General features: G+C 32.7%; 11 protein-coding genes and 1 long non-coding RNA gene across 24 annotated transcripts; 5 read left to right on the top strand and 7 right to left on the bottom strand.

Moving 5' to 3' along the window:
- Positions 1–24,265: 24,265 nt before the first annotated feature.
- LOC123693407 lies at positions 24,266–25,416 on the bottom strand. The gene is made up of 2 exons (XR_006751682.1): positions 24,982–25,416; positions 24,266–24,397 (listed from the first exon to the last, which is right to left on the bottom strand). It is a non-coding gene; the product is annotated as an uncharacterized LOC123693407 (long non-coding RNA).
- Positions 25,417–30,195: 4,779 nt separating this feature from the next.
- Positions 30,196–36,392, bottom strand: LOC123693255. The gene is made up of 5 exons (XM_045638260.1): positions 35,605–36,392; positions 35,433–35,532; positions 31,766–31,870; positions 30,671–30,826; positions 30,196–30,304 (listed from the first exon to the last, which is right to left on the bottom strand). The coding sequence occupies exons 1-5, from the start codon at positions 36,390–36,392 to the stop codon at positions 30,251–30,253; spliced, it is 1,203 nt and encodes a 400-aa protein (XP_045494216.1). The 3' UTR covers positions 30,196–30,250.
- A 4,619-nt stretch (positions 36,393–41,011) lies between these two features.
- Positions 41,012–47,971, bottom strand: LOC123693361 (arylsulfatase I-like). 2 transcript variants are annotated; one of them, XM_045638422.1, is made up of 7 exons: positions 47,650–47,971; positions 45,730–45,889; positions 44,372–44,598; positions 43,944–44,049; positions 43,410–43,562; positions 41,667–42,335; positions 41,012–41,467 (listed from the first exon to the last, which is right to left on the bottom strand). In XM_045638422.1, the coding sequence occupies exons 1-7, from the start codon at positions 47,746–47,748 to the stop codon at positions 41,253–41,255; spliced, it is 1,629 nt and encodes a 542-aa protein (XP_045494378.1). In that variant the 5' UTR covers positions 47,749–47,971; the 3' UTR covers positions 41,012–41,252. The 2 variants fall into 2 exon arrangements, with proteins under 2 accessions (XP_045494378.1, XP_045494379.1); XM_045638423.1 differs by lacking the exon at positions 45,730–45,889 and having other exon boundaries at positions 47,650–47,745.
- A 3,663-nt stretch (positions 47,972–51,634) lies between these two features.
- Positions 51,635–65,651, bottom strand: LOC123693373 (arylsulfatase B-like). Of its 2 annotated transcripts, XM_045638442.1 has the most exons (8): positions 65,475–65,651; positions 62,229–62,331; positions 54,940–55,099; positions 54,145–54,371; positions 53,943–54,051; positions 53,562–53,714; positions 52,758–53,423; positions 51,635–52,168 (listed from the first exon to the last, which is right to left on the bottom strand). In XM_045638442.1, the coding sequence occupies exons 1-8, from the start codon at positions 65,495–65,497 to the stop codon at positions 51,798–51,800; spliced, it is 1,812 nt and encodes a 603-aa protein (XP_045494398.1). In that variant the 5' UTR covers positions 65,498–65,651; the 3' UTR covers positions 51,635–51,797. The 2 variants fall into 2 exon arrangements, with proteins under 2 accessions (XP_045494398.1, XP_045494399.1); XM_045638443.1 differs by lacking the exon at positions 65,475–65,651 and having other exon boundaries at positions 62,219–62,296.
- A 5,662-nt stretch (positions 65,652–71,313) lies between these two features.
- On the bottom strand, positions 71,314–74,192 carry LOC123693372 (inositol polyphosphate 1-phosphatase). Its single transcript, XM_045638441.1, has 4 exons — positions 73,679–74,192; positions 73,449–73,593; positions 72,868–73,064; positions 71,314–71,984 (listed from the first exon to the last, which is right to left on the bottom strand). Exons 1-4 carry the CDS (start codon positions 74,118–74,120, stop codon positions 71,743–71,745), a joined length of 1,026 nt encoding a protein of 341 aa, XP_045494397.1. The 5' UTR covers positions 74,121–74,192; the 3' UTR covers positions 71,314–71,742.
- Positions 74,193–75,744: 1,552 nt separating this feature from the next.
- On the bottom strand, positions 75,745–78,533 carry LOC123693371 (RNA-binding motif protein, X-linked 2). Its single transcript, XM_045638440.1, has 5 exons — positions 78,404–78,533; positions 78,167–78,319; positions 77,946–78,075; positions 76,171–76,320; positions 75,745–75,880 (listed from the first exon to the last, which is right to left on the bottom strand). The coding sequence occupies exons 1-5, from the start codon at positions 78,415–78,417 to the stop codon at positions 75,776–75,778; spliced, it is 552 nt and encodes a 183-aa protein (XP_045494396.1). The 5' UTR covers positions 78,418–78,533; the 3' UTR covers positions 75,745–75,775.
- A 352-nt stretch (positions 78,534–78,885) lies between these two features.
- Positions 78,886–82,030, top strand: LOC123693369 (THAP domain-containing protein 1-like). 2 transcript variants are annotated; one of them, XR_006751678.1, is made up of 6 exons: positions 78,886–79,141; positions 80,007–80,202; positions 80,410–80,475; positions 80,593–80,757; positions 80,838–81,504; positions 81,601–82,030. XR_006751678.1 is itself a non-coding variant. In XM_045638439.1 (5 exons), the coding sequence occupies exons 1-4, from the start codon at positions 79,062–79,064 to the stop codon at positions 81,096–81,098; spliced, it is 702 nt and encodes a 233-aa protein (XP_045494395.1). In that variant the 5' UTR covers positions 78,886–79,061; the 3' UTR covers positions 81,099–81,504; positions 81,601–82,030. The 2 variants fall into 2 exon arrangements, 1 of the variants encoding a protein (XP_045494395.1); XM_045638439.1 differs by lacking the exon at positions 80,410–80,475.
- A 1,294-nt stretch (positions 82,031–83,324) lies between these two features.
- LOC123693368 (transcription initiation factor TFIID subunit 13) lies at positions 83,325–85,543 on the top strand. 3 transcript variants are annotated; one of them, XR_006751677.1, is made up of 6 exons: positions 83,325–83,464; positions 83,541–83,719; positions 83,798–83,955; positions 84,152–84,205; positions 85,145–85,177; positions 85,439–85,543. XR_006751677.1 is itself a non-coding variant. In XM_045638438.1 (5 exons), the coding sequence occupies exons 1-4, from the start codon at positions 83,423–83,425 to the stop codon at positions 85,147–85,149; spliced, it is 384 nt and encodes a 127-aa protein (XP_045494394.1). In that variant the 5' UTR covers positions 83,325–83,422; the 3' UTR covers positions 85,150–85,177; positions 85,439–85,543. The 3 variants fall into 3 exon arrangements, 1 of the variants encoding a protein (XP_045494394.1); XR_006751676.1 differs by having other exon boundaries at positions 84,152–84,209; XM_045638438.1 differs by lacking the exon at positions 84,152–84,205.
- A 2,822-nt stretch (positions 85,544–88,365) lies between these two features.
- On the bottom strand, positions 88,366–114,466 carry LOC123693364. 2 transcript variants are annotated; one of them, XM_045638426.1, is made up of 14 exons: positions 114,314–114,466; positions 113,851–114,049; positions 112,744–112,938; positions 112,401–112,511; positions 111,482–111,535; positions 110,791–110,899; positions 110,590–110,707; positions 109,995–110,130; positions 97,599–97,738; positions 95,718–95,836; positions 92,247–92,401; positions 91,623–91,752; positions 90,273–90,448; positions 88,366–89,527 (listed from the first exon to the last, which is right to left on the bottom strand). In XM_045638426.1, the coding sequence occupies exons 2-14, from the start codon at positions 114,014–114,016 to the stop codon at positions 89,412–89,414; spliced, it is 1,725 nt and encodes a 574-aa protein (XP_045494382.1). In that variant the 5' UTR covers positions 114,017–114,049; positions 114,314–114,466; the 3' UTR covers positions 88,366–89,411. The 2 variants fall into 2 exon arrangements, with proteins under 2 accessions (XP_045494382.1, XP_045494384.1); XM_045638428.1 differs by lacking the exon at positions 111,482–111,535.
- LOC123693367 lies at positions 98,064–100,085 on the top strand. The gene is made up of 3 exons (XM_045638437.1): positions 98,064–98,367; positions 99,318–99,457; positions 99,770–100,085. Exons 1-3 carry the CDS (start codon positions 98,174–98,176, stop codon positions 99,979–99,981), a joined length of 546 nt encoding a protein of 181 aa, XP_045494393.1. The 5' UTR covers positions 98,064–98,173; the 3' UTR covers positions 99,982–100,085.
- LOC123693366 lies at positions 101,167–104,592 on the top strand. 7 transcript variants are annotated; one of them, XM_045638433.1, is made up of 4 exons: positions 101,167–101,304; positions 103,506–103,670; positions 103,778–103,962; positions 104,154–104,592. In XM_045638433.1, exons 1-4 carry the CDS (start codon positions 101,276–101,278, stop codon positions 104,348–104,350), a joined length of 576 nt encoding a protein of 191 aa, XP_045494389.1. In that variant the 5' UTR covers positions 101,167–101,275; the 3' UTR covers positions 104,351–104,592. The 7 variants fall into 7 exon arrangements, with proteins under 7 accessions (XP_045494389.1, XP_045494385.1, XP_045494386.1 ...); XM_045638429.1 differs by lacking the exon at positions 101,167–101,304 and adding an exon at positions 102,099–102,504; XM_045638430.1 differs by lacking the exon at positions 101,167–101,304 and adding an exon at positions 102,222–102,504 and having other exon boundaries at positions 103,778–103,947; positions 104,154–104,591.
- Positions 114,467–115,254: 788 nt separating the features above from the next.
- On the top strand, positions 115,255–116,448 carry LOC123693148. Its single transcript, XM_045638116.1, has one exon. It carries the CDS (start codon positions 115,561–115,563, stop codon positions 116,404–116,406), a length of 846 nt encoding a protein of 281 aa, XP_045494072.1. The 5' UTR covers positions 115,255–115,560; the 3' UTR covers positions 116,407–116,448.
- Positions 116,449–119,324: the final 2,876 nt, after the last annotated feature.

The following is a 119,324-nucleotide window of genomic DNA, read 5'->3' as shown; positions in this document are numbered from 1 at the left end:
AAGTCAAAACTGTACATTGAATATTTTTTTAAAAGAATACTTGGGCCGTGATCTATAATCGATATAGAAGCCAAAAACATAGTTTTTAGAATTTTTGTCTGTTTGTCTGTTTGTCTGTTTGTCTGTTTGTCTGTATGGTTGTCTGGGCTAATCTTGAAAAGTACTGCATAGATTGACTTCAAATTTTGCATGAATATTACTAACAGGTCGGGTGAGGCTATAGGCTACATATTATCAAGCTATCATCTACGGGGGAGGAGCTGTGAACCTTTATTTTTCTTACGTATTCCGTGTATTACGACAGCGTACAATCTAAAGACTCATGTTTAAATGTTGTTTTTGAGTAAGCCATGCTATTATCTACCTTTACACTATAAACACTACGTCATTTATGTAATTTTGGCAGAGAAACAGTTAAATGAATCTTAGCAGTATAAAGACAAATTTGAAACAGCGCCATCTATGAAGTGTTATAAAAATCAATTATTGAAACTATTGGAAATTAATAATTAAATGACGCATATATAAATGTTGTTTGACAATATCTAGATTGAAACTATAAAAATTATGCCATTTAAGTAACTTGGGAAGAGAAACATGGTTTAAAGAATGTAAGTTGTATAATGTTAATTTTGTAACAGCGCCATCTATGAGATTTCGTAAAAATCAAATCAATTTACATGTTAACACTACTGAATACACTGTTGAAAATTAATAATTTAAATATAATCATGTTATTTATTTAACTCTTTAACCCATATCTTCCCTTCCCTATAAGGTATATTTCGTGTAAATAATAAATATACCACATTTTTTTAAAGTGAGGGTAGATGTTTATTATTTTAAGTAAAACTAAACACCATTATCTACAGTAATTAATCTAATATTGATTGTGTTCATTAGTTACAATTTTAAAAATCTTCGTGTTTTATAAATTTACCGCCCGCGGCTTCGCCCGCTTTGTCTAAAACCTAATAAATTATATACTAAAACCTTGCTCTTGAATTAGTCTATCTATTTAAAAAACCGCATCAAAATCCGTTGCGTAGTTTTAAAGATTTAAGCATACAAAGGGACATAGGGACAGAGAAATCGACTTTTGACTATTGAATGCCATAAAACCAAAAATATCAAATGCAATCTTCGTGTTTTGTGAATTTTCACCATCATGCGTTCCCACTAAAGGTAAGTTGTTACATACAGGTATTTATTTTTTTATAATGATAGCAATTCATATTTTTTGTTGGTATTATATTACAATTTTAGAATGAAATAATAAAATGATGAATTGATGAATTCTTTTATATATGACTTTTACACGATTTTGAGGTGCATTGGGAACAGTAGTTTTTGATAAAATTTTATTTTTAAGTAGCTTTTTTTATAGATTTCCATTTATTTTTGATTTTTTTATTTACAGATTCAATGCTCATAAAATTATATCGCCTTTGGAAGACAATTTCTGCTGACAATTTTACAACACCACTTGAAAATTGATGATTTGGTGATAAAGATAGTGGCAGCGAGGATTAAGTGGAAATAGTAGTAATCATCCGCTTCGTTAATTTTTGACTGAAGTTAATGTCCAACGTCCAATGGTTCAATCATTGATCAATATCAATAATAGTGTTAATCATAATGGTTCAATCATTGGAAGTATCTCGGGAAATTTTGGAGGATATTTTTCAGGAAGGAGAGGAGGGGCAACCAGCCACATATCAAACTACTACGTTTTAGTACCGAAAAAATGTTATTGCCAAATGAAACGTAAATTTTGCACTCACAACTGTACAAGTAATGTTTTTATTTTGACTTTGCGGTTATCTGATTATAATATTTATCGTTATGGCTATCGAGGTACCGACCGTACTGGGATCAGAGTACATGATATACAGTTCATCATCCAGGATTGCTAAGAGCATTTTCACACTGAAAAAGATGTTTTCTTTGAATCGTAGTTGCTTCATTTATTTATTTTTAATCATTTTACATAACTAATATGTTTTATATTGTATAAATATATCATTTTCATTATTTATAAATAAAATGGATCCAACATAACTTTGTTGTGTATCATTTCTCTATTAATAACCCATAGGCATATTTTCCGAGCGCCCCATTTAAGTTGCGGTCCTGAAATTATAAAAAATTTATGTATACTTTTGCCAAATATGTATAAGCTCATTGCTCAAGCTCATTTTTACATAAAAATAACAAAAACTAAACTACTAAATAAAATAAATTATGTAACGATTTTATAAGAAAACACAGTATATTTATTAGGAGACGGTGATCTCTTCCAGGCAAAAGATATTCATCAGCACAATAAAATTGAAAAGTATGTTGTTAGTTATTCTTTAGATTCACAATTGTAATGAGCATTTCCGCATGCAAGTTATTTCAAGTAGTATCGTAGTTTAGATATATCATAGTTTTGACACATTAAAGTTCCAAGAAAACCCTCAAATGTTTGAGCAGAGTTGAGCAAGATAATTTGAAAAATGTGCCGCGTTAAGTATTATAGAAAAGGTTAGTTCGTTGGTAATTATTATTTCTTCTTCATTTACATGTTGTTAGTAAAAATAAACTTTGACTAACAGTCAAAGTATAATTTATACTACTTAATACTAACTGTTATACTTATGTTCAGTATTTATCTGTATTATTATTGCTTGGTAATTAATATATTTTCATGTCGTATACCTAATTATAAACATAAGTTTGATGTGTTATTAGCTGGATTTATTGAAGTGAAAACTTCTTTAGCGGCGTTGGGTATAAAATCTAAAACTCGCGTCAGGAGTTCAGGACACGTGACCATCGAAAAAGCGTAAGACCGATGTTTTTTTTAGCCCTTATATTCCATGCGTAAGACAGATACCATTCCAAAATATCAAACATGCTGAACGTTAATAATCAAGTTTTCACTTCTGCCGGCACTCCCGGAGTGCAACCCGTCTTTTTTTTTACACACTCACAGACATAATATTTTATGTTACAATCATATTAATATTTTTTCACAATTAAAAATATTTCCTTTTTTCTGATGGTGTTCGCATTGAATTAAAGGGCGCTGTCGTTCACAAAAAGTGATGTTATGAGGACCATATTCGGTCCTCATATCATCAAAAATCTGTGCGAAAACAATAAACACTTGTGAGGACCTCACGGCAGTCACGGATGAATTCTACACATACCCGTGGCCCTGTCGTTGATGCGGCTCGACGGAACACAGTGGGGTTTTGGTCGGTAGGAATCCGACATAACCCACGGCCTCTTCCCCGGAGGCCGTGGGTATCTATGCAAGATTTCCCCACTAAAAAAAAAGGCCCTCACGGCAGATCGGGGCGGTCTGACGCGAAGTGGGGACAGCGTTGTCACTGTATCGCTTTTGCCACGCTGCGCTGTTCAACAGACTTATTCGATAGTTCAGTTTTGTGTTAAGACCGCTGTGACAACCAACCCGTGAGACAAACAAACCCGGTTTCCCCTATTATCCCGTTAGACCGAAACCCTCACTGAGAGGGAATTACGTCTCACTACTGATCACTACAGTCATATTTTATCTCGAGAATCTGAAACTTTACTCAATATGAAGACCGTTTGACAAATGATAGGGTGCATCATAATATTATTCGATCTCTTGAAGATGAACATGAGCATAAGCAATGACTAGAGTAGGGACGCGAATATTACAATTATTTGAGACAAGAACGATTAATATTTGTTTAATGAAAGATTAAGAATTGAAATTATTCGGTCTCTGAAAACGGATGAATTGCGAGAGGCCCGTCTTACTGCAGACGATTTCGTCATAGTTTTGATGACTTAGAGGTAAACAATCTACGAATTCGGTGGTGTGGTCCGACAAATATAAAAGTGGGTTTGCTTATAACCTCACAATTTATTACAGATCATCTTCTGTATAGGCGATATTAACGTAGTATGTTCTTTGCATGCTTTACATGCTTTAAAGTGGAGTAAGGAGACGGCTTTCGTTTGAAGATACACCGGAACCTTTGAAATCACTACTTTTAGAGGAACATACTGTGCAATCTAAACTGTTATTAGACAATATTCGCTCTTATAGTAGTGCGTTTCAAATGATCCTTTGGTGCTCAATAATTATCAGAAGGTCCTTTCATGCTTACTTTTAAGATACAAGGTCAAGTTTACCATTTGATAGGATCCCTTTTGCCTGAAGGCCAACCTAAGTTTGTTTAAATATATTTTGTATGCGACTACAACGAATAGTGGAATACAAGAAATCAATATTTCTCAAATTTAAAACTGAACTCATTTCACAATTTTAGAACAGGTTAATTCGTATGTATGCAGTTTTAAATCGACATTAGAAGCTTTTCCTCAAGATGGTGATATCGGCACTCAGGAACTCCCTGGACGTGTTATAACGCCCAGGCCACAGTATTACAATTTTTCCTACCGTAGAGCAACGAATGTATTTTCGCATAGCAACGGAGGGGAACTCGGACGCGGGCCACGTACCACAAACATACTTAGTTTGTGGTACCGAGCGCGAAAGAAAGTCATCGTGTTTTTAGTAAAGTTCCTATGTATACTGACGTAATTTAATACTTAGGTACATATTCTATAATGGTGCGCTCAAACTGATCTACATTTAATTTAGATTATTATTTGAAATACTAAGTACTGTAGAATTTAAATCACATTCATTCATGTTGTCTTTAGATTTTAAGATTTTTTTATCAGTGTTCAATTTTAATGTAGTTAAATTTTATAAGAGACAATAATTAAGAACATTCAAAAATAAAGTGTCACGTATTTTTTTTAAACGACGAATGACGAAAAACGACGTAATCGCGGACGAAGTCGCGGGCAACAGCTAGTCAAGAATATAAAGTGACTAAGTTAGGTATTTAAAAAGAAGGAATAATTCAAACATTAACAAACATTAAAACATGTAATTTAAAACATTACTTCCTTTTTTTATTTATTAAGGCTAATGTGCAATGATGCGAAAAATGTCATTGATTTTCTGAAATTTTACAATGTGAACATCCCCTTAAATCGCGAAGCTACAATTTTCGATTTAGCTTATCCAATAGTTTATATAAAAGAAAACTTGTAAAAATTGATGTTGCGAATATCACAAGTCGATAAACATTTTTCAACGCGCTAAGTTGGAGAGTTGCGAGATGCGCTTTTATTTTGTTCGAGAGAAGTTTATCGCTAAACTGTTATCTTGGATGTACGCATTTTGGAGTGGAGCCAGGAACATCGGCTACTCCTCACTAACAATTTTATTATGCATTACCGGGCGTCGTGTTAACCTAAATAAGCAACAGTTCACTTGCCAAGTTTCGGCTTTACATTTTCATTAGATGATGGCTCCGTCGTCACGCGCAGCCAATTAACAGCTCCTACAAGTTTTAACTGTGTTCGAGACTTAAATATTAAAATGCGTAATTTTACGCGTGTTCAGAATTTATGATTGGCGGAGACCACGTTTAAAGAATTCAGGGACAGCTGTTCGTGGAAACTGAGGACCTTCGTATACCCAAATGAAAATTTTTGTACCTTAGTTATTTCCTATTTTAATTATAGTTTTTAATTGCAAGTTAAATCAAATGCTCTTTTCCATCCATCCTTATCCATCTTCAGATAAAAAAAATATAAAAAGGTAACAAATTCTTTGAAAAATAATAATACATTTTCATGCTAAAGATGTAAGAATCGCTGGAAAATAAAATCATACAATAAATTTAAAAATACAAAATTTTAGATTCGGCGAAGCAAATATACTAATTTTAAAGAAAGTTTGCATAATTTTATAAGAATTCGGTCTTCACTACAATACAATATTACCTTCAGATACGAGGTTTGTTGTTTGAAACAAGAACAAAAACACATTACATAATATCGTACGCTATCTAGCCAGTATCTTGTATCTTATGAGCAAGCCTTTCTCCTTGTAAGTAAAATTACATATATTATGCTTTTATTGCAGACCTAACAAAATTATAGCACAAGTTAAGTAAATTATTTTTTATATTTGAAGATGTTAAAGAAATAAAAATCACTCTTTCTTTATCTGCACAAATATTATTAAGAGGAAAACTTTGTTTGTTTGTTTGATTGTATTGAATAGGCTCATAAACTACTGTACCGATTTTAAAAATTCTTTAACTATTCGAAATCTACATTATCAACGAGTAATATAGGCTATATATTATCACGCTAAGACCAACAGGAGCGGAGCCACGCGGGTGAAACCGCGCGGCACAGCTAGTTTGAAAAAATATAAGAATAATTGAGAATGAAGTTACTAATTAAGAATTTTCCTCCTTGCAGGGGAAGTCAGCAAAATTTCACCTTTCTTATCAATTATATCTGACTTTTAACTTAATTTTCCTTCATCTAATCAATTCTGGTTCCTTAACAATTTCATTCTATTATAAATATTTCTATAACTTTTTTTATTCTAATATAAATTACCTGTTATTTTATTGGAATACATACTCTTTTTAAAGTAAATAGGGCGTTAAATGACTGATACGAATTTGTAATAAATAAATGAACGTGTCATCGTTTCTGCCAAGCTGCATTATCACATAAACATTTTAGTTACTAATGTCAAATCCCCAAATCTGGATTCATAAGAATGCACGACAAGTCTCCTAAAGGCTCGTATATATTGTGTTCAGCTCAAGCGTTAGATTAGACGGCTCTATGGCTCAAAAGATTTATGAAGGCAATACTAACTCCATACGGAATAAGTGGGCGCACCGATAGAATACCATTACGTATTGTTTACAAGAATTTATTTGAGTACATACAAGTTATATGGCGAAAATGTTCCAGATTTAACTGTGGGAAACAAAATTTAAGCTTTGGTTCAGTTTTGTCAAATAAAAATTATTAACAATGATTCGCTTTACTATGCCCTATGCCCTGTCACTTTCCCTATAAATTATTTGATGTAATAAATGGCAAACACAACTTTAAACATTTATTTAAAAAGGGTGTAATAAACGCGAAATGATAGATATCATACTGTGTTTTATAAATTGCGCTATTTGGCGATATCTATCAATTATTATCAATACCCAATTAATATTATTATGGTAGCATAATAATTATGTAATTATCAAGTTTTGACAGGAATTATATGAATATTCAACGAATTCCAAATTATAACAATGCAGCTTGAATGCAGCTGATTATGTATAATCTGATTCAACTTAATAACATAATTTAATGAAATCACAATTATTTGTGTAGGTAACTAATATATTGTTATAAACAAAATTATTTTTTTACAATGTATATATTTACTTAACTTATAGATTTATGAAGCCCCTTACAAGAAGTAATTGAAACATTTCTCTAAATCTGAGGTATTTTGGAAATATTTTATGATTTTCTGTAAAAATATTGAATACCTATTAAAATTATTTATTTAATCAGTAAACTGTAGATATTTCTTACACCTGACCTCATAATCGGGATTTACTTTGAGAATATTGATCAAAATTTTACTACAACAAATGGAATTGAATTCTGCGGCATACTAATTGTTATGTGGTTTTACGATTACGGTATGAAAATTGGGGATTTCTGGTTTATGTTGAATGGAGCTACATAACTTTATTTCAAAGGAAACAGAATAATAAGGTTTATTAAAAGGGCATTCTTCGTAAGAATCAGATTGGAAATCGGAGTCCCGTTTCATCGAAAAAGTCGACAATGTTGTAGCAGCTCTACCTCTGCCAAAGCCCAAACCTCTACAAATGTTCATGGGCGGTGGCGATCGCTTGCCATTAGGCCACTATCACATCGATTTCCCGCTCTAACATTAAAAATTATTGTTATTTAACTTATATTTCTTATCTTTTTAAGATGTGTGTATTTGTTATTTTATTAGAACTTTTTTAGTCTAGATCGAGGAAAAATACGAAAAAAATATATTAAAGCACTATTACAAATTTGCTCAAATTTATTTTCTAATACCTTCAAATAGTATGTTATAAAAATTAATCAATTACTTAAGCAATAGTTAACACTTCAAATTATGGTTACATTTTATTATAAGCGAAACGTAAGTACATACTACATAAGTATATAAAAGGAAACACAATCACTACCTAATTATATTATAAGCAATGCGTATCTGTATGAACTACAAACTTCTGATATTTTAAATTGTATTGTAGGTCACAAAACAAAGTTAAGTATAGTTCACGTTCACACCCTTCCTCATGATGACACACTGTTTTTGCAAAGGCTTCGGATACGTTCTTTGAAGTTTGGCCTAATTTGTTCATGCTTGCTTTGCCTTTTTACAGCAATATGATATTTGTTATATTTTCTATATTATTTTAAATAAAAAACTTTTCAAATTACAACAATGAAAGTGGCAACAACTATAGGTAAACATGAAAATTCATCCATCCTCTTTTTAGTTAAAAATAGTGAAGCCTGACTATGTTTCATACGCTAAATATTATACAGGTACTATATCATATTTTATGTAGTGTTAACCCCGAAATTCTAACAAATTTTCCTTTTAACGCACACTAGGATCAAAGGCAGGCTGTTGAGGCGAAAAATTCATAGCTGGTTCATAAGCTTCAATCTTCATTGTGCTAAATTTTCCTTAACTTTCATACAATGACATGAATCTTTAAAAATGGTATCATATTTAATTTCCAAATAAAAATAACGATTCTATTTAAGATCGATTTTAAAGAAACCATGTTGAAACTCCATTTAGTATAAATACTCTAAACGTATAAGTATAACATTTTAAAGATAGTTACGTTAGTCATAACAAAAATTAACGTAAGCGTTGTAAGATATAAAAATTAATTTGTCCTTACCTATAATTGGTGGATACATCCTTAACATTTATATATTTCTAGATTTAAGCTCGCAAGATTTGTATGTATTTACTGTTGATTTGGCTTGATAAATAAATAAATAAACATTTTACTTTGTTTAAAGAAACCTTTTTAAATGTTTTTCTACTTATATTCTACCTTCAGAATTATTTGACCTAAGTAATTTACTTTTCACAATTTCACAACAAGCGTTTAAATGAAGAAAGAAGTTTATCGCCCATTTGCGTGTCAAATATATCTAATACTTTTAAGCTATTTCACAGCAACAAAAATTTAATCAAATAAATAAATATAATTATATAAGATAGAACTCCCCATAACATTTGCCTTGACAGATTCTATACAACAATAACAAAAACAACAATGCCTTTTACCTGAAACAAATGTAATAAATATAAAAATACGACGTATTAAGCGACTGTTCTATTTTTCACGCAAGGAAAATATTATAATTATCTGATACTTGAGCAAATACAACTTGTATTCATACGAAACACGAGTCGAATATTTAAATTATAATAACGCTTATTATCTCGACCCGTCGAATTTAGGTTAATTAAATCTTATCCCGGGATAATTAAGGTTTATTGTTAAATCATCTGATGTAGGTATATCTTTGTAGTTTGTACAACGTAATATGTTTCAGAACAGAATATTATATTTATTTCTATACATTTGATTTAAAACGTGTATTATTTGCTAACGAGGTTCAGATATGCTGAAATTTAATAGGTCTGTAATTTGTTGAATATGATAAGAAAATCCTAAGAGAAAATCGTGTAAAATAAATTTATTATAAGAGTAAAAGGAGCGTAATTTTTATAACTAGCATGATAAAAATTACATACATATTTCACTTTATAGTAAGCCTTAATCTGATATTTAGTCAGGACTCACACATATTAATTTGTAACGTTGCCTTAATAGTACCAACCTCACAGCTTGACTAAGCAATATTTGTGAACATGCATATTGCTAGATAATTGCGACAGGCGCTCGGGATTCTAGAGTCAATAGACTTACAGAGTTGCTTATGGGGTAATTCACTTAGAATAAACACATATATTGCGTAAATAAAATAGCTTTAGCACATGTAAGCAATATAGGAGTAACTTTCCACATTAGTACATACTATCTAGTTTTATACAACTATTTAAGTGAAAGGAGCAGGAGAAATATTCCATCGTAACCCAATAACGTCTGGACTACAAGCTGTCTACCAAATTACAAAAAGATTGTAATGTCCGTCTTGTCGGAGAGAAGTGAAATTTAGATGAACGGCCGCGGCGTTAGGAACTTCTAACTTAATATAATGGAGTGCCTGAAAATCTGCATAAATTGAACGTTTAAGCGCATCACACACGGTGAAGATAATGTAAAATATAAATTATCTTAGAGCATATTTCCGATTATCGCTCGCCATACAAATCCTATGAGCATGACGACGTATACACATGACGAAGATAATATATATTTTACCTTCAATATCTTAAGATACCAAGCGATAAGCCATTTATAGGCCGGGAGAATGGAGATACTGACACAAAATTTCGGGTCATTTGTAACAGGATGGCGCGGGCCGGGCGGTTCTACAGGGGTCAGGAGTACGCTTTAAAATAGTTTTTGTTTGTCATTTTTTGAGCAACCCAATTTTATTTCGTACCTACTTATAGCCATATGCAAAAAATATGTATTGTTTACAGTAATTACGTCCTTTTAAATGGGATAATGCAAATCTCGACCAATATAATACAATAGCAAGATATATTTTTATAGTTTTAATATCCACCATTAATACCTCCAAAAAGCTAACTAAACATAAATTTTAATTAAATTAAATTTTTCCTAAACGTTAATGTTAAAGTAAATTTATTTATTATCTGTGTTATTCTAAATTGCGTGCCTTCCTTGATTTACTGTGTATAATCTATGGTCTCTCTCTGCTCTGTGACATTATAGCGACTGCATGTGTTCCCGGTATTTTTACTTAGAAATAAAGTTAATTTTGAAGTAATCAGTGTTTGTAACTCATTAATCCCATCAGGTTATGGGCCCAGATAGCTCAGAAACAAGGAAAGTGCGAAATCTCGTTGTAAAATCAGTGATCAAAACATTATATGTGAACTTAACCTCAAACCGGCAACGTGACTTTTGCTAATACAAACTTTTGTGTTGAAAGTGAATAAATTCAAACAAAATGGCAACAAACAACCAATTGGCATTAATTGAAAAGCTATCCGGTCGGGAAAACTATGCAACTTGGCGGTTTGCAATGCAAACATATCTACAACATGAGGAGTTGTGGGACTGCATAGAATCTAACATGGAATCAGATCCAAAACGAGATACTAAGGCGAGAACAAAGATAATCCTCTCAGTTGATCCCACGAACTATGTGCATATCCAAGAGGCTCGCACCGCCAAAGAAGTTTGGGATAAATTGTCCTCAACATTTGATGACTCTGGGCTGACACGCAGAGTTGGGCTACTGCGTGACTTATGTAATACGTCACTAACTGAATGTCAAAATGTAGAAGAGTACGTAAGCAGAATAATGAACACGGCTCATAAACTCAGAAACATTGGTTTCAAAGTGGACGACGAGTGGCTAGGTACTATGTTGCTCTCAGGTCTGCCCGAAAGCTACAAACCAATGATAATGGCCATTGAAAGCTCAGGCATAACTATTACTTCAGATTCTGTAAAGGCAAAATTATTACAGGATGTCAGACCATATGAAAATGAGTCAAATGCATTCGCAGTTAACAAAAAATTTCAGAAAAATTTCAAGAGGCATTCTAAAGGACCTAGGTGCTACACCTGTAATAAATATGGACACAAAAGCCCAGAATGCAAATTGAAAAATAAAGAAGTATCACAAAATTCCAGTAGTTCATCATATGCTGCTGTATTTACTGCGACAACTGCACAGAATGATGCCTGGTATGTTGACTCGGGAGCCTCCATGCACATGACTAAGAACGCTGACTTTTTGTCACATCAACAAGACCCATTAATAAAAACAATCAAAGTTGCTAATGATAAATCCTTGTCTGTGAAATGTTCGGGGGAATTAAATCTAGATGTTTGTGATGAAACCGGTCAGTGCAGAAAAGTATTGCTTCAGAATGTTCTTTATGTGCCAGAGCTGTCTACAAATTTATTATCTGTGAGCCAAATAATTAAAAATGGTGGTCAAGTCAAATTTAATAACAAGGGATGTGTTATTCTGAATAAATATAAAACTATAGTGGCAACAGCAACAGCTGTGAACAATATGTATCGACTAAATATGTATAATGGGCATGCCTACATATCTGATGTTGAAGAAAATGATGCATATTTGTGGCATCAACGTATGGGTCACCTGAATTTCAGTGACTTAGATAAATTATTGGAAAATACTGAAGGTATGAAAGTACTAAAGAAAAGTGTTAACAATTTAACATGCATAACATGCATAGAAGGAAAACAAGCGAGGTTGCCTTTCAAAAATAAAGGAACAAGAGCAACAAAACTCCTTGAACTTGTGCATTCCGATGTATGTGGGCCCATGGAGACAGAATCTCTCGGTGGAGCTAAGTACTTTCTCACTTTTATCGATGATTTTTCAAAAAATGTATTTGTTTATTTCTTAAAGCACAAATCAGAGGTGCTTGATAAATTTAAAGAATTTAAACAACATGTAGAGAAACAATTAGAATGTAAAATCAAATGTCTCCGCACTGATAATGGCCTTGAATATATTAATAAGAATATTTCTGATCTTTTAAAAAGTAATGGAATCATACATCAAACTACTGTGCCCTATACACCACAGCAAAATGGTGTCGCTGAAAGACTTAATAGAACATTAGTGGAAAAAGCAAAGTGTATGTTACTTAATGCAAAATTATCTAAAAGATACTGGGCGGAAGCTATCCATACGGCTGCTTATCTACTAAATAGAATACCAACTAAGTCATTAGATTATAAAACTCCTCAAGAAATATGGACGGGAAATAAACCAAGTGTTAGTCACCTACGTGTATTTGGATGTGAAGCGATGGTACACCTACCAAAAGAGAAAAGAAAGAAATGGGATCCAAAAGCACAGAAAGCAATATTTACTGGTTATTGTACTAATACCAAGGGTTACAGGTTTGTCATTCCTACATCTGGACTGGTTGTGAAGAGCAGAGATGCAGTCTTCCTAGAATCAACTGTAACAAGAAACTATGTTCCGGTGGACTTAACTGAAGCAAAGGACGAGTCTCTAGATGAAGAGCTTCCTTCAGACAGCACAAAGTCAAGTTCCACAAACACAGTGAGTAATTATGATGAATATGATTCTTATGACTCATCGTCAAACAGTATTTATGTACCAGATACAAATATTAATAACCTGCCCGTTCCAAACATAACATTAAGACCAAGAAATAAACAGTTGCACTCTAAATTAAAAGATTTTGGAACATATTTATGCTATAATGAAGGAATTTTAGATGTACCTTTAACCTACAATGATGCAATTACATCAGCTGATTCTGAGAAGTGGAAAATGTCAATAAGTGAGGAATTACAATCTCATAGTGAAAACCAGACATGGACATTGGTTGAGAAACCTGAAAATGCCAAAGTGATTGGATGCAAATGGGTATTCAGAATAAAGGATGAGCCAACAGGTCCACGGTACAAGTCTCGTCTGTGTGCAAAAGGCTATGCACAAACGAAGGGGATCGACTATGATGAAACCTTCTCACCTACTGTCAGGTATGACTCTATCCGTTCACTTTTATCAATAGCTGCTGAACAAAATTTAGAAATAATGCAATTTGATATAAAAACAGCATTTCTTTATGGAGAGTTAAAAGAACAAATATTCATGGTTCCACCTGAGGGCTTAGAATGTTTGCCTAATACTGTATGTAAACTTAATAAATCACTTTATGGCCTCAAACAAGCTCCTAGGTGCTGGAACACTAAATTTAATATAGTTTTACAAAAATTTGGTTTTGTCAAAAGCTTAGCTGATCAGTGTGTCTATATTGGTCAAGTTAATGAAATTAAATGTTATTTATGCCTTTATGTGGATGATGGTCTTTTAATGTCAAAGGATAAGATGATTTTGAAAGAAGTAATTGATGAATTGAAAACAAGCTTTAACATAAAGACTTGTACACCTTCTAACTTTGTTGGTATGCAAATAGAAAGAAATAAAAGACATATTTTTATTCATCAAAGTAAATATATTGAAAAACTGTTGGAAAAGTTCAACATGAGCAGTGCTAACCCTAACTCTGATTTAGGAGAATACAAACAAAGTTCTGTGTATTTAAATATTGACAATCAAAGTGCTATAAATGTAATTAAAAATAGTGAATTTCATAAACGCTGTAAACATATTGATATTAAGTATAATTTTGTGAAAGAAAAATATAATGAAAAGATTATTTCTTTAAAGTATGTTAGTACAGATCATCAATTTGCTGATATTTTTACTAAAGCGTTACCTCGATATAGATTTAAGTTGAATAAATGTAATATTGGTATGTTAAATTTGAAAACTTAAAATGATTGTATAGCAAGATAGACTTATGTTGATTAAAAGTAAATTTGGTATGTTAAATAAAAGGTGAATATTAAGTTCTGTTATAATAAGAAGTAAATTGTTTTGTTAAACTTATGTTTAAGTGAAGTTGAAACTTTTTGTTCATATTTTCTTTGTGGAAGGCTCTTATTTGAAGGGAGTGTTAAAGTAAATTTATTTATTATCTGTGTTATTCTAAATTGCGTGCCTTCCTTGATTTACTGTGTATAATCTATGGTCTCTCTCTGCTCTGTGACATTATAGCGACTGCATGTGTTCCCGGTATTTTTACTTAGAAATAAAGTTAATTTTGAAGTAATCAGTGTTTGTAACTCATTAATCCCATCAGTTAAGTTACATTAAACTGTTTCAAGTTAATACGTTTTTTAAAATAACAAGTTTAATTATGAAAAGCAGCTTTAAAAAGTACAACAATGTGTTTAAAATTATATCCAAAGTTTACATTATCTTCATGTTACTTTTAATAAAAGTTGCAGTAAAAAGCGTGCGCTTGAAGAAGTAGAAAATTGAAAACAAAAAGTATAATTGTACAGAGGTTTTGCTATAAAATAACAATTTGCATAAAGTATGAAGAACATCTGGTTTCATTCCCCGGCCTGAGAAAGTTGGACCACACAATTAATCAGACATTGCTTATCGTTACAGAATAAATTTAATAAACTGAGTATTTGTAGAGTGAATTACGTTTTTATTTATCTAGAGGAAATTTTATTTTTTATGAAGAATAGTAATGAAAAAATACTTTAGCATCGAATTATTTCTTTGAAAATTAAAAGAACGGATAGGTATTTGTATGGATATTGACATACATCGTTTTCGGTTGTTATAATGTTAAGTTGTTATAATGAATCCTGAGCATTATTTAGGTAATGATTAAAAACTAATTTTATATGTAATCCAATTGGATGGATAACCCTTTGCCTTATTATCATATGTTAATAGTTAATGAAGTTTCAATTTAATATGTACATAGTACATTTTGATTCACATATGTTATTGCGTTTAATATTACATTGGAGCGGGATGAACGCCTAATCATTTGTTATTCAACGGTGGTTAGCACTCAATTTGCATTTGACATACCTTTTGCAAACGCAAATTAAACCACAAACATTGTATGTATGCCTTTCATCAAAAACGATGTGAGTTGCAGTATGTTGGTAGTATGTTTCTCACTAAATGTCATTGTATTTTATATTATATACGTTAGCTTCAGTTAGCTTATACTAGGTACTTATATTACGAATATATCAAAAGTTTCGGTGTTTTGACTCAGTTGTGTCCACCGTCCGGAACGTTGGGGAGATGTAAAGACATTTGGCACACAGGCCGTGCCCTAGATTATGCGAATCCTTTTTTTATCCCGAAAATTTAAAAGTTACCCCGTTGTTCCTCCGGGGACGTGAAAATGAAGTACAGAAACTACGTTGCGAAATAATAAATTAAACAAAAGCTGCCCATTTAATTTCGTTGACAAATACTTTTAACGAAAATTTTATACCATGTAAAATAATAATAATATAACGAATTTTGTATCTGCTTTTAATTCAAAATATTTATAAACTGGAAGCATTGTAATTTTATGTTAACATTTTATTTTCAGATCTGCGGCTCACACCTTCTACCGAATTTAAATTCAACGAGCCAACATGCAACAGCTGCTAACTGAATATTTTTAAGAAATCTTTTTAAAAATACGAATTATTTCAACAACACCAGCAGTTTAAAAAGACGTTAAGAAAGTTTGTTTCGAGTGTGTATTCTGTAACTTCAGTACTAATGTGTTAAATTAAAAAACAAGTAACGTGTGCTATGCCAAAATAGGAAATCTTAATGGTTCTTTGGGAGTTGGTGAACTAATTAAAAGTTCAACACCTCTTGTTGGCACTTTCGGCGTGCAGCGAGGGCCGCGGCCTGCTTTGTGCTCGCAAATTAGTTTCAGCTTTCATAATTGAAACATTTACCTACACTGATCGTTTTTTCGATAAAAGCATAGACAGTATGAACATATGGGCAATAGCTTTGCACATATTCTCCTACTATTCCTTCTAATGAGATAAACGCGAAAGATTTTTATTTATGTAGGGACGTTTTTTAACTCTACCACGGAATGGACTTTGATGAAAGAAATCATATAAACTATCATACCTAATAAATATTGGGCTCATCCGCGGGTCAGTGTTTGTTTGAACTTGCTGAGAGTAGACGTCTCGCTCGAGCTACTAAAAAGTGCTAACACATCATAACAACGCCGTCGCTGCGGCCGGCCGCAATGACCTAGTTATTGCGCTCCAATAGCAAAAATAATTGTTAAGGCGAAGTAAGATTCGTTCGCCAAAATAAATAATCATGAATACCGAAAAATCAATAAATCTAAGAACTGAAACTGAACATCTGTTGTTCAAGTGCTACTCCGAAGAGAAAAATGTACGTGAAAAACTTGAAACCCACGTAAGGCATCTGGAGGAACAAGTAAAACTTCTTCAACAAAAATTGAACTCTTTGACTCCAGTGGAAACGGAAATTCCAGAGAAAAAAGAAATTGAAAAGAAGTCCTCTTCCCATGTAGAATACAGCACTGATGAAGAAGAACTTGCCAAAGAAACGGAGTGGATTAGAACCAAGAGCAGGAAAAAACGCAAACTGAACACTTCACCCACTCATATCTCCGATAAAGAAGAGCGAAATGAGGAAAGTAAGGAGAAAGTAAAACCCAAAAAGGTGCCACTTCCTCCACCTATAATAGTAGATGACATCAGGAACTACCAATCGTTCTTTGATCTCCTCTTAGAAAAGTCGCCTGGGGGCGGCTTTACAATTAAAATTATGCACGGAGAAACCGTAAAAATTAATACTGAAAATGAAACAGTATATCGGACCATCACAGAGTTTTTGACTGCCGATGGCTTTCATTGGCACTCCTATGAAAACAAACAATTAAGACCAATACGAGTTATAGCTAAGAAATTGCACCATACATGCAACCCAGATAGAATTGTAGAAGACCTGAAAAGAAAAGGCTTCAAAGTCGAGGAGGCAGTAAACAAGCTGAGGTGGAAAGACAAGACACCTCTCAATATGTTCATGCTTACCTTTAATAACGGAGAGGAAATAAACAAAATCTATGAGATAACGTCTATATTAGGATGCAGGGTGGAAATCCATCCCTTGAAAACCTCTAAATTAGTTCCTCAGTGTAAAAGATGTCAAGCCTACGGGCACACCCAAAAATATTGCTCCAAGGATCCAAGATGTGTAAAATGCACTGGTAGACATCTAACTAAAGATTGTAAAAAGCCAGCAGAAGAAAAGCCAAAGTGTGTGCATTGTGGCGCTCCACATCCTGCAAACTATAGAGGATGCATGGTAGCAAAAGAAATGCAGACGCTTAAAAATAAAGCGACGAAAAAACTAAATATCCCAAATCAGCGGAAAACAGCAGATACAAAAGTGGTTCCAGCTGTGAAAGAAAGCAGGCAAGTAAGTAAGCACATCACCTTTGCAAAAATCGCGAGTGGTAACCAGACGAAAGAAAGCAACCAAATGAAAGACAGCGTTGAAGGAAAACTCAACCAAATTTTAAACCTCATGTCCACATTTGACGATAGACTAAGGAAACTGGAAAGTAGCAATAGAAATGCTACATCTACTGCTAGAAAATGACTCAAATACTTAGCATAATGGAATGGAATGCCAATGGGCTTCTTAAACACCACAATGAATTACAAATTGTCCTTGAAATAGAAAATATTGACGTGTGCTTAGTATCGGAAACACACTTCACCAAACAATCATACATTAAATTTAAAGGTTACAAAGTATATCTTGCACTTCACCCAAATAACACAGCTAGAGGTGGAAGTGCAGTGATAATAAAAGAAAAGTTGAAGCACTATGAAATAAGTAAAATCGAAGAACAAGAAGTACAGGCCGTAACAGTATGCGTTGAAACCAAACGTGGTCCTGTATCTATATCAGCCTTGTATTTCCCACCGAGAGAATCTTTTAATAAAGAGAAATACGTTACCCTTCTCAAGAGTTTTGGCGACAGATTTATTGTTGGTGGTGACTTTAACGCCAAACATACCCATTGGGGCTCCAGGTTGATTACACCTAAAGGCAAAGAACTTCTAAGCGCCATGAAATATATGAACTGTAACTTTGCATCTACGGGCAAACCAACCTATTGGCCTACAGATCCAAACAAAATACCCGACCTATTGGATTTCTTTATATATAAAAATATATCATCTAACTATTTAGATATAAAGAGTATGAACGATATGAGTTCAGACCACTCGCCCATAATTCTTAAATTATGTATAAATATTATAAATAAGAATAATATCCTAAGATTAGTAAATAAGAAAACAGACTGGAACAGTTTTAGAAGCGACTTGGACACACATATAAAACTTAATATACCATTAAAAAATTCAGAACAACTTGATATAGAAGTTGAAAAATTTATGGTAGACATACAACAAGCAGCATGGAGAAACACACCAGATAGTCACTCTTGTCACAGGGGAGCAGTCTACCCGAAGAATATTATCGAACTTTTACGTGAAAAGAGAAAGCAGAGAAACCGGTGGCACCAAACTCGTTTTCCTGGTGATAAAAAGCTACTAAATAATCTCACAAAACAGCTACAAAGAGAGATAAAAAAACTAAATGACGCTAATATGACGTCATATCTCAAAAAACTGACTAACGATCGCAGCACAGACTACTCTCTCTGGAAAGCTACGAAACATATGAATAGACCCGTTCTGCATATTCCACCAATTAAGGAAGAAAATGGAAAATGGGCAATCCACAATGAACAAAAAGCTAAAAGATTTGCGCAACATCTGGAAAATATCTTTAAGCCATATGATGATGACGCAAATGAACTACCTGAAGATCAAAACCTTAATGAAGAATTACAAATAAAGTCTGTAACACCCAAAGAGATTTCCAACGAAATTAAGTTAAGTATTAACCCAAAAAAATCTCCGGGGTTTGACTTAATCACAGGCGAAATAATGCATAATTTGCCACGCAAAGCTATAATTAAATTAACAACACTCTTCAACGCTGCATTTAGGTTAAAATATGTGCCTAATTTGTGGAAAGTTGCTGAAGTTATTATGATATTAAAGCCAGGAAAACCACCAAATGATGTAACATCATATCGACCGATCTCGTTGCTACCAATAGTATCAAAACTTTTTGAAAAACTGTTACTTAAACGGATCATGCCAATACTTGATGAGAAGAAAATAATTCCAGAACACCAATTTGGATTTAGAAAGAAACACTCCACAATAGATCAAGTTCACAGATTAACAAATGTCATCGAAAAAGCGTTTGAAGAAAAGAAAGTCTGTTCAGCAGTGTTTTTAGATGTCGCTCAGGCTTTTGATAAGGTTTGGCACAAAGGTCTCATTCATAAAATAAGAACAATGCTACCAAAACAAATTTCAGATATCTTAGAATCGTATATAACCAATCGAGTATTTAGAGTTCGACAAGACGATGCCTACTCGGACCTCAAGGAAATACGAGCTGGTGTACCACAAGGAAGTGTTTTGGGTCCCATCCTATACCTTTTGTATACGTGTGACATCCCAGTATTAGAAAAAAACATTACTGCAACATTTGCCGACGACACTGCTATCATGGCCACAGGCATCACTTACCAGGAAGCAGGAGATAAAGTTCAAGAAGCTGTGAACCAGGTCTACGAATGGACTCGGAAATGGCGGATAAGATTGAACGAATCCAAATCCGTTCACATAAATTTTACAAACAAAAGAACACAGATTGTCCCGATACTCCTTAATGGCCAACAAATACCTTATGCTAACACGGCGAAATACCTCGGTATGACGCTTGACGCTAAGCTACGCTGGAAGGCTCACGTCAAGAAGAAGCGAGAAGAATTAGGCTTGCGCTATAAGAAATTGTATTGGCTTCTTGGAAGATACTCCCAGTTGTCGATACATAATAAGCTACTCATATATAAACAAGTCCTAATGCCAGTATGGACGTATGGTATTCAGCTGTGGGGCTGTACCAAAAAAAGCAACATTGACATTATACAACGTTTCCAAAATAAAGTACTGAGAGACATTGTAAATGCTCCATGGTACATCCGTAATGGTGACCTCCACCGTGACCTAAAAGTGGACACCGTGGACAAAATTGTTCAAAAACATGCAGAAGCTCATCAACATCGACTTCATCATCACGTGAATGTTGAGGCTATCCAGCTCCTTGACACCACGGACCTAGTGCGAAGACTAAAAAGGACTAAACCTTTTGAGTTAGTGTAGTGATAAGTGAAAATTGAACAGTGACAATTATCTGTATACCAAAGCACACGAGCAAAGTGACTTACTTCCCCTTAACAGACACTAAGCAAGTGACAATGGACACTCTCTTAGAATAAGTTATTTAGAAATTTAGGTTAACATAAAATTACTTATTAGTCTTGTAGGCTAGATTGTAATTTGTATAAGGTGCTATTTTAATTAGCAACCTTATTTAATTAAAAAAAAATCCGCGGGTAAATCCACATGGCACAGCTAGTATGTTATAGAAAATAAATAAGCTTTATTTCATTATTGTTATTGACTTATACATATATAAATAAGAAATTAAACACTCGTCACGTTTCATAAAATATTATAAAAACAAAGTTTCAAAAACCATTACACAAAGTTGTTATAACTTGAGTTTAATATCCAGCCTTAGTTGCGTTGCGCTAATTGTGCATTTAGTTTAATCATTATTTTAAGGCCGTGTACGCGGTCCGTGCGCTGTTTGGCTCAAATATGTGATTTTCCAAACCAGATTGTCCATCAACCACTTATCTTACAAACATATGAATTACTAATAATTTTAGGAAATTTTATTGTCTATATAGTTAGTTAAGAGTTTATTTCAATTAATACAGTATTTGTGAATACCATCAAGATAACTGAGCCGATGATTACTTGATTTCACTTTTAGTGTCAATTTCGAAGCTAAAAATATCTGAAATTGCTGACAGATCTAACACACATTTTTTTTTAACTAACTGCAAAAATCCTTATTAAAATAGTTAGTTAAAAGATTTTTTTATTTTGGACTCCTAACTTACGAAATTAAAATCCGAACAATGTGAATTTTTTTAGAAATTATAGTCGACAAAATGATTATTTTCACCAAGATATTTGACTTAGTTGAATATAATTTATACATATTGCAATAAAAGAAGGTCTTACTTAGAAGATAAAATTTAAAAAATCAACTAATGTACCTCTATTATTTTTCTACAATTTTTTTTAAAGTACTATAAAACACTGCGCGCGACCCGAATAAAATCAGTCGGCAGCGAGCCTTTCCAGAGAGAGGACATGTTGCTCGGCGCTCTCCTGTGGACCTATGCTGTTCATATGCAGGCGCTAGACATGTGATCAAATACGCAAATACCTACAAAGTCGCGAAGTGTGGCACTGACGTTTGCCTATTTGTTCAAAGTTTGAACACATATTTGAAGTTTGCCGAGTCGAGTCGGTTTTTCTGCGAACATCAAAGTAATCAAACTTCAAAGTTGCTTCAAAGTTTGTGCGCCCTGCCACACTTGTTGCAATGCTTAGTAACGCGCGCGCCGCTGACCGGAGCAGTTGTGTGTGTATATTTTGAGTGTCATAATGGAGTGGAGTAATGATGTAGTTATCGAATTTCTTCAGCTACGTCCTCTTACGATACATTGTAGACATCCATTCACGTCTTCTTCTTGGAGATTTAACATTTTGATGTAAAGAATGAAACCAAAAATTGAACGCACTCAAATAAAACAGATTGACGGCGTCCACAAAATCGTCTTCCGATCTATCAGCCATCTTTGCAATAACTGTGCCGTAAAACATTTGAAAACAAGTCTAGCAGGCATATTTGTAATCGTGTTTGCGTCAAAGTTTTCACTTCAAAGTTTGTACAAATGTTTGCTCAAACTTTGAAGCCAATGTGTAGCGCCAGCAATAGTAAAAGGATAGCGCAAGCCGCGATCTATCGTAATAGATCGCGGAGATTTTGACTTGCGTTAAATTGAATAAGCCCTCTTAAGTAGTTTTTATAAACAATAACTTGTATTCTATCTTATATGCTCATTAAATATGGATTGTCATTGATGTTATGGGTTAATAAAGAATTTAAATTTATGTACCCTAAATTATTAAGGATAATAATTAAAATTAATTGATCGATGATGATTATACTTATATTCGGTAATTAAGTACATATGTAGTATCGATATAAGTATATATTCCGAATACATAATAATTATATCATCAAATGCGACTAATCATATAAAATACAGTTTTGGATATAGGTATTTCATTTAATTGAAATATTTCCAAAAAATAAATACTGTATTATGATTTCATAAAAAGAGATGTATTTTTATTTAAATTGTACCTATGTGATTAGTAGATAATATGTTACTCTGATAAGTGCTATGAAGTTTGCACTTAACAATGTTATTACGGGTCCTCAGGAGCTGGACGAGTTGCTAATTAATATTGAAACATTTCAAGTTACCTTGGTCGCTTGACCGAACTTAAACTTGGATGGAATTAATTAATAATAACTTGATGATACTCCAATTATTATATGAAGTGCCATTGATCTAAATTTGGTAATCGACTTGCAGAGACTGATAGCGTAATTATAGACTAATATTCTTTGTTTTCAATAGATATGACCAATTATATGAATGAGTTTGATTGGCTCTTTCGTGATATCATAATATAGCTATAATTGCATAAATTAATGTAATGTATGAAAAGGTTTTCTTTTGTGAGTCCACTTGATAGAATCTGGGTGAATCTGCCGGATCCAAAAATTTAGCATATCAGTAGATGGCTACAGTTATTACAAAATATTTTCCTTCTTTAATGTCTCTACATTTTCTTCTCGACCGATTCGTTTCAGGCAATTAAGAGTTTGGCATATAATATCATGAGGACAGGCGACGATTATAGCGCCTATAGTGATCCATCCAATTAGTGACATAATATGTATAATGAGGCGACCTCTAGTAGTTTATTTTAGAATCATGGCGGCATTGTACTTTGTAGATGAGGATAATATATTAATTTGAATTTGACTAACCATTCTCTCACTAAAAACCCCAATGTTAAGGTTGGTTCCAGAGCTTGACCGACCATCAGTGCGTACCCCAGCAAGCACATAACTTGTATATTAACCAAAAATATATACAGAATTATGACTTGAAGTTATATTAATTATTTAAATCGTCACTATCCAAATATAAGTACTTTATAAAAGCATTTGCTTCATCAAATAATGCTAACTGTTATATAATGGTTACCAAAAAATTGTTACAATGTCAAAAATCTTAAATAAACGTAGGATAATTCTAAATTACAGCTTCTAAAACAGCTTTCAAACTTATAGTAAGACTATTATCTTATATTGGTAATTTTAATAACGTTACGCTCTAAATAAGCATAAATAAATTATTTTATAGTGCCTTTGAACGTATGTTGGTTTTTTAAAGAATAAAAGCTTTATAATAGTCCATTATTGTGTTAATTTATTGCTAATCCTATATTAACATTGACTTTATAACAATTAATGCTTTTGCTCCGTTTTCTTTCAAATTTATTCATCTCTACAGTATATAGCTATATATTGATCGAAATAAAAGTATTGTTAGAACTATGAGTATTAATAACATCGTAATTTGAATTTGGTTAATGGATAAAAAGGCTTTGAATAAAACTAAAAAACAGGCGGATTCAAATGAAAACTTAAAAAGGAGTAACTATACTGATTTTATTAATAATAATTGTAGTAAACAAAAAAAACTTCTTCATCGGCATCTTCATATTATGTTGGGAAACGCTTTACTTTGCAGGGCATGTTGGTTCTGAAAAGAACAAGCAAGTTGGTTTTTTAAATGGCTTAATTAAAAATCTTGGCTTATTTATTTTATACCAAGTAATTACGGTTCCCTGATAAGCTCGATAAAATCAGTCACTAATTATAACATATTTCCGAAGTGCTGTCATATGGCTGAACATAATAAGTGTCTTGTATTACACTATTATACGAGCTCTAATTTTTGTGACGAGCCATATTAAAATTAACAGCACTATTATGCTATCGTCAAATGCCTAAAGCTTTAATTTCATTTGTCGCCATTTGCTTTCCTTTTCCTATCTTACAAAAATAATACAAGTTACTAAGATCTGACTAGAAAGGGAATGAAATCATTTGTATTTTGTACCAATACCTTTATAAGGTACTTTAATTGTTAAAACTATTGCTATAATCTAAATTTTGTGATATTTGTTTAAAATAGGTTATATTTTATAAAATAAAATATATACTAATAAAGTATATTAGCGAGGGCGCGTGTATTCTTTCTCAATAACATGTATATTTCACCCGACAAACTGATGCGCGCAGCTAATTTCACTCAAAACATTCAGAATTACAGGCGGTACTTACCCATCATTCAATATTAATTTTCACATTTAAATATTTCAAGTCCACATAACGTTGCACGATCAAAAACAGATCAATATATTTTTAAAATCATAAGATTTTCTTTTTTACAAAGGAATTACAACAGTTAGCATTGTTATGAAATTTTAATAACAGATTGTAATTTTAAAAGCTATATATTAACTGTAATGAAGTCGCAAAAAATGCCATTTGTTTATTCATGTGCTCATAACTGACTTAATTAATGATTTAATACGATGATTATAATGCTATTAAATTGCCTTTGTATAGCTCAACGCTGTCTAAAGGGGGGGCCCAAATTTTACTTATAAGAGTCGTATAAAAGAAATACAGCCGATATACGATTTGGTTATAATGCTTTGTACATGAACTCGTGCTATCATAAGTTTGTTATAATGGTGTTTTGTGCTTGCTGGGACGTCAGTCGCGCTTGTCATATGTATGGAAATTCGTGGAAATTCATAAACCCGTTCATAGCTAGACCGACCATACGCACGCGTATTGTAATGCGCATTAGTGTCATAGTCATGCGTATCGTCAGGACCGACGTTACGCACTGACGGTCGGTCAAGCTCTGCAACCAGCCTAATGCCAAATGGTATATAACCAAGGCATGTCTATCAGACCCGTTTGGGAGCAAAAGAGGGTAAGTACGTTGTAATAAATTTTAGTCTAAAGTTTTTAGGCTATTTATTTTCAATGTTTAACAGCAGCGTTTACTGAAAACCGGTAAATCTCAATATAACTCACACTGCCGAGAGCGGAGGGCCGTCGAGCCGAGAGGATAATTAACCACTTACGTACATCCTCGATTTACTTTGATGGATATCGAAATGAAAATGGAATTAATTGTGAATCGAATTTAATCAGTTTACTGTCTATCACGATACAGAGCCTGAAATTAGATCAACAGCGTCTGACCACAACACCGCCCACGCAACGTAGGTTTATTGATTCAATTTATTATATAACTAGCTGCCTCACCAGACTTTGTTCTACAGTATCAGCCCTTTTTCTTTCTCTCCTTAAGAACCTTCCTTATATCCATTCCTTAACAAAAACGTTAACTAACTCAGTTAGTTTTACGCTTAGTAACACATTTAGCGATTCATTTTTTAATTATAAGAATTTTCATAGAAAGTTATATATTTCAAATAATCTTAAACATTTCAAATCTTGTAACTTGTTATAACAATGAAAACAAACAAATTTCGTTTTCTTTTCATTTCGTGCAATATTGTTGAACAATAACATTCCTGAATTTATTTCTCCTTAAAGAGAAATATAAATAAAAGCTTATTATTTTTCGCAAAGAAGTTATCAAAAGGTTTCACTATTAATTGGTAATCCGTGTTATGCGCTGGCTGAGAATAAGGAAAATGAAAACGGTACAGAAACTAATTTAATATTCTATATTAAGAAAACAATATATAAAAATGTAGACGTCTAAAATGCCTTGCTCGCATGAATAACACGGTAATTGGTAGATGGAGGTAGATTTTATTTTTTTAATAATATATTTTTGAGCACATGTGTGGTAAAGCTGAAAAGAAAGCATGACACTCAAATAATACGCATTATATAATAGTATAAAGGCGTCCTAATAATCTATACATATAATAAATCTGTAGAAGGGTCAATTCTGTACATTGAAAATATTGAAAAAATAAATAGCAGGGGGTGTTACTGGATCGATACCAAACCCAAATATGTGATTAAAAAAATTTTTGTCTGTCTGTATGTGAAGACATCACGTGAAAACTAACGAATCGATTTCGATGAAACTTGGTATAATTATACCTTATTATCCTGGGCGTAAAATAGGATACTTTTTATCCTGGAAAAATACGTAGAAAAAAAATTAATAATCTTAATTTTTCAGTTGTATCCATAGACGTTGTTCTGTAGAACCGCGAAAAACACGTTGCGTAGGTATTATTATACCTAGCCGTATTTGGGTCCAATAGATATTTATAAGATGTCATTGTCAGAGTTACTCAAAATGGAGAAATAAACCAGCCACGCGAAGACGGACATCCGCGCGAACGGAGTCGCGGGCGGAAGCTAGTGTGAAATAAAATCAATGTATAAACAACAATGTATATACAAACAAACAAATATATGGAAAAAGGTGCACGCGTCGTAGGCGATAAATCTTCATAACATCACCCATTTTCAGTAACGGGCCTTAGACAAAGTAACAATTACAAAACGATAACGAAGTTAGAAATCGCAAAAATGTATGGGATTGACATACGCCGCGTTAGATCACGTGGTCTATCTAATGTCAATCCCATACATTTTTGCGATTTCTAACTTCGTTATCGTTTTGTAATTGTTACTTTGTCTAAGGCCCATCTGATATAACGATATAGACCTACTGATTCTTTGATCCTATCAAATATAGGTGTTATATTAAACTATAAATAACGATTTAAATATAAATTACAAAAATTCTCCATCATTACTAAGAACAAGTGATCATATCGATACTAATATTATAAATAGGAAAGATGATAATTTATTATGATTTAACTCCAAACTTCTGGACTAATTTAAATAATTTTATCACGGGTTTTTGTAAATATTATGTATAAAAGCTAAATTTTTCCTCAGTAACAAAGGCTCTATTTTAATTTATTTTTACGTAAACTCAACGTAAGCACTGAGCAGAGCCGGGATGGATCATGGGTAGTAATGTAGTATTAAATACAGTATTGTATAACAATAAGAAGCATTGACTAATAAGAATTGAATTATACACAGGAATTTTAATACATCCACGCCATGTTTAATTGTGAAATAAAGGAGCGGATATTTTAACGAAAATCGTACCAATTTACGAAATTTAAATTGTTGCGAAATCATGGCATCAATATTGTATTCCACTTAATTACTGTCTATCGAATTTTTAATGAAACATTCCCTTGAGGAACGACACGAGTGTAAAATGTTTTTGTTCATCGCCATTCGACAATTACTTCGATTACAGGACATTTTCCAAATTGATATTACTATGGTATATTTATTTTTGCTTTGATCAGAATCAACTTTCTTGGAAATATATGATACTAATAGTCCAATATCAGACATCTGTTTCTTCGAGCCTAGGCGATAAAGACCAAACTATCACTCTATAACTTATCTAATGTAGGAAAAAAATAATAAAAACTGTTAGAAAAGATTGTAAGCAATATAGCTGAAAATTCGAGTTCATAGTTATAGTTTAGAATAATTTTACTATTTAATCGTATCCATTAATGTACAAGAGATACTGAAATAGATGCTTGAGAATAATATTCCAAATACGAGAGAATAAACCTATAAAAGACTGCTCTTATAATAAAACTATGTAAGGCAATAGCCACCAAATGATCCTGAAACACTAAATTTTATTTACGTCCACGCCAGTTCATAAAAATAGCATATAAAGTCGCAAATCCAAGCCAAATGGGTCAAGTCGTCTACGCCTAATGTTATGTCAGGCATGAGTCATGGTGAAGATACCTATAACAAAGTAGGGTGTGCCTGTAGTACTAAAAAGCGTTTAAAATTGCATTGTCAGTTTTTTTTCTGATACCAGTGATAAACTTTTTTGAAACGTGTCCCTTTGAAGGCCGGAAAGAAGAGAAGAATAAATAAAAATTGAATCTCGAAAAGCCCGTAGAGCTCAGCTAAGCAGAGCACAGAAGGTTTTTCAGGCGAATTCTGTTTGACGGATAAAAACTTTGTCAATATGTAAAATGCATTTACCAGTACTAGGTACGCAAGAGGAGTAAAAGGCATAAGATTGCATACAATAAATACATATTTTTTAATATGTTACTATTACATATTGTGTACAAATACAGATAAAGCTTACATCTTATATATATTTTGGATTAATGTATCTTGATAATTACATAGGCTATCTTACTTTCCTTTAGGTACTGTACAGGTACTTACTCTCCAGTCCGCGAGCTTTAGCAATTAAAAGCTTCGTGAATTAAGAAATCTGTAGGTATACCTAGTTTTAAGACCCCTCAAAATAATTCATAGTTTTATTCTTAAGTCAAAGTGGTGCAAAGTATAATGTAGTTAATGCAATTTTCTTTAATGAATAAGAGCACAACAGCAATTTTGAAACTTCACGATTAATTTAAACATTATTTATTCATATACGGTTCAAGGGAAGATTGCCTGCGCGTAACCGCAGTCGCTGTAAAATGCAGTTTGAAACATCTGGATAAGTAAATAATGACAAAATCCTTTAGATGAGACTATTATTTAATAAAAAAGTCAAAGGTTACGTAACCTAAGCTTTTAATTCCTAAAAGATTTTAATGAGAACAGATTAATTATTTGAAATGAAAATTTTTTTGTACTAACTTAATTATTAACGTCGAACGTTTTCTATTTCGCTTTATTACAAGTCTGATATAACATATACCTATAACTCTAATACCAATCTATTAATCATAGGTACATGATAATATATTAAAAAGTGTATACCGTCTATAAGTCGTACTTACGTTATACTGGGACTGCTAATTCTAATTCCTAGAGACTAGAACAATTACCTGATATCTTCGCATTGTTTACCAAGCGAAGTTTGCCAGAAAAACCTGGCCTTTCTTATAGACTATGGCTAGTTTTGCTCGCTTTGAAATAGGAGCGTACTATATTTAAACCTGCACCTTAGAGAATACGAAGTGTATTCTTGTTTTAACGATTTTCTGTTCATATAAAGCCGATAGGATATTTCGCTGTGTCGTGCGTTTTAACATGATATCGTCGATGTTATTCGTGTACGTGCCAGTCTATATTCCTCCATTATATGCTGTATTTCACAAAATGATATCATGGCGGGCTTTATTTAACTGGTATTGGTGTGCTGAACCGAACGTCAGTTCGAAATGATCGCATTATATCTATATTTGAATAATAGGTAATTCTTATATGATGTATAAAATATAAAATGTTTATTTCATCTGACTGCTTATTTGTTTTGCGAATGATTTTCCATCATATATGATGAAATACATGTATCTAGACTTCTAAGCACAATTATCTCTCTCGGTCCCTTGTCGGTCTTAATTATTTAGGATATTACATAAAATAAAGAGTTACTTGCAATTTACTGAACAGTATAGTTTATTTGCGAAAATTTTGTTGAATGTTTTGAACTCTAGATGTTTGATACGCCATCAAGACATGAAAAACTACAAGCTTCCTACTACATTGAAAAATATTTTCTTTGAATTTTAAAAGTTTAATGCCATACGGCATTTAAAAGATTAAATATTGCGTACGCCTGGTGGTAGATCTGAAATATAAATAGATGCAATTATTACTTAAATTAGAATACAATAAGCGTTTACCAATTTTAGGATGAAAAGCATACAGTGAAAACAGCGGAAATCAACTTTATTGTAACATTTCCTTTTTCAATTCAACAAATATAACGTTTTAAATAGTTACTCTGTTCCAGTAACAGTTCAAAAAATAATGTTAATAAAAGTATTTTAAAAAATTTGGCTTTAAAAAATATCCTGAATATTCGTTCTTTTTTTTTTCACGCAACATGAAAGAACATTGTAGGCTATAGCTACATAAGCCGATAGCAAAGTTTAATATTTCAAATAAAAGAGTAATCTAAAATGAGCTTAAATATAAGTCTAATAGAGCTCACATCAGTCAAAACGTTGAGACAGATATTTCGGTACAAAGTCCGCATCGCCACGGGTCGTGACGCTCGGGTCAACAGGAGAAAGAGAAGCGATCTCGTCACGGGATCCCAGTTTGATTCCCAGCCGCAGGAGTAAAGGGCTCTTCTTACATCTTCACTCTGAAATATTTTTTAAGTTTACGGGCTATATTTTTATAAAAATGAAGCAATTATAATAAAAATATCATTCAAATCTCAGATTTAAATAATCAAAAAACGCTCTACAAGGTAAGGTCCTACAATTAAATTATATATTATACACATTTAACAAAAATGAAGCTTTTGAGGTAGGTATTTAATTGAATTGATTTCTGTCATAGAACAGATTGGAACTCTCAGAAAGACAAAATATTTTTAGAGGATGTCATAACGATGTCAAATTTTTTGAGGATATCATCAGAGTTAAACGGCGGGTAGAAAACTTGCTTTTAATGAAATTATTAGCTAATCCGAAAAATACATCATAATATAAAAACTATCGAAACGTGTATTAATTGTTATTTTAATATAGGTTTATTTCACTACATTTTCAGGTAAGCATCAAAATTAGTTCAATTAGTATAAAGACAATCCCATAATCCTAATTTGACCCACAAACCCTCAGTTGTTGGCGCCGATAACACTTCCTACTTCCAAAGCCGCCAAGTGTAAGCTGTATTGCGGCTGATTGGCGTTTATCTGTTATTAGAAACACTTTGGAAAATTCAAGATTATAAAGACTTGGGATTTGGGCTTTCAGCGTCCTGTTATCGTACACAAGATCGTATTAAATTAAGTTCGTATTCATGTAAATGTTTATTCTGCACGGTAAGCCTCTCCTTCACAGTAGTGAAATACCTAGTAAGGTATGTAATCTGATTTCATATATTTTTATGTCATATAGTTGGGGTGAGGTTAAATATCAACAAAGTATAGAATCGTGAAAGAAATTAAAGTTATTTTACCTTACCTTACCTTACCTTAATCAATCTCTTTAAAAACGTTATCACTATTAGAAAGAAAAACAAGATTTAAGCGGACTATTTTAAACAATACTTAAAAATAAATAATAGATAAAACCTTCTCCATAAGCACATCACTATAGTAGCAAGGAACACTGCAGATAGCCACTGCTCCAAATATAATTGATATGAATTCAACGCTCACTTGACCCCTTTTAGCCGTCTGAAATGCAAATAGAAATCAACTTTTAATATGTAACAGTTGTGGAGTTCCCAATGGATGCATTTCTGAACATAGCGTTCTCTAAATGTTTCTATATTTTACATATCCATTGCCCGAAAGATTATTATTAATACGTATAAACTCTTGATATAATAATTTATTTTGAATTTATATTTTTTGGTTTTTATGGCATTCAAATGCTTTATAAATATAAATTTATAAAGAATAGAAAAAATTCGATCACGAGGCGGGACTTGAACCCGCATCCTTCGCGCCATTCCGGGGCGGATGCCTAACCAACTCAGCCACTCGTGACCCGCCTGAGCAATCGAATTTATTCTATCCTTTCAGTTTTATGTGTCTTAAGGGACACACCGCGCGCCATCTATTGAGATGATTTAACAACCATTTCAACCAATATGAAGCACTTTTCAGTGAATACAATATTGTAACGATGGAACACGACCTTTTCTTGAATTTATATTTTTTGGTTTTTATGGCATTCAAATGCTTTATAAATATAAATTTATAAAGAATAGAAAAAATTCGATCACGAGGCGGGACTTGAACCCGCATCCTTCGCGCCATTCCGGGGCGGATGCCTAACCAACTCAGCCACTCGTGACCCGCCTGAGCAATCGAATTTATTCTATCCTTTCAGTTTTATGTGTCTTAAGGGACACACCGCGCGCCATCTATTGAGATGATTTAACAACCATTTCAACCAATATGAAGCACTTTTCAGTGAATACAATATTGTAACGATGGAACACGACCTTTTCTTGAATTTATATTTTTTGGTTTTTATGGCATTCAAATGCTTTATAAATATAAATTTATAAAGAATAGAAAAAATTCGATCACGAGGCGGGACTTGAACCCGCATCCTTCGCGCCATTCCGGGGCGGATGCCTAACCAACTCAGCCACTCGTGACCCGCCTGAGCAATCGAATTTATTCTATCCTTTCAGTTTTATGTGTCTTAAGGGACACACCGCGCGCCATCTATTGAGATGATTTAACAACCATTTCAACCAATATGAAGCACTTTTCAGTGAATACAATATTGTAACGATGGAACACGACCTTTTCTTGAATTTATATTTTTTGGTTTTTATGGCATTCAAATGCTTTATAAATATAAATTTATAAAGAATAGAAAAAATTCGATCACGAGGCGGGACTTGAACCCGCATCCTTCGCGCCATTCCGGGGCGGATGCCTAACCAACTCAGCCACTCGTGACCCGCCTGAGCAATCGAATTTATTCTATCCTTTCAGTTTTATGTGTCTTAAGGGACACACCGCGCGCCATCTATTGAGATGATTTAACAACCATTTCAACCAATATGAAGCACTTTTCAGTGAATACAATATTGTAACGATGGAACACGACCTTTTCTTGAATTTATATTTTTTGGTTTTTATGGCATTCAAATGCTTTATAAATATAAATTTATAAAGAATAGAAAAAATTCGATCACGAGGCGGGACTTGAACCCGCATCCTTCGCGCCATTCCGGGGCGGATGCCTAACCAACTCAGCCACTCGTGACCCGTCTGAGCAATCGAATTTATTCTATCCTTTCAGTTTTATGTGTCTTAAGGGACACACCGCGCGCCATCTATTGAGATGATTTAACAACCATTTCAACCAATATGAAGCACTTTTCAGTGAATACAATATTGTAACGATGGAACACGACCTTTTCTTGAATTTAGGATGAAAGGATAGAATAAATTCGATTGCTCAGGCGGGTCACGAGTGGCTGAGTTGGTTAGGCATCCGCCCCGGAATGGCGCGAAGGATGCGGGTTCAAGTCCCGCCTCGTGATCGAATTTTTTCTATTCTTTATAAATTTATATTTATAAAGCATTTGAATGCCATAAAAACCAAAAAATATAAATTCAAGAAAAGGTCGTGTTCCATCGTTACAATATTGTATTCACTGAAAAGTGCTTCATATTGGTTGAAATGGTTGTTAAATCATCTCAATAGATGGCGCGCGGTGTGTCCCTTAAGACACATAAAACTGAAAGGATAGAATAAATTCGATTGCTCAGGCGGGTCACGAGTGGCTGAGTTGGTTAGGCATCCGCCCCGGAATGGCGCGAAGGATGCGGGTTCAAGTCCCGCCTCGTGATCGAATTTTTTCTATTCTTTATAAATTTATATTTATAAAGCATTTGAATGCCATAAAAACCAAAAAATATAAATTCAAGAAAAGGTCGTGTTCCATCGTTACAATATTGTATTCACTGAAAAGTGCTTCATATTGGTTGAAATGGTTGTTAAATCATCTCAATAGATGGCGCGCGGTGTGTCCCTTAAGACACATAAAACTGAAAGGATAGAATAAATTCGATTGCTCAGGCGGGTCACGAGTGGCTGAGTTGGTTAGGCATCCGCCCCGGAATGGCGCGAAGGATGCGGGTTCAAGTCCCGCCTCGTGATCGAATTTTTTCTATTCTTTATAAATTTATATTTATAAAGCATTTGAATGCCATAAAAACCAAAAAATATAAATTCAAGAAAAGGTCGTGTTCCATCGTTACAATATTGTATTCACTGAAAAGTGCTTCATATTGGTTGAAATGGTTGTTAAATCATCTCAATAGATGGCGCGCGGTGTGTCCCTTAAGACACATAAAACTGAAAGGATAGAATAAATTCGATTGCTCAGGCGGGTCACGAGTGGCTGAGTTGGTTAGGCATCCGCCCCGGAATGGCGCGAAGGATGCGGGTTCAAGTCCCGCCTCGTGATCGAATTTTTTCTATTCTTTATAAATTTATATTTATAAAGCATTTGAATGCCATAAAAACCAAAAAATATAAATTCAAGAAAAGGTCGTGTTCCATCGTTACAATATTGTATTCACTGAAAAGTGCTTCATATTGGTTGAAATGGTTGTTAAATCATCTCAATAGATGGCGCGCGGTGTGTCCCTTAAGACACATAAAACTGAAAGGATAGAATAAATTCGATTGCTCAGGCGGGTCACGAGTGGCTGAGTTGGTTAGGCATCCGCCCCGGAATGGCGCGAAGGATGCGGGTTCAAGTCCCGCCTCGTGATCGAATTTTTTTCTATTCTTTATAAATTTATATTTATAAAGCATTTGAATGCCATAAAAACCAAAAAATATAAATTCAAGAAAAGGTCGTGTTCCATCGTTACAATATTGTATTCACTGAAAAGTGCTTCATATTGGTTGAAATGGTTGTTAAATCATCTCAATAGATGGCGCGCGGTGTGTCCCTTAAGACACATAAAACTGAAAGGATAGAATAAATTCGATTGCTCAGGCGGGTCACGAGTGGCTGAGTTGGTTAGGCATCCGCCCCGGAATGGCGCGAAGGATGCGGGTTCAAGTCCCGCCTCGTGATCGAATTTTTTCTATTCTTTATAAATTTATATAATTTATTTTACCTACCAACATATTCTTATATTTCAAATATGTCCTCAGACTATTCTGATATTGAAAGGAGAGCGCTACATTAAACATAGGTAATAATCAAAATGTTCTGTGATAATTTTAAAATATGTACGTAGAAAAGCTTACCTCAATAATTTGATAAAAAGTAATTGGTAGGATAATAGCTCCAGCTTTAAACAAGAGCTCATGAAAAACTCGTAGACTACTATTTATTCGTGCCGCAAAGCTAAAAAAATACATTCATTTTCATCTATCTAAATAACATCAATTTACGGTCATATTTATTTTAAATATCTACCCGTATATTTCAACAAAATGTATCGCAACTCTTTTCAGATTTTTTATCGATTCTGCCGTGTTTTTGCTCTTAGAAAATGTTTTCATAATCCTATTCTCCACCAATTCCAACTGTCCACACACATGTAGAATTAAAATAGGACCCAATGGCGAAAATGCTAAATACATAAACAAAGCATAAAAATCGTAAAATAAAAACAACACGTAGAGAGCCAAAAAAACGGCTAAATTATTTTTATTGAGTTCCACCGGCTCTGGGTACGTAATATCATATAAGGGAACGTATCTGAATTCTCCAATAACATGATAATACAACATAAGTGTAAACGATTTGATGGGAAACAAGCTGGCCACGCATATAACTATTTTCAACCAAAGATAAACGATTGTTCGACCCTTCTTCGCGTAACGGAGCACAATATCGTACTCCTCTTTGGGCAAATTTTCTGCCTGTTTGTAATCTAACTTCATTTTCTCAATCATATCATGAAATTTGCTTTGATGCCACACCATGACTGCATATTGAAGTGACACTACATTGAATATCACACTCAGAATGCCATTTGCACACGCTTGAGAAATATCTTTATTTTTTAAATCGTGAAATATTGTGCTATAAATTAGCAAACAATATGTGAAGAAAAATATGCCATGCATTAATGCGAATTGACAGATCCATTTAAGATTTCGAGGTACTTTTGGATGTGATTTGTTGAGCCACATCGAAAATACCATCATTTTAAACATTTTATCAAAACTGATTTCCTTATGACCACCAAGATCGGCCATTTTGCTTGAAATAAATTGTTTTGTTCCGTTAACATACTCATTTTCTGTCGCTGAATTATGTATGCAGAAAATTAAAAGGAAACTTCTTTATAATGGCTTTCCATTGTCGTAAACATGTTGTGAAATAATTATTTCGTAAATTACGTAACATAATTTACAGCGCCGGTTGCAACTGATAATGAAAATATTTTTTATTCTGCATTAACATACATTATACAAAGCAACTCTTTAGCCTTTACTGTAATAATATTTTGTAAAATGTGTAGATTGTATAACGGTAGGTATACGTAACTGATACAAATGTATTTAATAATTTGTATAAATAAATTTATAATATTTTTAAATTTATAACATGATCGATCACTCGACTCGACTTGATTTGTTGGATATCTTTCAGCATTAATAATTCGTAATCGCAAAGAACTGTTTATATAAGTAGTTGTTAGATTTGTTACTATTATTATATTACTCTAAAAACACATTTGAAAACATTGTAAGTATAAAAAGTCTACTGGTTTAGGATATATACCTACTTCACAACCTTCCCTATTACCTTGTACTATCATTACGTAGTTAATCTTATAAATAATATAAGATTATATAGATAATAAAGATATATAAACTATATAAGTATAATATATGAATTAGCTTCACCCATCGAGGGAGATTTAAAGTTTCTCAAATATAAAAGATACATTGAAATAATATGACTTCCAATTGACTGACTACCTATTTCCGTATTCTGTTTTGAAATTTAACCCTTTCAGGATCAGGGACAGAAGAGCTCCAGTAAATATGATCCAGTAAAGAAGAGGAATATTGAAAATATTTGTTTAAGGTGTTTTTACGATGATTGCGCCACGTAGCACGTAGCACGTAGCGCTCTAGGGTAATTACTCCTCCCTATCAGCTCGAATAAGGTCTATTTTTAAAGAAAGGGTAATTGATCTTCTTCGACAGCTCGAATTAGGTCTATTTTAAAAGAAGGAAACACGAAAACTATCAAATCAGACAAGGATAAGTATCCAGACTGACAAAAAATCTAGAAAATCTGGTGCTATTGCTTTTAATCGCATTTACTTAATCTTTTTTTGGGCATTAATTTTATCTCTTTATTAAGATACTATGTGAGCATAATGCTTCCTCTTTCGTTTTTCTTACTGCCATCGAAAAAAATCTATTCAATGTTATAATACTGAACAACACTGAAATACGAGTTTTCGTTTACACTAAAAGATCACGTAAGAATGCTCTTGCCCTAGCTAGCTTTATGTTTATTTGGTCTAAATACAACGTTAGGTGCATTATCAATGCTTTTTTCATGACTCCAGTTCGTTATTTGAATCTTAATGTATTTTAACAAATCCTTTAAAAACTCCAGACCTCTCTGTAATAGCAACTAACCAACGACGTAATTAAAAGACAATAATATACATACATGAACGTCCTTGTTTCAGTCAAATTAACTTACCTGCTAATTCGTTTAGCTACTTGCATGCTATGTTTAAATTGGATTAAGGTTTGCGTCACAGTGGTTATGTTTGCTTAGCAGTTAACCCTCATTATGTTTTTTATGGAACAGAAGTAATTATACTGGTTATTTCAGTGCATTCCCGGGAAAGATAGTGATATCATGAATTTTTTTTTATTAAAATTTATTATGATTTGTAGAATATCTGAATGAGTATTAGGTATTAAGAGACAGAGGAAAGTAATGATTATTGGATATATAGATTTTAATATTGTGTAAGATCATTTTGCGAATTCAATAAAAAGCTATTTCTTATGAAAAAGCCAGAAGAAAAATTCGGCCATTTATATGTTGGTTGATAAAATTGAAATAATTCTGAAATTGAAATTGAAATAATTAAACCTAATTATGTTTCTAAGTACCTAATCGGTTGAAAATTCCATTTATAAGACGTTATTCACATAATTTGTAAAACTTTCTCGTTGGTCTTTACAATTGAATATAAAGTGGGCATACAAAAGGTTTTACTCTTAATTGAATTCTCACAAAGTTATGGTAGTTGGGATTTCTGTTGTAAATTTTATGGATAAAGTTATTAATTGAGTAAATAGAAAATTGCAATCTATAGGTAGTTACTACAAATAAAATTGGAGTGTCTGTTTGTAATATTGCATTTTGCTATGAATTTAAGTTGTAAGTCGTATGTAGATATCAGGTAATACATAACTACCTACAAGAATCACTGATTTATGATTTCCTATTCCGCTGTGATTGTAACAAAAAAAAATCTCTGGTCTCAACTCAGTCATATTATTAATCATTATTTAAATTTGACAAGCAAGCATTATAAAACATGCGAAATTCCCAAAATGGCGTCTATCCCATTGATGGTTGGTTAGTGGAAGAAATTGGATTACTGCGTAATTTCACTAGCCGTGTAGCTGTCAGATGTCAGAAGCAGCCGCTGATGCGCACCCTTCATGGAAATTTTCGCTTACCACATAATACACTTAGGCTCGAATATAATCATACAATATTGTCGGGATAACTTTATTTTCTAGGTTACACTTTATTCGTGCCGCGGGATAAGAGCGTAAACCTCTACCAACACTTTTCTGGAGCAAAACAAACTAATAATGATCAATTTCTATTTTTTCAGTACAGTGTCACGTTCTTCAAATATCTTAATTTCTATAAGAAAAAGCAAAGTAAAGGGAAAAAATCAGAAATACGAGAAACCTTTCGCCTCTCTCCACTCTTGTTTCGAAGCGCGAAAATATCTACAATTGAATTACAAATTTACACAGTACACACGCTTCCTGAATTTTAAATGTGAACCTTTTTTTTCTATGTTACCTTTAAATACCAATTTGTAATAAGTGACTAGATAATATTGCGAAACGTGAAGCTCCAATAAGTGTCCTCAAATAAGCAGTAGGTAACAATTAATTAAAGCTACGCCTACGTGCAGGAGATTTTATCCAAGAATATATTCACCTCGTCTATTCCATACGAGGAAGTTAAAAGTAATACAATTTGTTTAATTACATTTATATAGTGTTTGTACACAGTAGTGTACAAACACTATATTGCCTAGGTTCGCATAACCGACGTTTCAGACCACACTGTCAGCCAGGCTCAGCGGGAACCATGTCAATTAACGATAAGACCAAGGCCATACAAGATTGTGTTAATATGTCAATGTGTGTGTGAATAATAATAGTGTTTCTTTTTAATTCCCGGTCATATTAAGTGAATTTTCTAAAATCTTTGATATTTTGTTTCTTTTTAAAATAATGTATGTATGTGTAGGGAACACTAAAATACAAGGAGACGAATATTAATATTTATACATAGCCATTCTAATTAAAATACACAATCTCATAAGCGAAATGACGCGAAAAGCAATATATTATGTTGCTGGATGAATAATACAAATATAAAAAATTTAAAGACGATATTATTCATGCTCACCAGACACCAGGACAACAATGCTGCTCGTTATCCATACGGTTTTTTCCCATTTGTCTCGCCATGTTTACTGAGGTAACGTATTATTTCATTTTATTTATTTACAAAATAAAAAATCTATGTGAATGCTTTTATTATTACAAACGATGAATGCAATCAGTTTTCAGTTCTTTCGTATAAATATTGTTTGGAATAATAATTAATAATGCATGTAAATCTCTAACATAGAGTTTGTTTAGATGAAATGGGAGTGAAAAATGCTTTTGTTGCGATCAAATATTATAAATGCATCTTATTGAATCTTATTGAAAACCAGCTTGAAGAGACTTCGTATTTTTTAACTCTGTGCTTTCATGGGTTTAGATTTAAATTAAAATATGTGAATTACGCTTCAAAATTTGTCTGTAATTATGAAAGAATAACAATAATTGTTTTATTACTTTATTTTTAGTAATAAAAGGAAAAGCTGGCTTTTCTTTAGTTATGACGTGCGGTATGAGATTTTAAAAGACACGCGTCATCATAAAATCATGTAATATATTAATTTGATACTAAGAAATATACCTATAACCTAAAAGCTTACGTAGTAACTATTTAGTATTTAGTAACCTGTACTAAAGGTCTGCAAAGTTGCGTCAGGTAGTTGAAAATTGGCAAGATTTCCCTTAACGTCTAGGTACATACCCAATCGCATTTGCATTTGATGCACTAATTTATCGTTCATTAGCAATTCAAACAGTTAAGTGCCTGTCGCGAACCAAGCAAACTTCTTAGCTCTAACGAGGCGTGGTAAAATTAAGAAGCTAAACTTTGTAGTATTATTAAATTGTTTATGGTTCATGTGATGACATGGTGTACCTACACTTAATCACAACATAGTATAAAACAAAGTCGCTTTCTCTGTCCCTATGTCCCTTTGTATGCTTAAATCTTTAAAACTACGCAACGGATTTTGATGCGGTTTTCTTTAATAGATAGAGTGATTCAAGAGGAAGGTTTTAGTATATAATTTATTAGGTTTTAGACAAAGCGGGTGAAGCTGCGGGCGGTATTAAGCTAGTAATTTAATATAGTAGGTCCTGTGCCCCCTTTTGGATATGGGCAGTATAAATCTGTTTGGCTGATCGATTCTTTATGCTATAATATTATTAGATAGTAAATATAATATCTCATAGTATGTAAATACTAAAAAAAATTATCTTTTTAATAACAATTACATTGTAAGCCCTTCGCTTAATTTCATTAACTTAACTGTGTCAAAGCGATCCAAAAATAGAACAAACTGAATATTTCGTAACGTTCTAATAAGACGACAATAAAATAAAAATCTATTTTTATTCTTATAACATAATATTACAGATAAATATATTTACAAAATGTACATCAACATAATATAACGTTTTATTCTTAATCATTACTCAAGATGAGATTCCGTTAGCCCACGTGGTCCAGGTATAATTATGTAAGCTCGGCGCAGCTCTCAAATCTCTATGGAGGGGCACTCGCCTCCGAATCGTCCTTATAATTTCAACTTGTAAACGAGAGTACAATTCTTTGGCGACATCTGGCTGAGAGTCCGATAGGTCTTTCGTTTCACAGGGATCCTCCTTTATGTTGAATACGCAATGTTTTCCTGCAACACAGAAATAGGTCAATTAAAATAACGGCATTGGAGCATTCTACACATTTGTAGCACAGTTGACAGATATATACTACGTATTTGTAGACAGGATAAAGATTTTAATGGTCGTTAAAATAAAACGTCTAACTTTAAATTTTCAAGATAAATTAAAATCATATAAGTGAAAATAAAACTGATAAAATAGACTTACCATTTTTTGGATAGCAAATCTCAACATCTTTATAAATTTCTTTCGTTCGACAATCTATTTTAATGTCGTTGCGTAAATTCGTATCGTTAAACGTGAAAGGTATCTCCATGTCTCGTATCACAGAATATATTTTACTCCTTTTAATTGCGTCTACATATGACGGAGGATGTCCTATCATCCCTCGAAAATCTTTCCCTTGGTGATTGCTATAATTTGTCAACACATTGCCTGCTATCAATTTGAAATCACCATGTATAATAGAAGCGAAACCGGTATAGTCGTCGATTTCAAATATATCATTTCGCTTGGAAGGTTTGTTCGATATTATATTGTCCCAGAGGTCAATACCGTCAATGTTTGTTGGTGGATCCGAGCCAACGGCCCGTATCAAAGTAGGCATCCAATCAACTATGTGCATATATCCTTTCCATAGGTGATTCGCTCCAGTTAAATTCCTGCTCCATACCAATCCATTTACCCTAATGCCTCCTTCAAACGGAGTTAACTTGAGGCCTCTTAAAGGATAATTGGATGCGTAATTAACAGATGATCCAGATGTTATTCCACCATTATCTGATATAAACGCGATAATTGTGTTGTCCAAAATACCTTTGTCATGTAGCGCTTTAACAATATCACCTACGCTGTCATCTAGCTTTTTAACCATAGCTGAAAAAAATAAAATTAGAATTTAGAAAACGGAATTCAACTATGTTATTACTCATTTGATTATAAAACTGCATTTTGCACTTTTGAACATTGCAAACTGTAGAGTTCAATGAGTGCCCTCAATCAAAACTTTGAACTAATATTTTCTCAAAAAAATATTGGATGGAACAAATAGGACAGAAATTCAAGAAAAATTTCTTATAAGTAGTGAGAGCTCAATAGCTTAGTTTATTATTTGTTTATACACAACGCTACGAATATTCGATGCGAATACTTATATTATTTTATTACCTTTTCAAAATTGTAAACACCGTTAGATTACATTCTATGAACTTATAATCTATGCTTAAAATTAAGCCATTGTTATAGAACACAGTTATACTACAATTATTTGCAATCTCGTGAGTTAAAAAAGGTTTTTACACAAGGGTTAAGGGTAACATATAAAACCCTAACATACGTAGGTACATTAAGTATATTTATATCAATCAAACCTACCTACTATATTATTAAAGTCTCCATCACATAACCTTTTAATATTATCATACATAATCCAAGCGGGTCAAGTATTAAGGCTGAGGATTTGAATTAATCTACTAATGTCCCTGAACCAAAGCCAAGTGATGTAGGCCTATTTATTATTTACAAATCCCTAATTAAGCAGTTACTTCCTTATTTAGTTATGAATGAATTCGTTTCCATGTAAATTGCCATCCTCTAGAAATAATATTACTTGAACCAAACACGTGTAATAAACTATTTTCGACTGGTATTTGCTTATCTTTCTGGGAATTCGATTCTCGAAACTGAAATATCAAAATTCTCCAAATTAAAGAGGAACTATGTAAATCATATTTACATAAATGTACAATTTACTTTTGATAGTCTTTTATTGAATGAAATTTATAACATTTTGGAAACTCGAGAAAATTGAATCTGAAGTCTATTTCACGGTAAAACGAAAGATATCGCTTCAGGTTTACACCTAGAAAGTCTCGGGCGGCTTTCGCTTTACTATACTCTTTAAAAAAATCAATTATAATCATAACATAATAATCGATATACTTATTTTACCCGAATAAATCCTCCTTTTCGGGGACTCCACGTGGCGCATAGCACGCACATCTTCTGGAGGCGCTTGCAAGGGAGCCCCTTCGTTAGCGCAGTGCGGCGCGTTGTGAGCCACCACCAGGAATAGAGGCTGTGCTTTATCATGCGATTTTATTACTGAAAAAGTTAATTAGTACATATTATTAGGATAAATGATTTAAATCCTTACAGTTCATTTGCCATGTTGTGTATTTCAAAATAGGCTACCTACCTACCATATAGTATAAGTGTGTTTAAATTTGCGAAGTGTTTCTTTTAGTAGTTTTAGTACCTTTACATAATAGCTAAATATCACTTAATGTATGGAGTATAAAATCCAATTCTATAATTTTGTTAAATAATAATAATTTGTATACCCGATTAATTGTAAGAAAATCTCAACAGGTCAAAAGTAGAGTCACTGACCACGACCATATATTATAGCGAGAACTAATTTAAATGTAAATTTATTGTTTCATATTGACCTTGTGAACTTTAAATGGTAAAATAACAACTCACTTGACTTGGCTTCTTCATTATAAAGGTCTGTTACGTAACCCTTTTCGTCCCAAGCCGGCGTCATGTTTCTGTATAAATCCAATCCAGATACTTCTCCAATACTCCACTATAAGTATAGGTAAATATAAATTTTATTTTTTCAATATCAAAATGGAGAATATTACTCTGAAACTAACTTATTGTTGTGTATTTAGATTTACTATAGTAGAGTTTATTGTCTATGACTCCGAAACAATTTTGGATTTTTATGCACACGTGAGTTTTTTCAAAATCGGTCCAGTACTTTGAAGTATTTCTGTATCGGTACGAGTAGTTATAGGTATGAATTCATTTATATTCGAAACACTGACAAAATATTAACGCAAAATGCATCTGTTCACATCAAAACAATTTCAATGACATCATCATTAATAAAGAAATATACGTACATTCTCCATCAAAAGATATTCATAGTAATCAATGTAGCCTCCTCTGTGTCCGAAATGGCTGTCAAATCCTCGAGACATTGGCAAATATTCTGTCCGCGAATGACCCACATGCCATTTTCCAACTAGACGAGTTGTGTAACCCAAATCTTTAAAATACTGTGGCATTATTTTCAATGTCAAGGGTAAGCCTCGATCCTCTCCATTTGTCAAAGGATAGCCTTGCATGCCTAAAATATAAAACGAAACATGACCATTTTTCTAATACGTATTTCAAAAGCGCCTGCATAAATTTCATCTTGTGTAATCCATGCTAATCGAGACAAGATCTAATCTTGGTAGATTGTACTTTACGATTCGCAAAGCAAATTGCGGATTTCATTCACCAAAAAGGTGTAAGTTTTTGACAACTCATGTACAAACTATAATTCAACAGTTGGAAATCCCTCAAGTTTTGGGGCGTATTTCGATAAATTAGTTTTTGCGGTATATGATTTTTAAGAAGCTGAATGAATGAAAATAAGTATCAAAGTACAGCAAATATCGATGGTCTATATGAAAATAGATGGAAATATTAAATTCTCATCATTTTAGAGACAAACCGTGGCTTTGGCTTGTTTAGTATTCAAATCCCTATCAATACAGAGAGATTAATCAAGATTCACGTAGGAGTGCAGGCTTTAGTGACAGGTATCTGCAATGTGGTCACTCGATAATTATTATTTGCACCATCCTATTACTTATAGGCAATTGTAACTAAATACCTAAACTCAATTTACAACTATATACCTAGTATTTCGAAGGAAAAAGGTTCCTAACGAAGAGAGTTACACAAGCTGAGATGATCATCACATTTAGTGATGTAAAGAGTACATGCAACTGTTGTGCTTACAATCTTATTCTCTTCTTACATAAGGTAATCTACGCCTAATGCATATTTTTATTTTTCACTCATTGATTTTCTTTGCGGATCAGAAGGTGATCTACGTTCGATGAACTTCCAGACTAACACTTTTGTCTCCACCAGAATTATTAATAGGTATAATTTGTTCCGTTCTTCAAATTTATTATTATGTGTGAGTGAAAGAAAAAGCCCATTCAATTCAGTTTTCATATACATTAGGTATGTTGTTTTCGTACAATTTTACTTACTTAGTAACTTAGTAAGTACAATTTTACTAACTTAAGTACGTAAAGTTATTTATTAGGCACTAAACGCTTTTAAATTACATGCAACAGATGCGAAACGGGAGCGAGTACAAAATTTTAATGTACAAAACCCTTTTGCAACTTCGCGTAAAGTTGTACGCTCGATTTTAGAGTGAAATCATAGTGTAAAGCTAAATGTATTGGTGCATTACCTGTGACATGGGCAAACTTGCTTGAAAGCAGCGCTGAGCGTGATGGTGTGCATATGCAATGGCTGTAATACCGCTCCAGGGCCACGCCTGTGTACGCCAGAAGGTCTATATTGGGCGTCAACACTTGGTCTGAACCGTGAAAACTCACGTCGTCCCAACCCTGAAACAGTACATATATGTGTAACTTCACAAACCGGAATATTGCTCAACTATGTAAACGTGTTTTCAGGAGTATTACTTTAGCTTAAAACAAAATATAAAACAACATTGAAATTAAACATATTTTTCCGAAGCTTTTCGCAAGTTTGCAAGTTTCGTATTATTTTCTTCAACTCTCCAACCAAAATAGAACAATTTAAACAATTACGAGAGCTTACAGAAAAATTTCCAAATATTCACTGAAATTCTAAAATATTTCCAATGTTTGAATGAAAATCGATAAATATCTTAATAAATTTATAATTTAAAATTTTACATTTTGTCTTGGTATTGTACCCTTGGATCAATAAGTAAGATCTAAGATTGTACGGTCTATAGCTATTATTGTCCTGCAGGTCAAATGAAGGATATTTTTCAATGCAAAACATAATGTTGATGTTAGCTAATAATATTTCATTGAGCGAAGTGAATTAATATACTTATTTAACAATTGTTTCTTTGTATTTATAGTTATCTGTACGTCAAAGAAAGCTGCCCCAACTACGCACATATGCATATTATACTTTCATCCTCTATATGAAGTTTAGGGGTTTACAGACACACAGGCAGACTTTATAATATTAATAGAGAATTATTATATAAATTGTATCATGTTATTACGTACTGTGCGTCGTAGTCAGATTGTTTATTTGAGCAACTTTAGAGTCGATCGTTATAAAACACGGTAAATAAATAGACGTAAAATAAAATAAAAAAATCCCGGCACGTTTCGTACCTTTTTTTGCGCAATAAAATCAATTGTGATCACATAAGTACTTCCTGTAGTACTTCACTTTCTAAACGCTCTCGACTTTATTTGTTTTCTTATTGCATAATGTGTGACATTTTATTATTGGGTAAAATGACTTAAAATGTGGGTCACGGGCAACTAAGACAACTATAACTTTTTATGATATTTAATATTTTAAGGTTCATATTTTTTGCTTTAGTCGCTCAATAAAAATTAGTTAGTTAGTCAATTTTTATTCGCCTACGATTTATTTATACTAATCTTATCGCGCAAATTTTCAAGCTCGTGTATTTTTTAAAATAGCCGTAAGATTTCTTAGATTTTTTTTTCTTTTAACAATATATTATTATTTACATGCTATCATAAAAGCCATCTCCTGACAATAATAAACACAACGAAAAAATATTGGGTTCTGAAATTGGTCCAGCTAACATAATTCAAGATAGTACCTAATAGGGATTCGTTTTCACCTATAGGTAGGTATTGTTTGTTATTGAAGGTTCTAATGATATGATAATAATATATTATTGATTAAATTTATTAATAGGATTAATAATTAATTTATTAAATCATATAAAATGTGGCCTTACAACGAGTTACGAGATATGAGATCTTAGATATGAGATATTCTATGCAAAATACGTAATAAACAAACGCGCGTATTATATAAAATATAATTTTCAATGCAAGTACAGAAAAAATAGAGGTATTAAAATCACTACATAGCATAAAATAAAATCGCTTTTTCTGTCCCTATGTCCTTGTATGCTTAAATTTTTAAACTACGCAACGGATTTTGATGCGGTTTTTTTTAATAGATAGAGTGATTCAAGTGGAAGGTTTTAGTATATGCTTTATTAGGTTTTAGACGAAGCGGGCGAAGCCGTGGGCGTTAAACTAGTTTAAATATAAATACATAGATTAATTGTTAAAATTAATTGAATAATCAACGAATACCAAACTCTACTTACCAGATCATCAGCTACAATTAATACTATGTTTGGCCGACTGCCTCCACTAAAACTCAACTGAGACACAATTAAACACAACCAAAAGGTTAATAAATGCATTTTCCTTTAATATTGAGATCTTCGATACTGCGTATGTACTCATCCAAATAATAATTATAAATAGAGATACGTAGCCTTAACCAAACCACGAAACCAAAACATGAAAAAGCTATATAATAAAATTAAAAAAAATAATTTAAATTTTAAAATAAACTATGTACAAATTTTCTTATACATAATATCTTACGTGCGTCTTTCGCACTGATAAAAAACTAACTGGCCGACAACATAAGAGACAATCTTTGCACGAATTGATTGTGCAATCAATTCAAGGGTTTTATAACATAGTTAAATGCATTATAAACAATTAATAATTATCAGAAAATAATTATGATATTAGTATGACGATAAACTATTTTTATATTATTTATTTACCAGTAGTTAAAATGGTTGAAGGTACTTACAATACTTTATACACACTCACAAAACTAAAAAGGCAGGGTTAAACATAAACATCTTTATATTTTTCGGACTCAATTATAATATTTAGGCCCTTATCTGAAAAAAAAATCTTATTGCGTATTTTTAGTAGACAAATAGCCTCCTTTAAAAAAAAATATTGATTAAAAAGTTTTGCATTCCATACAAGATAATTAATTAATTAGTTAACTATATAAAATAATACTGTTTCTTTAATAATTTTTGTTCGTACTTAAAATGAACAATATATGACCCATTATTTCGTAAAAGACATATCTGTAAAAGTTAACGATATGATCTTTCAACAGATAAAAAGCCATCGCGATCGTAAGAACCTTAAAATTATGTAACTTTACTTAAAATGGCCAATTGAGGACACAATAATTGTGTGTACATAATTTTTAAACTATATTTGTGAATGAACAATTTATTCTAATATTATAAAGCTGAAGAGTTTGTTTGTTTGTTTGCTTGATGTTAGCTTGCCAACCACGAGAGCGATTTGAAAAATTATTTCACTGTCAATTTATCAAGGGAGGCTATATCATCACACTAAGACCAAAAGGAGCTTAGCAATGTTGGTAAAACCGCGGGTCACCCGTCACAGCGTAGTTAAAAACTCATAACTTGAATAAATCATAAACGCTCTGGCATTGAAAATAGAAGTGACGTAAGTGTAAGATTTTAGGGTTCCTCAAAAGAAAAACCTCAAGAGAAGAAAACGGAAAATTTATAAGATCACTTTTTTGTCCGTCTGTCTGTTTGACTCTTTTTCTCAGGAACTCGTAGAGATATGTACTTAGCTGAAAATTTACAGGAATTGAATACTTAACCCTACGGTCCATTGAAATAGTGAAAAATCAAACTTATATACCAACGAAATCAAATCATCTTATATACCTACAGCCGTTGCTACAAATTTTCGCAAATTTCGACATTCTTAAAGGAAACAAAATCTACAGGATACTTTTCGTAATTGTTCACGCATTGCATTCTTAAAATTTGGTAAAAAGCAATGTCTTATAGCACAGATAAAGGAAAAATTTCTAAAAGCATACATTTAAAGTAATATTATTAAAAAAATGTTTGTTCGGAGCGCGAGTCCGACTCGCACTTACCCGGTATTTTTTTATCACTACTACAAGAAAAATATTGAGTGATGAACTTCAAATACCCAGTGTTAATTTATAAAATATGTTCTTAACTTCTTAATAAGATTAAATAGATTTTGACTTGGTTTTGAGTAGGTATGTTGACCAGTTTTCCTTATGATTCGCATAATTTGGGATAAATTTAAGTGTTGCATTAATAAAATTCTGGTCCTACATTTCTATTTATTTCAAACCTTTTTCTTATACCTTATAGGTAGATCATCACTTTTAGACCATTATAGAGTTAAATAAATAGGTTTTTCAAATAATTTATTCCTACTATAACTCATAAATAAAACATTACTCACTCATTTATCTGATGCGACGGCTCATATAATATATTTTTAGAACAATTTTATGTCAAATACCAATTATTATAATAGTCTATACTCTGCAGCATCGTTCAAACTAACAGTTATTCTTCAAATTTGATTCATAATGTACAACTGACCTACATTCTGCAAGAACTATGAATGTGTTATGACCTATTTACATAAATGTTTATTAGATCAGCAATGTATGTCATGTATGTCGACAATTGCAAGGACTTGTTAAAACTACTACTACTACTACTTTTTAGTAGTAGTAGTAGTTTTAACAAGTCTTTAACAAGTAGGTAGTAGTTTTCTACTACCTACTTGTCAAATAGCACGCTGCTCTGAAGAATTTTAGAGAAAAAAAAACAGTTGAAGATAAAATACGTACGACTCGATTTCCTGTAAATTTTTTAATAAGTTAATAGTTATGTATCTTCTAATTACCTAGGTACCTAGAGGACATTATACCTACTCATAGTCGAAGTATAGTTTTTATTATCCATTTTTCTTTTATGGATGTTGGCAGACGTCCCATTTAAGTATCGGCAAGGAACGAGCACTTAATTAGATTTATGAATACTTATTTTTAATTTATATTTGTAGTTAACGTTGCATAAATAATTTTTAATTTGTTGAAGTTGCCTGCATTACTCCTAGGTATGCTTTGGTTTATAGTTGTTTGCTTTTTATCAGAAGTTCCTTCAGTTTACCTACAACTTTACTACGGTAAAGTCAGTAAAATTGAATTACGTAAGTTTATATATTTATTATCAATTATTAAGTAGGTACAATACGCAGATTTTGCTGCAGAAGCAATGAGTGAAAGTCAACTTTATCTAATCAATCTTTATTATTAAACAAACTATTCAGAAAAACGTAGCTCAAAAGACACAAATAAAAACGATCTGCTTAGTAGAGCAGAACTCTACAATTCTACATGAGTCTTATATAAAATCAGAACTATTTAATTATTTATTAACATACCTATTCCCTTACGTAAGAAAACGTGGTTGATATGTAAATGAAACGAAAATTAAAATTTCATTTTTCACTAAAATCGTGTTAATAAACTTTATACAAATGAATGAAACAAACAAATATGAAATAATCCTGATTGATATAAAATTATTTGTTACAGGCAGTAAGAACTAAGAAATCACCACTCTTAACGTGTATTTTATTGGTATCCATCTTATTTATTTCTTATTTATCCCCTTGTACATAATACACTTGATATCGGTCAAGTTGGTACGAGATATGTTTATTTCTGATTATCTTTTTTTCTGTTTATTTGTTTCCGTACTCGAAAAATTTGTATTTATTATAATACGTATGTATATTAACAGTTTAAACTTTAAAGGTAAACATAGGTATGTACAAACTCAAAGCAAGGAAGAAAAACTAAACCTGTACTCACTAAACTCTTATTACGGTAAAATATTGTTCAATTAAATAAGCAGAGGCCAAATATTCGTAGATAGACAAATAATGTTACAGACGTTTGGATCCTCTAATCAACACAACCAGGATCAAGTTCATAGAATATAAGTTCACAACAGGGAACTAAAACTACTTATGCGAGCTCGTCTGCTATTTCTACGTGTAACCAACCTCTCGGATTAGATAATAGTTAACGTTTATCACTCAACTAGCTGTGCCCTGCGGTTTTATCCGTAGGGCACAGCTAGTTGAGATTGATTTTAATATTTTCAGGCAGATTGATTTTAATAATTTTCCTTGAACGTTTTCGTTTGTCAATTGATCACCATTTTTACAGGCCCTCAGATTCAATAAAGCTGGCCATCCATTTAATTTGATTAAACATGAATTTTCTTAGTAAACTTCAGAAACAAGATTCCTAGTTTAATACAACAATGATTAAAATGTAGTATAGCATGGAAAGAAAATCATTAAAGTCCTTTTATATGTATTAATACTGCAGTTTACCTTATGCCTGCAGCCTGTAAGGATATTGAAACTTGAAAATAAAAGCCCATATAAAAATGTCAACTTTATTAAAAAACACACACAAACAAAAATCACAAAATGTTGTCATTTTTAAGGTACTAATATAAAATAAAAATACTTAAATGCCGAACGTTCACAATTTAACTTAGTGAACATATTATATTATACTATACAAGTCTTAATAATTGTACTTTCATTTGAACACACTCCTTAAGAGGCATATGAAGTTGCGAAAACCATGAGTACTCTCGCAACCAGTAATATTACTTGCTAAAGTATAATTGTAAAGGTTACTGCTGTACGTAAGTAAATTTGCGTTTCTTACACTCCCGCTATAATTACTAAGTTCATTTGTACTTGTATTACTGTCTATCCATGGTAACCATATATAATTGTAATTAGCAGGGTCGGCTTCGTCATCCAATTTAGGAGCACCACGCCTGAGCAAATCTGACCATAGAGCTCGTAACCTTATAGTTAACAAGGCTGTAATTTTTTGCCCTCGAGACCAGAGATTGTGACTCTCAGAGGGATCTTTCTGGACGTTGTATAAACAACCGCGAGCTGAAATGGAATGGATTAAAGATGTTTTTACTTTATTTTCGTATAGTGAGTAATTAGGTAGTATTTTTTATAAAAAATGTGAAATGAATCATATAAGGCGTTTTATTTAATTAGCATCAAATAACTTTATACAAGTTTATGAGCATTGTTTGTATGAAAATTTCAAGTAAATAGTAGTTTCAAGTGAACTAAAATTGATATTTTATTTTTAAAATGGTAAGTGTGTTAAGTGATTCATTTTATTATCACTTCTTTTGTCAAAACCAAAATTTAGACATGTCTGGGACAATGGCAGACAATAGTAAATATCTATTCAGGAAATCTGGATCACAGAACATTATATCTGCAGATAATATTTTTAATCTCACAATATCTAAACACAATAAAAAATAGATCATGATAAAAGATTATGTGATTAACTAGTTTTGCATTTTCTTAACATTGTGTTATTACAGAACATAAAAAAAAAATTGTACGATTTTGTACAGTGTCTTTACTTGTGAGACATTCTAACACTATTCATTACTAATTTATGCGCCATAAATTATAAAAAATAATATAAATACAGAAATACTTATGGGAAACTCACTTGGTGACGGTAAACAAGGTTCTTGGTCCCTGACTTGATCTATTTGTTTAACCATTGCCGCCCGTCTTGTTGACATTACTTCTCCATAATCGTAATTAATTCCCAATGTTTCTAAAACCTTCGCTACATCTGACGTAACGAGAGAAGAAAAGTAATCAGGTGGTGCTGCTTTATTAGCTAAATACTCGGCTCCATAATATCCATTGCCCAATCCAGTCACATTTCCAATAATTATTTTATAGTCACCAGCCCTGAATGCCGCGTAAATGGTATTTCTATCTTCAACAGCAATAAAAACTTCTTTCCTTGGAGATTTCTGTCCTTGCAGTATTGCTGGCCATTGATTTACACCATCAATTTTTTCGTCTATTTCTCCACCAGATGCGGCTAACAATGTGGGCATCCAATCAGTGATATGCATTAAGCCATCGTAAACTTTGGGTTTCAAAGATGCATGCCAAATAAAAGCAGGTACTCGAACACCTCCCTCCCACGGAGTTTGCTTTCGTCCTCTGAAGGGTAAATTTATTCCCCAATTACTGAACTGGCCCACAGTCGGAGCACCATTATCAGATATAAACACAATAATAGTATTATGGAGAATTCCTTTGTCTGACAATGCCCGTACCAATCTTCCAACGCTGTAGTCTAAATGCGTGACAACTTCTGAAAATTATGTTCCATATATTATATTTACATTCTACATTCCATGCTAAAAGCTTTCAAAATGTAATTGTGTACACTTGAAATGTTTGTATTAAATAAAAGCAGCTGGCAATGTAGGATTCTGTATGTTATACGCACCTGCATAAAGTCGTCTATCTGAATTAGCGATGTGACGGTTTCCCAAATACGAGTTAAGAGGGGGTTGTAGCGCCCCCCCTGCGTTGCCAGCGTGCGGTGCACACGAAGTATAATGCAGAAAGAGTGGGCATGAAGTATTATGATTGTGAATAACTGTAATGGAAAGTAACATTTTACACAGACAAAATAATTTGTAAAGAAATACCTTATCATGAAAAAATGCCCTATCTCAGTTAGAACGACTTTTATTTTCGCACACCATAATGTCTCATTACATTAATGAAATAAATTTTTTCACGGGCGTAAAATAAGAGTGACATATTAATGTGTAAAACTTAATACTTCATAAAAATGTAAATGGGTTAAGTTGTAATGGGTTACTTTCAATTGCTCTATCTGTCAGAGCATCTACCACATAGCGCTCCTCTGTGGTTTGGGGTATATCGTTGTCAAAGAAATCCAATCCGTACAACAGTCTTCCATCGGGCCACTACAAAATAAACAAAACTTCTTTTAATATTCTATTAAAATCACAGACGGTTATAGCGCAAATATTACCTTCAAACCAAATTCAAATACATACCGTCTCTATTTTATTATACGTATAATAGTCAACAAAACCACCTCGTATACCGTAGTGGCTGTGATAACCCCGACTTGTCGGCAAATACTCTTTCTTAGACATTCCAACGTGCCATTTTCCCACTAAATGCGTCTTATAACCTCGCTCTTTCAAACGAGCCGGCAACAATCTTTCAGTTAACGGAATACCGCGATCTTCGGAGTTATACAAAGGCATACCTTGCATACCTGAAATATGTGCTTACAAAGTTATTTCTCGTCTGATATTCCTCAGAGACTAATTAAAATCAAATAGCTTACGGACAGAACTGAAAATTTTAAATACAATCTGATTTATCGTGTGGGAAAATATGTTGCACTATAAATATCAATGCGCGTTCAGAGCTCGAGAGAAATATAATTTTCATATGCAAATTTTTTTTTTTATTAATACCCTGGTCAAAACGCTTGCGAATATTTCTTTATTAAATTTTATTATGCACCTGATATTATACCTACACGTCATAGCATTATATATGAAAATATAGCGCCTCACAAAAATTTTATAGCAAAATTCCTATTCAGCCATACTATTCCTATTCTTTTTATTCTGTTGACTCTAACCGTTTCTTCGCTTAAAAATTTGTACTACGGTTCGGGGTAAACTAAGAACTAATTAGCAATTTCGATAGGTAAGGTAAATAGTAACCCTTACTGAGTCTGGTCTTATAAAAAAAGTACGCATACCTCATTCCTTTCTAGAATATTCATAAAATCATGCATTTTCCAATAAAACTAAGAGATAAAAAGCTCGTACCAAGTCGCATTGGATATTTCCCAGTGAGAAGTGCTGTTCTGGCGGGCGTGCAAATGGCTTCACTATAATACTGTTTGAAAATAACACCACTAGTCGCTAGAGCATCCAAATTAGGCGTTGAAATCTGGTCGGAGCCATGGTATGATACGTCATTCCAACCCTGAAAATATAATACAACAACTCAGCGGACTAAGCATTATTGTGTTACAACAATGTACAAATTTTTACTTATAACTCTCCCCAAGGGTGTGTATTATCCAAAAGAATCTAAGCTTCAGATGAATACGTTCGGCAGTTTTGTCCTGATACTAATATTCATCATCATGTCATATAGTCATGATTTTTTTAATGTGACAGTCGGCAAAAGGATCTGGTGGGGCGCCTGATACCTGGCGAAAGACTACTTGCCACTGCCGATTGCCGATTTTTATAGGTATGGGATAAAGAAAGGATTAATGATAGAAATAAAGGAAAAGACTGGATGGATAACGAAAAACATACGGACCTCCGGCTGCCCCACTCACCGAACGAAACTCACATATACGTGACATAGCATGTCATGCCGATTCTATGTGGAGTATGGTACCTTACCGGTGCAGGTGTGATCCGGTTCAATTTATTATTTACTGCAAAACATGTTTGACTACAAAATTGCATGATATGTATGGACAGACAGAAACGTAAATCAGGTGTAGATTTGGATTCTATATATTATAAGGAAAAATCTAGAAAATTATTCTAATTATATGAGTGCAGAATTTGACCTTTTACATTTTTATTGGTATAATACAGATAGATTTTGATACAACAATCATATAAATAATGATTACAGAAATTATGGCGCATCGGTCAAGGCCTTGGTTGCGTAAACAATTATAATTTGTCAATATATCTGCAAGTTATCATCATGAAACAAAAATACCGTTCTAAATCAAGCAGTTCCTACAAAGTTCGACGACATGACGTGACAAATGATTTGATTTGTTACACGCTTACACACTTACTAGATACAAACACTTGGCAAGCTTATGAATTTAGCTTATTTATTATAGCAGGAAACTCTTGGGGACGCATGTTCCACATTCAGCGAAATAATGTAAATGCTTTATTGGACACTAATTAACTAATAAATATTATGTGTCAAAAAAGAACAGGTTCTGATCGCTGCAATTCTAAAACTCACAGTCCCGAATGTGCAATTAAATTGAATTTGAAATTAGGCTGAAAAGTTATAGCCATTGCCCATTAGTTTTTCTAAAATTTTCTTACATGTACAAACATAAGATTCTACATTGTCCTTATTATGAAAGTCCGATAATAACATACATAATAATTATGTTATCTCTACATAGAGATCATAATATGGAAATACTAAAAATAAATTAGAGAGATGGCAAATATCCGAATTGCTCTGTAAAACCGATCTTCTTTAATATATTATTTCGGATGATAACAATCGTCAATCGTACAACATACCTTATTTGTTTTACTAGACTGTCAAACAAAATTTACTTAACAACATTAGTGGTTAAGTACCAACGATTTGCATATAATTTAACTTTCGTAAATGAAAAATTGGAAATACTTTGAATGTGAGTAGGTATTTAGCCTGAAATTGATGACATCCTAAATAGAACAGTGTTTTTCATTCGCGTTGTATTTTTTTTCGAGAGACAAAGCTTAGTAAATAGACTACTTTTCTTATTAAAGCAATAAAGTAAAGGACCGTTGTTTGTTTAAGTAATTCGTCTTGTTTTGCGTCTCGCATTTTAACTTGTATCTTGTATAGGTACCTATATGTTATATACTAATGAATATTTGGAAACTAGATGACGCCCATATCTTTATAGATAGATGAGCTATAGTATATATCTTTGTATGATTGCACGGGGTAACTTTGAAAGTTCTACCATGGGTTACCATGATGTCTTCAAGTGATGGCGCTATAGACCGACCTCTACTATAGCACTGTCACATTTTATTCTATGACATCATGGTCATAAAAATAATTTTACCAACAGAAAGCTACACTATTCAGGATTTACATAGGCTATATTTTATACCGTGTCAACCTTGACAAAGCTGAAGTTATTTATTAGATATATAAAGATGTGCTTAGAGTAGGTAAATGAGAAAAAAGTAAATGAGTTCATATGTGAATATATCTTTACATTTCTCTTGGACGTACGAGGGAAAATTTTAATAATTGTAATTTTTTATATTCCATACATTCATTATTAACATTAAAACTAATATAAAGTCTGAGTATATAGTTCCACAGACCCGCTACGAAATAAGAATTATTTTAAAAGACTAAGACTTTACTACACGTGGTCTTCACCATGGTGTCTGGTTGCGAATTGTGTGAAACTATAAACTACAATGAGGCTATAGCGGTCATGCTATCGGGTTATCTAGAAAGTAATCCTCTGAATTAAAATGTACACATTTATTATGAACAAATAATACGATAACTTTCGGAAGCATTTAATTTAGCGTTTATTAGTTACTAGCTTTCCGCCCACGGCTTCACTCGATTCGTCTAAAACCGAATAAATTATATACTAAAATCATCCTATTGAATCACTCTATCTATAAAAAATACATCAAATTCCGTTGCGTGGTTTTATAGATTTAAGAATACATAGGGGCATAGGGACAGAGAAAACGACTTTGTTTTATACTATGTAGTGATGTAAACTACACCTCTATACAAAAGAATAATTAAAAATTTAATTGTAAATAAGGAAAATGGCGAACCAGTTTTATTTTTTATTAGCTTAAACAGGTGTTTTGAATTTAAATGTACATGTAACTGTATTTTTATCATATAATATACTCTGCCATTTTTGCAATGAATAAATTAATATATTATACATAATATAGCGATTATTTTGATGGAAAACTGTCTTAATTTAGCAATTAAATAAATAATTAAAATATAGACACAACATTTTCGTAAAATTACTTTATTAGGTACAATTGGTAATAGAAGGTACTATTTTATCACACTGAAATTAATCAAATAACAATTTTATTAAGTCTTGCAACAAAGCATTGTTATGAACGCGGGAACATAAAATTGCTTCGAGATAGTTGCACCAATATTGTAATCTGTGAATGTAATATTACAAACATTGTTCACGGTCTTTCACGGTCTTTCACCTACCGTTTTTACATACAAGTACACTACCAACCAACATTCGCAAACTATGGTTTCACAGAAAAAATAAACGCCTTAATTGACCTCAAAAGTAGAACATAAAATATAGGTAATATATCTACATATTTAGTTATTTTTTTTTATTAGAAGGACTTGGATTACACTTACAGCTATAACGAAGATGATATTTAGGGCTGATTTTTCAATCCTTGGTTAAAACTTATTCGTTGAATAACGTATTACTACCATTTGAAAAATGTATTCTATTTACCTGTATTTGTCAGTTTACAGGTGACATTTTAATATCATCGTGTAGTACTTTATTGGACGGGTAGGTAATTTTTAACCAAGGATTGAAAAATCAGCCCTTAGTCAAATTACTATCAGAAATGTATTTATTATACCGATCACAGATGTAATTACTCTCCTATGAAGTAACTAAATAGTATGCATGTAGTTGAATATGTAAATCTATTGCGTAGGTCGTGGATTTTTAATGACAATGGACTCGATTACATACACTTCTGAACAGAGTTATCTTTGCATGAGAATGTTACTAAATATTTTATAGGTAAGGTCCTACCTAATAGAGAGGTTAAGGTACTGTGGGATAGAATATGAGGAAGATTCAAGATACTTACATAATATATTATGACCATAGTAATTTCCCCTGTGACGTATTTGAATAGATAAATAGTATCTAATGAACTAAATATATTAACAAAAGGTTTTAACAGTAGCAGCTTTGTTATTATCCCATAGAAAATTATCTAAGTACCTATGTGAAAACGACTTTATACTTACGAATTTTAAAATAAATTGCTGCCGCTACATACGATAGGTATAGGTATATATAGGTATAGGTATATCTATGAACATTCTTTTGACACAAATAAACAATTATTGTCTGAAAACATATTGTCTCTATACAAAACTAATTATTTTTAAAGGAAATTGTAATTCTAGGAGTAACAACTTTGTTAGCTAGCAATTTCCAACTTAAATAAAACTAAAGTGAAATTTAATTCAGTTGTAGATATTTTTATTGAAAAACAATTTTGCATTCAATTTGCCTTTTGAAAGCTAATTTGTTTCGCTAAATGCTCTATTAGCGATATTTTGCATTAAAATAATTATAACTCAGAGCCAATCACTACATACCAGGTATAAAACAAAGTCGCTTTCTCTGTCCCTATGTCCCTTTCAAAACTACGCAACGGATTTTTATGCGGTTTTTGAAGTGAAACTTCTTTATCGGGGTTGGAAAAAAATTTTGTGTAACATTTTTTCGTTACGCGTGACATTTTTCCGTTACGCGCCATCTTTTTCTTATCCCTACCACGCGTGGTTCGACGTATTTATATATTTCTAAGAAGTTTTACTTCTTACGTGTATACACTAGTACGTTCACACATTTTTTTTAATAGATAGAGTGATTCAAGAGGAAGGTTTTAGTATATAATTTATTAGGTTTTATACAAAGCGGGCGAAGCCGCGGGCGGTAAGCTAGTAGGTATCTCATAAAATAATGAAATATTGCAATACGTAATCAAGATAAACTTGCAGGTAATATATATTGAGACACTATCAAAGAATAATATCGAAGTCAATTTATTCTGTGGCTTAGCTATACTATTTTTTTTATATCGGCATTTAAAAGCGATTAATCGCTTTTAAATGCCGAGTATATTACCTATCACATTCAAAATGTAAAGCTTGAAACGACACAATCATTCACTAAATCTATAATGAAATGTAAGATCATTAAATTGATCATAATCAATCTAGTTAGTTACGTATTTCATTAAAATATTTTTTTATTCTTAAGTATAGGTAGGATTATTATTAATTGTTAATTGCTCTATTTAAATTCATGAACAAATAGGTACCTACGAAAAAAATGTCCTTACAGTCAATTAAAAGTGTAGAACTTGAAAAATATTTATGGAACCTACTTATTCGGCCCCAGGCGTGTTTCTGCATCAATTGTTTTTCCAGTCATTTAATATAAGATGTACCTATTGTTTACATAGTCTAAGTAATGGAATTACTTTGATTTGTTTAGGATTTAGTGAGAAGGTAACTAGATTACCTAATGACCTACAGAGCAATGCGTGTACATGCTAGCAGGTAATCAACGCGTAATCAACAGTACTCTTGACAAAGATAATGACATTGCTATTACAATATTATCCTGGGTAAATTAATTATAGAGACTTGGTAATTTTATGTACCTATGGTAATTGTATGTATTTACCTACTAGTGATATGATGGAAGTTTTTGTTGCAAAAAATCTGCCTGCCCCTGTGTAACGTAGCGGAACATGCTAATTTTTATTCCTTTACTGGTTATTTTTATAATTTTTGTTGACTTTGAAACTATTCCAATTAAAATTTTCACAACTATGATTATGGTTATAATATCTCGGTGCTTTAAATAAAATGAAAACCGGCCAATTGCGAGTCGGGCACGCGCACGAAGGGTATGTACTATGGTGACTCTCTCTTAATATTATTATTTTCAAATTTATAGTATTTGTTGTTATAGCGGCAACGGAAATACCTACATCATTTGTGAAAATTTCAGCTTTCTAGCTATCAGTCTATCACGGTTTATTAAATACAGCCTGGAGACAGACCGACAGCGATTTCTCAGTATTAGGGTCTCGTTTTACCCTTTCGGTACGGAACCCCAAAAATACAAAATGGTGGGTCATGGACTTCTTGTTTTGGCACTGCTATGCTAGGATATCCGTCGCGACCACTTTAAACTAAGAGTTAAAACAGCACCACTGAAACCTCAGTGAATAATAAATGTTATTTTAAAAATTGGGAACACTACACGTGATGGAAGTGAAAATTGTTTACAATACAGAGTTCTTTACTCCAAGTTCCTATGTTCCAACCTACATTATAAGTAAGTAGCTATCTTTCGTACAAATATGTATCTACCTACAATAATTGTACAATGTCTTCGTACCTAGTTAGGTATAATTTACATTAGTACTATTAGTAGTTACTATTATTCATACAATCATAATATATAAGTAGGTAAAAAAAACTTCTCCGTGTAAATTTACATGATCATAAAGATAAACTATAATAATGTTTGCCTTCAGTGAATTAAAATTTATCCACCTCTTCGCATAATTGCTAAATGACAAGCGTTTTAGTGAACATTTTATGGCGTCAGTCTATTTATTGGCTAAAGGAAAACACAATTGCTTAGAAAAAAGAAAAACAAGAAAAGAAAATGGTCTAGCATAAACAAAAAGTTATAATATGCAATAATGTTACTTTGACTAAGAACGAAGAAACACCTTACTGTAATAAGTTCAGTTACCTTTAAAAACAATAAAAATACATAATTAAATAGGTAAGTACAATAATTATAATACTAATTACTCTTATTTAATTCGCACTACTTTAATTCTATTATCTACTTCTATACGTACATAGATTATAAATAAAAAACCGTTACACGCATCATATTCTCTAATCTGTGCACACATATTTAATTTAGTAACGGATCTAGATTCATAAAAAACATATAATTGAATAATAGGTAATAAAGATTTTCTTAATCAAAATTCGCTTCAATTATTCTACCGATTTCAATCACATCAGTTATTACAATACATTGCTAAAATCGGTTCTATAAGAACCTGATGGATAAAATTGATAAAAAAGTTAATCAATTTTAAAGGTAAATCACTAGGTAGTTTATTTCTCCTTCTGCCTTGGGTGTAATTACTTGAAACTGATAGACAGATCATAGAAAATAGGTATGAAGACAATAACAAACAATTAACAAATAGATTTATTTTCGCATTCTCTCTGAAGTCCCTTGTCCCCGTAGTGGGGTAAGGGGCAGATGCATTATGCATACATCTGTTTCACTGATCGATTTTCTTTAGGGACAAGTAGGTGATCAGCCTTCTGTGTCCTACCAGACCGAGACATTTTTTTTTCTTCGTCTCCACCGGGAATCGAACCCAGGACCCCTCGGTTCTACGCTCACGCGACAATCACTGTACCAAGGAGGCGGCGGGAGGGGTTTCGCATTACAGGTACGTTAATATCGAACAAGTAAAAAACATAGGTAATGTTATATACCTAAACTCACCATATCATCAACCATTACAAAGAGTATGTTGGGTTGTTCGAATGGTTGATTGTAATCGCTGGCTGATACCGAAAATAATCCCAGGAGTAACCACCATTTTTGCCTAGAATTAATAAGAAATAAACATTAAGAAACAAAAATTAACATAATAAAAAAAAAACGATAAACAATGGTTCAATTGATCAATATATTTCGTGATTAGTAGATAGAGTAGAGTATATTGCATTTAAGATATAATAATAGATAGGGAGGCGAGGTAGCTAAATGACGTAATTCAACGGCGTCGTCGAGACTTATCAAAATCGAAAGAGAAAATAATTTCGAAAAGAAAAGCTTCTATGGTAAAAACCATTTTAGCGGTGGGTTTGGCGTGTACGGATTTTCAAAAATGTAAAAAAAAACAGTTACTTGGGCATTCTCGAGCGCGTCAGATATTCATACTACGTATGCCCCAAGTCCCTCTGATAACAACGGTATACTAATCTGCCGGTTTGCGTGGTGGGGCTAGGCATAAAAATTCGTCAAAAATGCACAAAAAAAAAATTTACTCGAGCGCGTCAGATTTTCGGAAGGGGTGTTAAGTAGGCCCCAAGGAAGCTCCCCTTAAAAAAACTGACGATTACGACATGACGATAAGTTATTATGAATTTTTGAAAATGCAGAAAAAAAGAGTCCTTTTGAAATACTCGAGCGCGTCAGATTTTCATAGGGGAGGTTTATCTCGGTATCCTGAAAGCATATTTTCTTAATCTGACAAAAATGTTGGTGGGTTCTCTTAATCTGACCGAAAAAGGTTTGTGGGTTTCTTTTTTTTAATCATCGTTATTTCATATCAATTTTTCTTAACTCCCTCAGTTTTCGAGATATACACAAAAAACCGGGAGTTTGACTTTTTACGATGCTTCAAGTAAAAAAAGTTTTAACTTTGGACAAAAATGAAAAGAGACCTTTTTTTGTAAAATAAAATTACCTTTTTTGTTTATTTAAACTTTTTTTTTGGAAAAAGTAAAGTTCGCGACTTATATGCTGCAACGCGTTTTTCGGAAGATGAAATGGCTCCTGCAGACTTCCGGTCATGCGGAAACCGGCAGATTTTGTATTTTTAGTAAGTTTTAGATTATATTCTTCAAAATAAAAATAAAAACAATCGCGCTCGAGAATGCCGGATTAACGTTTTTTTTTTACAAGTTCGCGACCCTATAACTCGGCGGCGTCAAGGACTTATGGTCAGATTAGTTAAATTTAGTCTTAAAACACTAAAATCAACCCCCAATATCTTAATCTGACGCGCTCGAGTATTTCAGACTATCGATTTTTTTTTACTAATCTGAACGTCTATCCTAGGCGCGCGTCACTACATATAGAGCTAAATAGTTAACAAGGTTGTTCTATTAGGTCTAAGGTATCTCTCATATCTTAAACTGCCACGCTCGAGTATTACAGAAAATTCCCCTCTTCGCCTCCCTATCTATAAACATATAGACATATAGACATAACATTCAAATATATATCTTAACATCAAGTATGACGCGGTAAGTGTACTTTATCTAACATACAGAATTTGAAATGATCCCTAACGGCGAAGCATATACAAACTTAGTTATACATAATATAAGTTTAGACTCTATATTTTAATAAAATTTAAGGAACGTTAAGTATTTCACATAAGTTTTAATTACAGGTTAATAGTTATGTAAAATGGAATGATAATAATAAAATAATAAGAACTTACTAACTAGGTACTAATATACCTTAACTAATGATTTAAAAAAACATAGAATATGAGTTATGACTACAAACCCTACAGACTTAATAGGTACAGACTACAGAGTTTAGAATATTTGATAGTTGGTGTTTTATTAAAAATTTCACACTATTTTTTTTCTTAACTAGTTTGTTATAAAATACAAACTCAGAGTTTATAAGAATAAAAATATCTTACGACACTCATGTCGAATAATCTTGTTTTCAAATATTCAATATGTAGGTAACTAGAAATTTAGGTAAAGATAAAGTTACTTATTAGTGTTGTAGGCTAGATTGTAATTAACATAAAGTGCTATTTTTATAGCAGCCAGTAGGAACCTTATTCATGAAAAAATATTCAATGTGCGACAATAAAACAGAAACAGTGCATATAATAATTTGGATATTATGACATTTTACTCATTAAACTAATAAAACATAATGTGGGAGAACTCTTTCTCGTATTAGTATTGAGTTCCTACGTATTAATATAGACATCCAATAACGGAAGATAAACACAACATTCAATAGAAAGGAGATTAAATTTTCGGAACGAGGATGTCGCGTCAATAAATCAAATTTGTCGCGGCCGGCGGCTCCCATTGAAAATTCACTGGAAAATGCTATGGAAGGCCGATTTGTGACGTTAATTTAGTCACATTTTTTATCTTATTAATTTAGTCTTTGTAACTGATTGTGTATGTGGTAGGTATATCTTATAGACTTATACTAATGAATTTTGAATTCGAAAATCTTGGAAAATATTCACGGGAATAATGTAAACTTTTCACTAGCCAAAACCCTGAATATTCTGAAAAGTTCTGCTTCACTTTTCGCCAATGTTAGAACTTTATTGACTAAAGGTAGGTACTTATCTAGCCTTTAAACATTTTCACAAACTCTATTTTATTTATTTACGAGGATACCTATTAATTAAGAAGTAAGTAAGTATACCTTAGTAATATACAAATTATAATAATTATTGCGAGTAACATTTTTAAACTTTTGAAATCGTCGATTAAATTATATACACCAGTTTATTAGTAACAAAGTTAGGTATTCATTGTTTCACATCAAATTATTGTTCTTTAAATTTCGTGATAATCTTCAATTAAAGGACTCCTTGTAGAAACAGCCAATTAATTTTGCTTTGCAATATTTAATTGTTTGTTATAAATAAAAATCAAAATGACCTACTTTTAATCTTCTTTCTTTAAATGTGTACATTGCTGACAGTGATCCTATATATATTGTTATATTAACATAATATGATTAAAATAAATAAGTAAAAATTGATTTCAGTTAAATTGGTTTTGTTGGAAATATAAGATTAGGTACAATATGTACCTATGAAAAAATCTCAAACACACATGAGTATAAAATAAATTAGCATTTTTTTTTTTTGTTGCAAAATTTTAACCTTTTATCGTTTATGTTCTAAATTAAGAATAAGAGGAGCAACCGTATTGATTAATGAAAGTAAATGTATTATTGACTTACCAGTTGTAAAATCTTAATATCATTTTGTATATGTATGTCTATTATCTGTACATGCACTAGTTCAAACGCGGCACATTTTCGATTCGCGAATTTAGTAACAATGTCGATAATTTTAGGACCTGCTCGCGCGCCTGCCACTAAGATACAAAAGTAAAGCAGCGAAGGTGGAGAACTTACAATTGCAAAATGATATACGCTATTGTTAATAGTCGCTTTATAAGTCATTTGTCTTTTTATGCGGCATTTATTTGCACGCGTTAGTTTCGGTAGATACTGTAGGGAAGTCGTTACTGTGTTATCTCACATTGCGTTTAGCTACAGCCTACACCCAAATACTAGAAATTGCAAATTTTGTAGGTATCGGAAAAACCATCCAGCATCTAAACTTAGCCTAGCATTTTAGCTAGTTTTTGTTTTCTGTCAAAACATGTTTCAAAATTTCAAATTGACCAATTAGTGCAAATTCGTGAAATATTAAAATCGTCAGTTTTATTAAAATCAATTTAAATTTAACAATTTATTCATTTTATGAATAGCAACAAAATAATTTTACTGTGTGTTTTACCCTATGACGCAAATCATAAAATATATCTATGCTTAGTAATTGTTGAGCTAATTTTTTCAAGAATTTTAGAGATCGTTAGTGAATTGACATAGTTACTTAATATTTTTATCATAATTTTATATAAAAAAGAAACACGATAAAATATTTAGAGAAGTAGAGAAAAAGAGAAGATACATAACAAATTGATAGTCAAGGTCAAGGGCTTTCAGAGGAACCTACGTCATAACATTTCAGTAGGTAGGTATTAGAAGTAAGTTTTAAGTTGAAGAGAACCTCAAAAAATGTATATTCATTTAAAATATCTGGTGCAAACAGCAAAAGTGCCGTTGTTTATGGTGCTTTACTTGAGAACATTTTCTCCTATTATCGTATTAAAATTGCTTAATGTTTCATGATTACGGTGAATTAACTCACAGAGCACAGTCAATTGTTCTTTTCACCAAAGAATACTTACTACGAAATGGACCTTGATCTAAAAAATATTATAGAGACACTAAATTTTCTAACGGTATAAGTGCAATTCGAAAACGATTTCATCACTTTTCGTAACGTTATTCATTGATAAAAATTGTTCAGTGTCAGCAAGGTTTACGCAGAAAGCATTAAAACTTTTAACAGCAGAACAGCAGTAAATAATGACATAATATTATTATTCGGATGTTCCATATCTCCGCTGAAGCACAATATACAGATACATACAGTAAGGAAACTTCATACAAAATGTTCGAAATGGCCCCCCCCCCCCATAAAGCGTGTTTTCGAGGGTATTGAGGGGGATCGATAGTAGCGGGTGACACATCCACAGATTTTGAATATAGTATGGAAAAAAGTTTAAAGTGATGTCATTTCACATTAAATAAATATCGATTGTTTCAGTTTGTAGCCCTTTCAATAAATATATATCTGTATCGTATCTGACTACAAGTTAAAAAGAGACTATTTTTTAATTTCTATAGATATGGCACTATGAGTTTTAAATTATGTTGACATATTTTCTACCAAAATGATAGCTACAAATAGTACCTATTAGGAGTCCAGTCTGTTTAAAGACCGCATCTATTTTTTACGCAATCTAGAAGAGCACGAAAATCTAAAAAATGGAAACCTTAAAAAATCTTGTTTAAATTTATGTGCATAATTACGTAAATATTAGGGAAGAAAAAGATAGATATTATAATAATTATTGTATTTTTATCGATATGTGACTTTACCACACAGTTACCACTTTGTCAGGCACTAAGCCTGTCAAACTATTTTCTTTTTCATCCTAAAACAAAAAGGTTATATAAAAGGAGGTTCTATGTTCGTATAATAATAATTTTAATTTATTTTTGCATATTTTGTGTTTTTTAATTTAATTTAATTTATCGTTTTAAAAATAATTTAGTAGGTATACCTACATACAAGTATTGTTAATTCTGGTTTAAAATAATTATTGAATACTTATATGTATCATACAAATATCAAGCATTATAAATAATTTAGGTAGGTACCTACATTAAAATAGCCTTCGGCGTCCAAAAAAGACAAGATTTCGAAATATAGCACTGAAAAAAACGTACCTATTTACTTTTACAAGGTATATATTTTATTGAGATTGTTTCTTCTTGTAAATTCATATTTAGGCTACACCATTTTTTAATTTTAACGGGTTTTAATCTCAAAATTACCACAAAGTCAACTGTGAAAAAAAGCAAACAGAAATATACAGGCCGAATTGATAACCTCCTCCATTTTTGAAGTCGGTTAAATATCAAATAGGTAACAGCCCTATAGCTATAAGTACGTCATAATTTCATCGCAGGGGCTTAGTTTCCTAACTGTATGTACGTAGTATATATCTGTCAACTGTGGCTGAAGTCATCTTAAAATGTCTAGATTTTATAGTAGGTATAAAAAATTGCACTATCAATCCAGTAATGCAGATAGCGTAACTTATTTAATGGTTAATTCTGATAACATATACCTACGAATAATTTTAATTTATACAATAATTATTCAACAATATCAGAAATAATAAGAGAAGATATGATTTTTTTATCTCATATGTAACTAATATGATAGGATAAAATAATATATTATTATACATAGGTAATAAGAATGCTTTCAAAATAATACTGTTAAACTCAATTAGTACCATGTTAGTACCAAAAAATATAATAACACTTTATTCATTAGGTACTCAGATTGGAATGACAAATCTGCGTAATATACCTACCTAGATAATAGGAACCTTAAAGCATTTTACGGAATAATATTTTTATTCAAACACAATGAAATGTACCTAACTATTTCTGGGTCTTTTACGCATATAAAACATTCCTTCAGAGATTATTTTGTGATAACTTTATTCGTACCAAACGTCGTTTATCATACGTTTCCTTAATTTGCCTAACACAGTTAACTCGCGACAATAAACTTAATTTAATTTAACACAAATATGTAGTGATATTCTTCAATTTTTTTATATTATAATGAGTCAAGATGGTGCAAGATAATGCGTATAGGTACATTGAGCACTATAAGTACCTATTACATGTAAAATTTAATTAATATTATTTTTGTTTCTTAATCATTTTATTAAAAAAAATATTAATGTTGTGGTTCCTGCGACCGAGCATCTTGTTTAAAATTGGTTTTGTTTAAGTATAAAATTGTGTGTTTTTATGTCTAATCGGTCAAGGTGTAACGCAACGGTAAAAAGAAAAAGCAGAGTTCGGATTTTCTATAGGTAAGTAGGTACTTTATTATTGTCACGCTTCTTTTGTTGACCTAGGAAAATTGTCCACTTATAGCTTCACCAATTATGATTGTGATTAAAAATTGTATTTTGCTATTAAAAGAAATATAAATATATACGGCACTGGTTTTAATTTGATTCCCATCGTTAATTCAAAAATAAATAGGTACCTACTTACTTAGCAATATAATAACTTTCTATCACCTGTTAAAATAACAAACAGATGGTAAGTATTTAATTATTTTCAATGCCATATTAGCGATTATCGCTATTTACATTGCTATTCCAAAGAGTATTTTTTTTTCAGAATTAATTGTTAACTTTAGCTGCCTGCGAAAATGTTTAGGTAGGTACCTACGTACCTTAGATAGCAACAACTAATAGGTAGGTAACTAAATGGTAGGTAATGGTTTTAACTTTTAATTTCAGTCCATTTTCATTTCAGTTTACGTAACTACAGTAGTATACCTATATATTGACGTGTATTTAAGACCTAGATTTACATACCTACCTACTGTTCTCCAAATAAATGATATAAGTTCAGTGACCTTTTCTATTATCGTACCACGAAACCCTTGACAGTGGGTTTTGAGTTGTCGTTCAAATATCGTGGGCTTATTTAAAATCTCAAGGTCTATTGGGTAAAGAATAAAGACATAAGTAGATATGGCAAAGATAATAATTTACTCAACAAATATTTCCTATAGGATTTAATACAAATGAAAGTGGGATAGGTTGCTTTATCTCTTACGACTTCATTTTTAACAGACGTTATAAGATAATAATAGATCTTTTAAATCGTGTTTTTTTTTCTTTTATTTCTTTACCTAACTAACTATTGAATGTACCTTCCTACCTAATTTATAAACGTCTTAGTTTATTATATGGTTCAAAAGTTCGTAACAAAAAAGGGGAACTACGTCGCGGTCAATATAGTACCTACCTAAGTAAGTACCTAAATTATTTTTATTATTTTTTACTTTATTAAATTAATCTATTTACCAATTACCAACTAAGTATCTTTAAGGTAGAGATAGTTTTAATAAAAAAAGCGTAAATTAATAAAATTGCTATTTCGTGCTACGACGAAATATACCTACGTGGGTATAGTAGGTACCGCTTTTGTACCTAACTACCTATGGGAAACCACAGACATTTGTATCGTAGATGTAAAAAAATAAATTGAGATTCATGCTCAAAGGACATGAATTATAAAGGTCAAGAGAATAAAGTCACTCCTTAGACAAATACCCGCGAAGGCTTTCGTAAAAATCCTTGAAACGAAGGTTATGTGAAAAATTAACGCAATACAAGGAAAATCTATTATAATCGATTATGAAACAGTCATCCTATCGTATCTAATACAATTTACTTTAGTTTATTATATACTTGTGTTATAACTTTTTTTGTCTGTATTAGACTTACATTTTTGATAAAATTAACTAGATATAGACTACAGGCCCGCATAGGAAAAAAAATATGGGTCAATTGAACCACCAGGGGACATATCTAGAATGATAGAAGAGCATAAAATAATAAGATTCATCACTATGCCGCCACTTGTAAGCTGTCCAACTGAGTGCAGATGAGAATTCAAAAGTACAGGTAGACTCGGTAAATTTTGGTCATATATTTTTGTACGGCATACTTAACCATCGATAGATCCATTAAAAATAATAAGAAACCGCTCAGTGCCGTACAAAAATGGTGGTCCACAAAGTCAGAATTTTTATTTAATTTCCGAGAGTTACCGGGGGTAAATTTGGTCATTTGACCATGTACGGCATCTGTGTCATACTATTTCTATACTGCTTTTAATCCATTATTCCGCAACGCCGTACAAAAATCATGGGGACAAGGGGAAAAAATCGAGAGTTGCAATCCATGTTCATATCATGTTCTTTTAAATGTATACCAATAATCATCTTAATTTCATCGAATTCTTGATATAAAGAGCTGTAAGGTCATTTGACCCTGTACGGGAACTTTTTTTAACATGATATTGTAAAATTCAATTGTTGTATAGTATTGCCGTTCAAAAGAAACCGTTCTAAAAAAAGTTATAGAGAAATGCAAAAACAGAAATTTTGTAAAAGTTTAAACATCGTAGATTAATGAAATATAATAGTTTTCTACACTTTATTCGTTGTTTGTATTAACATAGTATTAACATAGATAGATTAGGAAAAAAGTACGATCTTATTATTTTATGCTCTTCTATCGTTCTAGATATGTCCCCTGGTGGTTCAATTGACCCATATTTTTTTTCCTATGCGGGCTTGTAGTCTAATAGCCGCTAGTTTTAATATTTTGTGGATATTTTCATTTTCCATCCTCTTAGATAGTTTTTCTATAACAAAAACCAATTATAAAATGGACTAGGTATGAAATTAAAGAAATTTGTATTTTTAGAATATACTTTTTATTACATTAATGCATTTAAATATAATAATACAGTAATATTTATTTTCGGAAAATACAGTTTAACTTTCAACACTTAAACTTATGCAAAACATCTAATACAAGAATTGGCAAAAACATCAAATTAATTAGTTAACAATAAAATGTATTAAATATTTTAAGAAAAAAATATTGAATAATTAGAGTAAATATAATAATATGAGATCATTAATATTCAGGTACTAACAAATTCACGTTAGAAGGATCCATGCAAACATTTTTTTAAGTGTTAATAGAACATTAATAATTATAGAAACATACTTTAATGTGGCTTTATGTGGACTTGTGGAATTAAAACCTGGTATGAGGTAATTTAATTTATAATTAATTATGTTCTACAAACTATTATTTTCTAAAAAATATTCTGATAAGAAATGCAAATTTCAAGAATCCCAAAAAAAATTAATAAAATATAATTGTTAAATTATGACTAGACGTTATACCAAACGGTAAAATAATTTAACTAAGAATGTAAAGAGCTCATACAGAAAACATTTCATATTCTAGTTATCAATCTTAATAACATCTTTAATTTCTTCAAACACAGACGAATCAGTAAATGCAATTATTCCAAATTGATTGCAATATTCTTGAATATCCATGTTTTGTGGGTTGTTATATTTCAACTGTGTATGATTTTTGTAGCAAACCACATCGCCACCTTTGGCACAAATAATGCTATGTGGGGCACATGTGTCCCAGCGGAAAGTTGTCCCTTTTGATACAATGTATGCACTCGCCTCACCTGAAATTAATTTAAATGTTACTAGTGGTCCGCCCCGGCTTCGCCCGTGGTACATATTTCGCAATAAAAGGTAGCCTATGTCCTTTCTCGGGTATCAAAATATCTCCATACCAAATTTCATGCAAATTGGTTCAGTAGTTTAGGCGTGATTGAGTAACAGACAGACAGACAGAGTTACTTTCGCATTTATAATATTTATAGTATGGATACATATACATAAGGAATTAATTGTCGGTATATTATCAAGAACTTTATTATATACATATTTATTACATAACCTACATGTTTCCAATACAAAATCAGCGAACTAAGTTAGCCGTAGTAGAAAAAAATGACTCTCAGTGATGTTCTAAATTGTTTGGATATATTTCTGACTGGCCGGTTGGCTTGGTTGGTAGTGGCCCTGCATTCAAAGCCAGAAGTCGTGGGTTCGATCCCCACCCAGGGCAAATATTTGTGTGATGAGCATAGATGTTTGCTCTGTGTCTGGGTGTTAATTATCTATATAAGTATTTATTTAAAATTATATATGTATGTTTATCAGCCATCTGGTTTCCATAACACAAGCGAAAGCTTTATAGTATGGGATCAGATTGTGCCGTGTGTAAAAATTGTCCTGAAATATTTATTATTTATTTATTATTTACCCATTGAGCCCCGAGCGGCCCGATCTGACCACAACACAATAGATTTTTTATTGTGTCTGTGATTCCGGGGGCTGATTTAAAACAACAACTTGTGAATTAGTTTTATTAGTGACTGAACACTACATTTCAGTAGATAAATACTTTCTCACTACAGAGTTTATTTAGGTTTGCAATTTGTATGTGATTTTCCTGTAAAAACTACTTTTCTGTTTTGTATTCAGTATTATTTTATTTACCTAACGCAACCTTCAACAGCTTATGTCCTGCTCCAGACATAGATTGTACTTCCCATCCAATGTTTTTAAATTTTTCTATTACCTCCTCATTTTCAGCACTACTCATGAGAATAACCTTGTTATCATTACTTGTGCTTTCATGAGACGATAATTGTGTATCTCCATATTTAACACCCCAAACAATTCTTCCTTCCCCACTGTAAATATTAATTTTATTAAACAGATAAATAAAGACGTGTGGCACTCGGGGACTGCCGCGGTAAAGCTATTGCATAGCATGCCTTCAAGCCACACCTCCGAGCCCGTCGAAGTGTGAAGTTTTTCTGTTACGGAATTTCTCGATTCGGTCCCCGCGCTCAAGGCCCGCGAAAGAAACTATGCAATAGCTTAAAAATAAATCATTGAATGTTGAAAAATCTGTAAATTAGTAAAAAACCATAAGCTTTTTTTAAACTTATCATGCTGCATACTTTCAAACTGCCAAATATATTATGTGTAAAAATGTGTTTTGTTTTTTTTAAATAATAACAAATACTAGGAACAACTTGAGTAAAATATCAAAACAATGAAAGAAATCTTACTTATCATAAAATGGTTGATTGATAACTCCGACAACTGGTTGTCCTGTAGACTTCAAATAAGCTCCAATAAGAACAGTGACACAAGGCAGACCGTGCCCAGGCTTTGCTTCACCTCGAACACCAGAAATGAATTCAGCTGTTCCATCTGAAATTGATCATACAAAAACATGATAAGGGATTTTTTATACACACATAGTAGGTACAAAAAAACTGATTAAGTATACGCTCACCAATAGGATCTATCCATACTCCCAAGTCAGAATAATCTATATTTGGAATGTCAGGAAGTGTTTCTCCATAATTCAGTTGCTCAACATCACTATGAGCAGCTTTAGCCATACATTTAGCGGTATCTATCGGTAGTATTTTGCTAAGTAAATTGATCGTTTCTTCAGAATTCTCCTGTAATGCTATTGAAATGCCGCCGATCTCAGAACATTCTTCACCTCGTACCTCACCCTTTAATTCTGGTATTCGTGACACTATAAACTCTTTAGCAGATTCTTGCGCTAATACATCAGCAATAGTTTTAAAATCTTTATCAAAACGCGGATTAGCTTCAGTATCGCCCTTTTCCGCTACCAATATTGATTCACTACTATTACAGCAGGATCGAGCTATACGAGCAGCTTTTTCCGAGGCGTAAATTAAAGTTTCTAAAATATTTGTCATTTTTAATTACTGATCTTTATCTACACTTAATTTAAAACTACTGAGTACTGAATTAAAATAATTTTAATTAAATTAAATTTGAAGTTTTGTTTTTAATCAAAATGTCAATTTGACATTTTGTTTATGTATTATGTTAGGTACCGCAAATCACAAATGTATGAAATCAAGGAATTGTATACAAATCCTAGGAAATGTGTACAATTCCATACCATTTAGGAAATGTATAAAATATTGTTTAATAAACTATTTAATGCATAGATATCCTGGGAAATGTATAATCTTCCTAGGAATTGTATACAATTCCAATATCTTAATAGGAAATGTATAAAATAAATGATTTCTGTAATAAAACACTGTATCGGGTAACAGTTGCAGTCTTACCGTAAAAGAATAATAATATTATGTTCATATTATCTTACTAATTAACATTTCTTAAATCAACTTATATTCAATCAAATCAAATTTTCATTTGGTTAGTAATAAAGTCCCCTCGTCCCGCTGTCCCCTTGTACACGTCCCAGTCGGATTGTATAATCTGCCGTATTACAAACGGCCGGCATTTTGTAATATGCCGAAATTCGTCTTTTTCCAAAATTCTACAAAAAGAGGTCGTGAGCCGACGGAGCCTCACTTCGTGGGGCTCCTATTTCTACGTAGTTTTAAAAAACACGAACCTAACCTAACCCACCCCCTTGTCCAAACCAAAAATTCTGATGAGATTCTCCCCTCATCGACCTGCGTACCTTCCAATATTATTTCATTATACATTTCCGATTGCTATTTAGGAAATGTATAGATTTCCTAGGCAATGTGTATAAAATAATTTATTTCACACATTTCCGTGCGATTTTAGGAATTACATACATTTCCTAGGAATTGTATACAATGACGGATTACATACATTTCCGGTAACAGACCCGCTTTTGACATTGTCAAAAGAAAAGCGGGTCCTAGACAGCCTTGTCAAGTGTCACTTATTATTATATAAATAAATAAATATTTCGGGACAATTTTCACACACGGCACCAAAGACTACTATGTATATACGGACCACGGCACGATGATCCCATACTAAGCTATCGCTTGTGTTATGGAAACCAGATGGCTGATAAACATACATAAATATAATTTTAAATAAATACATATATAGATAATTAACACCCAGACACAGAGCAAACATCTATGTTCATCACCTTGTTCATCACACAAATATTTGCCCCGGGTGGGGATCGAACCTACGACCTCTGGCTTGGAAGGCAGGGCCACTACCAATCAAGCCAACCGGCCAGTCAAAGATAATAATAATAAATTACTGATATAAATTTTTAAATTATGCGTGGTGTGTATAACGAAAAAAATTTCAGAATCCTGACCCTACCGTATAATTTAAATTTTAATAATATTATTGTTTCCTTTGTCTTCAACTTAATTTGAATATGGACGGACAGTCTTCCTGTTCCGAGGAGCGTGAATGAGAAAACGTACGAGAAACTACCGAATAATAATGTAAGAGCGCTGCAACTAGATTCTCTCAGAGGAGCTGTCGCTTATACATATAATATATGTACTGTATACAATATAGGTATTTGAATTTTACAATGTTCTTAAAAATAATACTCAGATATTATTATCATCAATTTATTACAGAAATTTCTTTAATCACTTGAACTCTCTGAATCTGAACTTTTGCTTCGTTTCTTTTTCTTCTTTTTACTCTTTTTTTCTTTGTGACTCTTTTTCTTCTTCTCTTTTTCTTTTTCCTGTTAAATGACGTTAAGATATTAGTTCCTGCCTAAATATGTAGTCATTATGGATTTTATCAAAATATACTACATGCCCATACACATATTGATCTTTTTTTCTGATTATGATCAAAAATCCTACATTACATGTTCACAAAATATCTAAACATGTGAAAAATTTGTGTTGCAAGTTGTAATACAATCATAATATTATAGTCACTAGCAATAATTGCTGTGATAATATTTTCATATTCACATTTTGGGTAAATTATGTACATACCTATTTTGAATATTAATATGAATAATACCTTTTTTATTGGAAGAACAGCTGGGATTTGTATTTGTGGTGCACAACCTTCTACTCTTAATGAGGCTGTAACTTCATCTAATTTGCTCATTTCAGCATTTGGTGCTTTATATTGCTCACAATGGTCCACTCTTATTGTGCGTCCTAAAATCTAAATCTGGATAAAATTTAGAATATGGACCGTCGAGTTGGATATCGGCGATTTTATAGCGATAAGATAAGACTCTGAGAAGTACTTTTACGAAGTTTCAACCTGCGCAGCCGCGTATTTTTTTTTTAATAAAATAAACAAATTTGTTTAATTTTGTACTACTTTTCGTAATTTTGACGTTGACAGATGCTTGTCACTAGCAAAGGATTCACTCATACAGCTTTAGAGATATTTTTATCACAATAATACTTTATAAAATACATAAATTGATAGTTATTTTAGTGTTATTATATATAAAAGTAGTTAAAATAATATGTTAAATTGGTTATTAATATTTAAAGTTTGAATTTTTCATAAAAATATTTAAACGCAAACGAGCCTTCCTGAGCATGGATATATACACAAAAGAGTGAATCATAGTGATCCAACACATAGATTTGTGGCACCTGATGGGACACACACGCAAAGAATAGAAAGCCAGTGGCGTGGTCTAAAAAAAGTTTTCAGGCAACAACAAAACAAGCATGACTTCACAGATTGGCTCATAGAATATATATGGCGTAGAAAAATAAGAATTTATCACAAAGATCCTTTTGAAGAGTTATTAAAGGCTGTGGAGTATGTTTATAGAATCAAATAAATTTGTACATTAAAATAATTGTGTTTTATTATATTTCCTCTAAAATATAAACATATTGGATAATAATAACAACACACAAAGTAAAATAAAGTATTTTAGTAAAGATAAAGACATTACACAAAACACTAGTTTACATATAGCCACATCAGCAATGTAGCTGCTCGGCTATTTATTAATAATTCAGTTCAGTTACATTTCATTCTAATTCAATTTAAGTTACTAATTCTAATAATAATAATACAACTATGGGTAATGTAACACACATAAAAATCCATTACACAAAAGTTGAACAGTCACATAACCAAATCTGTCAACCCCGACTCCACGTGGTCCTTCTGCTCTTACCCCTAGAGTGTATTATAAAATCCGGAAGCGCGGAGGGAGAGCAGCCCTCACCCGCTGTAGCTAAGTGCAGGCACCGTACGAGCCGAAGCGGCTGAGGCTGGTCGCCGAAGGCGACCAAACAGCCGAAGCTGCGTAGGCGAGTTAGGTGCCTGTACATAGCTACGCAAGGGTGATAGGGCTGCACTTCCCGCAGCGCTGGAGCAGAAGCAGAAGCAATATAGTGCAACTGGAGGGAGTTTGGGAGTGGTGGGAAGGGAAAGGTTTATCCTCCCATCCATTATTTGTCACTTTAGGCCCAATTATAACCTCAAACTTTGACCTTGAATATCTCAGGAACTACTGGTCTGCGCAGGGGGGGGGTGGTACCAAGGAGTTCCCCCCGACCCCCCCTCCCCTTCCCCCCCCCCTCCCCGCCCCCCCCTCGACGGTCCATATTCTAAATTTTTACCCTAAATCTTAATATAGTACATAGTAATAAAGCAAAAACATATCAATTGAAATTAAATAGTCCAATTCATCTAATGCAATATAGTTTCCTCCTTCTTGTTGAACCGTCAATGAGGCACAATGACAGGAACATCTATAAAAACACTAATAGTTTGCAATCAAATAAAATTGATAATTAAAGGCAAGGCAATACCTTAATTCCATTGAGGTTATCAACTGCAAGTATTGTTGATCTCTGATCTTCATAACATATGAAGGCAAACCCTCTTGATTTACCAGTCGCTTTGTCTCTTACTAAATTAATGTTTACAATCTCTCCATACCTAAAAATAATAAAAAAATACTATAAATGTAACACAGTAGGTATGTCGTTTTGATAATCTGACTGATAATATTAAAGTAAATAAAACATACTGAGAAAAAACACAAATAATATCTCCTTCAGTCAAGTCATATGGAAGACCGCCAACAAAAACCCATGCACTGTCTTTATACTGGTCGTGCCAAGAACTCTTCGAATTCCCAGAAAGTTCACGTTCACTAAGCTTTAAAACGTTTTTCACATTTCTGAAATGAAGGAAACAAAATGCAAAACTTTTTTGGATTAAGTAATTTAACAGTGAATAAATAAAATTTATACTCAATACTCACGTCATAGGATTCATTTTCGTTAAATTTCAAGCAATTTACTTGCAATTGACAATATTATTTTTAAAAATTATTGTAAAAATGCAGGCTCCGACAGCCGCTATGTTTACAAATTGTAACTCTGTGAATCAGTTGACATTGCTCTTAGGTTGACATACCTAATAATGCGAGCACAGATAAAGATTATTATTATTACTATGCCGGTCACTCACACGAAACCAAAAAATGAAGGACGACTTACTTTGGCTGTTTTCCAATTACAGAGAGTAATGGGACTCAGTGGCGCACAATGCCGAATTATGCACATCACTCGAGATCTTAGATCATCTCGAGATATTATAGGTACCTACTTGCCGTAGCTACTTGCTCTGTGTTCATAACTTCATAAGTGACAAGTGAAATTGACAACATAATATTATTACTTGTAGTGTGTTGACAACTGGCAAATAGCAAAAAAGAAAACAAAAATGAAAAAAGATAAAAATGTGATAAAAATTAACCTAGACTACGCGAGTGTATGTACTTCGCGTGTCCAAACTAAGTATAAAACTCTAACTTGACGCTGCCCTGCCCTACACTCAGTTCGCGCCATACTTGCTCTGTGGTCCGCGCTTGCAGCTCGCCAGGGAAAGACGTGTAACTGAATAGAGTAAAATCAAAAATGCCGAATTGCGCAGTAATAAACTGTAGAAACTCCACAGCAGTGAGTGGCCGAGTTAACGGAGATGTTTCCTTCCACCGGTAAGTAATTTTCTAATCAGAATATGCATTATTTATTAAAATCAACTATAGAATATTAGTGGAAAACGATCGTGACAAACATGGATACCAAATCACTGAATCACACAGAATGATTCGGAATACATTGCGGCTTTTACTTGGCATGGTAAAGATTGCGTCATATGATAATATGAAATGAATACCTAGCATCTTCTCATTTTTCTGTCAAATTTTGTGGTTAGTGATGTTCATTTGATGCAACCAAGGCAACAGTTTTCGATTCTAATCGATTTTGTAATCGAACAGAAAAACGATAATTTGAATGAGCAGATTTCTAGAAAAAGAGGCATAGATTTTTATGTGACGACTTGACCTACAACTTTTTTTATGTATCAGTGCACCGATTTTTTGTTTGGTGCGGAATGGTTTTGAGTTGGTCCCATAAAAATTTCTTTCAGGTAGGCCTTGTAGTTTTTATTTTATGAGCATTTATGTCTGATCTCGATGACTTAATTGAAAATCTAGCAAGTAACTTTGATTCACTTCCCGGTTACCAATTGGGCTGACATTTTGTATATGTATATAAATTGGATAGCGATGAAACATTATCATGACATAGAGCTGATTTGATGATGGAATCGGAAAGTGGCCATAGGAACTCAGTAATTAATGGACTCAAATTTTTGAGTTTGGGCTTGTTTGATTCGTGTTGAAAAATACACTTAAAAGTATTAAATAAAAATAACTAATTTATTATTTATATAAGTATTTTAATACATAGGTACTCAAAATAAATATGGACGCCATCCATCTAGTTAAAGTGTCATCTTGGGAGTATTTTTAAGAAAACTCCTTATTGCTTAGAAATTAATGTTTGTTTTTTCAGTTTTCCAAGTAACCCGAACATAAAAGAAAAATGGATCAAGGCGACAGGACATAACGATTGGTTTCCAACAAAATATAGCACAATTTGCTCTAAACATTTTAGTGAAGCCAGCTTTGTTAAAGGAAAAAAGCTTCGACTATTGAAAAAAACAGCCTATCCGACAATTGATATACTGAAAACGATAATTGATGAAGAGGTTAGTGTGCTCTTTATAAAAAAAAAAAACATAATCTTTGGCATTTGAAATGCGTACGTACGTATTTATAAAAATTGTGCATTTTGGAATATTGTAAATTTTAGATTTATATCTGGAATTAGATTTTCGCAAATTTTACTCTATTTTATTAATTGAATATACCACCATACCAGGAAACGTTTCAAATTACATGTTTAAATGTTACAGATAAAAGATCCAAAACAGCCCTTTAAAAGCCATTCACCATAACCAAAAAAGATAATTTTAGAACAGGTACTTAAGTTATTATAGATTGAGATAGTTATACTTACTCTTTCCTCTATATAATGTGTTGTTCATGTGTGTATGTACTCTTTCCAGAAATTCACAACAAAATTGTTATTTTTGCAGGATACTAACGAATCGTCAGTGGAGAACACACCAAAAAAGAAGTTATTAAGTAAACTGCATGTTGCTCACGATAAAATTGAAAAACAAAATAACGAAAATAAAGATTCAAAACCACCACCCCCAAGAAATCCTTCACCACAACCGAGAAAGAGAATTTTAGAACAGGTAAGTACCTGTAACTTAAGTAAGTTATATAGATAGAGATAGGTATTCTGATGCTTTCCTCTATATATTATTTTTTGCAGGATACTTACGAATCGTTAATGGAGAATACATTAAAAAAGGAGAAATTATTAAGTAAATTGCATGTTGCTAAGGAAAAAATTGAAAGACGAAACAAGGAAATAAAAAGACTGAGAGAACAGAACCGTCGAAAAAAAGTAAAAATACTATCCCTGATGACTTTATTTTCGTGCTTGAACAGAAATGTTTTCTCAATTATGAGCAGGCTAAATCACTTGACACAACCAACGTTACCACTCAAGAACTTTTCTCCAGACAGTTGAAGAATAAAAACGTAGTCAGCAGTCAGCACATCAAAATATTCTCCAGCACAACGGAGCTTCGCTTTAACATTACACCATTATTCAACCAAAGCCAAATTCTATGCTATGTGAGAAAAGTGTTTACTCTGTGTCTACCACATCCCCACACCATTCAAAAATGGTACAAAAGTATAAACGGGAGCCCTGGTTTTACTACGGAGTCTTTAGTAGCTTTAAAGTTTTTAGCGAGTAAATCGAAGCATCCTCTATATTGTTGCCTCATGATTGACGAAATGGCGATATGAAGAAAAATAGAATAGGGCGGAAAAAAAATTGTTGGTTATGTGGACTTTGGAGGCGTTTTAGATACCGATCAAGCTCCTGAGGCTAAGGAAGCATTTGTGTTATAAATCGGTATAAGTGGAAGGTGATCTTGGTTCTTTTTTATTTTTTATTTTTATTTTTATGTAATTTTATTGTGCACATCCACTAATTTTACTGATTTCATTAATTTTATTTTTAGGTTCCGGCTGGATGTTTTTTAATAGATGGGGCAAATGGACAGAAAAAAAAGCCGAAAAAGCCGATTTGGTGCCTGAGACATTTAAACAAATCGAATATATTATATGCATAGTTGGTCTTACTTTATATGGGTGTCCGTCTAATTTAGTGATGGCCAAAATAATAGGTTGTTAATTAAAACCGAATGATAACATGGCAACAACGTTTGAACACCCAGTAACAAAACAACCCGTTGCATTTTTTTAGATATTGTCTCCAAACATATTAAAAATATTGTTGATGGTGATGGTAATTGCATTTCATGGAAGTATTTCGAACACTTGAACAGACTTCAAAGGACTGAATACTTCCATTACTGCTTTGACTGATTTGACTGCAGGGACAATAGCACAGACTGTAGTTATGGTTTCAAAATAAACTGTATATATTTATTTTAAAGAGTTTTATTTTGAAGATTTTAAATAAAATTATTTTATAATTATCTAGTTAATTGTGTATTTTTAATCTACCAACACAACAACTAGGTAATTAGGTTCTCAAATGAAATTATGATGGAATCAGGAATTATGCAATTATTATAGGAATTGAGTGAAAGGCAATGTACGCACATTGTGCTCTTCTACAAACTTGTAACCTTGTAAAATCCTTAATCTAATGACTTCTCTTTGCAGTTTCATTACTTCTGTGACAAAAATTACTTTCATTACTTCTTGTTCATCCATGCTAAGAACACGCTTATTTCTTTTTTTCTTTAGATAATTTTAGAAAAAGCTTATACACATAAGTCTTTCTTCTGTGTATAGTAATTTATCATTTTTCTGTCTTGAATTGATTTTGTAATCGAATAAGCTTAGCGAATAAGATTCATTCATTTGACTACTTCGATCTAGTTTGATCTGGTTTTTGGACTACCCACTAGCAATCACAGACGAGGCAATCCACGGAAAACGTAAGTTGATTACGTATTAGTGTACGAATAATAATAGTGTAGGTAAAGTTACTTGAAAATATATAGAATTTATGGAGATCAGCACCCAAATTTCAACTACAGTAGGGTTTGAAACGATGGGCTATTACGATATTAGAATCGCCTTGCGAGTGGCGTCTCTAATCGATTTAGATTTTTGCGTAAAATGATTCCCATCACCACACCCCGGACACTCCATACAAAATTATAGTTTTGACAGTCACACTGTAGAGACTGCAAATGTGTGTGTAAACTCTTTATGGTTGGCACATTTGTGACTAGCGTAAAAAAAAATTCGCGTTTTTCTGATGAAATACATCCGTAAACAGCACAATATCTAACCATTTTCTACGAAAAACGATAATCACAAATCCAAAATAATAAAATTGCTTTAAGTCAATTTGATTACTGTTGTCAATCTTCGTTGCGTTTCGTCTAAAGACGTCGTTGGTATCGTCCTTGCGGGGAAATGGGTACCATAACATGTCTGATCGTGCGGGGTGAGGTAAGTGTTTAATTTTGGCGGGAGGCGGAGAGTGTCCGTTCTGTAGCGTTTAGCTACTATTAGGTACCTATTCTGTGCCATCACTAAAAAGCGCTCGTGACGTCACGCGTCAAGGTTGGTACCACAGAGCAAGTATTAAAGTTATTTGATACAAAAAAATAATATTATGAAAGGACTTGTATCCATTGTTATGAATAAATTATTAAAAAATAATATTATGACAATAATTGACACTTGACAGTTGACACTTGGTTTTCATACATGTTGTTGATTTTTAAAATTTTTATTTAATAAATACATATAAATTATTAGGTATAGGTATACTTTTCATTTTTGGAAATAAGTAATAACATGGCTACTCCAACTCCCGATACACCAGAACAATACGACCAGGTTAGGATGAAAGTAAATGAAAGTTGGTATCAGAATAGTTGATGAAATTATAACTTCACAATCTTTATTTTTCTAGTTTGATGACGAGGAGTCAGATCAACAATTAGGGGCAACAGCTTCTGGCAGAAAGAGACTATTTAGTAAAGAGCTTCGGTGTATGATGTATGGATTTGGTGACGATCGAAATCCGTACACTGAAAGTGTGGATTTTTTAGAAGATCTTGTTATTGAGTTTATAACCGAAACTACACACAGGTAAGATAGTAAAAGCTTGTTATGAATTTAAGTTTTAATAGCATTTAACTTCTCATGACACTAAAATTATTTTTAAAGAGCAATGGAAGTTGGAAGACCAGGCAGAGTGCAAGTTGAAGATATAATTTTCTTAGTTCGTAAGGATTTTCGTAAATATGCTCGTGTTAAGGACTTGCTTACAATGAATGAAGAACTTAAGAAAGCTAGAAAAGCTTTTGATGAGGTTAAATATGTTGGTAAGTTCAAAATTTGTTTAATTTTATTTGCATTTTGGAGTTTTTGAAAATCAACCATAATCTTCACATTTTTATATTTTGTTTTAATTTCCTGATTTTGCAAGCGAATGATTTAATTATTTAATTAATAAATGTACCAAGTTTTTAAGTATTAATAAACTTATCGACTAAAATTACAACCCTTTTAAACTTATAGAAGATCAACAATAGTATTGGCAGTCAAAATGCTGCTCATGCTTCTTAGACTGATGCAAGTAAATGATTTTCATATTGACACATTGCTTCTGTGTGTGCACTGTACTAATGGCCTTTTAAGTAAGCAAAACGAACAGATGTGACTAACCCATTAGAAAATTGTATTTGTGTTATTGTTGACTTACTGAACATTTTTGAAAGGCTTGACAATGGAATTGCAAACATTGCTGGCATGTGTAACATATTTGTAATGGGCTTGATACTTATTTTAAATGTAGCATGTACATTGTACAAGAATATAGTAATACAAATTTAACTTAACAAATAACAAAAGTTTCAGTGAACAGCAACACATACTGTTCTTACATTTAAATAGACATTCTTATTGTCTAGTTTTAAACTAATTTAATTAAGATCTTAAATTATATTACCTTCCTTATGCAAAAAAAAAAAATTTAAACTTGAAAAAATAAATGTTTGAGTTGCAGTATCACCCTGCCAAAAATGCTCATAAAATAAAAACTACTGTGCCTATCCAAATAACATTTTTATGGGACCAATTCAACACCATCCCGCATCAAACAAAAAAAGAATCACGTAAATCGGTTCAGAAACGTCAGAGTAATCGGCGTACATACATAAAAATAAAAAAAATATACTGGCCGAATTGATAACCTCCTCCTTTTTTTGAAGTCGGTTAAAAACTTTATCTTGCCTTTTATAAAAATGTAAATTTGTATTTAAGTCTATTTCTTTTTTCATTATTATATGCTTCTATTGACTAGCCTTTCAGTAGAAAAAGCTAACTGTAAGCACTTTTGGTTTTAAAAAATGTGTTTAGTAAATATTAAGGGGGCTATGCATTAGAATTATTAGTGTACAAAGTAGGCTCTATTTGGATAAATAAATGGGTAATGAATATACCAATTAGAATAACAGTCACAGAGAGGTTCATGTATGTTAAATAATTTCTAAAAATACTTTTTTCTTTCAGAGTGATAATAGTTTACAAAATGGACCAAATATTGTAAGTATCTGTATACTGAATAATACAAGGAATATATTTTACATATTGAAAAGTATTTTGGAGAAAAATATATAACTATGATGTTAATCTGGGAAGTAAAAAAAAATTAAACAGATTAAAAATATCTTGAGTCGACTATAAATTTTAATTATTCAATTAGATTTAAGAGACCGCCTACAAGTAGTGCCTACACATATTTTATACATATTATCTAAATCAGTTTAAAAAATATTAACTAATATTACTGTGTTTTCTTTTTAGATTGATGAAGACAAGAATATTTATGGCAATATAAAATGCCTGAATAGCAGTTTGTGGGGAGTTTATATAAGTGAAAAATAAGTTATAATAAAAGACATGAATGAGCATAGTGTTTAATTAAAAACCTCAAACTCAAACTCAAACATTCATTTATTCAATTAGACTACAATTTAGTAGCACTTTCGAATCGTCATTACATAATTATTTTAACATTTACCACCGATTCGGAAAGCAGTGATCTATGGAGAAGAATCGGCAAGAAACTCCATAGTTGCTCTTTTAAAATCATGTCGATATTACATAATATGTAACTTATATCTAAATACATAATATTATATCATAATATACAAAGAACTGTCCTGTGGTTTTTACGCGACAACCCTCCATGGGTTTTTATCGTCCATATATTCCTGAATACTGTAGTACGCTCTCTGAACTAATACATTTTTTATATAAGTTTTAAATTTAGAACTACTAAACTCTCTAATATTATGAGGAATTCTATTGTAAAAGCGTATACCTTGACCCATAAATGAATTTTTAACTTTAGCTAATCGGAAAAATGGCATTTCAATTCTATTTCTGTTCCTTGTGCCATAACAGTGTCTATCTCCTACTCTTGTGTGTAAGTCGGCGTTTTTGTGTACATGCAAAATATTATTAAATATATACTGTGATGGTAGAGTAAGTATACCAGTATTCTTAAAGAGATCTCTTAGTGAGTCCCGAGCACGTAAATTATATATAGAGCGAATGGCTCTTTTCTGTAAGATAAATATAGTTTCTATATCTGCTGCCCTGCCCCATAGTAGAATTCCATAGGACATAATACTATGAAAGTAGCTGAAATAAACCAATCTAGCTGTATCTTCATCGGTGAGATGCCTTACCTTTCGGACTGCATATGCTGCTGAACTGAGCTTACCTGCAGCGGTGTTGACATGGGCTCCCCACTGTAGTTTCTCGTCCAATGTTAACCCAAGAAATACAGTCGATTCTGTAGGGTGTAATACCTCCCCGTTCAAGGTAATATTTCTGCTCAACTTTTTAACGTTAGGTAGTAAAAATTCAACACAAGTTGTTTTTTTGGCATTTAATAATAAATTATTAGCAGTAAACCAGTCGGATATGTGTAAAAGAGTACTGTTCACTTCGTCAACATTTGGGTCATGCCTATCCACATTGAATATTAATGAGGTATCATCTGCAAACAGAACTATTTCACACCTATCCTGTAAATAATAAGGTAGATCATTGATATATACCAAGAACAAGAAGGGTCCTAAAATAGATCCTTGTGGAACACCAATGTTAATTGACGCACCGCTAGAACGTTATCCATTAACAACTACAGTTTGTATCCTATCATGAAGGTATGAGGCTATGAGGTTCTGAGCTTGTCCTTTAATCCCATAGTGATTAAGTTTACGCAATAAAGTACAATGTTCAACGCAGTCAAATGCCTTGGAGAGGTCACAAAATATCCCCAAAGCATTTTTTGAGTTTTCCCATGCCTTATATATATGTGTTAGTAGTGCAACTCCAGCATCTGTGGTTGAGCGCCCCTTTGAGAAACCAAACTGTTTGGTGTGCAGCAAATTATTAGAAGCAAAGTGACTAGTCAATTGGTTTAATATTAACTTTTCGAAAACTTTACTTAATGTTGGTAAAATCGAGATAGGTCTATAGTTGTTACAGTCTTCTTGATCACCTTTTTTAAATAGAGGTATAACTTTACTAAGCTTTAGTAAATTAGGAAATGTACCATAGTCACAACACCTATTAAATATGAAAGCTAAATTGTTTGCAATATTTTCTATTATATTATTAACTAAATTTACGGACATTCCCCAAAGATCACAAGTATTTTTTAAATTAAGTGTCTTAAATGCTGTAACAATATCATTAGCAGTTACGTGACGCAATTCAAATAATGTACTGCACCCCGCAACATGGTCCCTCAAAAAGGTCTCTGCAAGTATTGAAGACGAATTTAAATTATTAGTAATGCTAGCAGGGACACTACTAAAGAAATCTTCAAAAGCAAGCGCAACATCAGCATTTTTGTCAATAACCATGCCATTATTTACAAGTTTTATGGTATTACTTGATTTGCTTTTACCCATTTCACCTTTAATAATAGACCAAACTGTTTTAACTTTATTATCCGAGTCGCGTATTTTATCCCTAATATACAAACGCTTCGCAGTAAAACAAACAATTTTAAAAGTTTTTGAGTAATTTCTAACATAACTAAGAAAAGATGGATCTTTATTATATTGCTTCATACCATATAACTCATAAAGAACAATCCTACACCTATGTATGCTAGGTGTCGCCCATTTACTAAATGGTAAATCCTTGGTAATATTTAAAGATTTAACTTTAAATATTTTTTCAAATTCACTATGAACTAAATTAAAAAGATTTTTAAACATTTCACAAGGATTATTATGACAGGATTGATCATTCAGTACGGGCAGGTTTTTATTAATATTATCTCTAAATTTATTAATGCCTTTTTTAGTTATAGGCCTAACATTAGTTCTTTTAAATTCAGGTAAGCAATCCCATTCAAAAACTACTTTCTGGCCACAGTGATCCGAAGTGAGTGTATTGAGAATATTTTTCTCTAAACAGATGCAGTCACAGTATATATTATCAATACAGGTTGCAGAAGTAGGTGTAATTCGTGTGGGTTCATTAAAAAGTTTATACAGGTTAAATGACTGAAACAAATTAACAATTCGTGTTGCCGTACCTTATATAAAAAGGCAGAATGGGTGGGAAGATTTATTAAATACCTATTCCAGCATTCGATATACCATTTCTATTGAATTAAATGTAAATCTAACACATGTTAGTCAATCTTAATAAACAGTTTATATTATGTTGTTTAATTATGTATAGGTAAGTAAAACAAAAAGTTTTTTAGATCCTTTATTTGTGCAAATAAATAATAGAGAAACACAGGCAAAGAAATGTCAAACATAAATCTAATATACAAATAATTCAATCGAGACACACAAACAAAAATTACAAAACCTTCATTTTGGTTATCGCAAATAATAAAATTAAATCACTTTAAAGATGTCAAAAACTGGAAATAAGTTGCATTCTACTTCTAACGTATAAAGTTCTATTCATTACTACATTGTATAAATATATTAATTATTCTAAAAATGTAAAAAATGTGTTTCGCGTGATTTACGCAATCACTTAAATAGATGTAAATAAAACATTTCAGGTGACTAGACCTGTTAAAAACAGCCAAAAATCTACTTTGGTTTTAGAATATATTTCACAACAAATTGGTCAACATATTATGTAACATTATCTTATAATAATAAATAGGCCGTTATGGCAGTGAATGTATAACATCTAGACAAAATCTAAGATTAGCTCTAACATCTGGCAATGTGTTAATACAAACAGTGAATACTTAGAGAAAAAATAATTATAGTACATAGTAGCAGGAAAGCCCGTAACTTTACAAATAAAAAGTGTACTCATGTAACATTTCTTATAACGGAATGCTAAAAACATAATGCTAGGACATAAGCCCTTTATTTTGAGCCCTGTTTATATTAAATTAATAGTCAACTTTATAGGACACCTATAACAATAATTAATGTTCTCAACATTATAAATATCAAAGGGGAGACAACAACATATTTTAGGTGTATAAATTCAAAAATGTGTATAAATTATTATCAACTCTATATAACAAACGGGTCAAAGATAAGGCAAGTCAACCTGTAACTTTCTATGTTAAACATTGTACATAAAAGATTTTCAATCTTCTATGTTGTTTCTATGTTATTCTCAAAGGACATGCTAGTGCTACATACTCGAGATTATTAAAATCCTAATAAAGTGTATACTAAGAAATCTAATGATATATCTATGATATATAAAGGCAGAAACATGGGTAAATTCTACGTTTTTGAAATTGTAGGATAAAATCTCTTTTTTAATCTGTGGGCGGGTCCATAGCGGCGATGATAGTTTTCATGACAGCTGCAGCCGTCAGAGCTGCGTGTGGCTGCCACTCTTTGCCGCGGGTGCCATCGCGATAATCAGATATACCTTGAATGAAAAATTGATTTAAAAATGCTAATTTAGGTATAATAAACAAGCATTTTCCTGAATGTCAAAATAGGTAAACTTTGTAATGGTACATAAAACTTTACATTGGCAGAATCCGTCCTCACTGGGATTGTGAGTTGCCACTTGAAAAAAGAATAAGTAATAGTATATTTTAACTACTTTTACTTCATAGCGCAATATGTCAAATAATTGTGACAGTTTTGAATTTTATAAATACTACAATCACAATCTCATATAACTAGATGGCTTCACGAGTTTGAATTGTATATGGATTTTAGGTTAAATAGCTACTTGTTGGCTCTGCAGGTGCAGCTCGTCTGCCTTATTGTGATTTGTTACTATTAACTATGTACGTGTGTTTGATTGGGTACATACAACTAGGTACTGCGTGCGTGTGATGTCTAAGCGCGCGTTCTTCTACGCGTGCTCTGTGTAAGCATATACACGTCTGCGTGTCAGATCGCGAATTGTTTATCTGTGTGTGCGTCTATATAGGTGTTAGTGTGTCTCATATAGGTGTTAGTGTGCCTCATATAGGTGTTAGTGTGCCTCATATAGGTGTTAGTGTGCCTCATATAGGTGTTAGTGTGCCTCATATAGGTGTTAGTGTGCCTCATATAGGTGTTAGTGTGCCTCATATAGGTGTTAGTGTGCCTCATATAGGTGTTAGTGTGCCTCATATAGGTGTTAGTGCGCCTCATATAGGTGTTAGTGTGCCTCTCACCTCGAATAGACACGAAGCAGTCCTTCCTGTTCCCCACGACGCTATCGAGCACGGCGTCCAGCTCGCAGTCGTACGCGAGAGCCCGTGCGTGCGCCGCGAACGCCGCGCGCGCTTCGCCCGCACCGGCCACTACTCGACCGCCCGCTACTGGCGCGCAGTGCACGCGTGCACCGTGACTGTATTATAATATAAAAATGATTATATTACATACCAAAAAGAGAATTTTATAAATCACATTAGAAATTTCAACAAAGTTCAACAGTTACTTAGAACTATATTGCTTTGGTCACAATAAACGACATGTCACTATAAGCGAAGTCATTTTATCCGACTTTTGATAAATAATTTTATATGAAAACCAATTTTCGCTGTGTAATACGTCATAATAGGCGGTTGGTCAATATAACCGAAGTCATAATAAAAGGATTCTACTGTATTTTCAATTAGAATTACATATCTATATAATTCTAATTGAAAATACAGTAGAATCTCTCTCACATATCTACATATACTAACATTATTAGTCAGAACTAAGTCACATTATAAGAAGTCGACAATACTTTCCTTATCCTTTACCGTTTAAAGGCGTGAAACGCATTTGCAGAGGTTTTATCTCTGCAAATAATCAAGAGCGATGGTGATCGCTTACCATCAAACGAACCATAACCTCGGTTGCCCGAATTAATAAAAAATAATTTAATTTAATCATTTTTTTGAATTCACACTGCCCCTGTCTGGTTTTACCGCCCCAACTATTGATGTCATGAAAAAAGATCCAATTGTCTTAATAACCTCCCCACTTACATATTATAACAACAACAGTATTTTATAACAAAAAAAATACGTGTGGCACTCGGGGACTGCCGCAGTAAAGTTGCATAGCATGCCTTCAAGCCACACCTCCGAGCCCGTCGGAATGGGGAGCGTGAGGTTTTTCGTTACGTTTATTTCTCGATGCGGTCCCCGCGCTCAAGGCCCGCGATAGAAGCTATGCAATAGCTAAAAAATAATTTAATTTAATCATTTTTTTGAATTCACACTGCCCCTGACTGGTTTTGCCGCCCCAACTCTTGATTTCATGAGAAAAAGATCCAACTTTCTTACATATAACAACAACAGTCAACAGTGTGCCTAGTGCGAGTTTTCATCGAGTACGAAACGTTACTATCGCGTCTGCGTCACAGCGAAATTTGTATGGGGAATCAAAGCTTCCCCATACGTCCGCTAGGGGCGCTGTTCGATTTCCCATACTAATTCGGCTGTGACGCAAACGCGATAGTAACGTTTCGTACTCGATGAAAACTCGCACTAGGCACACAGTATTTTATAACAAAAAACAGCAACACTCACGTGTGATCGTCACGCGGCGCGGGGTGCGACACCTCTATGAAGGCCCCGTCGCCGACGTCCACGCACAGCCGGTCCGTGCCCTGCTCGGGCGCCTCCCACCGACCGGGGATGCCTTTTAGACGGGCTAGACCTGCAAAATTGATTTTTTTTGTAGTTTTAAATGAGTAGCACGTTGTAGGGCGCTAAATGCCTTTTAGACGGGCTAGACCTGCAAAATTTTTTTTTTGTAGTTTTAACTGAGTAGCACGTTGCGGGACGCTAAACTAGTACATCTTTGTAAAATTGTACGTGAGAGTGTAGGTATGATACAGGAATAAATCTGAGAATTAGGACGATTTTTACAATGTTTTTTACAATAACTAGGTATACATTATAATAAAAAAATAAAATTACATTTTTAGAAATTATTTTTTTAATTAGTTACAAAAAATACAATTAACGAGGCGAGCGAAACAATTGATGGATAGAAAAGTTTAATAAATTATGATGATGTACACTATAATAATTATACGATCGTGTAGTTAGGAAATACGTATTTAGATAGATTACATAGATAAATTTATGGATAAAACTACATAATACCATTTAGAAAAAAACTTATCATGAATAAACCTTTATTCTTACCATCTTGTACATATGATGTCCACAACTCGTTACAATTAGCAACTCTAAGTGCGATGTCTTGAAGTAAAAAGTTCATTGGTTTGTACGGTTTCACCTCATAGTCCCAGCCACCCTTTTCATTACGTTCTGCCTTTTCACAGAATACGTAAACGTATCTGAAATATGGCAACATTACTAAATCTCTAATAGTATGAAAATTAAAACATGTATCAAAAATCAGTGACGGTCAAAACCACGTCTTACAAATGTGGTTTTGACTGACGCCGTTAGTCAAAATTATTTTTCAGGAAAAGCGGAAATACATCTTAATATCAATCAAATATCCTCATCATCATCAGCCCATATACGTTCCCACTGCTGGGACACGGGCCTCCTATGAGGGTACAGGCCATAATCCACCACGCTGGCCAAGTGCGGGTTGGCGGATGACACATGTCGTCGAACTTTTTTTTTTTTTTTTGAATTCTTCGACATGTCGGTTTCCTCACGATGTTTTCCTTCACCGTTCGAGCAGTGGTGATGTTACAACATGCGCAGATAAATTGAAAAATCAATTTATTTCCTGCGCGCTCGCCTGGTCGCGAACCACGGACTTATCGATTCGAAGTCCGAGGTCTCACCACTGAGCCACCACTGCCGCAAAGGATAGTTTTTATCCCGGAAATCCCACGGGAACGGGAACTATGCGAGTTTTCCTTTGCAAACGCGGGCGAAGGTGCGGGCGGAAATCTAGTCTAGTCTAGTATATTATAAAGGCGAAAGTTTGTATGGATGTATGGATGTTTGTTACTCTTTCACGTAAAAACTACTGAACCGATTACAATGCAATTTAGCACTCATATAGAGGGTAACTTGGATTAACACATAGGATAGTTTTTATCCCGGAAATCCCACGGGAACGAGAACTATGCGGGTTTTCCTTTGCAAACGCGGGCGAAGCCGCGGGCGGAAATCTAGTAGTACATAGACTCATCAATCTATTTTTAAGTATAAAAATAAACTGATGATTGACTGATTTTTATTTTTTGCAGTCAAATGTGGTTTTGACCTACAAAGAGTTTGAACTGTAACGTATGTACATGTGAAAAACACATACAAAGTCAAAGTATGATTAACTAAATTAGCTCTATTAACACAGACGTGTCATGAGCATTTCGACTCGAGAATCAGATTCTGTACAGTTTTAAATTGTTTGAGAAAGATATACCTAAAAAGAAATACTTCTTTGATAATAGGTACCTATATATTTAAGCTTAATAGCCTAGTTATTTTTAAATGCGCACTTTTAATTTATGTAGATAACATTAGTCACAGAATATGTACTCGTTTTTAAACTATTTTATACCTAGGTACTCATTTGTTGAGGAAGTAACTAATTATTTAGTAATAGTCTAACTTCACTTTGAAAGATGTACAATATACTTCTTGTGACATATTTTACAAGTAAAAGTCAACTAGGTATTTTCTTAAGTACTAGAGCGTGTATACCGAGCACACGTGTCAGAACTCAGAAGTGAAACTTCTTTGGCAAGATTCAAAGATATCAAAATCGTCACCTTTCTCCATGACGTGACGGTATTGCCATGACGCGACCTTGAAATTTTACCCTAGTCGCGCCTAAAGAAGTTTCACTTCAAAAAAATCCATTTTTATCAAATACAAAGATTTCAATACAAAACTATCATTACAAAATTGCTAAGGACTTCAATTTTAAATTTAAACGAGGATATAAACAAAGGACATGCATTACATGCGCATATTTATAGTCGTAACAAGAACACAGATAATCCTCAATGTTAGCATGAATGAATACATTATAAGGTAAATTCCCAGTTGGAATATATCACGTTTCGTCGCGTCTATGACGTGCGTATGCGCCTGAATGTGATATCACCGTAAGTACCTAGTACTTAACCTAAGAGACACGAGCGCAAGGTCACGCGTAAACTAATTAACCGATTTCATGTTGATTTGAAAAGGTACAATGTAACTAGTGACTCATATTTTGTACTGATATTAAATGCGAAAGTAGCTTTATTATCTCTGTGCACCCAAATTGATAATTTAAGTTTTTAAGTATAAAAAAGAAGAAAGATAAGTTAGGTCCTATCAAATCTATACTAATATTATAAAACTGAAGAGTTTGTTTGTTTGAACTTTGAACGCGCTAATCTCGGGAACAAGAACAGTCAACAGGAACAGTCCGATTTGAAAAATTGTTCGGTGTTAGGTAGGTAGTAGTAGGTATCGAGGAAGGCATAGGCTATATATACATTATCAAGCTAAGGCCAACAGGAGCGGAGCAATGCGGGTAAAACCGCGGGGCACTGCTAGTTATAAATAATTTCGTAGGAAGTATCTTTAAATATACAATATTTTATTACCTTACGTTAACTTTACAAAAAAAAATTATTAGTGCCACATTAGAAATATGGTACGGTGATTACAACAACTATTGTATATTGACGATAATTTTACTCAAGGTTTTCTTTTTATGGCGTTACCGCATAGTCGATGAACCATTTAAATCGAGTGGGACGTTTTTCAAGGTAATTTAATACGTCTATAAAAATAAGTAATAAAATTATCCCATACATTTAGATTGACCGTCTCTTTGGTATTGACTTGAGAGATTTATTTTCAGGCACAATTCCTGACAGATTTTTATTTATTTCCATTGTTTATTTTTATATTTTTTGTTTGTTTTATCTCGTAAGTGCAAGGCATGTGGTGATGAACTTCACATTCAGATTATTTCACCTTAAAAATATGTCCGTTTAAAGTTGGTGAAAATCTAGTCTAAAGGTTACATACAATCATACAGGTCTAGGTGGAGCTAATAAAAGCGTGTTAAGGGCCCTTAGTAGGTGAACACGGAAAAATGGACTGTTTTCTATGAGCTATAATTGAAAATATTGAGGTTTTTTCGCACTGAAATTTCTAATAGATATGTATTACAGAACGTATGTGTGATGGGATGACTGTTTCCAAAACACGATTGGAAAACTTTTGCTCGATAAAAAAAAATCCTGAAGTTACCTCTAAAATATCATATAAATGCTCATTACAACCGTATTTTACGATAATAATTCGTATAAAATCACAAGTACATAGGCATTTACTTTCTCGATTTCGTGACTGTTTTAGATTTAGAAAATACTAAATATTTTCATTCGATTTTGATAAAAATGTGAATGGCGCTTACGATTTTTAGTTTCGAGCACGTTGATTCCATACTAAATTTTCGCTGACCGCCTAACCCCCCTTAATGATATCCATACTAATATTATAAATGCGAAAGTAACTCTGTCTGTCTGTTATTCAATCACGCCTAAACTACTGAACCAATTTGCATGAAATTTGGTATGGAGATATTTTGATACCCGAAAAAGGACATAGGCTACCTTTTATTGCGAAATATGAACCACGGGCGAAGCCGGGGCGGATCACTAGTAATTAAATATAACATACTTATCAGGTAGATCCATGGCTGGAGTCGACACCACCACATCCCCAAGGCGCACGTGTTTCTTGTAGTCGGTGTAATGTGGCACCCCTCCACCGACACCCACCAGGAACACATATTCCACCTAAAACAATACAAATCCTATTACTGAACATAATATAATATGATTAGCCAATTGATCAAATTTATTTATAGAAAGAAATTTAAAACAATGTTTTCTTATTTATCATACTTTTTGCGGATGATTTAAAATAACAGGCCGTGCGTCTGTTTCTATTTCGGAACAACTTAAAAAATTTGAGTTATTTTAACCACCTACTTACGAATCGATCAAATATATATGTATATAGAATGGAATTTGGAACTATTGGCAATAATGTTTTCATATTTATCGTTTCGTGAATGATTGAAAGTAAGCCGTCTGTTTCTATTTCGGTGTACCTACATTAAAAGTCCTGAGTTATTTTCGCACAAGTATTTCATCAAATCATGCTTTGCAATGAAACTAAAATTCATGGCAATTCAAAATCTATGAAATAATATTTTATATTGCGTTTATAAATTACAATGAGACATACAATTACAAATTTAGTTTCTGTAACCAATCCAAAAAAAGAACATGGAATTCAGACATGATTCGCTTAGTCAACACTCTCAAAATATCTCCAGACATCTTAAACGATAATATTATTGCAAATATATTTTGAAACATTAAATACATTGAAACCCGGCGAATGGAATCTGGAGTCGGAAGCTTTTAATGTAAATAAACTATTTTTGTTGTGTTTAATGGGAATGTAATAGCGAAAAGTTGAGCGCGTGATTTCAAAGAGAATATTATATTATTTGTACTATTTAAGAAGATTAACCATTTTAAATGAACAATATAACTATTTTAAAAAAATAATAATTAAATTTAATTCGATATGTGTAAAGATAAATCGATGATTAACAATGCCAAATGCCAATAAAAAATATTTTTTTGTTATTTTTGGTCAGAAATCATTTAACATATCAAAATAAAGTAGGTATGTATCAAGTAAAAAAAGTGAAAGCATTATATCAACAACAAATGAAGAAAAAAAAAACCATTACTGAAACTGTTTCCTTACTATTAATTAGTCTCTTTAGACGTACCTAATCAAAAATATCAGTTATTATGTCCTGGATTATTTTTTGTCAACTTTTCCATCAGAACCAATGGCGCCTTATCTTCACCGTTGTCTGGTTATGTGACGAATCGTTCAAATAAATTCAAATCGTATCAAAAATAACGCGACCCTATAATAATAGGTCAATTGCACCTTATTGACATGATTGGTCAATTGCATTTGCAATAAATTCACAAATTTGTTATTCAGATCACTATTATTTTTACCTTTTATTACATGTTACCTACATGCTGAAAGTATTTACGTATTTATCTATATTAGGTAAATTAATACTGAATGGGTATAATTATGTTTACAATAAACAATTTCATAATACGTACATTGAACATTGTAAAGAGGATAATATAGTCGAGATGCGCACAAGGCGAACTGTTTGATTTATTATTTATAATTTATTTTATATTATTACTTATAATAGAATATGTATAATATATTTAAATATTATAGTAGTGACAATTGTATAAGGTAATATACTTATATCACATAACGGAATTAACTCGTATTGGGGAAATACCGACAACCGGATAACTACATAATAACACGTTTCAAGTGATTCTCCGCTTTTTTTTAATGTAGATTTTTTTTAATCTTCTGATATTATTAATTCCTGTAGGAATTAATAATAATATTTGTTCGAGGAATCTTCATTACTACGAGAAACCGCAACAGCATTCAATCACTTAGATGAATTTTTTTAGTTACGTTTCGATTTACCTTTTGGAAGATGCCAAGTAATCTCGTAGTGGTATTACCGGCTGCTGTCATGGCCTCTCTCGTGCGGCCTACAGAGGGCAACTTGGTAGTGACCACACGATGTGCACCTATGGTACCCAGCGTGTACACATTTGATTCACCTGAAAGAGAATTATTCAATTTAAGAAAGCTCAAAAAACGTCACTACTAACTATCGGGCAAATATCTAACTTCACATCAGTTATTAGTTTTAATTTGTAAATAATAATTCATTTAAAGTTCTCAAAAAATATTTACCTCCTATCATTTTTATTAGTCGCTCCTTTTTGATGTCTTTTACCATATTCGTATACATTTTCCTATAATCGCTGCTACATTACCATTTTTAGGTGTAAAAACGTAAACTAACTATCTGAATTTGAATTTTTATACAAGTATAATATAGCCAATCATTATTAATGATGATTCATTTCTAAGTTGTAAGAACAGATCACAATAATTCATTTGAAGTAAAGCACGTATTATTACATACTGTTCGATCCTTAGCCGTAATATTATATGCAAATAAATAAATCAGAATATATAGTGATCAAACAATGGTATTAAAAGTTTGTGATGTTGTGTTTGTGTTATGTGTTATAGTGTCTGACGTTGCGAATGTGCAACCACGAAGAGTCCACAAAATAGTTAACAACGATATCAAAAATGACATTAAGGTTTTTAAAATCCCTACGAGTTTACAAGACGGAACTAGCATAACTTTGTTTGGGAAAATAAAGTTTTCTGAAACGTAAGTAGGTATTTAAGCAAGATGAAGAGCACCGTAAAAGCCAAAATTATTAAATTAAATGCAAATTAACGAGTAGATACCTAGTGATATTCAGCTAAGCAAATTTTGATGACTACCAGCTGTTAAGAAACAATAGAATTCCTAAAACACGTCAGTAACAAAACAATGTATACTTAACTACATCACGTAAATTGGAAAATGGAAACAGCAATTTTAAACTACATAATTATTTTTAACAAAAAACACATTTGGTACGGGAATCCCCCCCAAATGATGATTTTACTTTTTTATGTTTTTTTTTTTTTGTTATTATTGGCGGCAACAGAAATACATACATGGTCTCAGATTTCTTTTATGTTTATCACGGTTCATGATGCCTGGTGACAGACGTATGGACAGCGATGTTTCAATAATAGGGTCGGGACTCGGGACCCTTTTACCCTATCGGTACGGAAAAATGATGATGAAAACTATTATTTAAATAGGTTTAGAGACATTTATTTTATAATAAATAATAATAGTAACCTACTGAAATATTGTCTCCATACACTTAAAAAGATCTAAAATGTATAGTGTTATTTGTGAGGCCGTCGCATTAGACTTTTGTACACACTACACAACCTCTCATGAACCGGGTCAAATATACCAAATGGCCTTTATTTAATTATACATTAAAATAATACGATAACGACGAGAAACGTAGAAATTCAACTTAGCGCTACCTACTTAATCAAACGAGTATGGTTTGAGAACCAAAACACGTATCGCTATGAAGAATGGAGGTATCCGACAAATCCTAGAGCCTTGTATTGTAGTAAACGAAAAAAAAGCATGTTCTATGTCAAATTAAATAATTATATCGTAACAAGTTTTTCGTAGTTCCCACATACTGTGGTGTAGTAGTGTAGTAGTGTAGTGTGGATTTCCTATTCATATACTTACATTTACAGGTTACAAGTGGATTTAATATCAAAAACAATGAGCGAAAATATTTGCAGTATCATATTCAGCCCAAAGGATGGAAAAATCGTTGCTTTGTCGCAAACTCTTATCTTACACGACAGTACATATAATATAAGCCAAATAACAGGTACAATATATAATTTTGTTTCAAACTTCATAGTTTTGCATATAATTATTTGATTGATTTGTGGTTAATGATCCTAAGTCCTAACTCGTACGTCAGAGGCATAATTATTATTGTTGTAGTCTGTAGAGCCTACTGCCTAGATATTGAAAGTGTCTATTATTAACGTTTAAAACATACTCATTATGAAAACATGATTATCACTTGTCTAGTTCCCACAATTTAAGCTCTCCTCCTTTAAGTATCTATATAAGTACTTATTTTGAATAGAAACAGTTGTCACATTTTGATACAATACCTATTTTTAAATTTTAGTTTCGGAGTTTGTAACATTTACCATAAGATGGATAGCGACATCAAGAATTTCTTCACGTTCTGACATAATCTCAATACTATTCGAAAGCAACGAGGCGGGTGAAACTTTTATCGAACAATGTGAATTTGAATCATTGAGCCACTTGGAGGAAATCAACGTAATAGGCTCTGCACACATTCAAAGACTGAGCTTTGATTTTAAAGAACAGTAATGCTCAACAATTAGTGATCTTAAAAAGACAATGAAGTGATAAAACCTCTAGTCATATTTGAACTTTGTTAAGTTGTTAATAAAATGTCATATTATATAACTTTATTATCCTTGTTTTCTTTATACATATTACAATAAGGAAATATGCTTAGGTAATATGAATGTACTTTGTGGTTTACCCAAACGTTAATATTAAGGTTCTGATGTCTGTACGTGTGTGACGTGTACATAGGCAAATAGTGTAAAAAAACAATGTCACTAAAATACCGCCAGGTGAATTAATGTGAATTTTTAATGCCTATAAAAGTGGGTGAAGCCTGTATCCAGTAAGAAATAGGCATTTTTTTTAGTTGTCACCGAGAATCAAACCCCTCGTTACTACACGTTTTCATAATAAAAATTCATAATTTAACGAAATATTTCTTTATACGTCACAAATAAAATCCAAAGTGACCTGTCGAATCAAACAAGGCCGTGTCACAGTCACAGCCAGACAATACCCAATAATTGACATTATTGAGGTCGTAGAGACAAACGTTTCGGCGCACCAAAGTCGAATTATTTATTAAGCATAATCAAAGCAATAATACCTTATAAGATTATCCATTTTTTAAGTGGAGACTGTATTAGTACTTAGGCCCTCTCAGAAGGGTAATAACGAAAACCCTACTATACGTAATCCCCATACAGAGAGATAATTTCAGTGCACGACGAAAATAAACCTAAATATTATATTATCACAACTAACTACATACTACTATTCTCCTTATCAATTTTTTCTCAGAGTACTCGTACTCGTAGTAGTAGATTCTGCAATATTTTTTCTGAATAACATATCGCTTTGGCATCATTAGCCAATCTAATCATTTTATTGTTATGATTGTTTACTTGCTTGTCTCCTATACTTTGTGTAATACGTTGTTCCGATTCTCAAATAGCGTGACCGTGTTTTGAGATTCTCCTCAAGTATTATAATGATTCCAAGTCGAAACACTAATCTAAACCCTTGCATTTCTAAATAACCTATGCATTTAAAAAGGACCTATGTATACTTTTTTATCTTGCATTTAGTAAGAATTTCCAATGACGAAAGCAAGACTCACAGACTATGGAAATAACAGAACCTAACAGGAAAGTCCCTATACGCAGGATTTATATTAATTATTAATTGACAGTCTTAAACAAAGCGTTTTGGAGTGATATTGTGAAATATGTTTCAGAAAGTTTAGCCTCAGTGCGTGTTTTAGAATTTAGATGAATGATATTTCTGCCGTAAGATTTGCAATACAATTCTTATGCTGCTCATCAACAATAAATACAAAAGGTAGGTAACCATATATTATTATTCATATATCATAGAATTTAGGTGACAATAATTAACTAATTGGTCTATGGGACTAATGACTTGATTATTTTACCAAATGTATGTTGATGTCAGCTACTCATTTTCATTTTTAACAAGCTCTACATAGAGTGGGAATTATAAGTTACAATAATTACCATATGGCTTCACGTCAAAACGAAGCGATTTAGAGAATTTTACGATAAAGACTTTGTCTAAAGATAGAGAGTGAAATATCGGATTCCTATGGGAATTTTGCGACGCGGACTATGCCGCGACCGAACAGCTAGCTAGTTAATTAATAACCTACAGGCTACAGTTATCATCGATTTATTGTTTTTAGAAGTGAAACTTCTTTATCGGGGCTGGAAAAAAATTTGGTGTAACATTTTTTCGTTACGCGTCATCTTTTTTTTATCCCTACCACGCGTGATTCGACGTATTTCTGTAAAGTTCCATACCTCTAGTAAATTATTTTTGAAAAATAAGGTCATGAAGAAATTTCACTTCTTACGTGTGTACTCTAGTACACGCACACATTTTTTTTTATAATCGAAGTATGCTAATATTTTAAAGCTGAAGAATTTGCTTGCTTGGAGCTAATCTCAGGAACTACTGGTCCGATTAGAAAAATTCTTTCGGTGTTAGATAGCTCATTTATCGAGGAAGGCTATAGGCTATATATCATCACGTTAAGACCGAGAGGAGCGGAGCAATGCGGGTGGAACCGCGGAGCACAGCTAGTTTAATTAAGTATAACAGGAGCGACCAAGCTCGAACCTATAAGTATTGATTGCCATGAATAACATTTATTTAACAGTCGATAACTATTTCAGTTAGGCTAAGTACTTACTAAGTTCCCTACTTATCCATAAAACGAAAACAATTCTGATTTTATTTAAGAAATAATATTTTTGGGACAAAAATAAAATGTGTTCTAAAATCAACAAATGCATGGATAAACTTATCTTGCCTTTTTTAAGGGCATAATAATTGTATTAGGTACCTATGACTTATCAATCCTCTTTATCACCTCAATATAAATTACGAGAAAACCCAGTGACTGTGCCGTATAATCAAACGCAAATGATAAGGAACCACTTAGAATATGGAACAAATTATTTTTAACAAGACTGACTTTAGCATGCTTGTAATCACAAGAGATGGTGCCAATAAAGTAACGTATGTAAACATTATATTATATTATTACAAGCCAAGTCTTCTTGTGAACTATTCGTATGCTGTAGCGGCACAGTCGATCTGACGCAAAGAATACTTATACTCTAAAAAAGAGATCTGACGTCGTAAAGAAACTAACTGTGTTCCTTGTGTAGTGAAAATTTAGATCCAAGGTGTTTTGTAGTTAAATAGCGGTTAGTATGTCAGCGTGTTTGTTTTTGTCATTACGTCATCTTAACCAGACATCAGCATTCCATTTTAAATCTTTTATCGATACGCCTTGAAAACTCTTATATAGAAGCTGTCGATTCGGATTGTATTTAACGTTTCTTTTTTCGGAAAACAAGTAATTATTCAATATGTTGAAAGTGTGTTGTGAATGTATTTTCGGGTAAGATTTAATATAGTAATAAAGTTATTCCGTGTGTAGCAATTACTTATACGTACTTTTTTATAAGTAATAAAGTGCATATAGGTATAACGATTACCACTCAATAAATATTTTTTCTTGGGAATGCTAAAATGCCTAAGTGACAACATAGTCTAACAAGTTGTACGCCTGCGTGGGAACCTCTTTAGATTCGAATGTCAATGTCAAATTCTAAAAATCCTGTTTTGTAACAAGGTTAGAGTTATGAATGATCAACAGAAGTACCTAGCGAAAAATAAATAGCGCATCAAATGTGTGTTATTTAAATATATTTTATTGGAATTAATGCGTATATTTTGTACTTTTATTTCATATAAACTGTGCTTAAATGTGGAATATGGGTACTGGCTTCAGGTAAATGATTTTTGCTCAATAATTAGGAGTAATAATATTATTGTTTACCTAAGTATATGTTTTACGATAGGATCTATTAGTATAGAAGTGAACTTTTGGAGTAGGTTATTCCTTTTGTGTATTAATCATGTAACATATTTTCTATACGCAGTAATTATTGACTTTCTTAAAGGTATTATAATAGCACAAACAAATATTCTAATTCTTAATTTTATCACAGTAATGGAACTCAGAATGAGGTTGATTATGGAAGATCAATCAATGGTCAGGCACTAGGGGAAATAATGGCAAACAGAGAAAATGAGATCATTTTCAATTTGCCTACAAAATTGAAGCAAGGAAATGAATTTGAAGTTATTGGACATATGACCTCAGACCGCAGAAGGTAAGACATAATATAAGTCAGTTCTTAATATTGCTAAACTTTAATCATAAATTCATAATAAAGGATAAATTATGAACTATTTCTCAATGTTTATCAATTCATTTCAGGTTAATCGTAGCATTAATTACAGGCACATATAAAATAGATCATAATAATGTTGCCTGCGAAGTGGAATTTAATTTCACAGGAGACGAAAGCATTAAACTAAGAAAGATAATAAACGGTGTTACCCAAGAACAAATAGTTGGAGATATATCATCTTCATCGTTGTTGATGGGTATGTATTTTGAAAGTAAGTTATTCCAATTAATATATAAATCTGAATTTTTGTATATTGATTTCAGTAGGTACCTATTTCTAGTTTACAAGTACCAAATAATCGTTTTTTTTTTTAATTGAGAAAAAACCACATTACAGTGAGATTTTAAATATATTTTTCTGCGGTGGTGTCATTTTTTATACTATCACTTAAAATTGTTACAGAAGCGCAGTTCAAACTAAAATTTAAAATATGGCGAACATCAATATTAATAAGCATCGGATCAAGGATGGAGGATGATGGTGAGCAAGGCGACACCATTCTGGAACCTTTTGACTTTGATCATAATATTGACGATATTAAATTTTTAAGTCTGAGTAATGATATAGAGAAAGTAAGTAATTTAAACTTCTCTTTTTGACACAGTTGATATGGCTATTAAAATTTTATCATTATTTTGAGATTTGTTCCCATGTAGAAAATAAAGTGGAAAATAATTAATATTGCCATTAGTTAATGATAGAATGCCTGTAGTCTATAAATTTTGTATTAATGGTAAACATTTGTTGAGCAACAAATTTGAATCAAGATATAAGATTATTTGAAAACTAGCAGTCCGCCCCGGGGCGGATTAAATATGTACCACGGGCGAAGCCGGCTTCGCCCGTGGTACATATTTACGTTTTCTCTACATAAGAACCATCCTCGTACTTCAAGGAATATAATAAAAAAATAATTAACGAAATCGGTTCAGCCGTTCTCAAGTTATGCGCTTACCCCACACACACACGCTAACACATTTTGGGATTCATTTTTATATTATTTGAAAATAATGCTAGCAATATGGCTTGCAGCAAAGTAGATATTGTTTATATTCTTAAAAATGTACAGATGTACATATTATTGGCATCTATTTGGTCAAAATCACATTTGGACATTCTGTCAACATTTTAACAGCAAACCTATAGTTTTTTAAGCAAATGTTTACCACATGAGCCTTAATCTTTTCAACAAATATCAAAATTTTACTCATTGAGCCCCGAGCGGCCCGATCGGTCCACGACACAATAGATTTTCTATTGTGTCTGTGATTCCGGGGCCTGAATCACTCACGGTGTGTTCACTGTTCAGTCATGGGGTTCTTTACACCCGTCCATCACAATGATACATAAGTATTATTTTTAGTAGTATTTAGCTTAGAAGTGTAATTTCATTATTTATATTATTTTATATAAATATGTATTAATTTTGTATCTCATTATACTTAGTAATGACATGTTTTAATATCTATAATATTATGTAATAATATAATTTACTGTTGAAATTGAAAATATATAAATACTATTGTATATGTACCGTACCTTTTGTAATGTGTAGCTGACTTGAGTTTTTGATAGATAAATAAAAATTATTTCTAACAATTATGAAACATAATTTTGATGTGTGACTGGTAAATTTTAATAATTATTTATGATTTAATATTATGTATGTCTTTCAGGGCAGAATTGCATTTAAAGATAGGAATATTCTGTTGTTGATTATATAAACTGCATCTATTGTGTGTGTGTGTTTGTTTTTAAGTCCATTAGATATTTAACGTCCATTTGATTCTGTTTTTTTAAATTTCTTATTTTTAAGTGCTGAATTGTAGCCATGTATGTATTAGCATTAGTTCTATGTGTTACATTAAATAACAACACAATAAGTAGGCGTTCACGAAAGCCCCTAAAATAAATGCCTCCTACGTTTTACATTTCCTTTATGCTACTTGCCTATTTTTATAATTAAATCACAATATATTATGTACAGCACATGCGCATTTGATGTTTTTCGTACTTATTTATTGTCATTGACTAGTAACTATTGATTATGTTCTTATTTAAATAAAGAAGAATACTGTTGTCCCACCTGCGTATTGTATATGCATAATAAAGTACAGATAAATATAAGCAATTTTTTATTTTAAAAACCTTTCCGTCTTCATTTTGAAGTTAAATTTCTTTAGGCGCGTTGGCAATACATTCACGTCATAGAGAGGCGATGATTTTGGTATCTTTGAATCTTGCCAAAGAAGTTTCACTTCTGGCAGTGCTCGGCACAGACGCTCTTTTTTTAGTTTTGCATTCATGTTTAATACCTAGACCGAACTTTATATTACAGTTGGAGGAACGCCATCGTCCACTTGAGCTTGTACTATGCGATCCAACATTTTGTGACGTCATAAATTCAAATGATTTAATAATCTGAATAAGAATAATAGACTACAAGCCCGCATAGGAAAAAAATATGGGTCAAATGAACCACCAGGGGACATATCTAGAACGATAGAAGACCATAAAATAATAAGATTCATCACTATGCCGTCACTTGTAAGCTGTCCAACTGAGTACAGATGAGAATTGAAAAGTACAGGTAGACTCGGTAAATTTTGGTCATTTGACCATGTACGGCATTCTTAACCATCGATAGATCCATTAAAAATAATAAGAAACCGCTCAGTGCCGTACAAAAATGGTGGTTCACAAAGTCGGAATTTTTATTTAATTTCCGAGAGTTACCGGGGGTAAATTTGGTCATTTGACCATGTACGGCATCTGTGTCATACTATGCCTATACTGCTTTTAATCCATTATTCCGCAACGCCGTACAAAAATCATGGGGACAAGGGGAAAAAATCGAGAGTTGCAATCCGCTCTCTTTCCCCACTCCAGGGGGTCATTTGACTAAGTACGGCTTCGGTTCCAAAACATTATCTAGCACTTAAAAGTACTATTAAAAGCAATGCCGTCAAAAAATAATTGTTCTTTTAAATGTATACCAATAATCATCTTAATTTCATCGAATTCTTGATAAAAAGAGCTGTAAGGTCATTTGACCCTGTACGGGAACTTTTTTTTTAACATGATATTGTAAAATTCAATTGTTGTATAGTATTGCCGTTCAAAAGAAACCGTTCTAAAAAAAGTTATAGAGAAATGCAAAAACAGAAATTTTGTAAAAGTTTAAACATCGTAGATTAATGAAATATAATAGTTTTCTACACTTTATTCGTTGTTTTAAATAGTATTAACATAGATAAATTAGGAAAAAACGATGCCGTACATTTTTGTGCAGCTCACATCTTTTAGGCTGATGAAAGCGACGAAAGCTACAATTTTAAGGGTGCTTTATGGCCATTTGATACAGTACGGCATTAACATATTTTTACCCAACTACGGCAAAGCAAAAGGAGGGTTATGATTTTGACAGGTCATGTATGTATGTTCATCTATTCCCTCGTAACTTCTAAACTACTTATCAGAATTCGACAAATGACATATCATTAGAAGCGTCTGAATTGTTCACTGGATAACCAGCGACCAGCTAGCTAAAGGCTATATGGGGTTTCACAAAATCTAATGTGGCGCCCTCTAGCGGACAAAACATACGGAGCAAAAAAATAAAGTTAAGATAAATATGCCGTGTTTGGTATCATTTGAAAGCGCTTTACTTGTACATTTTGAATATGTATATATTACTAGCATTTGCTTGTGACTTTACCTGTATTCATGGGCTGATTGCATATAATTCACATCTTTTCGTTCATAGCTTCTTTATTAGTTCATCAATTTAACGGAGTCCATTCCACCTGACTCCGACTTTCCAAGGTGATAATTAACCACCTCGAGCTTCTTAATATTAATGTATATTTATATTTTATTATCAAAATATAAAGCAAACATTTCGTTATATGGATTTTTTTCTTTTTCAGATTTTTCCCCTTTGAACCAACGAAAATGTACGGCACATGAAAAAATATTATCTATGCATAAAATACTTTAAAAATAAATTTATTTCGTGTTGTGTCAAATGACCCCCTGGAGTGGGGAAAGAGAGGGGATTACAACTATCGATTTTTTCCCCTTGTCCCCATGATTTTTGTACGGCGTTGCGGAATAATGGATTAAAAGCAGTATAGGCATAGTATGACACAGATGCCGTACATGGTCAAATGACCAAATTTACCCCCGGTAACTCTCGGAAATTAAATAAAAATTCCGACTTTGTGGACCACCATTTTTGTACGGCACTGAGCGGTTTCTTATTATTTTTAATGGATCTATCGATGGTTAAGAATGCCGTACATGGTCAAATGACCAAAATTTACCGAGTCTACCTGTACTTTTCAATTCTCATCTGCACTCAGTTGGACAGCTTACAAGTGACGGCATAGTGATGAATCTTATTATTTTTTGCTCTGCTATCGTTCTAGATATGTCCCCTGGTGGTTCATTTGACCCACAGAACAGTAAGAACATAATAGAAGTGCTATAATGTCATCATTAGTATGAAAACCAGTGTCGCCAAATCCACACATTTAAACCGATAGTTATACAGTACACTACAAGTAAACTATGCCTTTGATTGGACAGCTTAATTTGAGTAAAAACTGACTTAGGTTATAAATTCAGCATTTCAATATGTACCCTAACGAACCAAGTTACGGTTTATTTTAGTATAACATCCCTAGGTATATTAGCTGTTTTGTTTCTCTTTGCTCAGAAATTCCAAATTCGAAAACATTCAGCTATTCCACAACAGATGGCGTTGGTTTTCAATACATATAACTTTGAACCTCTACACATAAAGATAAGGTTGAAATTTGTGTCACTCTAAATTAATGACATTAACTTGACATTAACCTGATGCTATGCTCTAAGGGATGTCAGCCTTGTTATCGATAATTCACAAATAAATATATTTTTGTGCATTTTTTTTTTCTTTCTATTATATGAGTATAGGATAATGTGTCACATTTGGAGTATGTTTATTACTACTAAGTACGTCTTTTAATATTATTATATTTAAATAAAAAACAGAATAGAATAGTATAAATCTATATTTACAAAACAAACAGAAAATATGCATTATTTTAAATCTTGGAACTGCCGTAGGTTTGATGTATCGGTGGCCTTTGTTAGACTGCTTATTGCTGTTCGGCATCCAGTTAACTCGTCACGTTGCATTTATTATCCATTTCTCTTTTAAATTAGGCTCTTTCGAAAATCTATAAATAAATAGGACAAATGAAAGCTAAGGAAAAATAGAATAAAATTTTATATTTAAAATGTTTGTCTTTTCTAAAGTATCGATACTGTCGATATGCGCCACATGCATCACTAATCCGACATTCGTTTGTTTATTTCAATAATATTTCAGAAAGTCTTGTTTGCTGTTCAATCTATATTAGTACTTATTTCTTATGGATTAAGGTTCATTTTGACTTAATATTTTTATAAATTTTTGACAAATTACGACAAGCGAAGTTGTAACATAAAATATATTTAAAATAAATTAAAATAAGACTTACCGATGGTATGAAATGCCTCGATTGCTGATATTATTTCGTCTGCTATCATTTTTCCACTCTAATACCGAACAACACGCTCTAAATAATGAATAAATATGGAAATAAGGTTTGACAGTTGACAACCGACTCGAATATTTTTCTGCGCACAACTGAGAGCGAGTTAGGTGATCTTACCTTACTAGTGACACGTGGGCCACGCCCACATCGCACTTCTATTATGTTCTTACTGTTCTGTGATTTGACCCATATTTTTTTCCTATGCGGGCTTGTAGTCTATAACATCTGTATTTAAATTTGGGGCATTGACATTCCTATTATTAGGCTGGTTTCAGAGCTTGACCGACCGTCAGTGCGGACCGTCGGTCCTGACGATACGCATCAACAATTGTATGACTTTGACACTAATGCGCATGACAATACGCGTGCGTATGGTCGGTCTAGCTATGAACGGTTTTATGAATTTCCATAGGTACATATGACAAGCGCGACTGACGTACGCACTGATGGTCGGTCAAGCTCTGCAACCAGCGTTAGTTGGATCGCATTATAGCTTCTACTTAGCAGAGTTTTTACTATAGTCGACGAGCACGTTTGTAGCATGCGGAGATACAAAACGCGCCAGTAACGTCAGTCATTAGGGTTGAGCGTTTCATGGAAATGAATGATCGATAACCGGGCTCCTCAATTTCAGTAAATTAGAATAAACAGAACTTACCAACAGTTGTATACCGCACATATGTTTCTTGATTATCCATCATGGCGTCAACAGCTTGCTTTTCACAATACAGGGCTGTGACCACCGCGATTGTTGGCTGCCGGGCTGAACTCAATGTAGGCATTTGTTTCACAACCTAAAGAAAAGATAAATTAAATATACTGCATGAGGGTTATTGCGAAAATTTGTGATTTACACAACAAAAAAATGGGTTGAAATTATTACTACACAAATAATTTTAATAAAAATCACTTTCTAAGTATTAACATTCCTAATTATTCAAAAAGGAATAATAATACAGAATGAAGTTTTGTTCTCTGGTATATACATTGGTATTTGGTAGGCAATTTACCTGGGGGAAGGGATTAAGTCTGATTTATGATTTATGACGGATTATGGAACCGATTATGAAAATTCCTGTACAATGCTACCTTATAATATGTAAATTAACTATTACACCAGAGTTATAGGCTCTACTTTATTGCTCTTTCTATCTCTACGACGACGACGAAGGGCGATGGAATTGTAAATTTATGGCACGCTCGCAATTCATAAACGGCATAATATATTATTACAAACATATAGTATTACATACCTGCGTGTCAACACTATGCTGACGAATGTATAAGCCTTCTGACAGAGGACGAGTGAGGCCCTTCTCTTCTAACGACTCTAAAGCATCCTTTACCTCTGCTTTTGACCATTTTTCGGCACTACAAATATAATTCATATTACATAGGCATTATAATGATAGACAACTTATTACAATAGAATACATGTAACACCTTTAACTTACTTAACAAAATCATCAACACTTAAAGGATTTGGGTACGCATTTTCAATCATATCTAGCACTCTTTGCTCCGAAAACCGTGTTTGGTGTGCAAAACTGTCTTCCATGAAAGCTGAAAATGTACCACTAATTAATATTTTATTTATGTATACATTTTAAGACTAATGTACACTACATGCAAGTTTGGTAAAACTTTACAATAGCATGTGTATATACATGTGTTGAATAGTGCTTAGTTCCTTAATTCTATGTGTCAATCTACATGCTTTTACATTTGATGTTTACTGTAGGAAAACCTACTCAAGATGATAGCATCTAATGAAGGTTATATGAAATTAGAGCTGATAACTAATAAGGGGTCCACTAAAACTAATGTTTTTATAGTTCATAGTGCTTACTAAGTTACTGCAAACTATAAACTATTTTATATACACTGAATTCAGGTTTAATAATGATTTAAAAGAAATATTGTATTTATTGATATATAAGAGCGAGTTATACAATTCTTATTTGGATTTTATTAGTATTTTTTTTAGATATTTTGACACACAAAAAATGTAACTTAAAAGTTAATGCTTTTTAGTTGCTAAGTTTCCAAATAGGGTGAATAAATAAAACAAAAAATTTAATGAGTTAAGATGTTAAACTGTTCGACAAACTCATGCCAACACTAAAAATAAAATAATATACATACTACCATTAGATAATTTGTTTACAATATCCTTACTCGTTATCACACCGTTTGCCTCTGTACCATATAAAATTAAAGGTATTAAATAAGTATATGTACTTAATATATAAATAAATAGTATACAATTAACAATAATTTGGTATATCATATAAATATAAAATATAATATATAGATAGATACCCATGAATAAAAAAAATGTGTATGTGTACTAGTGTACACACGTAAGAAGTGAAACTTCTTTATGACCTTATTTTTAAAAAATAATTTACTATATTATGCAACTTTACAGAAATACGTCGGAATCACGCGTGGTAGGGATAAGAAAAAGATAGCGCATAACGGAAAAATGTCATGGGTAACGAAAAAATGTCATACTAAAATTTTTTCCAATCCCGATAAAGAAGTTTCACTTCAATAATTTAAAAAAAAATATTTTTGTATAATGGAAATCCATCCCTCAACAAGAAAATTTCACTGTGAGAAAAAAAAACATATACACAAGCATATGAAATTTGGCCCTTTAGAAATTACAGTCAGTCAATTTTATTATCCAGATTTATTTTTTATCATTGCCTGTCAGTTGAACTTTTCAGTGTGTATTCTTATAATTTACTAGCTTTCCACCCGCAGCATCGCCCGCGCACTCAAAGAAAAACCCATATTTCCCGTTCCCGTGGGATTTCTGGGATAAAACCTATCCTATGTCCTTTCTCGGGTATCAAAATATCTCAATACCAATTTTCATGCAAATTGGTTCAGTAGTGTGATTGAGTAACAGACAGACAGACAGAGTTACTTTCGCATTTATAATATTAGTATGGATTTATATCATCTTCCAAGTGTATCACAAAATTTGAATAACAAAATAAATTTTTAACAAATTATGTATAAGTATAAAATTATTGTATTTATTATGTCTTACCTGGTGGTGGTAATCCACTTCCTTCCTGTCTGAGTTCAACTTCTAGCACTTTTAACTGATGATACTTGTTCTGCATCAATTTTATTATTTTCTTAATGAATCCAACATAATCTGGATAAAATAAATTTAAGTTGAATTAGCCTTCTTCTTTACTTAATTATTGGTGAATATTTGACATAGTGGATAATTTCTTTTTTAGAGAGTATGGCCATTACTAGTTTGATAGAGGACTTAGGTTGTAAAAAATCATTACTATTTCATATATATATATATTATATATATATTCTATAAGAAAAAGCTCTTGCGAATTATATTTACAATTAATAAATAAACTATAACATACCTTTTGGGAAGTTTTGGGGACTGACAAGTTCTCTAAAAAATGCCTGAGCCTCATGTGGGCATTCATACAAAGAAACTTCCGGTTTGAACCAGAAACGTAATGCCCGTGCCTCCCTCGTGTGTGTGCCATCTACAGACGACACTAAATACACACAAAACTCCAATTGTGCATGACATGGCTCTGTTAGACCATTTTCTGAAATAAATATCAATATTACACATTAATAAATATAACTGAAACAATAATTTCCATGTTTTATTGAAATGTCTGTGTTTATTCATACAATTTTTGTGCATTTGTAAGAAAAACAATTATAACAACAATCAGATATTTAAAATTTTAGTTAAAAATTTTGGTAAAACTGTACATTATAGGGCGTGGAGTTGAGAGTCGACAATTTTTTTGTGGTTAGCTATTGTCCTATGGAACCCAAATCTGAAATTTCACACCAAGGAAACTTTTAGTTTTTGAGTTACGAATTTTTGAAAATCGGAACATTACTATAGAAAGTTACTCCATCTTGTTTTTGTTACGCATATTTATTATTTTTTCAATGTCAAATTTGGCGTAAAACAATTCGAGACGCTCCGCTCGCTGCGCTCGCTCCGCTCGATTGTTTAAAAAAAGTCTAACATAACCTAACCTAACTTGTTTCGAGTTCGGAGCGTTTTTTTTTTCGTAAAAAGTTAAACAAAATTAATTACTCTACTTAATGGTTATAGAAATGTTGTACTTGAAATGAATCACACTAAGCAGGTACTGTGTGTCAGGTTGACATTGACAAAACAATAAATATGCGTAACAAAAACAAAATGGAGTAACTTTCTATAGTAATTTTACGATTTTCAAAAATTCGTAACTCAAAAACTAAAAGTTTCCTTGGTGTGAAATTTCAGATTTAGGTTCCATAGGACAATAGCTAACCATAAAAAAAATTACGACTCTCAACTCTACGCCCTATAATGTACAGTTTAGCCAAAATTTTATATATACCTAGCAATACTCATATAAAACATAAACAGTCATTTTTTTAATACATTAAAGTTACGATACAATAATGTTATCAGAACATAGTAGGCATGATAAGACTAATTAAGTTAAGCTTACCATAAACTTTTTCCTTGTTTATAATGATGCCTGTATGGTCCCCACCTGCTACATGTATTTTGTCACTGGGTTCAGCCTCTACAGCCTTTCTCTCCACAATTAATGTTGTTGATGTAGGTGTTTTACTCTTAGGAGTCATAACCACTTTTTCTTCAATTTCAGCCATTTTAAAAATAACTTACTTTTCGCTTATGGAATCCTATTGAAAACAAATAACAGTGAGATCAGAGATGAGTCATAAACTTTGTCCTTTTTTAATGTCTCGAGGCGAACGTCAATAGTATAGAGCTTTTACTAGCATGTTTGTAAGCCAAGGTTATAAATAATAATAAGGTGCGATTAAATGCATAGTAAATATAAATTTGTTGTTAGATCAATGTATCCAACTTTCAAACTTAAAGGGCGTTTATGATATGGACGAGTACGCAGACTCATTTTCCTTGAAGCAGCAAAATATACTTACAGCAACAGGAAGAACCACTTATATAAAATAATTAGCTGTTAATTAAAATCAGCACCTAATATATTATGTTTACTATAAAACCTATAAAATAATTAAAAAAAGTAGAGCAGTCTATTTTCCTCTATTTTCAATTCGTATTTTGCAATTTGCCCATTGTCAATTTGATTGTCAACTTTTAAAATAATGTCAAAAAATGACAAATAATGACTTAAGTGATTAAAGGTTCGAGCGCACTAGTTGTAACTACGCGGCCGCGGCGCGACAAGAGCGCGACGCTACACAGCTTTAAATATTCGGATGAACGGTACTTTATAGGACGTCTTGTTGAGAATCCTAATTTTTTTTTGGTTAGCTATGGAAGCTAAATCTGAATTTTCACTCGACGGTAACTTTGAGTTTTTGAGTTATGAATTTATCTTTCTATGAAATTGTTTAGAAGTATAACGCGACACCGAAACTACGTACCACAATGTGTAGCAAATATTTCGCCCAGTTCTCACAGTATTAGAACCGAGAACGCACGAGTAAATGCGTTCAAACCTTATGGAAAATTTTGCCTAGGACCAACCTTGGACGCACTACAAATAAAATTTTGGACAATTCTTGTCTGTTCACTGTTTATTTGAGTTTTCAATCGATAAACACCTGAAAAATGGATGGATCTTTGCAGAACGTGTAAAACACGCGAAATAGGTTTTGTAGTGCAGACATACAATAATAGTCACACTCTTCCACACTTAAGTATATATTACACGAAATATTCGCGCGGACTTAATGGACTTTTTTGTTGTTGCTCAAAATTTATCCGGATTCATTCCCTTTAATAGCTGGTGTTGCTTGGGTGTTGTAATCGCAAAATGTTCGATTCGCAAGTACCTGATTTTTTTTAATCTGGTGCCAAAGAGTGGTTTAAAATAATAATAATACTGTAGCATCGACAAGCCAATTTATGAGTTATCGAATTTCAAGTGTAACGCTAAGAAAGTTCACACGGTAACTCATATATAAACAGTTCGTGCGCTATGCACATACAGTTACGGGCTTGTCGGGACGCGGGTGGGTCGCATTAGGTCGAATATTAATTACATACGGTTAAATATATGTAGTTAACGAAATATAACCTTTGCGTAGTAATTTCATCTTTTATTACACCCGCACATAACAAGCCCCCTCCATTGGTGACCCCCGACGATTAGTGAACAAATAGTGAATTGCATAGATATCGTTTGTTTAAAATTTAATTCAAAATGAATCCGGCAGTTCCAATAAGAGCGGACGAGAGTGGAAATGCTCTCGCGCAGATCACTGTGTCGAGTAGAATTCCAGACTTCTGGAAAGAATCACCACGACTTTGGTTCGCGCAGTTTGAAGCAGTGGTGGCGAATCAGAAGCTGGCGGACGAATCGAAATATAACCTGGTGGTAGCGAAATTAAGTCGCGAACACGTTGAGCAGGTTAGTGACATTGTATTAGCACCACCCGATACAAAGAAGTACGAAGCATTGAAAAACCGGTTGCTCGTAGTCTATGAAGAATCGGAAGTGCGTCAGGTCCAGAAATTATTGAAAGAACTTGAGTTAGGCGAACAGAAGCCTTCTCAACTTTTACGGCGTATGCGAGATCTGGCTCGAAAAAAATTCTCAGAGGAAACATTGACGATGCTGTGGATGGGACATTTACCCGCAGCCGTACAAGCAGTCCTCACTGTTAGCGAATTAAAGGATACAGAGAAATTAGCTAACATGGCAGATAAAGTTATAGAAACGACACGTTTCGCGGAGATACAGGAGGTATCGAGTGCCAGAGATAAAATATCCACAATACAACCTACGCTAGTTGAGCAGATTACACAGTTAACGCAGCGGTTAAACCAGCTGGAATCTGCAGGTTCGAGAGGCAGATCGTTTAGTGTTAGAAGGTATGGGAATCGCGCGCATCGCTCCGCATCGCGAAGTCGCGATCGGGCAGGACCTTCAAAACAAAAAAATCCCAATTGGTTATGTTTTTTTCATTACCGATATAAGAACAATGCCAGCAAGTGCATTCAACCTTGTGCGTGGCAGAAACAGCAGGAGAGCCAAACAAAAAACTAAATACGGTGCAGACAAAGGCGGATGTCTGTTCCACCGTAAATAAACGCCTGTTTATAAAAGATAGAAAAAGTAATATTAAGTTTTTAGTGGACACCGGCGCTAATGTATCAGTTTTACCAGTGTCGAAATATAACCGATTCGCGAGTGAGTGCAGTGACTATAAATTATACGCGGCAAACGGTAGTGTAATAATTAAGACATTTGGTACTAAGTTAATGACTTTAGATCTTAGTTTACGGCGACCGTATAAATGGTCATTTATTATCGCCGAGGTAACACAACCCATATTAGGTGCAGATTTTTTAGCACATCATGGTTTGATTGTAGATTTAAGATCATGTCGATTAATTGATAGTTTAACAAAGTTAAAATCAGTAGCTAGTGTTATTAAGGTGAATCAACCGTCTGTGACAACAGTTGAGGAAACTCATCAATTTCACGACTTGTCATGTAAGTACCTAGATATAACAAAGCCTTCATCGTACAAGGAAATACCTAGCCACGGTGTTTTTCATCATATTGAAACGACTGGACCTCCAGTGTTTGCCCGGGCTAGACCTCTACCTCCAGCTAGATATAAAAAAGTCAGGGAAGAATTTCGTTACATGCAGGAAGCAGGTATATGCCGACCTTCTAAGAGTCCTTGGGCTAGTCCACTCCACGTGGTACCTAAGAAGAATGGCGAGTTACGTCCGTGCGGGGACTATAGAAAGCTTAATACTATAACTAAGCCGGACCGATATCCTATACCGCGCTTATCAGATTTTACGTATTTATTGGCTGGTAAAAAAATATTTTCTAAAATCGACATAAATAGAGCTTATCATTGTATTCCTGTTGCACCGGAAGATGTAGAGAAAACTGCAATAATAACGCCGTTTGGGTTATTCGAATTTCCGCGCATGACGTTCGGTTTGCGTAACGCTGCGCAAACGTTTCAGCTATTCATGCATCATACTGTTTTTCAGGACCTAGACGCGGACAGTAAAGATAATATTTTTTGTTATATTGATGATATAATAATAGCTTCATCAAATGAAAACGAACATCGTAGACATCTAGAATCATTATTTAAACAATTTAATAAGTACAATATTACAATTAATTTAGCGAAATGTACATTTGGGAAGACGAAATCGACTTTGTTGGTTATCATGTTACGTCCAATGGTATTCGCCCGCTTGATGATAAAGTAAAAGCTATTAATGAATTTCCTAGGCCCGAAAACATTGAACAATTACGACGATTTTTAGGTATGGTAAACTTTTATAGAGCGCATTTACCTAACGCAGTTTCATCACAATCGATTCTCAGTAGTTTTATTCATGGCTCTAAAAAGAAAGATAAGACACCCATTGTGTGGACATCAATCGCCGAACAAGCATTTGAACAATGTAAGTCGAGCTTGTGTAATGCGATCACGTTGTCGCACCCTATGGCCGACGCATCGCTTGCACTTATGACGGACGCATCGGATACACATGTAGGTGCAGTTTTGCAACAACGTGCAAATAATGAATGGTTACCCTTAGGTTATTTTTCTAAGAATTTATCTAAGACTGAACGCAAGTATAGTACGTATGATAGAGAGTTATTAGCAATTTACTTGGCTATTCGTCATTTTCGAAATATGGTCGAAGGACGACAGTTAACAGTGTATACGGATCACAAACCGTTGATTTATGCATTTTCTAAAGTAAATAGCGAGAAAGAGTTACCCAGACGTACACGACACTTGATATTCATTAGTGAGTTCACAACGGATTTGAGGCACGTAAATGGGAAAGATAATGTCGTTGCGGATTCGTTATCTCGAGTCGCAACAATAAGTTGTCCCACTGTAATAGATTACGCGGAACTTGCTAAGGATCAACAACAGGATTCTTATTTGTTGCAATTATCTAATTCGAAAGACGCTAATAATAGGTTAAAGAAAATTATGTTACCTGAAAGTGGTACATTTATTTACTGTAATTTAGATAATGATAAAATTAGACCCTACTTGACTGATAAATTTCGACGTATTGCTTTTGATAGTGTACATAATTTATGTCATCCCGGAATAAGGACTACACGCAAATTGATTCAAAATCGTTTTTATTGGCCAAATATGAATCGTCACGTTGGCCAATGGGCTAAAACATGCATTGAATGTCAACGATCGAAGGTTAATCGACATACAATGTCAGGTTTAGGATCGTTTCCGCAGTGCGATAGGTTTGAACATATTCATGTTGATTTAATTGGACCTTTACCCACTTCACCCGAAGGTTTTAGGTATTGCCTAACCATAGTTGATAGGGGGACGCGATGGCCAGAATGTTTTCCTACGAAAGATATAACTGCTGAAACGATTTCGCGTGTAATATATGAAGGATGGATCTCTCGTTTTGGTTGTCCGAAAAGGCTAACAAGCGATCAAGGACGCCAATTCGAAAGTCAATTATTTGCTACACTAATGAAGTTATTAGGTATTAATAAGTTGCGTACGACACCGTACCACCCACAGAGTAACGGGGCGGTAGAGCGTTGGCATAGGTCGCTTAAAGCGGCATTAACGGCTCGCTTATGCAATATATCATCATCTTGGGTTACGGAATTACCAACTGTGTTGCTAGGACTTAGAACAGCAGTAAGAAGTGATACCGGCATAAGCGCAGCAGAAATTACGTACGGAACAACTTTACGATTACCAGGTGATTATTACGATAAAAAATCGAGTTTTGAAATAGATAGCAGTCTTGAGTATGTAAGTAAATTACGAGACTCTATTAGGAAGTTTCAGTCAGTAGCTATTAGGCAGAATGTAAGACGGAACATATTTATTCACCCCGATTTAGAAAAATGCGATTATGTTTTTGTAAGAAACGACGCAGTGCGTAAGCCTCTACAACCAACATACGACGGTCCTTATCGTG

This window comes from Colias croceus, chromosome 7, assembly GCF_905220415.1.
Source record: "Colias croceus chromosome 7, ilColCroc2.1".
Taxonomy (NCBI): Eukaryota; Metazoa; Arthropoda; class Insecta; order Lepidoptera; family Pieridae; genus Colias; species Colias croceus.
The sequence above is the reverse complement of the archived record's forward strand: the minus strand, read 5'-3'. Positions and strand labels throughout refer to the sequence as shown.

What these genes read in the sequence shown, in the direction of transcription:
- LOC123693361 (XM_045638422.1), bottom strand. Translation starts at nt 47,748, where the DNA reads ATGCATTTATTAACCTTTTGGTTGTGTTTAATTGTGTCTCAGTTGAGT. An exon ending in CAAGTTTGCCCATGTCACAG is followed by an intron (nt 44,599 to 45,729) that starts GTAATGCACCAA and finishes TTTATATTTTAG; the next exon opens with GCATGCAAGGCTATCCTTTG. An exon ending in TAATGAAGAAGCCAAGTCAA is followed by an intron (nt 43,563 to 43,943) that starts GTGAGTTGTTAT and finishes TAACTTTTTCAG; the next exon opens with TAATAAAATCGCATGATAAA.
- LOC123693372 (XM_045638441.1), bottom strand. Translation starts at nt 74,120, where the DNA reads ATGACAAATATTTTAGAAACTTTAATTTACGCCTCGGAAAAAGCTGCT. An exon ending in AGTATGGATAGATCCTATTG is followed by an intron (nt 73,594 to 73,678) that starts GTGAGCGTATAC and finishes GATCAATTTCAG; the next exon opens with ATGGAACAGCTGAATTCATT. An exon ending in AATCAACCATTTTATGATAA is followed by an intron (nt 73,065 to 73,448) that starts GTAAGATTTCTT and finishes TAATATTTACAG; the next exon opens with TGGGGAAGGAAGAATTGTTT.
- LOC123693148 (XM_045638116.1), top strand. Translation starts at nt 115,561, where the DNA reads ATGAATCCGGCAGTTCCAATAAGAGCGGACGAGAGTGGAAATGCTCTC.
- LOC123693368 (XM_045638438.1), top strand. Translation starts at nt 83,423, where the DNA reads ATGGCTACTCCAACTCCCGATACACCAGAACAATACGACCAG. An exon ending in CACCAGAACAATACGACCAG is followed by an intron (nt 83,465 to 83,540) that starts GTTAGGATGAAA and finishes TTATTTTTCTAG; the next exon opens with TTTGATGACGAGGAGTCAGA. An exon ending in ATAACCGAAACTACACACAG is followed by an intron (nt 83,720 to 83,797) that starts GTAAGATAGTAA and finishes TTATTTTTAAAG; the next exon opens with AGCAATGGAAGTTGGAAGAC.
- LOC123693371 (XM_045638440.1), bottom strand. An exon ending in ATAACCTCAATGGAATTAAG is followed by an intron (nt 76,321 to 77,945) that starts GTATTGCCTTGC and finishes ATCCAGATTTAG; the next exon opens with ATTTTAGGACGCACAATAAG. An exon ending in CTGTTCTTCCAATAAAAAAG is followed by an intron (nt 75,881 to 76,170) that starts GTATTATTCATA and finishes GTCATTTAACAG; the next exon opens with GAAAAAGAAAAAGAGAAGAA.
- LOC123693369 (XM_045638439.1), top strand. Translation starts at nt 79,062, where the DNA reads ATGCCGAATTGCGCAGTAATAAACTGTAGAAACTCCACAGCAGTGAGT. An exon ending in GGAGATGTTTCCTTCCACCG is followed by an intron (nt 79,142 to 80,006) that starts GTAAGTAATTTT and finishes TTGTTTTTTCAG; the next exon opens with TTTTCCAAGTAACCCGAACA. An exon ending in GAAAGAGAATTTTAGAACAG is followed by an intron (nt 80,758 to 80,837) that starts GTAAGTACCTGT and finishes TATTTTTTGCAG; the next exon opens with GATACTTACGAATCGTTAAT.
- LOC123693364 (XM_045638426.1), bottom strand. Translation starts at nt 114,016, where the DNA reads ATGGCTGAAATTGAAGAAAAAGTGGTTATGACTCCTAAGAGTAAAACA. An exon ending in AAGTGGATTACCACCACCAG is followed by an intron (nt 111,536 to 112,400) that starts GTAAGACATAAT and finishes TATATGGTACAG; the next exon opens with AGGCAAACGGTGTGATAACG. An exon ending in GCCATGGATCTACCTGATAA is followed by an intron (nt 92,402 to 95,717) that starts GTATGTTATATT and finishes GCCATATTTCAG; the next exon opens with ATACGTTTACGTATTCTGTG.
- LOC123693366 (XM_045638429.1), top strand. Translation starts at nt 102,431, where the DNA reads ATGGAACAAATTATTTTTAACAAGACTGACTTTAGCATGCTTGTAATC. An exon ending in ATGACCTCAGACCGCAGAAG is followed by an intron (nt 103,671 to 103,777) that starts GTAAGACATAAT and finishes AATTCATTTCAG; the next exon opens with GTTAATCGTAGCATTAATTA. An exon ending in GATGGGTATGTATTTTGAAA is followed by an intron (nt 103,963 to 104,153) that starts GTAAGTTATTCC and finishes AAATTGTTACAG; the next exon opens with AAGCGCAGTTCAAACTAAAA.
- LOC123693373 (XM_045638442.1), bottom strand. Translation starts at nt 65,497, where the DNA reads ATGATATTAAGATTTTACAACTG. An exon ending in ATATTAAGATTTTACAACTG is followed by an intron (nt 62,332 to 65,474) that starts GTAAGTCAATAA and finishes TATTAATTCTAG; the next exon opens with GCAAAAATGGTGGTTACTCC. An exon ending in TTGTAATGGTTGATGATATG is followed by an intron (nt 55,100 to 62,228) that starts GTGAGTTTAGGT and finishes TTATATTTTCAG; the next exon opens with GGTTGGAATGACGTATCATA.
- LOC123693255 (XM_045638260.1), bottom strand. Translation starts at nt 36,392, where the DNA reads ATGGCCGATCTTGGTGGTCATAAGGAAATCAGTTTTGATAAAATGTTT. An exon ending in CATTTTGTTGAAATATACGG is followed by an intron (nt 35,533 to 35,604) that starts GTAGATATTTAA and finishes GTATTTTTTTAG; the next exon opens with CTTTGCGGCACGAATAAATA. An exon ending in GTGATGTGCTTATGGAGAAG is followed by an intron (nt 30,827 to 31,765) that starts GTTTTATCTATT and finishes AAAATATTTCAG; the next exon opens with AGTGAAGATGTAAGAAGAGC.
- LOC123693367 (XM_045638437.1), top strand. Translation starts at nt 98,174, where the DNA reads ATGGTATTAAAAGTTTGTGATGTTGTGTTTGTGTTATGTGTTATAGTG. An exon ending in AAAATAAAGTTTTCTGAAAC is followed by an intron (nt 98,368 to 99,317) that starts GTAAGTAGGTAT and finishes TTACATTTACAG; the next exon opens with GTTACAAGTGGATTTAATAT. An exon ending in TAATATAAGCCAAATAACAG is followed by an intron (nt 99,458 to 99,769) that starts GTACAATATATA and finishes TTTAAATTTTAG; the next exon opens with TTTCGGAGTTTGTAACATTT.